This window comes from Peromyscus maniculatus, chromosome 1, assembly GCF_049852395.1.
Source record: "Peromyscus maniculatus bairdii isolate BWxNUB_F1_BW_parent chromosome 1, HU_Pman_BW_mat_3.1, whole genome shotgun sequence".
Lineage (NCBI taxonomy): Eukaryota > Metazoa > Chordata > Mammalia > Rodentia > Cricetidae > Peromyscus > Peromyscus maniculatus.
This window is the reverse complement of record NC_134852.1, coordinates 181,828,390-181,933,579: the sequence shown is the minus strand read 5'-3', so window position 1 is coordinate 181,933,579 and position 105,190 is coordinate 181,828,390. Positions and strand designations below refer to the sequence as shown.

At 38.4% G+C, this 105,190-nt stretch overlaps 2 protein-coding genes across 9 annotated transcripts; both read left to right on the top strand.

The window, feature by feature from the left end:
• The first annotated feature begins 7,148 nt into the window (after window positions 1-7,148).
• On the top strand, window positions 7,149-12,311 carry Ranbp6 (RAN binding protein 6). Of its 3 annotated transcripts, none has more exons than XM_015994726.3 (2): window positions 7,149-7,930; window positions 9,046-9,250. In XM_015994726.3, exons 1-2 carry the CDS (start codon window positions 7,795-7,797, stop codon window positions 9,114-9,116), a joined length of 207 nt encoding a protein of 68 aa, XP_015850212.1. In that variant the 5' UTR covers window positions 7,149-7,794; the 3' UTR covers window positions 9,117-9,250. The 3 variants fall into 3 exon arrangements, with proteins under 3 accessions (XP_015850212.1, XP_006975878.1, XP_076418198.1); XM_076562083.1 differs by having other exon boundaries at window positions 7,756-7,989; window positions 9,046-12,311; XM_006975816.4 differs by having other exon boundaries at window positions 7,755-12,311.
• Window positions 12,312-14,870: 2,559 nt separating this feature from the next.
• Window positions 14,871-97,275, top strand: Brd10 (bromodomain containing 10). 6 transcript variants are annotated; one of them, XM_006975815.4, is made up of 9 exons: window positions 15,598-15,734; window positions 34,855-34,951; window positions 39,710-39,910; window positions 53,172-54,589; window positions 65,181-65,260; window positions 73,852-73,941; window positions 84,427-84,542; window positions 91,459-91,646; window positions 92,628-97,275. In XM_006975815.4, exons 2-9 carry the CDS (start codon window positions 34,923-34,925, stop codon window positions 96,236-96,238), a joined length of 5,733 nt encoding a protein of 1,910 aa, XP_006975877.2. In that variant the 5' UTR covers window positions 15,598-15,734; window positions 34,855-34,922; the 3' UTR covers window positions 96,239-97,275. The 6 variants fall into 6 exon arrangements, with proteins under 6 accessions (XP_015850208.2, XP_015850207.2, XP_015850206.2 ...); XM_015994720.3 differs by lacking the exon at window positions 34,855-34,951 and having other exon boundaries at window positions 14,872-15,734; window positions 91,459-91,586; XM_006975814.4 differs by lacking the exon at window positions 34,855-34,951 and having other exon boundaries at window positions 14,872-15,734.
• Window positions 97,276-105,190: the final 7,915 nt, after the last annotated feature.

The window sequence follows — 105,190 nt, the reverse complement described above, 5'->3', positions numbered from 1 at the left end:
TAAATAATGTGTTCTAGATAGCCAGAGCTAAATGGTGAGATCCAGTATCAATGCCCTCCCCAAAAGATCTATGTTGATCCAAATACAAACAGAAGGAGGAATTCTGGGTCATCCACAGAATGTCTGCTATTACCACTTGTCCCAGGTGACAAAGAGAACCTGGAGTCCTCCACCATAGCCAGGAAATGATCTGTGGGGAGCTGTCAACATCTAGGCACATATACTTGTATGAGCCTCACAGATCTTTTCTGGTTGCGATGGGTCCTAATGGACAGAAATGGACTGTGTCTTTGACCCTCCCACTCCAACAGCAGCTGACCCAGATATCACTGTCTTTTCAGGGCTGGCTCCGTTTTAAACTAAGGGACTTATGGGGCAGCTTCATGCTGTGCAGGAAGGAGTCATGCAGGGATTTTGATGGCTCTGAAACTCCAAGTTTCCCTGGACAGGTTCTGGATGCTCCCTGTGGCAATGAGGACTCACACCCAGCTCAGGCACCAAGAGACCATCACTTCACATTCGCCATGCTTTACACGAGTTAGTGCAAAACCCACATCACTCAAAAGAATCAAACCGTACAAAAGTATGTAGAATAAAAAGGAATGTCCTTTGGTTACTGGGAAATTGGGGTTCTCTCATCGTGGTCGGTTCTTAGTCATTAATGGAAGAATTTTTAAAAGGGACTGAGAAGAAAACTCATGCATAGCTTTACTCAAGCTTGTGGGGAAAAGAACTAGGCAGGCAACAGAAAATCTTGGCAGGAACCTAGAGGAGGGGAATGGAGAAAAGGAAAGCCATGCCTTATGCAATGGAGATCGGCAAGCAGCTGCATGGCTGAAGGGAAGGTGGGCTTTGGAGAGAGGGTGAGAGAGCCAGGTGTGTCCAGGAAAGCATGCTTAGGCTTTTGGGCAGTGTAAGAAAGAAAAAAGACAGAAAGAAGGCGAAAAGACAAAGGTGGGCAGTCCTCCTTCTCTGTCATCTATAACACATACAGCTCGTTTTGTTGGCTCAGGCTGGCTCTGATCAACACCTGCCACTGTCCTCTGTGTTTGTTCAGTGGTCCTGGCATTTCGAATGTCTTGGGGCCTCTACTGTAACTGAAGCTTCACATGCCCCTTCATATCCATGCACACATCTTAAAAACCAGGTGCATTGTGTTGTATAATTTGAACAGTGGCCACAGGTCTTACTATTCGTTGTTTCCCTTAGGATACAGAGTAATGCATAGACAGTTTAACACAAATAAAACATTTATGAACACGGTTAACAAATAGCTGCAGAATGTAACCAAAACTGCAACACACTGAAATAACATGATTACATTTAGTCACATACTGATGACAGATCAAAAGGCAGTTTTTAAGGTAGAAAAGGGCTCTGATATAGGAAGTCTCTGACCATATACCATTGTAATATATGAAGTTACCTAGAGTTTTGAGATTAATAGTACAATGTTCAGCCCACTGAGATTGTGGCCAGACAGTGTCAGATTGCTAGATTTGCTGATATCCACTATAGGGCGTGGTAAGTCAAGTGAGTGGGGTAAAATAAGGGGAGCAAGAGTCCTTGTACCCTTGGATTTCCCCCTGGACATATGACCAGTATTACAACCAATGTAAAGATGGTGGCCTATAGCAGAGATTTCCTCACTTTGTGGTATCCCACCAACTTGATGGTTTCACTGATGGATTTGAAAAATGCTTTCATTTCTGACTTTCTTTGTTCGGCTACTATAAAAACCCAATGAAACTATTGTGATATTGGAACACGGAATTTGGAGTAACCTAAATCTGTATTCCTAGACCACGGTCACTCACACTAGGCTGCTGAATAAACTATCCATTATTCCCTCACAGGTAAGAGGGGTGTGTGTGTGTGTGTGTGTGTGTGTGTGTGTGTGTGTGTGTGTGTGTGTGTGTATGTTTATTTTAAAAGGTTACAAGAAGCTGCTGCCTTTAGAAAGTAGAGCCATTGCTGAGTCAACCCAGAGAAAAACAGAAAGAACAAGAAAGGAACAACCCCTTTCCTGCCCCTGCCTCTTTTTAAATCGTCCAGTCTCTTGAGGTTCTTGTTGGTAGAACCCAACAGAGATCCAGCTCTTGTTTCCAAAACCTAACCTTAGCATCAGAGAACAAATTATACAAATACAGATGGATCTGAGCTTCAGACAACTGGCAAATGGCGCTTTCAGTTTAGTAACAGAACGTTTAAACAATGATTTCCAGTGGCTTCAGCCTGAACTCTCTATTTTAAAATTCCCAATGTGTGTTTCATCTAATGGTTTAACACTTGTTGGTTACCACAATCCATAGTTCTGTTCAGTGTTGTGGCAGAGCAATCCTCTGACTGAGGCATTCTCTTTGCATTTATTAGGTGGAGTCTGAACAGAGAAACATTCCCTCACCAATTTGGTTGATTTGAATTACAATTTGTGTGGGGAAAGACAGGAAAAACTTGATTATTGCTCTTAGTCAGTTTTCAGAGTTGCTGACCTAGGAATCTAAAGATGATCAATGGTCTAATAACTTTTGACATTAGAAATTTGTCACATTTGTTCAGAATTTTGATCCTCTTTCAATCTACTGTAGGCATTTTTTTATATTCAGGTTGTCTCATTTTAGGCCACTTAAAGTATGCATGACACTTTCATGGCATTTTGTTTTGTTTTCTGTATTTTTTTTTTAGTTGTTCTGGATTATTCTTGAAAAAACATCATGCATGACCAACTTAATTCTATCCCATTCGTTTGTCTCTAACTCTCCCAGTTCTTCAATGAAATTAGCAACGTATCCTGAACTTTCCCCAACTTGGTAAGATGCTAATAAACACCTTAATTGTCTGCTGTTGAGCTACTCTGGGGAAATGATCCTGAGATGCCCTCTCCACCAATACAACAAAGCTAGAGTTAATTACAGAACTTAAAATTGTTCAGTTCTAACCAAATTGGCAAGCCAATTTGGGGTATTATGTGCACTTCTCATATGGGGGAAAGGGAGGCTATAACAGTAAAAAAGTAACTACAAGATAATTATTCATTCTAAAACGAAAGCTAAGATTTTAAATCATCTTCTGTATTTCAAAAGCAAGAAGTCATAAATGACTGCGCTAAAATGGGTTCAATTTTTCTCCTACTGTTGAAATGACAATAATCATTTTAGCACGTGGGGAACAGTGAGAGAACAAAACATGGACCCCAAGATTTACCTTCTTGGGAAAGCTTTTTCCTCCTAAATAGTTAGTAGTGTTTTGATTGACATAAACATTGCTTTTTATTCTTTGAGAAATAAACTGGCAAACAACAGCAGCTTAAACCAGATGACCAGGGCAACTCTTGGGAAGATGTTTTAGTCTCCTCCTCGTATACTGTGTGCTACTGATATCTCTCCAGTCCTTGCCTTCTTTCCCGCCATCAAATTCAGCTACTGGAAATTTAGACTTTCTGGTTAGCTGAACTAGGTAACTGACCAACATAATGTCTCTATTCTTTATGCATCGGTTTTCCTGTTCTTACCAAAGAAATCATTCTAAAATTTGATTTATAGCACTTGATTAAAAATCTTGTCACCTTTGGGGAAAGAACCCACATTTCTTAGCATGGAATATTATACCCTTCATCATCGGGTCTCTACTTATATCCCTGTCTTCCTCCTTGCTGCCCCAGACCCCTCAGGCCCCACACCTAATGCTCTGACACTGGAACACTGGCAGAGAACTCTCCCAATTTGCTTCAAGGCCTCTGCATGTCAGCAAGTTGTCCTCTCTACTTAGGACAGTGTTCTTTCTATTCCAATGGTTAACTAGGACTTCAAAAGCCAGTTCAGATATCCCCTCCATCTGAGATTCATGTCACCCACTCAGAAAATTGACTAAAAGGAATAATCACATTTCCCCCCTGCCTTTTCCTGCACAAATTGTAATTCAAATTGACCAAATAATTGATGAGGGAATGTTCTTCTGTGCAGACTTCCAGCTGATTTCTTCTATACGCCAATGTACTAGGTGGCTCCTTAATGCCTTGGGCAGAATTATTTCCTTGAGCTAATTCTGGAACTAATTCCTTGAGTATGTGACATTTACTATCTCTCATAAGCATCTTCATGAAGTTGATCTTTGTGTGTGTAGTGTATGTTTGTGCTCATGTGGGTGTGTGCACATTTGTGCAAGTGGAGGTCAGAGGTCAACTTCCGGTGTCTTCCTAAATTACTTCATCTTATTGAAAAAGAGCCTCTGACTGAACTTTGATGCAGGGGGCCGTGGGAATGTACAGCAGGTGACAACTAGTGTTTGACAAGTCGACCCACCAGACGTATAACTCCCTGATGGGGAGCCCCACCTGGCAAAGCCATGGGGTCACTGGCTGTGGAAACCGGTTGTTTTCTGTCTGTAACTTTCTTGTGTGCCACCATTATACCTCCCTGAAAGAATAGCTGTGGGGTGCTTTCCACGACCTTTTCGTGATGTGTTTTACGTATTTGGGCATTCTTACAGTTGTAGATGGTCAGGTATATGATTTCTGTTTAAGCTGTATAATTTTGATGTATAGAAATAATACTGGAATATTTTACATTACTCAGACTGACAGGATTCTCAGTCACAAAAACAGCCTTTTACACAGACAGCTAATTTTGGACCTCAGAACAAATTCAAAACAGACTAAACTTCCCCTACAGAAGATACACAAAGACTAGTCCCCAGGTGTTGTTTATTGCTAAATCAAGGCCAGGCTGTTTACACAGAGATAATATAGCTCCTTGCAGTAGCTCCCTTTCTGCATGTACCCTGACCGCTCAAGATTCAGCCAATTGTTTACTGTCTGGGACCCCTCACCAACTTAGAGCTATGTGCATGGGTCAATATGACATCACTGGCCTAAGAGAAACTACATGACTTATCTTGCCTTATGAGAAGAGGTAGGGCCCTGAAAATGTAACTTATAATTGTCCAGAGTTTGGCTGTGGGGCAGCGGCGATGTGGAGAGAGATGGCTATGTGAGGGCTGCTGCAGAATGTGAGTGAAGTGTGTGTGTGTGTGTGTGTGTGTGTGTGTGTGTGTGTGTGTGTGTGTGTGTGCTGAGAGTGAGGAAGATTCATGAGGAAAGTGTGAGGGAGTGAGTGGGTGAAAGAGTGAGTAAACAGTGAGTGTATAACCTGTCAGAAGTCTGTGTGTGGGTGTGAGTGAGTGAGAGAGGTGTGTGAAGGAGCTGCTGCTATGTAGAGGAGCTGTGCCTAGGAACTGTGTAAAGGGCTGTCTGGGGAGAGAGCTGTGTAAATGAGATGTTCATCTGTGGCTGTGTGGAGATTTGTAACTTTGTGGAGGCAAGGAAGATGAAACTGTGTAGAAAAGAGATGTAGGAAAGAAATGTATGTAAACGAAAGATGTGTAGCCATGTGAAATATGTACATATGTAAAGATATGTAGCTGTATGCAGCAGTGTGGAGAAATGTAGTTATGTGGAAAGAGTCAGAGACTATTCTTAAGTTGAAGTAAAAGAGAAGGTTATCATCAGAAAACATGCGTTTCCTTATTTCACCAGTCATAGATAGATTAAAACTTATTCCTAATTTCCCTATGATTAAAAGTTTCCTATCCCTCCCTACTCTGAGGCATTCCTTTTATTACCCTGAGCTGACCATGGGAGCTGGTCTCCCATGCTCTGCATTACTTTGAGCTCATCATTTGTGTCGGCTGACCACTGAACTCTAGAGATCTGCCTGTCTCTTCCTGCTCCCGCCCAGTGCTGGGTTATATATGTGCAGTGGGGTGGCTGGCTTTTCCATGGATATTGAGTTCCAAACTCAGGTACTCACCATGTTTACATCCCAGGAACTTTATCAACTGAGGCATTTCCCTAGCTTCTCTTGTATTTATTTTTTGATGTTCAGCACTAAACTTGCTATAGCTCCAATGAATAGTTTCTGATGGAATAAATGTGTGACTGAACAATCTTAACAGCATTTCAACATTTTTTAAGTTGTACTGTTATATGTACTCCCAACATAATGTAACTGAGCTTCCTGAGGTTCCACATTTGCATCAGCCTAGCATTGTCAGTCATTTACATTCCAAACACAGCAGGGGGTCTGTCATTGTAGCTGCTGTAGCTTTAATAAGTCCTTAGTATGCTAATGGTTGTAGCTGTAAGGAAAGCATTTCTCCCACATTCATTAACATTTCCTAAACTGCAGATGCAGAGGTTTTTTGCAGTCGAATTTTTTTCTAGGAGTAGTAAGTATGGTACAAGATGAAGAACTAGAAGGAAGATCTTAGAATCAGAATGAAAACCGATTTGATCCAGAATTCTCAAATTTGGGTATTTATATGAAAACTCACTGTGCATATTCAAATCATACATGCTAGAACTACAGGTCTCAGAATGCTAGGATAGCAGTTTGGAAGCTGGTCCTAATATCTGTATTTCCAAATAAACATCCTAAATGATCTTGACACAGAATGAGGAACACTAGAATAGTTTCATATTACAAATTAACTTATGAGAGCACTCTGTCATCTTGTTAATGTGAAAACTGTCTTTTCTCCGTTTTGTGTGTATATGCAGCAGAATTCCACAAAACTGAAATTCCAACTGCTTAGCAAAGTTTAAGACAGAAAACAGTAAGTGGAGGTCTCTGATGATGTTGCAAAAGCAGGAGCAGCTATGGGGAAGTTCTGTGGTGAAAAAGATGCCACTTTAAGAATAGGTAGAGTTTAGACTCGGCTGTTTTAGGCAAGTCCTTCAGTCTCCCCGGCTCTCCATTTCTCACCTAAAAGTAGGACTATATCTGTCCTTATCAACCTTATAGAATTATATAAGGCTTAAAATGAGTGTGGCAACTGCTGACAGTAAGATCTGATCACAGACAGTTACACTTTATAATTATGGTTTTAAATGACACACCTGCCTAAATTAAAGATACATAGCCTCGGGGACTTTGTTCTTAGGATAACCTTTGCAGCTTCCTATTAAAGGGCAATTAGGATTCTAATAACTGAACTGTCATATTGCAGTTTAGAAACACATGTAAGGAAAATCTTGAGTGACAAAGATACAAAATTAATTTAAATACAAGACCAGGATTGAAGAAGTTTTTATTACTCCAGATCATTTTCATCATACTTAGCTGTTTTTACTAATCTCTACTATAATCCACAGGACAAGATATTATGACGTACACCCAAATTTGAGCATCACCGATCTACTTCGTTGGATGTGGTTGGTAGTGGGGAGGAAATCGTTATCCTTTAACTGAGCTTATTTTGCAAACAGCTTTATTATGGTATTACTCACGTACCCTATTCACCAATTTCAACTGTAGAACTCAGTAATTCTTAGCATAACGGCATGGCATTGGGAAACCATCATCACTATCAATTACAAAACATTTCCATCAACCCTCAAAAAGAAATCCCGGGAGAGCGGTCAGCAGTTATACTCCGTTCCTCCCCTCCTACTCCATAGCAACCGCTAATTAAAGTCCGTATAGACGTGCTTGATTGAGATCTTTTATAAAAACAAGGGCATCATACAGTATGTAGACTTTCGGGGCGAACTTCTCTCCTTCTGTCTCCTTCCCGCCACTGCAGGCGCACACGAACCGGAAAACACAAGGACGATACCTCCAACGCCATCCCTGCTCCCTCCTAATCTTAAAAGCCCGACCCCCGCCTTCCAGCGTTACCCCGGCGTCTGCCCGGGGAGCGTACCCCGCCCATCCCCGCCGTCGCCTCACTGACGTCACTGCTCCAGCCGCAGACTCCCTCCCTCCTTCCCGGTCGCGGTAGCTTTGACAGCTCGCGATGGCGGCGGCCGGGTCTGCAGGGTTGCCGGCGACCGTGTCGGAAAAGCAGGAGTTTTACCAGCTTCTGAAGAACCTGATCAATCCAAGCTGTATGGTGCGGAGGCAAGCAGAGGAAGTCTATGAGAATATCCCAGGTCTGTGTAAGACTACATTCCTCTTAGACGCCGTCCGAAATAGAAGAGCAGGTTATGAGGTGAGACAAATGGCTGCCGCACTGCTACGACGGCTTTTGTCCTCTGGGTTTGAGGAGGTCTATCCAAATCTGCCTCCTGATGTGCAGAGGGATGTCAAGATTGAACTCATCCTGGCTGTTAAATTAGAAACGCATGCTAGCATGAGGAAAAAGCTTTGTGATATTTTTGCGGTGCTGGCCAGGAATTTGATAGATGAGGATGGCACTAACCATTGGCCAGAGGGTCTGAAATTCCTCATTGATTCGATTCACTCTAAAAATGTGGTTCTGTGGGAAGTTGCACTTCACGTTTTCTGGCACTTTCCTGGGATTTTTGGGAACCAAGATCGCCACGATTTGGATATCATCAAGAGGTTGTTGGACCAGTGTATTCAAGATCAAGAGCATCCAGCAATCAGGACATTATCTGCTAGAGCCGCAGCTGCATTTGTCCTTGCTAATGAAAACAATATTGCTCTTTTCAAAGACTTTGCAGACTTGCTTCCTGGAATCTTACAGGCTGTGAATGATTCCTGCTACCAGGATGATGATTCGGTGCTAGAATCCCTTGTTGAGATTGCAGATACTGTACCTAAGTATTTGGGTCCCTATTTAGAAGATACTCTGCAGTTGAGCCTGAAGTTATGTGGCGACTCTAGGCTTAGTAATCTGCAACGCCAGCTGGCTCTGGAAGTAATAGTGACCTTATCTGAAACTGCAACTCCGATGTTGAAAAAACATACCAATATTATTGCCCAGGCTGTGCCTCATGTATTAGCGATGATGGTCGATCTCCAAGATGACGAGGACTGGGTAAATGCTGATGAGATGGAAGAAGATGATTTTGACAGCAATGCGGTTGCTGCTGAGAGTGCACTAGACAGACTGGCTTGTGGACTTGGTGGAAAAGTTGTCTTGCCAATGACCAAGGAGCATATCATGCAGATGCTTCAGAGTCACGACTGGAAATGTCGACATGCTGGACTAATGGCCTTATCAGCCATCGGAGAAGGTTGCCATCAGCAAATGGAACCAATTCTAGATGAAACAGTTAACTCAGTTTTGCTTTTTCTTCAGGATCCTCACCCAAGGGTGAGGGCTGCTGCCTGCACTACACTGGGACAGATGGCTACAGATTTTGCACCTAGTTTCCAAAAGAAATTCCATGAAATAGTGATTACAGCTTTGTTGCGAACCATGGAAAATCAAGGTAATCAGCGTGTGCAATCTCATGCGGCTTCTGCTCTTGTTATTTTTATTGAGGACTGCCCCAAATCCTTGCTAATTCTATATTTAGAAAATATGGTCAAAAGTCTGCATTCCATCTTGGTAATTAAACTTCAAGAGCTGATTCGGAATGGAACTAAGTTGGCCTTAGAACAACTTGTGACAACCATTGCCTCAGTTGCAGATGCAATAGAAGAAAGCTTTGTTCCATATTATGATATATTTATGCCCTCACTCAAACATGTTGTTGAGCTCGCCGTTCAAAAGGAACTCAAGCTTCTTCGAGGAAAAACTATTGAGTGCATTAGCCATGTTGGCCTTGCCGTTGGGAAGGAAAAATTTATGCAAGATGCATCGAATGTGATGCAGTTACTGTTGAAGACACAATCAGACTTAAATGCGATGGAGGATGACGACCCTCAGACTTCTTACATGGTTTCGGCATGGGCTAGAATGTGTAAAATTCTTGGAAAAGACTTTCAGCAGTATCTTCCACTGGTTATCGAGCCTCTAATTAAGACTGCCTCAGCTAAACCTGACGTCGCTCTCTTAGACACACAAGACGTGGAGAACATGAGCGATGATGATGGCTGGCAGTTTGTAAATCTCGGAGACCAGCAGAGCTTTGGAATTAAAACTTCGGGACTTGAAGCAAAAGCAACTGCTTGCCAGATGTTGGTGTACTATGCTAAGGAGTTAAGAGAAGGATTTGTGGAATACACAGAACAAGTTGTGAAGCTGATGGTCCCTTTGTTGAAATTTTATTTTCACGACAATGTTCGAGTGGCAGCTGCAGAAGCCATGCCCTTTCTCTTGGAATGTGCAAGAATTCGTGGCTCAGAGTATCTTTCAGAGATGTGGCAGTTTATATGTGATCCCTTAATCAAGGCTATTGGCACTGAACCTGATACTGATGTACTTTCAGAAATAATGAATTCTTTTGCAAAGTCCATTGAGGTAATGGGGGATGGTTGTCTTAATGATGAACACTTGGAAGAACTTGGAGGAATTTTGAAGGCAAAACTTGAAGGGCACTTTAAAAACCAAGAGTTGCGGCAAGTAAAAAGGCAAGAAGAAAATTATGACCAACAGGTTGAAATGTCTCTTCAAGATGAGGATGAATGTGATGTTTACATTCTGACCAAAGTATCAGATATTCTACACTCATTATTTAGCACTTACAAGGAAAAGATTTTGCCATGGTTTGAACAGCTACTTCCACTAATTGTGAATCTAATTTGTTCAAGTAGGCCGTGGCCAGACCGACAGTGGGGATTGTGCATATTTGATGACATCATAGAGCACTGCAGTCCAACCTCATTCAAATATGTTGAGTATTTCCGGTGGCCGATGCTACTCAATATGCGAGATAACAACCCCGAAGTCAGGCAGGCTGCTGCCTATGGATTGGGTGTCATGGCGCAGTTTGGTGGAGACGATTATCGTTCTTTATGTTCAGAAGCTGTCCCGCTGTTGGTAAAGGTTATTAAGTGTGCAAATTCCAAAACCAAAAAAAATGTCATTGCTACAGAGAACTGTATCTCAGCAATAGGAAAGATTATGAAGTTCAAGCCCAATTGTGTAAACATAGATGAAGTTCTCCCACACTGGCTGTCATGGCTTCCACTGCATGAAGATAAAGAAGAAGCTATTCAGACTTTGAATTTTCTCTGTGACCTAATTGAAAGTAACCACCCGGTTGTGATTGGTCCCAATAATTCCAATCTTCCAAAAATCATCAGTATAATTGCAGAAGGAAAAATTAATGAGACTATTAGCCATGAAGACCCCTGTGCCAAACGCCTAGCTAACGTTGTTCGGCAGATACAGACTTCTGAAGAATTATGGTTGCAATGCATATCCCAACTCGATGAAGACCAGCAGGAAGCTTTACAAGAATTACTCAACGTTGCTTGAAGCACTTTACTATCACTTGAATATCAGCTACCATAAAAGTAACTACAAAGTGTTGTGAGTGGATCCATTACAAATGAGAGATACTGCTTCTCTCTGCTGAGCGGTTCACACTTCCATGTTTCTCCAGGATTAGTGTTAAGGTCCTCTGTTCATTTTGCATGTGTCATCTCTTAAAGATACTGTGGGTGTAACTTGTGCTTCCAGTTGTCTTAGAGCTATTTGTCACCTTCCCTCCAGTGTGAAGTGTATAAATCATTGCTGTTTGTTTGAACTGTTGATGCTGGGTAAACGGTATACTTGATGCCAAGAGGTCTGTGACTATCACAAGATGTAAGGAGCTGACAAGGAAGGGGAACTTCCAGGATAAGCATCTTTGGTATTGAGGGTGGAGTATATTATCAGGCTTACTCTTCCTTGGTGATACTTCTGTTCATTATGGTAATGAAAGGATGCTAGAACTGAGAGAGCTTCAAGGTACTGCATGGATGTAGGAGTTTCTATGCTATAAATGAACCTTTTCATATAGAACTCCTGTAAAGTGGTTGGAGCATGACTCCATTCCAGTTTCCAAGGTGTCCAGCTGAGAGTTATGAGAACTTAACCAAATTGATCTTAAAAAATTACCTAGAACTGAAACATTCATGGGTGTGGAGAAGGAAGTGCTGATACATCTAATCCTAAGAACATGTGACAGACTATAACAGAGCTTAATAAATAAAAATAGTCAGTGTTTGTGGGAGTCAGTTACTGTTACATGTTTTAGCAGAGTATTACTTTGTGTTTGTATGTAATACCCCCCTATCCCCCCCACACCAAACAAGGAAAGAAACCTTTATTTGGAATGGGGATTAAATAGATTTCTGTTTTGAAGCAGTTCCTAACAGATTCTACAGAAACAGTGAAACAAACTTAATTTTATCTTTAAACATTAAAAAGAAAAGAGCTTTAAGATTAGTCATGTATCAGTGTTTTACAAAACAACTCTATGAATTTACGGTTAATTATATTAATTGAAATGTCTTTACTGTTGGTGTTTTGTAGAGTAGAAAAAAGTTTCTACTTAACAAAACTTCATTCAAAACTTCCAAACAAGAATGTCTGTTGTGATTTCCTGAGCCTGTTGTGAGTGCTGTGTATGTAACAGAGCGAATATGTCAGACCCAGTAAGTGCTCAATAAATTGTCAGTGTTACTACTGTTGGTTGTTCTTCTGCTGTGCTCGTTTTTATACTTTAGAATTTGGTTTACACACAATTTTCCCCTACTAGTTCTAGCTAGACTACTGTAGACAGAGATATAAAGTCAGACTTTTAGATAGTTCAGAATTTGATATATAGTATGGTTACAGGTGTATTTAAACTAAATAGAAAAATAGCTACCTTGAAGCTTAATCATTTCCTCTGAGTGGTGGGATTAAATGGCAACTTTCCCTCCTGTCTATAATTTACCTGCAAACCCATTTCTCATATAATAAAGTGTTTTTTGTAACGTCCAAGGACCTGATTCACTGTCATCTTGACCTCTTCATGCACTGGAGTTAAGGTTCCTTCTACTTATCTGTAGCTCTTTCTCTTTATGTCACTTAAGAAATCTTTCAGCAATACATTGTTTTCAATTCATACAGTCTGCAAAACTCTGCCAAATGATTTGCAATTGGGTCCTGGAGTTTTGAAGAGAGTTTTTAAATTTGAATCTTGGCAAACTATTCTCTTAAGTGTTCATTTCCCCATCTGCAAGATAAGGATAATCCGTAGCTTATGGGATTGTTGTAGGAATTGAAGGAGATAATGAATAAAAAGTACTCAGCAGCACAAGGGTCAATAAATGGAAGCTACTGTGTGAGGATTTGAAATAGGTCTGGTGGCTAAAAGGGAGTGGGCATTTGTTTGAGTTTGGTAGGCTCTAGATTCTTGGGTTTTGTCAAAGGAAATGAAGGAAGCCCAACCAGACAGATCTGCCAGTTGCTGAAGTAGAACTGGCCCCTACCTTTTCTCCCCATGAGCTGAGGTATGTCTGAAGAGAGGAAACCATAAATACCAGATGAGTACATGCATGTGTGAAGGTGAGTGTAAGTACTCCAAAAACTCGTATTCACTTTTCACTGTTTTTTTTTTTAACCTACAACTGATACTTAACTTACTGAGCCTCCCACAAAAAAGTTTTAAGGCATTACATTTTATCAGTCCTTTAAAAGTCTTTGTTTAGGGGCCTGGGGAGATGGCTCAGAGGTTAAGAGCACTGACTGCTCTTCCAGAGGTCCTGAGTTCAATTCCCAACACCCACATGGTGGCTCACAACCATCTGTAATGAGATCTGGTACCCTCTTCTGTATACACAACAAATAAATAAATCTTTAAAAAAAAAAAAAAGTCTTTGTTTATACAGAAGGAAACAGTCTTGAAGGTGAGATTATCTCAAACTTTTAGTTATAAATTTCATGTTCAAATTGCATTTCTATAGTTTTGGTTTTATGTATCATTCCAAGTTTCAAGCAAGTAAGTCTGAATAGTATGTGCATTAGAAAACAGTAATGTCTATTTTATGTCTTATTGCTGTCTCATTAATTTTCCCCTTATTTTATGCAACATGTAAACTAATGTGAATGAGTCCACTTTTTAGTCATTTAAAAATTAAAAATATGTAGCGAGATTGTTAAAGCCATACCAACGACAAGCTGTACAGCTTAGAGTAGAAGTAAGTGGAGACTTTATAGCGAGATTGCATTCTCTTCATTGTTAGCCGAACTGAAGAATCCAAGTGTTTTTCAGTTTTAAAATTTCAATAGAAAACAGGATCCGATTTAAAAATATGTTTTAAAAAATGTTAACTGGGATCTGGAGTTTCGAGATCTAGGGTTCTACAATCCTCCACTCGTCTTCCGCGGAGTCCTTCAACTTCCTTTCTCATTCTTCCTAAATGCTAGTTTTAGGTAAAAAAGACCGTCAGTCACAAGGGAGGAGGGGTGCAAAGATACTATTTTACTACGGAGACGACTTACTTTTGTGCATTTTCGTTATGCACTTGTCCTTAATCAAGGTTGCCTAGTAACTGCTTTGAGAAAATAATCTGAAAAGTTTTAGGACCAGTAAAGGGGCTCACAGAGGCGCTCTTCAGGCTCTGCAAGAGCGGCGCAGGCGCCCTGCGTGTCCCTCCACTCCACCCCTTACCCAAGTCCGCATATTGATGACATCATTGGCCCCGCCTCCACACTCGGCCTCCGGGGCCGGCGGAGCGGCCAAGGCCCGGCTTTGGCGTAGCAGGGCGGGACGCAGGGGGGGGGGCGGGGCCACCCTGCGCCACTACGCATGCGCGCCGGGAATGGCGACGGCGCTTCTTTCTTCGCCTGTCTCCCCCGGCTCTCCCCGGCTGGGGGTGCGCAGCGCCCTCCCCTTTTCCTCTCTGCCCCTCCCCTCACCCCCCCTCCCGCCCAGCGGGGCTTCTAACTGACAGTTGTCGCCGGGCCCGGTCCGTGCGCCGCCTCCTCCTCCTGCCCAGGTCCCCCGCAGGTAGCCAGGGGCGGGAGGGGGGTGTGAGGGAGAGGAGGAGCCGGAGCCGCGGCGGCCCGGTGCGGCGGCCCCCCTCGGGAAGGAGGGGAGCCCTCTTAACTCCTCGCCCCCTCCCAGCGCCCCGTCGGCCCGGGAGGGGGTGGGGCGCCGCGGCCCCGCCGGGCCCGGCCGGTGAACGAGCGAGCGGGGCGGGCAGGGCGAGCGGGCGGGCGGGCGGGCGGGGTGCGGAGGGTGCAGCCGGCGCGGGCCTCGCGCCGCCGGGGGGAGGGGAGAGGAGGGCACCTAGGCTCTCCTCTCCCCCCTCCCCTGCGCGCCATGTAACCCCGCCCCGCGGGCGCGAGCCTGAGACCCCCGCGCGCGCGGGTCCCGGCCGGCGGCGGCTGGAGAGCGAGGCCCGATGCGGCAGGGGCTGCGCGGCGCCACGGCCCGCTGAGGAAGAAGCGGCGGCCCGCGCTCACGCGTCTCCCCGCGCCGCGAGCGGCCGCTCCTCTCCGCCCAGCCTGGGCCTGCCGGGGGGCATGAGCGTGCCGGAGACGCCGGGGGAGATGGAGCGGGCCGCGGAGGAGGAGGAGCGGCCGCCACCGACGACCGGGGAAGGGGCCGAGGAGGAGGTGGCAGCGGCGGCCCGGGCCTCGGGGCTGGTCCGCCGGAGGAGTGCCTCGTTGGACGACGACGACGAGGAGGAGGAGGAAGAGGTGGCGGGGGCGACGGTGGTCGCGGGCGGTGGCTGCAAGGAGCAGGACCTGACCTACGAGCTGCAGCAGGGCTACCGCATCCTGGGCGAGTTCCTGCAGGAGAAGCACCGCGGCCTCACCGCCCCTTTCCTGCAGCCCTTGGGGGGCGTTGCCGCCGCCGGGGAAGAAGAGGGGGCCGAAGGGCGGCGCAGCGGGGGCCGGGGCAGTCGCGTCCTCCCGCAGCCGCCTGGCCAGGGCATGTGTCTGTTGAAGATGGAGGAGAAGTTCTCCAGCGGCCAGTACAGGGGCATCACCGAGTTTGTGGCGGACTTCAGGTTGATGCTGGAGACGTGCTACCGCCTGCATGGAGTCGACCACTGGATCTCCAAACAGGGCCAGAAACTGGAGATGCTGCTGGAGCAGAAGTTGGCGCTTCTCTCTCGGTAAGCGAGCCGGGCCCCCGGTGGGACTGACAGACCGACACAAACACACCCGCACACGTGTCCGAGGAGGGGCTGGGCCAGGGCCTGGGGGGCGGCGCTGATAGGTGCTGAGACGGTGCTGGGACCGCGGGAGGAGGAGCAGCGCTGGGCGCGGGACCGGAGGGGTGTGGTGGGCATGGCTGGCAGGGGGAGTGCATCCACGCAGAAGCCTAGAAGGAAGCCCGGTCCCAGGAATCCAAAGCTCCCAAGAACAGGTGGAGAGGTTCTGGATGGAAGAGCCGCACGAGTAGGCAGAGGGAAAAAGCCTTTTGTAGGATGGAAGTTGAACCCGCCACTTGTAGACAGTGTAAGACAGCATGCAGGGCGAAAAACCTTTAGAGAAATAATTTTGGCTCGTGTAGAAAGATGGTCGCATAAAATTTTTCTATCAGCCGTTGGAAATTTAGTGTTATTAAATGTTTCCGTTTCATCTGAGGAAGTTAAATTTTTTGCAGTGACAAGAAATGAGTGCACAAAGCCTTTCATAAGTTTAGACTTGCATGAGGGGTGTGTCTGTCTTTTTCTACTAGTGCTAGATAGAACAGAGCGTTTCAAACATATCAGACAAGCATTCTACCACAGTTAAGTACCCAGCCTTAGAAAATTGTTATTCTACCAGAAATTATAGGTAATTCACATTGTACCATGCTTTTGGTATACATGATCTACTTACCCCCCCCCTTTAGGAAGGGAATGTAAGTTAACATAGGACACTAAAATTAAGGTATTTTATACAATAATCACTATATAGTGGGCATTAGTCCGGTTAATTAAAATTCTTCAGTAATAGAAATATCTTTAAATATTAGGAGTACTAATAAAGGTGGAATAATTTATTACCAGAGTTTTTTTATTTTGTGTGTGTGAGAGAACGTGTATGTGCACTTGTGTGTGGGAGCTTAATCACAAAGTGGAAGCCAGAAGAAAGTTTCTGGTGTCTGCTATCACTCTCCACCTTTTCCTTTGAGGCAGGGCCCCTCTCTGAACGTGAGGCTTGCATTTTCCTAGAGATTGGAAGCCAGCAAGCCCAGCCAGCCTACTGGCTTCATCTCCTTTGGAGCTGGGGTTATGGGCTTGTTCTGTGGTAATGAGATCTGAACTCGAGTCCTCTCTATTGGGCACCAAGGGCTGTTAACTACTGAACCATCTCTCTAGTCCCTAGAATAGGAGTTTGACTGTTTATTAGCTAAATGAACTTGACTGAATCACTTTTTTTTTTTTGCCTGTTTCCTTGCCTATAAAATGGGAACAATATTATCTACTTCAAAAAATTGCTATGAGCCCTAAATGGGGTTTTTAAAAACAAAGGCAATACTGTTAGTCATGTAACTCAATGTAATAATCACAGTAGTGCAATAAAATGAATATTATCTCAAGTCTGAACCTGGGCATTGTATATATGTAAAATAATCTATTTATCGTTGGCTGCTCATATACTATTTTCAAAATCTATTGCTGACTAATTTCACTAAAAGAGTAATATGGTGAATGCCTAAGTCATTAGAAGGCAAATTCCCTGTAAACAAACTAAAGTTGTTTTTGCATTCTTCAATAACGTAGAATTATTTGGTAATAGGTTAACTATTTACAAATTAGCTTTGTAGACTATTAAATATTAAATTTTTATTTGGTGGTTGATATTTCTTACTGTGTTAACTCATCTTTACAGTGCATTGTGGCAGATATGGTACATATTAAAAAGCAGTCCATTCACATGTCATCATTTTAAAAAGCTTTTTTAAAAAAAAGATTTATTTTTAATGCCAGTGTGTGTGTGTGCGCGCTCGAGCACGCACACATGCGCATAGGTTATTAATGTACATGTAAGTGCAGTTGCCCTTGGAGGCCAGAAGTGTTTGTCAGATGCACTGGAGCTCAAGTTACAGGTGCTTTGAGAGCCACCTGAAGTGAGTTGGAGGAATCAAACTCTGGTCCTCTGGGAGAGCAGTAAGTACTCTTAACCATCTGAGCCATCTCTCTAGTCCCACATGTCGTTATTTTTAAATAGCTAGATACACTCCATACTGATGTCACAGGATTTTAAACACAGAAGGAACCTTACAGTTCTTGTAGTCCACCTAGTTTTACAGGTGGAGAAAACAGGCATGTAGAATGAGAGAGAACAGCTTCATGGATGTTCTAGAAAGTAGGATACAGATAGAGGTAAACTGTAGATAATTTCAAAATTACTATGTACATAACAAATCTTTGGCCTCCAAAAGGACAAGTTACTCTTTTCTGTTTTTTTTTTTTTTTTTTTTCCCCCAAGACAGGGTTTCTCTTTGTTGTTTTGGTGCTTGTCCTGGATTTCGCTCTGTAGCACAGGCTGGCCTCGAATTCTATCTGCCTCCCAAGTGCTAGGATTAAAGGCGCAAAAAATGTATAAGTATCATTATTCCCAATGGTTTATGCCCAGAAATATCCCCATGTGATCTAATAGTGTCTACACTTAGAAATTAAACTTATAATGTTGTAAAGTTAATTAAAAAAAAATGCTGATCTTTGATTAGGCCAAAAGAAATAAGTTTTGCCGTTTTAGTAGCAAAAGTAATATGATAGTCTCAAATAGATAAAGTTTTGAGTCTCTCATGTTTTTGTACCAGTATTTGATGTATGCAAACATTTTGTAAGTGCTAGACTATATTTGTGGATGCTAAATTTTTTTTTATAATATATTAGCTTAAAATCTGAGTCATAACTGAGTAAGTGTTTTGAGTGGGCGGAACTTGGTGAAAGCTACAGCTGCTTGGAATCTAAGTTAGATATATAGATGTTCTAGAACCGTATACTACAGACTTTGTGTGTGATTAGGATCGTCAGGAAATAGATAACTTTGTGACTGTCTTAAAGTGATATGTGGTATGTTAGTAATGAAGCCATATTATTTGATTTCCCTTGTCTTCTGATATGTCTTTCTTAGATACCTAGTTAACTGTTATTTTCAAATGGTAAAGATGACTTTAAAGTGGCTGCATATAATGAAGCTGGCAAGAAGGCTCAGTGGGTAAAGGAAGCTGCTGCCAAGCCTGAGACCCTGACTTTGATCCCTGGAATTCATGTGGGAAAGGGAAAGAACTGATTCCTGAAAGCTGTCCTCCGACTTTCACTTGTGGAGATACACACCCCCTTCCATAAATAAATGTAACCAAAAAAAGGTTTTTGAGCTGCTCCATACTGTTGCGCTTTCTATTGAGTATTTGATGAGTTATATTAGGTAAAGGAGATGCCACATTATCATTAGAGAGCAGCCTAGTGGTACTGGTCCTGGAACATGTTAAAACAAATCTCAGTTTCTTCATCCATACAGTGGAAATGTTAGGCTAGCTTAGCTGATGATACAAATATTTTTATATTTAGTAGAATTAGGCATTGTCCTTGAAGCGAAAGCATCAAAGCCAAAAGTGGTGGCGCACACCTTTAACCCCAGCACCAGGAGGCAGAGGTGGGCAGATCTCTGAGTTCGAAGCTAGACTGGTCTACAAAGCAAGTTCCAGAACAGCCAGAGCTACACTGAGAAACCTGTCTCAAAAAAAGAACAGCCTGGGGGCAGGAGGAGGGAGAGAAGAGAGACAAGAGAGAGAAATGGAACATCAGTCTTTGCCCCCAAGTGGTATGGAAACATTTAAAATAATAATTATATATGATTATTATAATGATTGTATAATGGATATACAGAACAAAATTTTAGGGGAAGTTGGTGTAAAGCTTAGGGAGAAGGGGGAGTGGGGCAGGTGAGAGGAGGAAAAGAGAAGGGAAAAGAGTAGTTTAAAGCTGCTGGAGGGTTTATACTTGAACTGATGCTTAAAGGAGTTGAATAATGTTCTTGGATTCTTCAGAAGGGTTATATGGGAACATTCCAGAATGGTAAGCTACAGTGAATGCAAAGTGTGAAACAGTTTCTAGAAAGTACAAATAATTCTGTATGCTTTGGTAGGGGTCTAAAACCATATCCATACCACAGAAGGGTATGTAGAATGATCCATTGAGGAAGGGAAGAAAGTGTGAGAACTTGAGTATATTCCATTGTTTTAGCTTGTGTCGTTATGGCTTTTATAATAGCGTTAAACATAGAAACCTATAAACGAAATTTATATGTATTATTGAATTGTTTCTTTCAGAATTAGGCTTGAGACTCAGGTCTGTTCTTTCAGTTTCCAAAACCTGGTTAAATGCTTGCAAGCATTCTAAATAGAGCTATAGATATCTATTCTTTTTCTAAGGTGATGACATATTTTTGAAAGGCCCAACATACTTTAAAACTATACTTAATACCACTTGTCTTAGTTTCTTGGTTTCTGTTTAAACACCATGACCAAAAGTAACTCAGGGAGGAAAGGTTTTATCTAATCTTACAGTTCCCTAGTATACTCCATCACTGAGGGAAGTCAAATAGGAACCTGGAGGCAGGAACTGATGGAAAAGTGATAGAGGGGTGCTCTCCATGGCTTGCTCAGCCTGCCTTTTTTTTTTTTTTTTTTTTTTTTTTTGTTTTTCGAGACAGGGTTTCTCTGAGTAGCTTTGCGCCTTTCCTGGAGCTCACTTGGTAGCCCAGGCTGGCCTCGAACTCACAGAGATCCGCCTGGCTCTGCCTCCCGAGTGCTGGGATTAAAGGCGTGCGCCACCACCGCCCGGCCTCAGCCTGCCTTTGTAGTTGGAAGATTTTTCCAGTCTTGCCCGGGCCCTGCAGTCAGGACAAATCTCTCACCCACAGTCCCGCAACCTTTTATAAAATAATCACACAGAGGCTTAATATTATTTATAATTGCTTGGCCATTAGCTCAGGCTTATTACTGACTAGCTCTTACACTTAAATTGACCCATAATTCTTACCTATGTTTAGCCATGTGGCTTGGTACCTTTTCTCAGTACTGCCTTGTCAACATGCTTCCTCTGTGTCTGGCTGGTGACTCCTGACTCAGCCTTCCTCTTCCCATAATTCTAGTCTTCTGCTGGCCCTGCCTATACTTCCTGCCTGGCTACTGGCCAGTCAGCATTTTATTAAACCAGTGTACAAGGGCATTATCCCACAGCATGCCTTTTTATATCATCCAGGACCATCTATCCAGGGTGGCACTGCCCACAGTGATCTGGGCTCATCCATATCAATCATCAATCAAGAGAATGTACTACAGGTCAGTTTAGTGGGGGCAATTTTCTAAATTCAAGTTCCCCTTTCTACAATGATACTAGCTTGTGTCAAGTTGACAACTAACCAGGATTCTTCCCATTCCTATAGACTCTTTTCTCTTTAGACAATGTGTGTATTCTCAAGAAAGTTAAATTGTGGAAAGAATATCATTTATCATTTGAGGCAACCGAGAAATACTAGTTAGCATTAGAAATGGGGATTAAGCGGGGCATGGTAGTTCATGCCTTCAATCCCACCATTCAAGAGTTAGAGGACAGCTTAGTTATTATATATGTATGTATGTATGTATGTATGTATGTACATATGTACACACATACATATTGAGATCCATGTAGGCCAGCTTGAGATACATAGTGAGACCTTGTCTTAAAAAAAAGTAGAAATGGGGTAAAGTTATGTAAGTGGAAAGGAATAGAATAGATGTGTAATAGGAAGTTATATATAAGATTTAGGAAAATGGACTGAGAGCTGGTTCAGTAGTAAAGAGCACTTGCTGATCTTACAGAGGGCCTGAGATTACATTCTAGCTCCTATGTCAGGCAACTCATAGGTGATCCAGTGGCCTCTTTTAGCTTCCACACGCACACACAAGTGCGCATGCATGCACGCACACACACAAATCTTTAAAAGAAAGATTTAGAAAAATGACAAATTTTAAAATTCTTTCAAAAAAATGATCAGTGGAGGTATTTTTGAAAATTTTAAGACTATTTACATGGGGCTGTAGAAATGGTTCTGTGGTTAAGAGCATTGACTGCTCTTCCAGAGGACCCAGGTTCAATTCCAGTACCCACATGGCAGCTCACAACTGTAATTCCAGTTCCATGCTTACACAAACAAAACACTAATGCACATAAATAAAAATAAGTAAATCATTTTAAAAAAGAAGAAAAGAAAAAGAATAGTTACATGTAGTCCAAGATAGCTTTATCTAGTTTTAAAAGGTTGGCGTTATAAAATATCCATCGTTGATGACACTAATGGCTGTGAATTAAGATTTTTGCATTTGAACATTTCAGATATTTTGATGAAAATAATCTTAAATATCCTTATTAAAATTATTCTTTCTCAGTTAAATTGCTATTAAAATGATATGTGAATGGGTTAAAATATCTCTTAAAACTGATTCTCAACCTTTCTAATGCTGCAGCCCTTTAATACAGTTTCTCATTTTGTGGTAACTCCCAACTATGAAATTATTTTCATTGATACTTCATAACTGTAATTTCACTACTGTTATGAATCAGAATGTAATTATCTGTTTTCCAATGGTCTTAAGTGACCCCTGTGAAAGGGTCATTCGACTCCCCCCCCACCCCCAGGGGTTGGACTCACAGGTTGAGAACTGCTGTCTTAAACTATAGCTGAAGATTAGTTTAGTAATTGCTTTTTAATTGGCAAAATGGTTTCCTTGGAAATAGAAAATATAAATGGACAAAAGCCTCAAATTTTAAAAGTCGAGATGTCTAAGTGCAAGTAGTAATTGAATCAAAATGAATTCTGTAGACTGGTTTTAATACTGTCATAAATTAAATTTGAGGTTTGGTTGTTTTGACTAAGGTCAAAACCCAGAAATTGGTTGAAAAATTTGACCAGATGCTTATTTTGAGTAGTCTAGCCCCTCCCACCAAGTGCTGTCAGTCTCTTTTGTGAGCAAGTGAAAGGTTTGTAGGAGCTCAAGAGAACCCAAAGCATAGAACTCTTTTTTATATCTAGTTAAACACTGGAGACTTTTGGCCTTTAGTAACAGAATCTGGACTTGCCTCTTGTTCGGAACTGTAGAATATTAAGAGTTTGATATTGCATATAATTCTAGTTATAATAATTGCCATGTGTTTTAGAATAGTTTTATTTAGAAAGGACCCTGAAATTGTTTAAGTGTGGGATGAAAATAGAAGAACTCAGTAAGATATTTATTGATCTCATCTTTTATTGTAGGGTTTGAGAGCACTCCCTATTTCCAAAAGATTTAAAAACACACACACAGATGTGGTAAAAGGCACCACATATTCTGTGATTTTCAAAATAGCTCCATTGACAGAACACTTAGGTGGCATAATGCTATATTCACAATGCCTTGAAATTTTGATGTGATTATATGTGACTTGCTTTGTTTTTTCTAAAAGGTCCAAAAGGCTTAAGACAATTATGGGAGGAAGCCTCTCATGGAAAAGACTATATCTAGACCTTAACTGTTTTTGTACTCCAAATTGAGAAAAACAATTACTTGATGGAGGTTGATTGGTATATCTTGGCTTAGTTTATAATAAAGTACTTGGTGTGTTCCATGCATGGGAGCATATTTTAGGACTACTGTGCTGAGCTATGCTCTAGAGTGTTAGAGGTGTGTAGAGATGGCATAAATACTACTGTCGGGATAGGGGGAAGTTTCAAATCCCGTACTGTAGTTTATTCAAGACATTGTAGTTTTGAGCCAGATGAAAGTGGTCTCACTGAATAAGTGTTTGAGCAGTTCTGGACTAGATAGTGCATAAAATTCTCTAGATACACTGGTAAACATTGTCTTGTTCCTTCAGGTAGATAGGTGAAAAAAATCACATAGATATGGAGACTGGAGTGTACAGTGTGAGACGAGGGTACCAAAGCAGCACTTCATGTGAGAATTGATTTTCTTTATCAGTCTTAGGCGAGAAAAAAGTTATGGAAGATTGTGATTAAAATGAATATACCATAAATAGAAAGCTGGACAACTTGATAGGAGGCAGCTAGTCAGGCTTAGAAAGAGTATATTATGGCACCAATAAAAGGTATTATTTTTAGTACTGTAGACTTCATTGTCTAAAGTTTCTGTTTCACTTGAAAGTATTTGAGAATGGTGTAGATTTCATGTAATAAAAATGCCTTGATGGAGTGCAGTGTGTTTTTACTTTGTAGCCTGTCAGTATGTTTGTAAGTTCCAGGACTATGGCTACATACCTGAGAAAAACAACTTCAAGAAGAAGTTTATTCCATTTTATACTTGTATTTTAGTTTTCAGATCATTTTAAGCTAGCTTTTTAAAATTAAAATTACTCAATATCATTTTCATTGTCCACAACCTTGCATAATATTATGAATCTTTAAAATCTTTATTACATTACCTGAGGTTTGTTTGTTTTGCTTTAGTTGGAAAAGACTAATAACTCTCAGTGGTAGGTAATATTATCTACCCAAACCTTTGGCTATATCATCTTCCACCTGAAACTTGTAAATGTTCTAGAATTATTCATACTTAGGTCTCAAGATATTGAGTGTATAGACTTTGAAATAATGAAAATCAACAAAATAATAATTGTGGTTATTGCCAAGTAGAAAGTTGCTAGATTTATACCTCCCCCCACCTTTTTTATTCTTCCCAGAGTCTCCTAAGCGTCCTAAGCCGACCTTGAATTCACTGTGTAGTCCTACAAAACACCCAATTTATGTAGTGCTGAGGATCAAACCCCAGGGTTTGTGCACGCTAGGCAGGCACTGTGCCCACTGAGCTACAGTCTCAGCCACTTGAAAAAAACTTTTTCTATGTATATTCCTAGAGGTTATATAGTAAGTGTATAACATTTATGTTGAAAGATTTTATTGAAAAATATTTATAATTTTGAATTAGTTATATAGGTAAAAAAATTGGGTTTGAATATGAATAATCAGGGTGGTTATATATTATAGAGTATGTAGTTGTAACTGCATGGTAGGATTGTGGGTGTTTAATTTGTCTTTCTACTCTTAATTTTTCTGCAAAGGCATGTTTTGCTGTTTTATTTTTTAAATTTCACTCAAAGTAAAGAAGTTTTCTAGTTGTAGTTTTAAAGATTTAGAATAGCTATTGGGCTAGACGATGGCTCAGCTGTTAAAGGCTAGGCTCAAAGCCAAAAGTAGAACAGCTAGTACTGAGGATTGAATCCAAATTTTACTGTCTAAGGCTTTTGAGTACAGACATCTGAAAGTCTTTTCAGATAGAAATAACTCTTCTGATAGTGTTTTTATACTTTAAGAAATGTTAGTGAGTCTTAGAGTTCACATTTGTTCATTTGATGTTGGGATCCACTAAAATACTAAAAAGTAGTGAGTATAGAAGATAAAACTGCTTGCCTTATAAATGTTACTCATCTGTGAAGTTTGTCTTTTGTGTTAAAAATCAGTGAAAAGCAATGCTAAGAGATAAAATGCAGGAAGTGTTTGAATTGGTAATTTAAAACATGAAGTGTGCTTGGGCTCTTCTTTTCCTGAAGGATATCCCTTTTCAGATACATTCCATTGGTTAAGAATGAAATTTCTTTCAAATGATAGCATTCTAATTTGTAAAAACTATGCAGCCTTGGTTTGCAAAGGCTTGAAGGTTAGCATGTTAGCAGTTGAAACAGTTTCTAATCGAAACCAGTCTCACAAAGACAAGTTATCATATGATTTTTTTCTTATATGTAGAATGGTGGGGAGCATTGAAAGTAAAAGTTGAATTATTAGGCATGTGAAAGGGTAGAAATGGAGAGTCAGGGGTGATAGGGTGAATATGATCAAGTATGCTATATTCATGGATGGAAATGTCACAATGAAACACCCTTGTACAATTAATATATGCTGACAAAAATAATTTTTAAGAGGAAAAAAATTGGAGTGAAGAGATGGCTCAGTCAGTAAACACCTTCCCTGGAAAGAAGCATAAAGACCTGAGTTTGGATCTCCAATTTTTTTTTTTTTTTTGGTTTTTTGAGACAGGGTTTTTTCATGTAGCTTTGTGCCTTTCCTGGAACTCACTCTGTAGCCCAGGCTGTCCTCAAACTCAGAGAGATCCTCTTGCCTCTGCCTCCCAAGTGCTGAGGTTAAAGGTGTGTGCCACCGCCACCCGGCTTTCCAATGCTTTTGTAAAAGCTGTATATGGTAGCACTGGGAGAGAGGTGAGGAGATGTAGAGACAGGCAGGTTGCCAAGGTTTCTGGCAAGCCAGTGTAGCCAGCTGGTAAGCTCTGGGTTCAGGGAGAGAGACCCTGCCTCCAAACAAGGTAGGAAGGCTTGGAGAGATGGCTTGGTGGTTAAGAGCACGTGTTGCAGTTGCAGAGGACCCAGGTTTGATTGATACCAAGCACCTGCATGGTGACTCTGCAACCATCCATACCTCTAGTTCCAGAAGATCCAATGTCCTTTTATGGCCTTCAATAGCACCAGGTATGCACATACATACATGCAGGTAAAACACTTGTACACATAAGTAACTCTTGCCAAAATATTAAGACAGAGAGTGATGGAGAAAGACACCCAGCCTTGATCTCTGGCCTGCATGTTTGCACTAACTCATACATACACACAAACATGCACATGTACACAAGTTTTTTTTTAAAGGAAGAAATTACAGTTTACTAGCATAATATATTACTTTTGTGGTTAGTGTATATTCTCAGCCTTTTTGTTTGACATTAAAAACTTTTCCCTAAAATATGCACTCAGAATACTATTCTCTCAGGAGCATTTCATATGTTTTGTTTTTATTTTCTATATTAATTCTTACTCTATTTATTTATATGTTTATGTGCATGTGTGCACACATACACAATAGTAAGCATGTAGAGGTCAGAGAACAGCTTGGGGAAGTCAGCTCTTTCCATCATGTGTGTCATAGGAATCAAACTCAGGTTGTCAGACTTACCTGCCAAGCAATCTTACTGGTTAATATTTTTGTCTTTAAAATTGCTTTTCAGACAGGCCTGATTACTCATCCCTATAACTCCAGCACCTGGAAGTCAAGATAGAATAAGCTGTTCAAGGCGTTCAAGGCTCTGTGAGGCCCTACCCTGGAAAAAACCAAAAAAACAAAACTGAAACAAAATACTATACCAGAGTTGTGGAGCATGCTTTAGATCCTAGTGCTTGATCGTGGAGGCAGATTAAAATCCAAAGAAATAGAAAACAAAAAAAATGCTTTCTTTTAAAATTTTACTAGATAGACAGTTCCTCAAGAGACAGCTCAGAGTATTTTTCATGTTTGTCCTCAAAAGGAAGAGTCCACTTCATTTCACAAAGAAAGCAACGGGCTATTTAAAAACTCATTACATACTTTTCTCCTGCAGTTACAAAAACATTTTTGACGTATCTGAATATTTTAAATTTGAAGATGAAAATATTAGAAAATAACAAAACTGAAGACATGTTTAATATTTGCTTTGAATATTTGTGCTTGTATTTGGGAATGTACTACAGATATCTTCATTTCTGACTCCCTTATTTTCTTTCCTGATGCTACCTTATCTAGAATTTCCTAACCCTTCTTTCTTAAATAATTTTCCTCTTCCAGATCATTATCACCTTTAATGTGCTTTGTTTTTAATAGATTTTTGTTTTGTTTTGCAACCTAACACATAATGTCATTCAGTTTATGTTACATATAGTATATTTCTCTCCTTTCAGTAGAATATAAACTGTGAGCACAGAAACTTTTTCTACTTGGTTTGCTGCTATTTAACTTTTGTGAATATTCACTTGAAATTAAAAAGTAGGAGACTCTTTAAGAACAAAGGAATTCTGTAATTACTTGTTGGGTTGTAAAGAGGCTCCATACTCTCTCCCACAAGGAATGGATACAGTTTTAGAAACCTGATAAAATTCAAGTTTGAAATTAGGTCAGCCTAGGCAATTGAGTGAGACCCTGCCTAGGATGGATGGGGTAGCAAGTAATACTAAACTTGCCTCATTTATACAAGGTGCTGGTGGGTTCAGCTGTCCATACTACAGAAAGAGAGAGGGAAGGAAAAAATAAGAGAGACAGACATGTGTGTATATAATAAAAAGTAGTGTGAGCTGGAGATTGTATTTGCTTTTGATACCAGCACTTCAGAGGTAGAAGCAGGAGGATCTCAAGTTTGATACCAGCATGAGCGATGCAGTGAGGCCCTTTCTTAAAAGAAAGTAGTGTATGATTAATGTGGGCTAGGGTCTAGACTGAATAAAAAGGAGAAAGTGAGCTGAAGCAGCATTCATTTCTCTCAGCTTCCTGACCGAGGATCCAATGTGATTAGTTGTCTCATGTTCCTGGTGACATACTTTGCCTGCCATGATGGACTGTACCCTCAAACTGTGAGCCAAATATTCCTCACTTCCTTAAGTTGCTTTTATCAGAGATTTCTTTACATAAATAAGAAAAATAACTTATAGAGCTGCTAAGAAAGAAGAGAAAACCACTTTGACTAAATCAGCCTGACTCATTAAAAACTAAGTTGATGCCTCAATCAAGCCATGATGGTTTTTAAAGAATTATAAGTAAAACTATACCTTACAAATATGTTTTTTGAAATTTCATGTCACACAAAGTAATGAAATCTTTAAAGTTTCTAGTGTTTTCATTACTTCATTCTAATTTGTAACAGTACTCTCATGGTTAGTGTATTAGTCTAGAGCAGTGGTTCTCAACCTTCCTAATGCTGCCACCCTTTAATACAGTTCCTCATGTTTTGGGACCCCCCCCCCAACCATAATACTTCATAAGTGTGATTTTGCTACTTTTATGAATTGTAAATATCTGATATACAACCCCTGTGAAAAGAGCCATTCAATTCCCAAAGGGGTCATGACCCACAAGTTAAGAACCACTTGTCTAGAGCAAGCGCTAGATAAAGAGTCTGTCTTGGTTGCCTTTAATATACAGAATTCCAGCAAAAGTTTTGAAATTACATTTTAACACCAGTTAACATTTATTGTCACTGCTACCTTGTTTGAAGGGCTTTACTTACATTGTTCTTAAGATAATTATTGGGAGGCCACAGAGATGACTCAGAGATTAAAAGCACCAGGTCTTTTTGCAGAGGATCCCAGTTCAGGTCCTAGCACCCACAGCAGGTGGCTCAATACTACCTGGAACTCCGGTTCTGGGGCATCCAGTACCATCTTCTGGCTTCGTTGGGCACTGACACACATATGGTACACATGTCTACATGCAGGCACTCACACATATACATAAAATGAAATCTTTAAAAAAATAGTTACTGATTTCATGAGCTGTTTTACAAATGGAAAAATTGGGCCACTTAAAGATTAGTTTTTTCAGACTAATTAGTGGTAGGACCTGGGTGTGACTGCAGGTGGTTTGGTTTAAAAGCCAATGTTTAACCACTGTGCTGTGTTGCCAAAAGATGTAGGGAATGAGAAAAAGGGAGTCTATTGAGAGACAGGCTAGGAGGAAAAGAGTATAAGGAATTTCAAGGAACAGGGCCAGTTAGAGACCTAGCGTTGTAGGTAGGACTGACAGTATTTGCAATCTTATTTTTTAAAAAAAAGAGCCAGGCGGTGGTGGCGCACGCCTTTAATCCCAGCACTGGGGGTCGGGGTGGGGGGAGAAGCAGGTGGATCTCTTTTGAGTTCGAGGCCAGCCTGGGCTACCAAGTGAGTTCCAGGAAAGGCGCAAAGCTACACAGAGAAACCCTGTCTCGAAAAAACCAAAAAAAAAAAAAAAAAAGAAAGAAAGAAAGGAAGGAAGAAAGAAAGAACATAGGCAAGGCATGGTGGCCCATGCTTTTAATCCTAGTACTCAAGTGGCCAAGAGAGATGATCTCTGAGTTCGAGAGCAGCCTTGTCTACACAGTGAGTTCTAGGCTAGCTAGAGTTACATAATGAGACCCTGTTTCAAAAAAAAAACCAAACCAATAGCAAAACACATAAAATAGCTATTAAGGAAATCTAAAGAAAGTGATTGAAATGTATCTACTGTGTGTTGAATAATTAGCAATCCAGTGATTAATGTTTGCTTTGTTAATTGTTTATTGGTTTAAGAAATGGTGTGTGTATCTGCTAGCAAAAGCTAAATAGTATAAGAAGAAAGTAAAATTTTTCTAAGAAGTCTACGTGACTAGGGAGTTGGGTTAGGGGGTAGTACTTACTGTATAAGCTAAGAACCTCAGCACCCACATAAAAATTGGGTGTGACAGTGTATTCCTGAAATCCCAGGGCTGGGAAACAGAGATGGGAGGATGGTGAGGAGCTTAACAGACCAACCAGTCCAGCCAGTTAGTGAGCTCCAGGTTCAGTGAGAGATCCTGTCTTCGAAAATAGGGGGAGGCAATGAGAACTACACCAGATATCAACTTCTGCCCTCCACAGTTCTACACACAGGCATGGCACTTGCACACATATGTATATTGCACACACATGTGCACTTAAGTAAATAAACAGTATCTCCTTTTCCCAGCCATAGGGTCTCTTACTGTTTTGAGGCTACAATTATTTCCTATCTCTAATTGGTATGTAATAACCATTTCAGACATGTTGAAACCTGTACTTGTGGCTTGTTTTGTTATGGTAGTGATTATAGTTTTACTATTGCTAAGCCTATGTAGCTCTGGCCAAAAAACTTGTGTTTTTCAAGTTTCCTCCAGTTCATTTATTTCCCTTATTAAAAATAGCATTTCTGAGCTTGTGTGTTTCTAATGTTGCCACTGAAGTTCCAGCGATTACCATTTCTAACCTGTAGTTTCCTAATTTCTGCTTTTTCCTTTGAATTCACTTTCTATCCATCAACCATTAAAAATATACATTAAGAGAAATCATTAAGTACTCTTACAGATAAGTGCTTCACTGACATTTTGGGTATATTAAAGAATTTAACTCTGTTCCTCCTATATACCTGCCAGACCACCTACACACTAACCCACCCCCCTTTCGGTTATTTATTTGGTGTTTGGGTTCTGGGGATCAAACCTGGGTCATTAGGCTTGACAACAAGCTCTTTACATGCTGAGCCATCTCACCACCCCCTAAACTATTTCTCACCTCTTGACCTTTGTACTTGGTCTTTTTTAACACATATTCCTAAGTTTTTTGTTGTTGTTTTTGTTTTCCTATTTGAATTTGTTTTTTGCATGGTTGGCTCCCCTGTCACTTCCTCAAAGAAATTATTCTTGACTGAACTAAGAGTATGTAACTTAGAGCTTACGTATATGTTTGTTTACTTTGATTTTATATATCTTTACTGTAGCAGCTGTACCATACATAGCCACACTACCTATAAGCATTTAACTAATGCTGAATGAAGACATAAATAAAATGAAAAAAATGAATGGATCTATCTAGGATTTGTTAGTCAAGAAATGAAGTTGAATTCCAGCTGTTTTGTTTTTCTCATGTGCAGCCAGTTGTTGCAACATCACTTTTCTTTATTGATTTAAAATACTATCTTTATGATAACATCTGTAGTGTATATTGAACTCTCCACTCTGTTGCTGATTTTTCTTCATTTGTTGATGTATTTATTTTTGTGACTTTAAATTTATTTGTGTGAGTGTGTGTGTGTGTGTGTGTGTGTGTGTGTGTGTGTGAGAGAGAGAGAGAGAGAGAGAGAGAGAGAGAGAGAGAGAGAGAGAGAGAGAGAGAATATACATGTATGTATGTATGTGTACTCTGCTTACATGTGTAGAGGCCAAAGGACAACTTGGGTGTCATCCTCAGGAACACTGCCCATCCCTTTTGAGACAGGCCTAGACTAGCTGGCCAGCAAGCCCTGGGGATCCTCCTGTCTCCGCAGTATTGGGATTACAGCTACCTAGCACCCCACCCGGATTGTCTAACCTGGGGTTCATGGTCAAACTCAGGCCCTCATGTTTGCAGAGCAAGTGCTTTTAACTAATTGAGCCACTTCTTCAGCTCTTGGCGTCCTTTAATAGCTAGTAAAATGGGTTCTCTGCTGAGACAAGTTGTCTGTTCCTCCCTACAGTACTTTTCTTTTCTTTTTCTGTAATAAGTGTGTCTTTTTAGTAATTCAATGGATTCCACATTTGTAAAAACCCATGTTAGCTGGGCATCGGTCTTGCACACCTTTAAACCCAGCACTCGGGGGGCAGAGCCAGGTGGATCTCTGTGAGTTCGAGGCTAGCCTGGTCTACAGAGGAAGATCCAGTACAGGCACCAAAACTACACAGAGAAACCCTGTCTCGGAAAAAAAACCAAACCAAACCAAAACAAACAAAAAAATCCCATGTTTTGGTTCACTGGCCCAAGAAATATATGAGAAAACCATACAAATTACTGGTTTGTAGAGAATAGAAATAGTATTATTCCCATTTGTGAAATGAAAGAGGAAAAGAACAGTTGAAGCATTAGGTATTTTTTGTAGATATCACAATATTCAGTTGCCACATCCTCTTAATTTTAATTTTGTTTTTTAGCTTTGCTGGGTTCCTATATTTTTGTTAGACTTGTTACCTTGTTACATGTTGACAAAGGTAAAACTTGGTGGTTTTTTCCTCTGTGTCTTTGTGCCATTATCTAAATCTGAAAGTTTCAAGAATTTATAATCTATTTCAAAGCCTTATTGCTGCTTGGTAGATATAGAGAAGAGCCAGGACGAGGAAGCTAATATATCTACCTGCCTCAAGTATCTTTTAGATAGCACCAGTATATTTGGACAATGAGTTATTAACTCACTTAATAATGAGCTTGTTTATGTTTGTCTGCAACCTGCACTGAGACCTCTTAAATTACTCTGTGTAGCAAGGATTTGCTCTAAGTAGTAGTAATATGTTTGCGCAAGCAGCCCTAGCTAACCAAAAATCAAACTTGTCAAGTTTGGTAAGGTATTTTTCAAACACATTTTTATATAAAAGAGAACTTTTTTACCAATGAATCTTAAATTCAAATAAAATCAAGACATAGATTTATTTGTTTTAAAAACTTAGAATGGTCTGTCTTTAGTTTGGGGTAGTATGTTTATTTATCTGCTGCTGTTTCTGAAAAATGTCCAAGGCATAGAAATGTTTAGCTTGTAAGGGTCTTTGCAGTTAGTTCCTACTCAGGTTGTTTTGACTTTTACTAATAATTGAATACCCTCTTTCTCAATCCTTGGCTTTCACTTTGTTCTTTATCGGTCTCTTTGGAAAATTAAGAGTTTAGATCACTTAACAGTTAAACTTTTGGTCTCGTTTTTTGCATTTTTAAGTTATGCCTTAACCCATCTTTTCAGTGTTCTTTTGCTGTTTTTTTTTTTAATCTGTAGGTAATTCCTGCAATTGTGCCTTTAGAGCTTATGTTTCTTTATTTAGTCCTCTAGATACATTACTTATTTTCCATAGCATTGCTTATCATAAGATTTCCAGGTCAGTATTTTAAGACTTCTCTCCCTTTAAAAAAAAAAATAGTTTCTGTCCATAGAATTTTTCTACTTAGTTATACAACTGCTACCTCAAATGCTAACTATTTCTAACCCAAATCTCTTTGTTTTCCTTTGGGAGTTTTAGATTTTGTTGTTGTTGGTGGTGGTGGTGGTGCTGCTGTCACCATTGTTTCAACCTGAATGTATCAATCATCTTTGATACTTATACCTTTAGTTTCATATATACAAATTGTCAGTATATTTATTATTGAATCTTTATTGTTTAGTAGATACCTGAATGAATTTGAATTGTATGAATAGATACTCCCTCTACTTTCCTATCCCCAAAAGTCTTGTGTTAAGTTACAGTTAATGGTCTTGAGAAAAGAGTGACTAGTTAAAAGAGAGCTTGAGTAAAATACAAACTGGAAACTATCCCATTAGTTTCCTAACAAGAACACTGGGAAGAATGGGTCAGTGGAGTATGTGCAGGTAGTTGCCATGTTCTGTAGATTGAGGTGTGAACACAAGGACTAGCAGTTGAGGTTTGGATATGTTCAAGGGGAGTGGCTGTTTTTAATCAGACTTGGACATGATTTTATGCTAAAGGAGCGCACAAAAGAATTCATGAAGTACAAATATTGAAAACCTGTGGAATGATTGTTTTTAGGTCAGAGACATTTTCATTGAAACATTAAGACATGCCTAAATTCAGCTAGCCTTGGTTTTTCAAAAGCAGAAATTAATGGATATCTTACTTAAGAACCACCTTACTAAGTTCTAGTGGGCAATAGGGTGAAGCTTTTACATGATGATGGCATTAGAAGTGGCTGTTATGGGCACAAAAGAGGATGTTAACTACCTTCAAAGAGATAGTCTTAGTATAGGTTGAACCCAGTTGTTTATAGCTAGAAAAGAAACTGCAAGGCTTTGTTTTGTTATTAACAGTAGTGCTTTAGTAGTAGAAGTATATGAGCAGAGGGTCTGTAGGCTAAGATTGAAGAGAAGCTGAATGGAGGGGATAGAAAAGAAGTTGGCCAAAGGCAATAAGAAAAGCTGTTAATGCATGTTGAGTTCCAGCTTATTTTCATGACTAGTGAAAAGAAGCTGAATTATGTTCAAGCAAATGAAAGTCAAGACAAGGTACTTCTTTTCTGAGTGAGTTGAGAATTTCACAGGGAGTAAGAAGAATGACTGGGGAAACAAGGGAAAGAAGAGTAGAAAATAACTATAGTTTGTGATTAGTGCTTTCCTGCAGATGATTTTTTTTTCTGAAAAAAAAAATCTTGGATATTAAGTAGCTTAAAGATAAAAGCAGTAGTCTCCAAACTTGTTTTTTTTTCTTTTTTAGCATATATTATATACAAAATGATTGGTTTCACCAAGACATTGTCAGGTGTCTAAACTTTTATAAGCTGATCTTTGGAGGAGGAAAAAAAAGAGTCTGTATTCTATAGTATGTTTATACTTATTTATAAATTGCATGTAAGAATTTCTCTAAGCATTAATAACACAAAAAATATTTTTATGAGAGCATTGTGATTTGTTTGTCAAGGTTTGGTTTAATACTTGGCTGTTTGAGATATTTGAAAAACTTCTTTTATGCTAGGCTTATTTGGATGCTGGTTTTAACGATTGGTGCAGCTCAGTGCTCATAAAGGTACTCACATTTAGAGTACACCTCCAGCTGCAATGCCTACGTTGCTTATCTATCAAATGTGCCTAAGTTTTTGTTGAAGTCCCTAGTAAATCTGTCTTTTCTAATTTCATTCAGTTGTTCTTGAAAACTAATGCTCAGGTTGTGCTGTGCTGTTAGTCATCATATGCTTCTCCAAATGCGTTCTCCACCCTTGTATACTCTGCTCTGTGCCCCAGGAGGCTGATTTCTAAGGACTGCATCAACTGGTCTGCCTTGTCCCCTGACTTCTGATTGGGTTCAGCCAATGGAAGGCACTGACAGGAGGACCGAGAGGTAGGAGTATTTACTTTAACATCTTCCTCTTTCCTGGCCTGCAGGTTGTCAGTAACTATGCTCAGTCATTGTGTGGTTCTCTTCTTTAGTTATAGCTCTCTTGGTCTAATAACTAGTCCCCAGTCCCTTCTCTTCCTCTTTTAGGCTTAGAGTGGGAGTAACTCCTTGTTATGGTTGATCCAGGAACACTTCATCGTTTCTTCCTAGCTTCTCTTAGCCTTGTGTGCACATTTGTACATAGTCCCTGCATTAGTTATCATTCACTGTCTTTTACATGTCCTTTCTTGCTAGGACCTTGGGGCTTATAGGGTTATAGTTGAATTTTAATGTTTTTTTTTTAAATGAACTTTTAACAAAGTGAAACTTTTCACTTAGAATATTAAACAGATTAGATAATTTTATTTCTAGGTTATAAATGCAGATTGTGTGTGTGTGTGTGTGTGTGTGTGTGTGTGTGTGTATAGAGTATTGAGCACAGGGCCTTGTGCATGCTAAATATGTTCTCTACTTTTGAGCTTTACTTCCATACAAATAGTTGTACTATTAATGACATTCATATTGCTTTTAATAATATCAGCCAAAAAGTCCTCACATAATAATGGAAACATTCCTAAATACTTGTTTTTAATAGGAGGCAGTATCTGTTTGTATTGATTATAAGTAAATATAAAGTATATTTTATATTAGTTTTAAGTATTGATTACTTACTATCAATTTGCTTCTTGTTAATACTTGTTTCAGTAATTGTAAGTCGAATTTAGTGTCTGAATCCTGAAATTCAGAATGTGTTAGCATAGACATTTTATGATTTAAAGGGAAAAAAACAATAGAATGATGACAAAAACGCAGTGAGTCACCTATAATTATTGCCAAGGTTTTGTGTATAGTTGGCAATATATTATTTTCAAACTACTGACATTGATTTCATGGAATAATTTTCCTCATAGGAAGAAAAGAGCTTGGGTTTTCTTTGTTGGTTTTGTTTGTTTTTTAAGGGAAGACTTATTTTAGTGTGTTTATATAGTCCTAGATATGTGACACTTCTGATTGGAGGTGGAGGTGAGTTTTTTTAATCTTCATGGCATTTTATTCTCTAATGAATAAAAACCAAATAACATGTTTAATCAGGATTCTTACTGTGGACAAATAACATCAATTGGAGTTTTAAATTTACTTGTAACTGAAAAATGTGAAACATTTTGACTTTTAAAGATATTTAAACATGCATGCACACACATGTACACATATATACATACTATAGTTCAGAATCAGAAAGTACAGTCAATAAGGGGAGACAGGTCTCTTATATTCCTGGCTCTTTCCTTCTGGTTGGGGGATAAATAATTATTTTTTAATTGAAAGTTTTTTCATGCAATATATTTTGATCATGTTTATCCTCTTCCAGATCCTTCCCACCTCCCTACAAATGCAATTTTATGTTCTTTTTTCCTCCCTTTCTCTTTAAAGAAATAAAGGAAATCAAGAAACAGACACACACATAAAATCCATACAAAAATGGAAACTAAATTATACAAGCAAAAAACCATAATACAAAAAATGCCCAAACAAAGCAAAATGAGACAAAAAAGTCTGTGGAAAAAATACTATTGAATCTGTTTTGTGTTGGCTAACTTCTCTTGGGCATGGGGCCTACCCTGATGTGCTAGCAGATATCAGTTGCAGATAGTTTCTTGGTTGAGTGTGATCCCATGTTCAATTTTCCTCTCAGTGCTGGGACCCCCATCTGAATTGAGCCTGTGTAGGCCTTGTGTGTGCTGCCGCAGTCTCTGTGAGTTTATGTCTGCTTCAGTCTTGTGTCTCAAAGACCCTGTTTCCTTGGAGTCATCTATCACCTCTGGCCCTTACAGTCCTTTCTGCTTCCTATTTGGCACAGATCCCTGAACATTTTTAGGGGGCTGGTTGTGGGGGAGCATAGACAATTTTAAATAAATGCTGATTAACACAGTGTGGTGATAAGTAAAAGACAAAGAAACCAATATAAGGGCATGAAGTGATAGGGGAGCTGTTATTAAATATCACAATCAGAGAAAACCCTCTCAGATTTGGTGGCAATTGAAACATGGTTGAAATGACAGACCTACACATGAATATCTGCAAAAGAGTATTTTAATGGAAGAAGAATGGAGCACAAAGATTCCAGGGAAGTAGATATGTTGGTTTAGCTTAAGAATAGATGGAAGAATGGCTGGAATGCAGAGAACAAAGACTTAGAGGCCTTAAGGAGGTAAGGACCATATCACACTAGGTCTTAGAGTTTATAAGAATGTCACATGTGCTCTAAGTATGACTGGAAGATTTTGGAGGAGACAGCAAGGTAATGACATATTGCAAGCAGCTTTTAAAAGTACTGCACAGGTTTCTGTATCAATAGAGCAGAATGAAAGGAAAAAGCCTTGTCTTGAAGCATCTGTAGTAATCTAGGTTAAGAGTTGGGAACTCATGTATACACAAGCACATGTACTTCTAGATATCATTTATATTTGTGGTGTTTGTAGGTTAATTTTACACTTAGCATATAATGATGTCTTTTTCAGTGAGTGCATATACACATACCTGGTCTTTTAGATGAATGGTTTATATTCTCTGGTATGTTAATTATTATAATCTGGGCCTTGGAGATGGCTCAGCAGGTAAAGGTACTTGCTACAAGTCTAATAACCAGAGTTCATTCCTTGGATTCCCTGTGGTGGAAGGAAAGAACCAACTTCCCCAAGTTGTCCTCTGACCTCAACATATACCTGTCGGTGTACACAGACAATAAGGAAATAAATGTAAAATTTTGTTTAAAGGTAGAAAGAATGTCCTGACACTTGAAAGCAATCCTCCAATCTCTACAGGCATAGTATGGCATGTGCACCTCCCAGTACACAATAAATGTAAATTTTTAATTAAAAAACTAATTTTTAAAAAATGGTAACAGCAGCCTGAAATAGCACACCAAATGAGCCCAAATTCTTTGTTATTAGAAAACTAATGTTATCCTGTGAGAAGCTATAAATCAGTTAGTGCCATCTCCTTGTAACAGAAAACAAAACAGTAGTACAATAATTTAGTAGACTATTCATAGGATCCAGATACCAGTGAAGGTAAGATTGATTAGTTATCCTAATTTATAATCATAAACTGATGTGGATACAGTTTAAGAAAGGAAGGAGTTTGATTTATCTCATAGTGTAAAGTTTTATGTTTCAGTTTTTAGGGAAGCAGGGAAATATAGCCATAGTCAACATTTAATTCATATAAGTCCTTCTTTTTTTTTTTTGCATGTGTGGTTTGTTTAACAGAGGGAATGTAGATTTATTAAGGAAAATAAGAACATCCAAGAGTGGAAAGGGCTCCAAGGGAGGAAAACCCTCGTGTAAATTATTATGCAGTAGTTTGAGTAATTGCCTTTCGAACTGACTTTGAGTTTGCCATTGTAGAAATAATGTATGAGGGGCCTGGAGAGATGGCTCAGAGGTCAAGAGCACTGGCTGCTCTTCCAGAGGTCCTGAGTTCAGTTCTCAGCACCCACATGGTGACTTACAACTATCTGTAATGAGATCTGGTGCCCTCTTCTGGTATGCAGGCATACATGCAGGCAGAACACAGTATATGTAGTAGTAGTAGTAGTAGTAGTAGTAATAGTAGTAATAGTAGTGATAGTAATAGAAATATGTATGAATTTTCAGAGGATTTGGCATATCTTACAAAGGTAGAAAAAGAGATATTTTCCCTGATTTGTTTTATTACAATTACTGTTTGTATAATAGATACAGACCTAGAAATCAATAGTTGGATTAGCCTATAAAACTTTGCAAGGTCAGTGTAATGTTTCCTTTTCTAATGTAAATATGTTTTTATTGACTTTTTTTCCAGTTCTGTAGATCAGTCTTTGGGTCTTATGTTTGCTACCTCTGAGCTGCATCCTTAGGTCTATTACAAATATTTTTAATTATTTCAAATTCATTAAGGTGATTTGTGCACAATTAAATGAACTGCTGGGATACTATTTTTAACCATTAGACCAGTATCTCAGTGAGTTAATAAAAATATCATGAAGGACACATTTGCATTGAGATGAAAGAGGAATTCTAGAATTCTAAATTCTGAATCTGAATCTGTTCAGTCAGAAGACAGATTACATTGTTCATTCATATTTTTATAATATATTCTCTTTCATTAGTACTGATAAGCAATTATTGTTACAGGGTTAGATCACTTAGTAAAAACACATTTAAACAAACCTCTACTTCATCTCTTCAGGGTTTATTATTCCTAAGCAGCTGTTTTCCTTGGGCCTTATAATCCCTTACTCTCTGGGCCCATGTAATATAATTGCTATATATTATAATGCTGTCCTTATTTATAATTTCCCCAAACTATTTATATATCAAAATCTTTTTTCCCAAAATGTTTTTATATCATTGTATATTTTCTCATACATCAATAAAACAGTATGATACCTAATGCAAACAAAAGCTTTCTATTAATGTTTATTAATAGAATTAGTGTTTTAGTCCGTAATTTTAATGCTTCAATTTTTTAAATATAGAGGAGGGACTATCCCTCAGTGAATTTTATATGAAAGAAGTTAGAATTTTGTGTGGAACAGATAAAACTCTGGAATGTGGCAAAGAAGGTTTAACTCAATATTTTGTAGTAGTCAGCAAAAGAACTTCTACTTAAGGTACTAGTGAAGGGGTGTGTTGCTTATCAGAAGATTTGACCTTGTGAACTGACTTATTCTTCTCCAAGGCACTTGAGAGAAAAGACAACGATAGCAGTTACATCTAGAGGCTATTATGGATTGGAGGAGGAGAAGGGAACTGCATGTACTTCAACAAGGCGCCGGTCAACACCTCGAAGTTTGGCAGGTTTGACAAGTGGAGTTTTTGAGTCTATAATGGTTCAAGTTTTGAGACAGGAAGAACAGCTGAGAGCAAAAGAAGAAAAAAGGTAAATGTTAAAATGTTAAATGTTCAGATTTCCAAGAATTACTTTTTAGAGAATAGCTGCATTTATATGCCAGTACCACATTTTTGGTCCCGTTTTAGTAGTAATCCATATTTAGCATTAGTAGTAATGCACTGTCAACAAAATATGAATTGTTAATGAATCATAGTGAAATTTGTTTTAAAGTGTAGTTTAAAATTTTAAAACAAATTATTTTGACAGTATACTAAAACAGTTTTTATGAAAGATTTTCAAGTTTTCTAGTATTCCCAAGGGAACTTCAAATTATAGCAATTTTTATATACACTTGTGTTTTTAGAATATAATCACACACCATTAAAAATTATTACCAACTCCAGAAATAATGATGTTAAGAATGACAATAGTGGCTAGAAGCACTTGCTGCATCCACAGGAGATCCAAGTTCAATTCCCATGTTAGCTCACAACTGTTTAACTCTAGTTCCAGGGAATCCAATGCCCTCTTCTGGCCTCAGAGGGTACCAGGCATGTATGTGATGTACATACATGGGGTCAGAACACCCATACACATAAAATAAAAATTAAGTTTAGATTAAAAAAGAAGAATGACATAAATACACCTCTGCTATTTCCTGCAGTAATATTATTAACTCCTTGGATAACAGCTTGTTTTAGTGTCTTCAAAAAAAGTCTTGTACTCAATTAGTGGTACATTTTTGTGCCCATGAACATAGAGTGATGGCCTTATAAACATTTTATGTGTAACAAAAGGCAAGTAGAGCCCCAAGAGGTAAGTGAAACTCAAGTTTCTGTAATTTACCAGTGATTTTACACCAGATCAAATCTCAGACTATGCAAGGAATGTTTGCTGATATAATTAGGGTTTGTTAATACTAGTTGAAGGCAACTTAAAACATTTTGTTGCTCTTATATTAATAAGTGTAACTTGCTTGATAATTGTACGGCTAAAACTCAGCCATAATACTTTCAGCAATCATACTTTTTATAGCAGTGATTAATTTGGAAAATAACTATGAAACACATTTTTCCCCTGTTCAGCATCTCAGAGTTTTTCTACTATGGGAAATAGGAATTTTGGGAAAGAATTAAAATTAACCTGATAATAGTACATAATTGATTAGAATGGGAGGAACCAAAAAATTGAAAGGCTGTTAGAAGAAAACACCTCTATTACTAGTTACCAGAAATAGAAATTGTTCTGGGAAGGAGCATCAGAACTTAAAGCCTGCCTTGATATAAGTAGAGGAAGGGAAGAATAAAAAATGGAGCAATGCTGGGTGCGGTGGCACTTGCCTTTAATTTCCGTACTCAGGAGTTGAGGCACACATAGCCACACACAGTACTCATGGCACTGTTGTGACAAGGAAGAAAGCTTCTGAGTGTAGTATTTATTGACTGAGACAGGCTTAGCTCTCAACGTGTGTAGTCAGACTGTATCATGAGTCCAGAGAAAGTGGTTTGCCTAAAGTCACACAGTTTTTGGGTGGCTCTTGGGCCTGTCCTCTAAAGCAGTTCACTACCCTGTGATTTTTAAAACAGCTGAAATGAAAATTTGAGCTGAAAAGGAAGGAACAATGAACTTCTCTAAAGCTGAAAGGGATTGAGATGGTGATAAATGTTTAAGCATCCAAGTGAGAATGTGTAGTAGGAAGCTAAAAAGTCAGTCCCAAATCATCTTTTTTTCATCTGTACGTGTATTTGTATTACCTTTGCCACAAATAAACATAGGAGAATAAGCCATGGCAGAACATTGTCCATTCCGTGGCCCATGTACCTCTGCACCCAACTCTTATATGTTTTCTTATTTAATTGCAATAATTCTTTATGTATTCAAGATACAAGTCCTTTGCCAGGTAAATATGACTTGCAGATGCTTCTTCAAAAATGTGTCTTGCCAGGCAGTTTTGGCACATACATTTAATCCCAGTTCTCAGGAGGCAGAGGGAGTTGAATCTCTCTGAGTTTGAGGTCAGCCTGGTCTACAGAACGAGCTCCAGGAGAGCCAAAACTGTTAAACAGAAATTGAGTCTTGAAAAACAAAAACAAAATAGCTATGTTCTACCTTTCTGTTTTCAGTGTTTTTCAAGAAGAAATTCTTACCTTTGACATTCAGTTGATTGATTTTTTTTTTTAAAAAATAGGCTTTTTGTTACTTGTATATGAAATTGTAATATAACTGGGGTTATGAATTTTTTTCCTCCAGTATTTCTGTTTTTATGATTATATTCAGTACCTAATTGAAATTAGCTTTTGTGTGTAGTGTGAGAATAGGATAGTGTTTCCATTACTGGTAGCCACTTGTGCCAATATCATTTATTGTGAAAAACAAAAAACAACCTATCCTTTTTGTACTGAATTCTCTTTATTGAAGTTAATTGAACATGTATTTATGAGTCACTCTAAACTCACTTATGTATAGATACATTTATGCTACTACTGCCTTAATTTGATGACTATTTTATTTGATACTGTTGCAGAGTACTACTTGAGTTTATGTAAGGCTTTATATAGTAAGCTTTGAAATTTAAATGGATCTTCCAACTTTATTTTTATTATTTTCAAATTTGTCTGTACTATGACCTTTTCTTTTCCATGTAATTTTAGAATACTGTGAGTTTCTTTAAAAAAAAAAATAAGTCTGAGGGGATTTTGATTAATATTGCATGGATATTACTGATTAACTTCTGGGTAATAGTTTTCTTTAATTTCTCTCAGTAATATTTTGTATTATAAATCATTTTAACTTGTAATTATGTAGAAATTTGTAGTTATGTAGTGTTGTGACCTTTTATCTGTTTATTAATGTTATCTGATTACGCTTCATCTAAAGTAAAATGTCACTACATATTTGTAAATTTTTTTTTTGTAGCCTTGGCTGCCCTAGAACTAACTCTGTAGACCAGGCTGGCCTTGAACTCACACAGAGAGAGATCTACTTTCCTCTGCCTCCCAAGTGCTGGGATTAAAGGGGTGTGCCTCCATCGCCTGACTTACTTGTGATTTTTTAATTATAAAAACAACTCATTATTGTACAAATTAGCTGGGTATGGTGGTGCAAACCTTTAATCTTAGCACTTGGAAGATCAGGAGTTGGCCACATAGGGAGTGTGAGGGTCAGATCCTGTCTCCTAAAACCAGAATTGGGCTGGGGAGAAGCCTTAGTGGGTGAAGTGCTTGTTGGGCAAGCATGTGAGATTGCAGTTGATCCCGTTTAAGGAAAGTATACATTTTGTAAACCTCATTTATTGAACAAAAAAGTATATAAGACTTTCAGAAAATAAAATGTGTTAAAAGGACATACTGACTCTCTTTACATAAATGCTGGATTTTTATTATTTTTTGTGTGCTCCTTTGTCTTAGTTTCTTTGTCTTATGGAACAAGTGTTGAGATCTTACTATCTTACTCAGTATAGAATGTGACATTATCAGATAGTAGTTTTGATACCTTAATTGTATTAAAAATATTTTCACAATTGCCTTTTATAAAATTTAATGTTTAGATTACCAAAAACTGTATCCTTTAATAGTCATTGTTTCACATACCTATATAAACTAACTCATCTTTTGATTTGGAAATCACCATAACTAAAACAGGAAGTGGTTTCTACATTTTTGTAAAATAAAAATTCTGACTTTATAATCTATTTTGAAATTCTCTAACAAAAAATAGCAAGGCTTTGACCCCCAAAAGAGGTCATGATATGCAGGCTGACAACTGCTGGTCTGGAGCAATAATACATTTCTTTAAAGAGATAGCCATTTGAATTCTATTTTGTTTTATGTCTCATAATAGTAACATAGACAGAACACCAGAAGACTGTATGATTTTATTATTGATTCAATCCCTTTACAGGTCAGTGATATAATCAGATGTACAGTTCTTCAGTAACCAGCCTCAGTGGATTGTAGAGTTAAAAATTGTCTGTTTCTTCTGGATTGTCTGGTTGTTGAAGAATGATAAAAAATCATCTTCCTTTAAAATTTAAAAAAAAACAGCAGTGTGAGTATAGTCACCTGCATTTTTTTATAGGTTTCCAGACTTTTGCTATTTTCCCACACAAATCTTGACATTCCTGACAAATGCCAAAAATTTTAAATTCTCACACCCACTCATATCTAAGGTGAGGGCTTGTGATCAGGTCTCTATTTCTTACATGAAACTGTATGGACAACTCAAGCAGCAGTCTGAGATAGGAGACTTGATATCTCGGCAAAAGTGGTAGTAGGAGTTTCTGATTCTTCTAGGTTCTTAGTTTCAGAAGTGTGAAATACCACTATCAGTCTTAATTCTCCTGGAGAAGTATAGATATAGTTAGGTTAATTTGTGGCTTCTTTTAAATTTGTGTCTCTGACCCTACAGGGCTTCTGTCAATTCCCTACTTAACTTTAAATTCCTTTTTTGTGTTAACTGTGAGACTGTTGTTAGCAGATAAGTTAAAAACCTAGCTAATAAATTTGATATTAGTGGTTAATATTCCTATAATATAATATGTATTACTCATTTTAAAATGCAAATGCCTTAGCTTTCCTTTGTCATACCATCAGTTTGCCTACATTGTAGTGTTTCCTTAATGGATAATTTTTTGAAGCTTCTATGTTTTTTCTAGATTGCAAACTCTTGAGTAAGGGCGCAAACTCTTGAGAAGGGACGGGGGTCTATATTTTTTTCTTTCTTCCTTCATTTTTAATAAGCATTCACTAAAAGTTTGTAAAATGAGTGAGAGTACTTTCAAATGTAATTTTTTTTTGTAAAGCCATTCATCATTAGCAGTGCTTTTTATAAATTATGTATGCATGGTTAAAGTAACACTCATTAGAATTTCTGTTAGTATTTCATGCAGTACTAGGTAAATATTCTCCAGGCCTAAAAGGAACAACAACAACAACAAAGCTCATCTAGAAAAAAGAAATAAGGGCCAGTTTTTTGTTTATTTGATTTTTAATGAGTGATTGTGGGTTTTATGATTCTTAGTCTTATTTCCCCAAACAGAAGGGTTAGGATCTAGAGTTAACATTTTTAAACCATGTTATATACATGTATATAACAGAAAGCAGTGAAATGCTCTGTGTTCATGGGCTTAAGATCTCGTAGATGGACGTGAGCCGCCATGTGGTTGCTGGGAATTGAATCTAAGAGCTTTGGAAGAGCAGCCAGCACTCTTAACTGTTGAGCCCTGCTTTATTTTATTTTACTGCTGTGCCTTTAAACAAATCTTTGGAAAGCTGGTTTAAAAGTCTGTCTTTAGCCGGGCGGTGGTGGCGCCTTTAATCCCAGCACTCGGGAGGCAGAGCCAGGCGGATCTCTGTGAGTTCGAGGCCAGCCTGGGCTACCAAGTGAGCTCCAGGAAAGGCGCAAAGCTACGCAGAGAAACCCTGTCTCGAAAAACCAAAAAAAAAAAAAAAAAAGTCTGTCTTTATCAGCAAAATGTGGTTAGGTTCAACCTGTCTGTCTGTCTGTCTGTCTGCCTCTCTTTCTCTCTTTCTCTCTCTCTCTCTCTCTCTCTCTCTCTCTCTCTCTCTCTCTCTCTCTCTCTCTCTCTCTTCTTTCTTTTTCTTTTTTTTTCCTTTGAGACTGACCTCACTATACACCTTTTACTGGCCTGTAACTTACTATATAGTCCATGCTGGTCTTGACCTCACAGAATACACCTGAAGAGATGGTTCCAGTGGTTAAGAGCACTTGCTGTTCTTTAGAGGACCAAGGTTCTATTCTTAGCACCTAATGTCTTCTGCGGGCATTAGGTACACATGCAGTGCACTTACATACATGCAAGCAAAACATTCATACATACAAAATAAACTTAAATCTGGTAGATTACATACATTATCTCTAGAGCTGTAGGTACTAAGGCTCTCCCATTCCCTATTCACCACACTGTTAAGAATCAATTGAAAGACTCAATTGATTCCTGTTTCCACAGAACTAGTTTAAGCCTGGAACGGTGGTACTCACCTGTCATTCTAGCACTCAGGAGACATGGGAGATTACTTCAAGGTCAAGGCTAGCCTGGGGTATATAGTGACCTCCAGGCCAACCTGGGCTGCTGCATCAGTGAGACTCTATATCCAGCAAAGAAAACAAGCAAACAAACCCACAGACACCATGCACCTTGTTTTCTTCTTCACCCCTCCTTAGTAAACCCAGAGTCCATGACTAGATTCTAACATCCTCCCCTGAAAAATAGTTCATGAGGAGTAACATTGCAAACAGTATTCCGTAAGTAACTTCACGTAGTGCACATAGAGTTGGCAGCGTGTTTCACCTGCATGGTGACTCTTCTAGGGTCCTGACCTAACAGAATGTATGTATCATTTCATACATTTCCTTCCAAAAGTAACCCAGTTGATGTTAACTTTAGCCTGCCAAGTAGGCTCTACACTCACACACTCTTACACTGACTTGCTGTGGAATTTGGAAGAAGTCATCTTCTCACTGTTCTATGTGTGTTCTTAGTGTCTCCATTAGGTGAATAGTTTCAGCAATTACCATATTACTAACCTAATAGCCAAAGGTTACTTAGCACTGCTTTAGGCAAAAACAAGTTGTATTTATTTTTTCATCTACTTAAATTTCCTCTTTCATGCTCCTAAGCACTGGTTGCTTTTGTTTCCATCTCTTCAGAAACATATGATTTTTCTCTATCAGAACAAAGAGTAATTCATTGGTATTAGTCATTTGTGTATTGCCTACAGGATTCCATGATTCTTTTTATTCTCTTTCTCTATTGATTATCATCATCATTGTTATTATTTTATTAGTATCCTCTATTCTATATTTAATGTTCCTTCAGAGGAGTTGAGCATACTGGATTTAAATTAAAAGTTTTAATGTTCCAGAATCTGATGCTTGTAAGCTCTAATAACACCACAAATGGAAAATTCCACACCTGATGAAATTTACACTCAAATTTAAAAAGTTTATATGGGTTGTATTCAGTGCACAGGTTCATTAAAGTGCCATAAAACTACCTTCAGTCAATATGTGTATGATATATGTGCAACATAAATTAATGTTTAAATTTAGATTCCATCTTCAAGATGCTTCATTTTATGCATATGAAAATACTACGAAATCCAGAACATTTTTTCCCCCAGCATTTCAGATAGAGATACTCAGCCTGTGAATTCAATCTTTGAGATTTGATTTTTTAATTATGTTTTTCATTTATTTTTAAATGTATGAATATTTTGCGTACATATATGTATGTACACCATACATGTACCTGGTTCCTTTGGAGGCTAGAAGAGGGTGTCTGGTCCCTTGGAACTATAGTTACAGACAGTTGTGAACTGCCCCTGGGTACTAGGAACTGAACCTGAGTTACCTGCAAGATCAGCAAATACTCTTAATTGCTGAGCCATCTCTCCAGCCTTGAATTTTAATTTTTTAAAATGTGTATGTGATATGTGTGTGGGAGGAGGCGTGCATTTCTCAGTATAAATGTGTAACTCAGAGGACAACTTTACCTACTGAGCCATGTCCCCTGACTGATTTTAAAAATAGAAATCTATCATAAATATCAAGATTTTTCTAACTGCTAAGTGATTTTACAGTAAGTTCATAGTCAAAGGTTATACTGAAAAAGTTGATCAAAAACAGTGACAGACATAGTAAGTAAGCCGTCTTTTTTGATGTTTGATATTCTAACAGATACAGACTCTTACAGCAAACATTTAAGTTCTTACTTAAATTTTATGGGAAATGACTCAAAACCTTTTGTATAGCTAACAACAGAATTTTAAAGAGGAAATTCCGTTTATCTTAGTTTATAAGTCTATAGAGATTCCATTTATTGGTAAAATAAATAGACTCTGTAATTCAAATGAAATAAACAGGATCTTTAAATGACCTGACTCATCTTTGGTTTTTAAATTTTTGTTTCAGGATTTTTTGGAACCGGGCAGTGGTGGCACATGCCTTTTTAATCCCAGCACTCAGGAGGCAGAGGCAGGTGGATCTCTGTGAGTTCAAGGCCAGCCTGGTCTACAAAGCAAGTTCCAGGAAAGGTTCCAAAGCTACACAGAAATACCCTGTCTTGAAAAACAAAAAAAAAAAAAAAATATTTTTTTGTTTGTTTGTTTTTCAAGACAGGGTTTCTCTGTATAGTCCTGGTTTTCCTGAGGCTTACTCTTTAGACCAGGCTGGCCTCGAACTCACAGAGATCTGCCTGCATCTGCCTCCCGAGTGCTGGGATTAAAGGCATGTGCCACCACTGTCCAGCTAAGTTTTTTTTTTTTCCAATTTGTAGTCTATGTTCCTTAAAAGTTTATATAGTACTGTTGAGGATTCTAATAAAAGAGAACAGTCTCATTATACCTAGTCTTCAAGTCTCAGATTCAGTCTCACCCACCTTATCTTATAATTAGTTTCACATTTCCAAATAAATTCTTATATTGCTGTTTCTTTACTTTTTTAGTATAACACTATATATTGACAGCTTATATGGAAAAGAAAATTTAGTTCTATTAAAACTATTTCCACCAGTAGAAAAGTTGCATATTTTACTTTAGTCTTGATTTTGACTTCTGCTTCATGTTTTGTTTTTGTTTTTTGAGACAGGGTCTCACTGTGTAATCCTGGCTGCCCTGGAGCTCACTCTGTAGACCAGACTGACCTTGAACTCACAGAGATGTACCTACCTCTGCCTTTCTTGTGCCATGATTACAGTCATGTACCATAACACCTAGCCTATATTGTTTTTTATTAATAATTCAGCCATCTCATTTTACCACGAAACTAAACATTACTTTTTATTAGTATATTTACCCATATAGTTTACAGTTTATTCCTAACCATTCTTGTTATTTTATAATTTCTTTCTATGATCATTTTTCTTAATTAAATATATTCTGTGAAAGTATTTTCCTTCATTCATTTTATATTCACTGGTCTTTTTTCCCTGTTGCCTTTAATTGCCATTAATCCCATTTAGTGTATTTTTTTTTTTTTAAATCTCAAGCATTTTAATTTTCCTATAAAAGTTCAATTTAAGCCAGGCAGTGGTGGCGCACACCTTTAATCCCAGCACTCGGGAGACAGAGCCAGGCAGATCTCTGTGAGTTCGAGGCCAGCCTGGTCTACAGAGGGATCCAGGACAGGCACCAAAACTATACAGAGAGACCCTGTCTTGGGAGAAAAAAAAAAGTTCAATTTTTTTTTTTTTTTTTTTTGTGTGTGTGTGTGTAGGTTCAAGACAGGGTTTGTCTGTGTAGCCCTGGCTGTCCTGAAACTCACTCTGTAGACCAGGCTGGCCTTAAACTCAGAGATCATCCTGCCTCTGCTTCTCCAGTGCTGGCATTAAAGGTATGCACCACCACTGCCCAGCATTGGTTTGATTTTGTTTAAATACATTCCAAGTTAAGTGAAATTTGTTGTTTCGTTGTTTGGCTAGCCTTGGCTAATCTAGACTGAATTTGATCTTGAAGCAGTTCACCTGCCTCTGCCCCCAGGTGCTGGGATTACAGGCTTGTGCCGCACACACCTAGTTTAAGTGAACTTCTTGACCATGCAAAATACAGTTTCAATAACTATCACAGTGTTGGCTAATTCTAACACCATTATCATTTCTGGATCGTTTTGATTGGTTTTTTAAATATATTAATTCTTTGAAAATTTCATGCAATGTAGTTTAATTATGTTTACCCCACTCTTCCCCTAACTCCTCCCAAATTTACCTGTTACTTCTCTCTCATGTTCATGTCCTCTTTCTCTTTCCAATAACCCCTGAGTCCAGTTTGTGCTGCCCATACACTACTGGGCATGTCGACAGCCAGCGGAGCACAGCCACACTCTTAAAGACAACTGACTCTCCTCCCGAGGAGGCAGCACCTGCCGTAGCTCATCAGTTATGCCTGGGACTTAGGATCCTTTCCCTACATTCCAGCATGTTGACTGGCTTAATCTTGTGTGGGTCTTAGGCCAGCAGCCACAGCTGCTGTGAGTTCCTGCGTGTAGCATTCTGGTCATGTCCAGAAGACACTGTTCTGCTCCTGTCCTCCCTGCCCCCTGGCTCTTAAAACCCTTTTTCTCACCCCTCTTCCACAGTGGTCTCTGAATAGTGGGGTGGGGATGTGATATAATTGTCCTTACTATGGCTGAGCATTTCATTGACACATAGTCTCTGCATTTTGACTAGTTAGGAGTTCCTGTGTTTGCCATCATCCACTGTACGTCTCTAATGAGGTCTGATAGCTGTGCTAATTTGTGTGCAGAGAAAGAGATTTAGAAGGCAGTTTGATACTCTAGCCATTTAGCAGAATAATTGTAGGCTTATTCCTGGGGTCTGTGAGCTCCCCATCCATGGGTCCTTGGCCAAATTCGCAGTACCAGGTATGGTAGTTAGGGTTTTTATTGCTCTGAAGAGACACCATGATCACAACAATTCTTACAAAGGAAAACATTTAATTGAGGCTGGCTTACAGTTTCAGAGGTTTAGTCCATTATCATCATGACAGGACATGGCATCATGACAGGCAGACATGGTGCTGGAGAAGGAGTTGAGAGTTCTATATCTTGATCTGCAGGAAGCAGAAGCAACTGTGTATCACACAGAGTGTAGCTTGAGCAAAGGAGACCTCAAAGCCCACTCCCACAGTGACACACTTTTTCCAACAAGGCCACACCTCCTAATAGTGTCACTCCCTATGGGGGCCATTTTCTTTCAAACCACCACACCAGGCATTCATTTTCTCCTGTGGAGCAGGCTTTAATAAATCCAACGAGAAAGTGGTTGGTTATCCTCATAACATTTGCACCACCTTTGCACCTATGAGCATATCTTGCCATAGTGGTTATTATTATAGCTCACAGGGTTCTCAGCTGGGTGAGACTGTTGACTTTTTACCCAGCAGCCTACATCACACTTCCAGTACTATGAAAGCCATCATGGAAAAAGCTTTCTGCATAGTACCAACTTGATTTCACCATCTCCTATGACCTATATATGTGGTGTCTTCAGTAATAGGGTCTTTCCATTAAGTTCTGGTAGGCAAGCAAGAGCAGTGTTAATAGCCTGTATTGCTTTGAGGGTCTCTGGGATACCTCTGACCAACTACTGGAGGGAAGGTAACACACACCTGGCAGTGGGCTTTTTATTTGACCTGTATGGCTTTGTGGAGAACCAAAATTTCCTGTGGAGGGTAACTAATTAAATGCTTATAAAATGTGTTTACATGTGGCTTTTTAAAATAGCCTTAGTGCTAGTGATAGATAGGGTATGCCATTTGACAACCTATTACTGACTTTTTAATTTAGTTTCCTTCATTCTCTTGGTCAAAGGTTTAGCATACTCTATAGCCTTATTTTTCTTAGTGTGTTGTTTCTTCAGGACAATACTTAAACATTTATGTTGCAGGATGTGTGGAATAACTGGACACTGAATCGTGGGTGCTTTGGTACTAGGCTTCTGACCATTGTTGAAAGGTTTTCTGACAACATATAAAACTGAAGGTTTATGGATTCTGCCACCCCTTTGGGGCCTGAACTGCTAAGGCACAGCTGTATCTATCAGTCTAGGAATATCTTCTTTTCTGGGTTTTGTTTTTTTTTTTTAATAATCAAGTTGAAACATCTCAGATTGGTATTTTTATAAAAGAAGCCAGATTCTACCAGCATGCTACTCCTGCCACTCCCATGTAGTAAAAATAAAATTCTTCAAAATTATAAACATATTAGAGGGGGTATCTTTTTGTTTGTTCTGTTTTGTCTTTTGAGACATAGTATGAAATTAAAATTTTTTTTTAGTATGTTTGTGTTTGCTCCTTACCTGCATGTAGCATGTATTTGGAAGTCAGAGGGCAACTTGTGGGAGCTGATTCTTTCCATCCTGGAGGTCAAATTCAGATCATCAGGCTTGGCAGCAAGTGGCTTTCCCTTTGAGCCATCTTGCTAGCCCTCGACAGCTGAATCTCGTTAATGATATTTAACAGTTTGGATGTCCAAATGCACTTGGTTCTTCCACTAGATTGATTTTGTAGTTTCTATAAATGAGTGAAAACTTGTAACCTTTGTCTTTCTGTATGTGGTTTATTTTTCTTGCATCATGATTTCCAGTTCTGTTTATATTACTAATAATAAAAATTAATTCCTTTAATGGCTGAGTAATATGCCATTGTGTGTATGTTACCACATTTTCCTTATCCATTTATCTGTGATGGGTGTTTTGGCTCGTTTCATATACTGGCTAGTAATGTATTTTTTTTATGTGTTTATGGTATGTGTCCATGTATCTGAGGTGTGTGTTCATGTATATGCAAGTGCATGTCTGTGTCGAGACCTGAGCTCAGCATCAATGTCTTCCTCTATCACTCTCCACCTTATTTATTTCAGACAAGGTCTCTCACTGAACCTATAGCTCACTACTTGGTAGGACTGTTGAGTCAGTGAGCTTTGGAATCCATCTGTCTTTACCACTTTGCACCCTCATACACACACACACACACACACACACACACACACACACACACACACACACACAAAAAAAAAAAAAAATACTGGGCTCACAGCTGCACACCACTGCGCCCAGCTTTTGCATGGGGGCTGGGATCAGAACTCGCAACCTCATGCTTCTGCAGCAGGTACTTTATCAGTGGAACCATCTCTCTATCCCCTACAGTTTCTTTATAGTTCCTTTTTTCTGTCTAATAGAGCTCCATGTAACACTAACAAGCATATAACTTTTTGCTTAAATTATTATTATTTACTATTTATTATAATCTTTTCTCTCTTTTTGAGTCACTGTTTCTCATATTCCAGGCTGATCGCATGCTCACAATGTAGCTAAGAATGGCCTTGAGCACCCTGTTTTTATGCAGTGCTGGGGATCAAACCTAGAGCTTGTTATATGCTAGACAGACACTCTACAAACTGTCTACATCCCTAGCCCCACTGCTATAATTTTATAGAAATGAAATAATGTGGGTAAAAATATAAACATTGTATAGCTTTTAAATGAAGTCATAGTATAGAAATAACTACGGTCAAAATTCACTGTCTTATTAGCTAAAGTAGATATGTTATAAGTTCAAGTGTTTCACCCCGGAGATGGTGTTAGCGATAGGTCTCCATCCATAAAACTGAGGATACAGAGGAATATGTATTTCCTTATGAGGATTGAGGCACAGTGTATTTTTAATGGGGCACTTAGGACTCATGTGGAAAACTAAGTCAGTTGTCTTAAGTACTGAAGATAAATATAACTTTAAATTTCAGTGTTTTATGCTGCTGTCTTTAAGTAATAGTAGTATAATTTAAATTTGTTTAGGCTTCGGGAGCAAGAAAAAAAAGAAGCGGAAGAAGCTTGTCAAAAGGAAGTAGAAGAGTGGGAAAGAAAACTCCTTGCACAAGCAGCTCCAGCCTGTATGGAGAACATGTGGGAAATTCCAGCCATTGGGCATTTCCTTTGTTTAGCCCAACAGATTCTAAACTTGCCAGAAATTGTCTTTTATGAACTGGAACGCTGTCTCCTGATGCCCCAGTGTAATGCCTTTCTGTCTAAAATAATGACTTCTTTACTCAGTCCTCCCCATCGCAGACCTACCTTACATCGAAGACCCACTTTGCCTTACCGGACTTGGGAAGCGGTGCTGAGACAGAAGGTACAGCAGTGGTACACTGCTGTGGGACAGACCGAACATCCTGATAACTGTGCTGAGAAACTCGGCTTATGTCCTCAGTTTTTTAAGGTTCTTGGAGAAGTTAATCCCTTGGAAGAAAAACCTTTTCACGAGCTACCTTTCTACCAGAAAGTGTGGTTACTTAAAGGACTCTGTGACTTCGTGTATGAGACACAGAAGGAAGTTCAGGATGCTGTGCTTGGGCAGCCCATTCACGAGTGCAGGGAAGTCATCCTTGGCTACGACTATCTGGAGAATGCTTATGTGCACTTTCCACAGTTCTGTGGTGCAGATGTACGGATTTATAAACAAAGGCCCTTCCAGGCCCCAGAATTTCCAGTTCCACCCATTAAAGTAAAAAGAGTACCTCGAATTAAACTGGAGAAATTCAAGTGTGACCATGTTAGTACAAGTAATGGGGAACACAGGTGTAATAGAGAAAGTCTGCCCTCAGCCTTCAGGAAAGAGCAGGGGATGGAGTGTGACCCAGCCTGTTGTCCTGCTAAAAGGAACTTTGATAATCAGGACATCTCCGTTGAAATGGAAGTAAAATCCAACTGTGACATTAAAGTTCACAGTCCCTGTGGAATTGAAAAAACTGATTGTTGTAAAGAAAATTTGGAGAAGCCCAGAAGTCCAGGAGAAGTTACTGCCTTTGGAGAGCCACTCAGTCCAGGTGAAATAAGATTTATAGAAAATCAGGAAAAATATGGTGAAGCTTCCAGAATAAAGACAGAACCCAGTCCATTAAAAGAAAATGCTCTGAAATCTTGCCAGATTCATATAAATGGAAGTCACATTGATCATCAGGATATTAACTGCCACAGAGTTGTAAGAGATATATTGTTAGAGCACTCGCTACAGAGCCACAAAAAACTCAAACTAACTAAAATGAGGGCAAAAAAGAAGAAGAAGAAAAAAAAGAAATTGAAAGATGTTTTGAATGAAAATTTACAAAGAAAGCGTGAAGGTCTTCATTCTCTTGCCTTCAAGTCTTACAAACCTGAGATCCAAAATAAGTTATTGATCATTAAAAAGAAAGGAAAACACAAGAAGCACAAATCTGGTAAGCTGACCCAATGGGCAGGACTTCTTATATTTAAGTGTAATTAACATTTTTCTTTCAATTATGTATTATGGAAGCTCTGGTTGACAGAATGAAATGCGTCTGTGTACTTACTTATGTGTATGTGGGGGTCAAGTTTTATTTCACAGGATTAAAAACCCAGGGCAGGAAACATTTTTTATATACTAACAAAAATAACTAGTATAATACATTTGAATGAATCTCAATTTGACATACTTGAATATTGTATTTTCATATTTTTCCCTGTGAATGATGTGTCTCATCACTTACATAATTGATTTTTTTTTTCTTCCAAGCTAAGGACACACAAGTATAGCAGTTCATTTCTTTGTCTAGAGTAATCATATTATTTACTGTGTCTGAACTTATTCCCCATATTACATATTTTTTAGCACTTTGTTTTCAGTATATATTTTCATATCTAGAAAAAAAGTGAACCTGAGAATTATGTCAACTAATAAAACACCAGGTATAAAGTATATTACTTATAAAAAGATTTGTAAGCCAGGTGGTGGTGGTGCACATCTTTAATCCCAGCACTAAGAAGGCAGGCAGATCTCTGTGATTTCTTGGCAGGCTTGGTCTACAAAGCAAGTTCTAAGATAGTCAGTGCTGTTACACAGAGAAGCCATGTCTTGAAAAAAAAAAAGTGTGTGGGGGGATTTCTAAGTATGTTTTTTGCCTAATTTAAATGCCCTATATATTTGCAATCAGCCTATTTGAACAACATAAGGGTGTTTTTTTTGGGGGGGGGGGTAGGATTCTGTTGCTTTTGCTTTTTCTGTTGTCTGTCTTAATCGGTTTATTTCTGATTTACCACAGGATAGATGAGATGAAAACATATGGTCAGTTTTATTAACCTTTGTCAAAAAAATTGCTTGATGGGAGAAAAAAGTAAGAATTGCTTACCAAAATGACTTGTGGTTCCAAACATCATTGTGCATTTTATTTTCATTCCTTCCCACAGCAGCATAGTTAATTAAATTGGCCAAATGAGAGAGTGAGTTTTTAGTTACTTAAATTGTTAAATAGAACACAGTATGTTCTAAAATGTGTGTAATGAATCATTGATAAAGTATAGGGCCAGAGAGATGATTGAGCAGGTAAAAACTCTTGCCACCAAACCTGATGACCTGAGTTCTAACAAGCACACATATGCACACACGCACATGGGGTGTTTTTATAGTAGTGTAATGTTTACTACTAAAACCAGGACTAGCTTGTTTGACTAAAACTTTGAAAGTGGTCCATATTGACCTAACTTTTTAAAGTAACTTTGAGAAATAAGCCTTTAGAACGAAAATTTACAAAGACCGTGTGAATGTCTTCATTCTCTTGTTTTCAAGTCTTACAAACCTTAGATGTAATAGTATTGCATCAGATGTTATGATAATAAACCATTTGTTTTACATCATCTCAGGCCACTTGTTTTGTACGTTTTTATTATGTGTTGAGGTAGCATGGCCTTATCTAGTTGAGTTTCCGTCACATTTGAGTCCAGTGCTTCCTTTTTATACTTTGTAGGAAGTGAGCTCCATGGTCATAGGTTTGACAGGTTTTCCTGCCTCTGCCTCCTGAGCGCTGGGATTAAAGGTGTGCGCCACCACCGCCACCACCACCACCACCAGCTTTATTATGTATGTTTTATATAATTTTAAGACATGTTTTAATAGGATCAAACTATGCATACTTTTTTATACTTTGCATTATTCTCACCTTACAGAATACATGAACAACTGTGTGCAATAAATAGATGTTTGCTACATCATTTTAAATGGCTGTATAGGATTCTGTATTTTGTAGTTTATTGAACCACTTTCCTTAGTGAATGTTTTGGTTATTTTAGTGTTGTTATAGATTGTGAAGCAAATAGCTCAAGTTAATTTAAAATATAAAGATGCATTTGCATTAATAAAAGACATATCTTAAAGTTGTCCATTTTAAGCTAGTTTTAGTATAAAGGAGTTTTCTTCTCTCAGTATTCTTTTCAACCAGATCATTTTGTAATACTTATAAACTGATCTAAATAGATAAGGCAAGCAGTCTTTTTTTCTAATAGATTAAGAAACTGTGGTCAGCAAAATGGCCCAGTTGAGTAAAGAAAGGCTCTTGCTCCCAAGCCTGATGATCTGAGGTCATTCTTGAGAACCATAGGGTAGAAAGAAGAACCAACTCCTCCAAGTTGTCTTTTGACACCCCCCACACACACTTTAAAAAAAGTATGTGTGTGTGTATAATTAATTTTTTAATTTTTTAATTTTTTTTTTGCTTTTGAGACAGGGTCCCACCTGTGTATCTCTGGCCAGCCTGGAACTCTACAGAGACCAGGCAAGCCTTGAACTCGAAGGGATCCACCTACCTCTGCCTACCAAGTACTGGGATTAAAGGCATGCCTGGTTAATTAAAAAAGAAAGAGAGAATTAAGTTCACTGGTAAATATAGGTCTGTGGAGGTGGCTCAGCTATTAAGAACATTGGCTGCCCTTGCAGAAGACCTGAGTTCAGTTCCCAGCCCTCACAATCAGGCTCATAGCCATCTGCAACTCTACGTCAGAGGATATGACACTCGAATGTAGTGCACATACATACATGCAGACAAACACTTATATGAATATATAAACATAAAAAAAACCCTGACAAATAGCCTTCTCAATTTAATAAGACCATACAGTCAAAAAGAGGAAGCAAACAGGAAAACTCGGTGTATGCCATGGGAAGATTTCCCAAAGAATGAAGGACTTTAAAGAATAATTAAGCTTCAATAATAATAGGTAACAAATAGGTTAAAAAAATGACTAGTATCATGAACAAAACATACTTATAATTAACCAAGTTGTTAAAAAATAGCAGAATAAAAATCTTTGAAATAAAAGTTGAGATGTTAGAATCTATTCAAGAGTATGCCGTTTGGTAGACTTTGGTAGACAATATGCTTTCTAGGCATATTGATGCTAGCTTAAATAATTGAATCAAGATCCCAAGAGCAAATGAATGAGCTTTATATGAGACATGTCAGATATATAAAAAGCAGTTTATAAAAAATAACAAGACATAATATAATTCATAATATTTGGTTACTTCTAAGGCCATATTTGTGAGAAGTTTGTAGAATTCTGTTTTGATAGCATCTGGAACCTAACTAGATGTGTCTTCATGGAAAATAGTTTTAGAATACCAACTAGAGATTGAAAGATTATGTGAGAATGAAATAACTCACTGTATGTCTTGTCAGTTTATTTTTATTTTTATTTTTTTATTATTTTGTAATGCTAGGATTGCAATTCAGGTCTTTATGCATGCCAGGCATGTGTTCAACCACTAAGTTACATCCTCAACCCTGTATCATTTTTTTCAGTCCCTTCTATTTTTTTCCTCAGGAGAATTAATATTCATGTAACACTAAACGTTAGCCTTTGTACATGTTATTTCATTTAATCATAACAACTCTAAAAATAGATAACTACTGTTAGTCTCATTTATTTTTTCATTTATTTATTTATTAGATGTTTTTGGAGACTTTATTTTATTTTATGTATGTAAGTGTTTTGTCTTCATTTGTATATACACATCACTTGGGTGCCTGTGCTGGATGAGGCCAGAAGAGGTACTGGATATGGAACTGGAGTTAGAGATGGTTGTGAGCTAATATATGGGTACTGGGAACTGAACCCTGGTCCTCTACAAGAATAGCAAGGACTCAGCCAGGCGGTGGTGGTGCACACCTTTAATCCCAGCAGAGGCAGGCAGATCTCTGTGGGTTCGAGGCCAGCCTGGTCTCCAAAGCGAGTTCCAGGAAAGGCACAAAGCTACACAGAGAAACCCTGTCTCAAAAAACCAAAAAAATAAAATAAAATAAAAAAAGAGAGTAGCAAGGACTCTTAACTGCTGAGTCATCTCTCTGGCCCCAAGATTTTATAGATATTCTTTAAAATGAGGAACAAGAAGATCTATTTACTTGTCCAGTGTTACACATCTAATAAATGGTGAGATTCAAAGATATGTCGGGTGCCATTAAGTAGCCATGAAAAGAAGCTGGTAGAGCTTAAATGAGAGCTGGCAGATGACTTTGAAGAGAAAATTAAACACAAATAAAGATGCCATGTAACTTTTCTGTTACATTGGCAGAAAACAAAACTCTCTATGGAGAGAGGTGTACAGAAAGTAGCACAACTTGGCATCCATTGTTACTTTTTATTTTTTAGTTCTTTCTACTTTTTCTCCCCAGAACTAATATTCATGTAACACTTAGTTAAAGAGAAAATTATTGGATGTTCAAGAGTTACCATATTGTGTGATTAGGTAAAAGAATTACCATCATGACAAGAACATTCCTCATAATCAAGGAGAACAATATGAAAATCCATTGTTAAAGATCAAATTTTTTACTTACAGCAGTTCAGGAACTTCTGTAGATTAAATATTAGCTTAAGACATGCACATGTAGTAAATAACATACAAGTTAAACTCCATTTTTGTGGCTTGACATCCCAAGCACTTCCCAGATCCACTATTTAATATCATACAATGTCCTTGAATTTTTTACTGTAACAGTAAGTTAAAGTAAAATATTCCTAAACTGGCAAAACTGAGGAGGTAATGAATGTGTTGGGAGAATTTTAAACCATGAAAAGGCTAGATCCAGAAAAGAATTGTTGAAATCCTTGAGTAGCCCAGTGGGCTAAGGGATGAAAACACACGGGAAAACAGATGAAGGATGGGAATACAGATAAGGCATAGAATGAAGGAAAGGAAAATTGAATTGCCATGGCGTTCCGATTATAAAGGATGAGGGAGGCATTTGTGCCTCCATTAAAAGATAATGTACTTTTTTAGTTATAATTTTTTCTTCGGTAGAGTATGAGTTTCTTAAACTATTCTGAGCATGGTGTTTACTAGGTATACTATTGTAACATTAATTACAAAGTTTTATTACTAGGATTATTAAGTTATTCTTATATGTTTTCCAAGCACAAATTAACTTTTTGTACATAACAATGTTTTAAACTCCATGGTGCGAGATTAAAACATCATTTTTTATATTCTGCTTATATTTTAAAATGACTTCTGATTCACACACAATCTTAAATCTGGATTATGGTTGTTTTTATGGGACCAGGTGATTTGGGGCTCTGGGAATGAAAGACTTGATTTACTCAAGCCATGAGAATGCCCCACTGGTGGCAGTTAGTATATGTCTTGTCCTGAAACAAAAACAAATTACCAAATAACTGGAATATGATGGTGATCTGGCTGTGCCATCCTTCTAACCAGCCAGAATTGATTTGGCTTACCTGGCAAGCCAGACAGGTGTGACTTTCTCGCAACTGTTTGTGTGTTCTTGCAAAGCTGCCTGCTCAGTGAATGAGGACAGCTTTTGCCTGAAAGAAAAGGACCATTCTTCAGTTGTAGCTGTAGGTGTCTGTACTTAACTGCTAGCTTCTCCAAATAAACCGAAATAATAGCTGTGTGGTTTTGTACTAGTCTATGCTTCATATAAAAAGTGTTTAATTTTATTTAAAGGCCTGAATTTTAGCAAAGAAGGGGGAAATAAATATCCAGGCTATCTTTTGAGGTTGCACAAGGTATTAAGTAATGGTGAATGTGCAAATCTTTGAATCCTGATCAAAAAAGATTGCTCTGAAGTCAATCATAAGCATATTTCATCCCTGCATAAGTCTGAAAGGAAGCTATATTATGTCATCAAACAGCACTGTTTTGAAGTGAGGAAAATGTAGCTGATAATATCTGCTCCAGTACATAGCAGCTATAAAGCCTCCTTTCTGTTTATAGTCTGTATATTAGTATAAATGAGCTAATATAGTCTCTAGCTTGCTAATTTTCTAGCAAGATAAATTAGAGTAGAAATTCATAAAACCTGTCATGCTTGTCACTTGGTTTGTAGTAAGAATCAACAAATGGTAACTGATTTTTGTGAACTAGACTTACATAGTGGAAGGAACTTGGACTTTGGAGTTAGAATCCCTGGGTGTGGTGCTTACTTACTGGCACTTGAGTAAGTTAACTGATCCTTTTGATCTTTAGTTATCTCTAGTAAAATATTAGTTTCAATAGTTGCTTTGAGAATTAAATAAAATAATTTATATAAAATCATTTTAGTAAGTATCTGTCATATAGTATATGACAATATCCCAATAAGTGTTATAATCCTCTTATTACCACTATAAACATTAGTCCTCCTACGTCTCTGGTGAATAGTATAAATTAAACCAGGAATGATCAGGCCCACTTAGAATCCCAGGTGCTGCAGAGGCTGAGGCCAGAGGATCTCAAGTTCAAGGTCAACCTATGCAACTTACCAAGAGCCTATCTCATATAAAAAAGAATTGGGGCTCTAATTCAGTGGCAGAGTATTGTCCAAGAAAGCATGGTGCTCTTGGGTTCAATTCCCAGTACTGAAAAAAGTATTAATTACTTAAAGTAATTTCAGTGTGATCTTCAATACAAAATGGACTCAAATGGATGCACAGAATAGTTAAGATATAACTTGCCTCTCTTTTTCCCTACTACTACAATGTCAAAATTTCTGACGGAAAGTGGGATTCTGTTATTTAAGGATCACTTCTTGGAAGCTATGTTGTGTGTTGAGAGTAATATAATTTCTATCATTAGTAACTCACAGCATAGTTGGGGGAAAAGCATTTAGTTATGATGCCCTGATGGGTGGCATCAGTGGACTCACTGTAAAAAAAAAGGGGGGGGGACATGGACATAAGAACAAAAGCTATGGAGAAGAATCAAGGGGGTGGGGATTAAAAAGTAAGATTTGCAGGGCCTAGTGAGATGGTTCATCGAATTAGTTAAAGATACTTGGTACCAAGCCTGTAACCGGAGTTCAGTCCTCAGAACCCACGCTGTGGATGGAGAGAACCAATTTCCACAAGCTGTTTACGGACCTGCATGTTGCTAGTAGGTGACTATAGCAAATATCCAAGTCCACATAGCTCAATCATAACTACTGATGCGAGTCCAGGAAGTTAGTAGCATTTAATCAGCCTAATGACTGAGGGATATAACCACATAAATTGCCTAAATCCACCCACACAGAGCAGCTGCTAAAATTTATTAAGAATTTAAAAAAAAAAAAGAATTTACTCCATGATTTGAAAAGTCTATGAGACAACAGTATGAAGTGCATTTGACTATTAAAGGTGTCTGTACAGTGTCGAATGAATGATTGTAAGCTAATTGGAGAAACGGGGGATGGGGCTCATTTGGTAAAGTTCTTGCCCAACATGCATGTAGCACATGCCTGATCCCCAGCACGGTACAAATGGCACTGTAGTGCACATGCATAATCCCAACAGGTAAACTGAGGTAGTAGAATTGCCATGAGTTAGAGGACAGTTGGGACTACATGGCAAAAAACTCTCAAAAAAAAAAAAGTGGTGGTGGGACTTTAAGATGTCTTAACAGGTAACCTGCTGCCAAGCCACACAACCTGAGTTTAATCCCCTAAACCCACATGGTAGGAGAGAACATACTCCCACTAGTTGCCCTCTGACCTCCACAAGTGTGCTTTGACGAATGACTACCCACATACATGGACACACACGCACACTAAATAAATAATTGTTTTTTATTTAAAAATTGTGTTATTCATTTTACATACCAACCACAGATCTCCCTCTCATCCCCCCCCCTCCTACTCCCTCTCAGCCTTCCTCCTCCTAAATAATTATTTTTAAAGTAGTGGACCATGCTTATTATTTGGCAGTTGGAGGCAGGTTTAAGAAATTTAAGGTCATCTTTGACACTAAGATCTAGTCTAGCCTGGGATACAAGAAGCAGTGTCTAAATAAATAAAGCAAGCCTATTAGAACAGTAAAAGAGAAAGGATTGAGGGGGAATTTCCTTTTGTTCAAATTGTGTTTTAAAAGCTTCCCCACCTAATGTAAGGCAAATTTACTTTTACTTAGCAAATCTTTTTCCTATGAACTTTCTAAAAAAAAAAAAAAGATAATGGTGAGGTGGCTCAGCAGTTAAAACACTTGTTCTGAGACCCACGTGGTGACTCACAGTGTTCTGGAACTCCATTTCTAGGGGATTCAATAGCCTCTTCTGACCTTTTTGGGTACCAGACACAGATACAGTCAGTACACAAACATACATGCAGGCAAACCACTCAGACACATAAATATATCTAAAAAACGATAAATAGAAAAGGCATCCTGGCATTCAGATTTTTTGGATTTTGTTTGTTTTGGTTTTGGTTTTTCGAGACACAGTTTCTCTGTAGCTTTGCGCCTTTCCTGGAACTCACTCTGTAGCCCAGGCAGGCCTCGAACTCACAGAGATCCACCTGCCTCTGTCTCCCAAGTGCTGGGATTAAAGGCGTGCACCACCACTGCCCAGCTTGGCATTCAGATTTTGAGGACTCCTTGAGCTAGCTATATTTTACAGACACTAAGAACTTAGTGGTTTCTGCTTGAGTATTGTTTAACAGCTCACTCATTCCTCTAGTTTCCTAGATTTAGTACTGTCTTAGGTAACAGTGTGAACACAGAAGCAAATAATGGTGATGAAAAAGGAAATGTTTGTTGGGTAATTATATACTCATTTAATTAAAGCAAGAGTCAAATTACAGCAAATTGATACTTATTTAAACCAAACAGTGAAATCTATATAAACTTAAGCACCTCAAAATTCACATAGTTCATTCATAGTATACACATATTTTGAGTCAAATGTAAGGAGTTATCCAAGTTATAATTTTGTGATTTCATTGAAAGGGAATACAGAAAATTACAATTTTATTATAATTAGAAATTATTTTAGTTGGACTTAGTAAAATGTTGCAACAAAATTAACATCTGTTATATAAGATTTTATCAATTTAGAAAAATGTTTAGAGAGGGATATTAGAATTATGTAATTTTATTTTCTCTTTTGAAAAAGTAAATACTAAGTTGATTTTAGCCTAGAAATAATTGTGTATCAAAATTAACAGAGAAGGACTGCAAATGTAGCTCTGAAGTAGAGCACTTGCCTAACATGCACAAGGCTTTGGAGCTAATCTCCAACACACACCAAAAAATTTAACAGAAACATTTTTATGCTCTTAAAAATTGTGAACTCCTAGCCGGGCGGTGGTGGCGCATGCCTTTAATCCCAGCACTCGGGAGGCAGAGGCAGGCGGATCTCTGTGAGTTCGAGGCCAGCCTGGGCTACCAAGTGAGTTCCAGGAAAGGCGCAAAAGCTACACAGAGAAACCCTGTCTCAAAAAACCAAAAAAAAAAAAAAATTGTGAACTCCTAGAAGACACGGTCTCCATTTAATAATTTCTTATTGTTCTCATGAACTAGTGTCCTATATATAGCATTTGTTGAACAATTAAGTATATTTATTTTGTGTATGTATGTTTTGCCTGCATGTATATCTGTACACTATGTGCATGCAGAGCCTGTGAAGGCCAGAAGAAAATGATCTCATGGAACTAGAGTTGTAAGCCACCATCTGGTTGCTGAAAATGGAACCCAGGTCCTCTGGAAGAGCAGCCAGTGCTTTTAAAATCCCTGAACCATTTCTCCAGCCCACAATTAAATAAATTTATTATTTGATAATTACACATAAGAGGAAGATGGGTAGTTCACACATATAATACCAGCTCTTGGGGGCCTGAAGCAAGAGAATTTTTGTGAGCAGCCAGCTCTGGTTACAGTGTGAGATCTTCAACATTAAAACAAAGTAAGGAAAATTTTTAGCATGTTCCTTGCCAAAAATGCATTTATGTATGTTTTGTGACATTAAATGCAAAGAAGTAGCTATATACTTCAGATGTATTCTGGAAATTGGGTTCTTTAAGGATGAGGTTTATTTTTCCTCATGATTTCTGAGTGCACAAAGTACTAATTGCACATTAAAGGGATATGTTAATTATACTTTTTAAAACTTTGGATCTCAAGTACTGCCCAGAGCAGCCCATTAAATAAATACAGAGCTAAAGGAAGGCATCCTTATATGACTAAGGGAGGGGTTCATGATTTCTGAGTGCACAAAGTACTAATTGCACATTAAAGGGATATGTTAATTATACTTTTTAAAACTTTGCATCTCAAATAATGCCCAAAGCAGCCTATTAAATAAATACAGAGCTAAAGGAAGGCATCCTTATATTACTAAGGGGTTTCCACTTTTGGTTGAAGAGTCCATAATCTTTAGATAAAATGCTTAACCAGGTTCCTGACTGCAGAAGTCATCACTAAGGAAAGGCTTTTTTCAGGCTCATGTAAGTTGTGAATGTAACTGAGCAGTTTTGTTTGTGGCTTTTTTGCCTACTCCTTTGAACAAATTCTAATGTTTCTGTATCACCTTGAACAATGTAATAGTGCTGGTTCTTACGTAAAGAAGCAGTGTTGTTGGTGTGTCTGTTAAGGGTAGCTGCAGTTTAATATTTGCTTTTACTGAGGCTTGTTTGATTCATTATTTTCATTTGACTTACTAGCAACCATCTGTTAGTTACAGTTTAACTTTCAAGGCTCTGTGTAAATTGGTTTCTGTTAATGAGGTGCTGTAAACAGCATTATGAAGTTTTTCTCTTTTAATCTTGAAAGGAAAAAAATCCATATCTAAAAAAGCAATCACCAAGAAGAGGAAAACTGTCATCAAGTCACCTGCTCTGCCGGAGTTTCAGGTAAATGTTCCAACATTGTCACCAAGTTCTTGTGTTTAATTTTTTGTTTTGGTGTCATTCCTTGAGAGAACGACCGAATTTCCAGAAACTACAGGGTGTATACTTTTAATGACTGGTTTTCACGGTGTGCTTCCCTTTAAAGTACGGATGTAGGCAAAACGTGACTTTACCTCTATCTCTGACAAACTTTGGTGTTTTTAGTTTTCAACCTTGACTAACTTTTGTTGATGTAGTTTAATGGAAATGTATATATACATATCTCTCTTCTTTATGTCTGTGTGCATATATCCCTCAGTATATGTAAATGAAATTCTTCTAAGAAAAAAGTCATGGTTTGTACACAGTAATATTACTTTGGTAAACCATTTGTACATATTTAACCAATATAGAAATGGTGGACTGATTAACTTGAAAAACAGGTATTTTAACTCTTAGCTATAAATAAACTTCAGAGAGAATATTTAGTAAAGGCTAAATATAAGTCTTCAAACATTTTTGGAAAAAAAAAACAAAAAAAAAAAAAAGCATTGCTGCCATATGGGAAGTTGCTAATACTGAAAATAGGCAACCACATCATAAGGTTTATTTTCTACTTATCCAATAAGTGTTTTCTTCAACAAATGACACTTTCTTTAAAATTTTTTCTTTGTAGTATTGTGGACAGTCTATTTCCAAAAGTTTTATAAGCTCATAAAAGTGATATATTTGAATTTGTAGGTCTCAAGTAGTTATAAAAATAAAGAGGCAAGAAAAATACTGTGTAACAGTATCCTACATCTGTTTTCAGTAAAAGGAAAAAATGTATGTTTATATATATATAATAGTAGACTACTTTAATGACATTATTATGATAAATTATATTCTTTAGAATTTTTTCACATAACCTTTATACAGAATATCCAGTAAAATATAATTTACTGTTTGGTTGGAGGCCATCCTGCCCAATTCATTGCTTGTAATGATACAATATTATATTTTTATGCTTCCACTGGTAATCATACTAGCTTTTGTTATTTCTCCCATTCATTTTTTTCCTCAATTTCTTAATATTTAATTCTATAGCTCTTAGGACAGAGTGTCCGTTTTTAGTATTTTTCTTGTTCTGTATTAATGAGTAGATGTTTGTATATAATAGTAACACAGACTGCATAAGTAGTGTTTTATACAGTGGTGGGTGGTATTAATGATATATGAAATCAACTTTAGTGGGTTGCATGACCAGTGTTTCTGTTTTAAGTTATCAATATTAAAAAAGAATTTATAAGTACATCATGTATATTCAGTGTGTCACATACAATACCATGAATATGTATAGTTGAATACATTGTTTTATGAAACTTCGGTTTTACTTGCCTCTGTGTATATGTGTTGACATGCATGATAAAATGTATTTTTGACTCTGACTCATGGAAAAAGTTGGAAAACACTGTTATAAGTGATACTTCTAGTCAGTTATTGACCATTTCCTTATCACTCAGAAATTTAAGGTCAAAAGTACATGTTTTGTTAGATTGAACTGTTCAAAATAAATAAAGTCTCTCTCTCTCTCTCTCTCTCTCTCTCTCTCTCTCTCTCTCTCTCTCTCTCTCTCTCTCATTGCCTTGTTTGTGAGTCTGTATTGGACTAAGCTAGCTCTTATTTCTAGTTTGCAATATGAATACTCTGTTGTGATTCACGAAGAGAACTTGAAACTGTCTTCTGAAATAGAGAGTGAAGGGCCCCGAGAGGTAGCTCAGCTATGAGGACTTCTGCTGTACTTGCAGAGGAGCCAGCTTTGGTTCCTAGCATCTACATGATGGCTTACAACCATCTGTACCTCCAGTTCCTGGGGACCCAACACCCTCTTCTAGCCTCCAAGGGCTGTAGGCATATGTGTCATATACATACATACATATATACATACAGGCAGACACTCATACACACAAAATAAAAATAGGTAATTATTATTATTATCTAATAAGTGAACTTTTTTCTCCCCTATAGTACTGGCAGTATATTTAGAACCTTATTTATTAGTACTGAAAATAAAAATACCTTGTAGAAATAGTTAAATAAGATTTTAGTAGTAGCCATTCTAAACTAAAATATCCATTTGTATTACTGAAAATAAAACTTTGATGCATAAATATTAAATCACCCTTATAAAACCTGACCTATTTACCAAAATTTTTTGAGTCTTAATGTGCTAAAAAGGTGAATCCTGTTTTGACTTCTATTTCTTTGACAGTGTTTTTGTTGACTTTTTTTTCTTTGTGGAGCTGAGGATCGAACCCAGGGCCTTGCGCATGCTAGGCAAGCAGTCTACCACTGAGCTAAATCCCCAACCCCTTTTTGTTTACTTTTTAAACACTAAAAGTTAAATTTGCTTCCTTTAGTTGCTTCTTGAAAATCCATGCTTATATGTATGTACACTATAAAACTCCATGTCAGGAAATATCCTCCCATTTGTATTTAGAGTATGCAGTAGGGACATTGAAGTGATGGCTTCGGTTTCATTTTGTGTATATATTGCAAAGAAACAAAGAGTATCTGTGTTAGTATGCCCTTGTTTCTTAAAGTTTATAAAGTATTAAAAGAATCTGATACCTTTATTAAAAGTAAAGATTCCTAGGTCTCATCCTCTTCAAAGACCTTAGAGTAGTGGGTATCAGTGATATACATAGTAGTTAAAACATGTGGATTCTGGATCCCGGCAACTTGATGTGGAATGCCAAACCTGCCACCTGACTATTCTATCACCTTACATAAGTTAATCAACCTTTGTGAGTCCAGTTTTTCATCTGCACAGAGGAGTGATAATAGCCAGTACATTCTTAGAGTTCTTGTGAGGATTAATTCCATAGCTTACTGTTGTAGCTGTTCTTACTTTTTCTTTTCCAAATAGGCATAGACTTAGGTTGGAAAACCTGCATTTTAATTAGGACAGTTAATTAGGAATTTACTTAAGAGTATCTATTGTGCTAAGTGCTTAATGGCTTTAGCACTTTTGCAGCTACTTAGGACATTGAAATAAATCTTAAATTTGGTCTCATTAAAATAGTACTTGATGGAAACTGTAAGAATTTTAAAGTGAAAAACCAAAAAATAACATCTGTCCACAGAGCAAAACTAAGACTTTCTTACTCTAATATCTTGATTAGTATACAGTAACATCAGCAGAATTGTGGAATTTATCAACAATAACTGCAAAAAAAAAGAAAAATAGAGAATTTTTTTTATTTCAGATGGTTACAATAGTGATGGTTTTAAGTTTTATATCAAATTTAACAGTTATGATTTTATAAATTAATTTTTCTTTATTTTGTAACATAAAGATTCTTAGACTCAAAAGTAAATGTTAGCTTTCCTATTAAAGTTGATTTTCGCCCCCCCCCCCCCGAGAGCCTTTCTTATTTTCAGTATTTGAGAACTGTAATAGTATATAAATTCTCTTTTTGTGCTAAAATAAGTTAGAAAGTATTTTTAAAACATGATGTTTCTAGTCCCAGTAAACCGCATTGTAAAAAGGAGGAGCTGGGAAGGTGGTTCACTGGTTAAGAGTACTCAGTGCTCTTTCAGGGATTGGAGTTGGGTTCCCAGCACTCACATCAGGCATTCACAAACTGACTGCCTGTAACTTTAGCTCTAGAGGATCCAGTGCCTCTGGCCTCTACAGGCACCTGTACTCAACATGCACACACGCGCGCGCGCACACACACACACACACACACACACACACACACACAATTAAAAATAATCAAAATAGTTTCTTAAAGTTCTAGTAAGTCGGGGCTGGAGAAATGGCTCAGCAGTTAAGAGCACTTGGCTGCTCTTCCAGAGGACACAAACTCTGTTCCCAGCACCCATGTCATGGCTCCCGAGTGCTTGTAACTCCTGCTGCAAGTGGTCTCGGTGCCATCTTCTGGCCTCCACAGGCAGTCACACACTTGGTATTCACTTACACAGACATACATAAATTAAAACAGATAAAACATAAAAATAGAAGAATAATTAAGTGGCCTTAGTTACCATGTTTCTGCTTTTCCTTGGTAATCCCCCCCCACACACAAATGCACACAAAATACTTTTTTGATGAGTGTATACTAGGCATCTGTTCTATACATGCTATTTATTCTATAGGTTAATTTACAAAGTAAACCCCACAATCCACATGGTAAGATTTACACAGTATTGTTTACAAACATAAACTTTTAACTAAGATCCCTGAAGAAAAAAAAAAGTATATTTTTCCACCTAGCCAACTAAGGAATAAGAAGTCAAGTATTATCTTCATATAACAAATTGAGACTAAAATTGAAATCAGAATTTTTAACTTTCCTATGTTATAAGGACCTATAGATTAAGTCATAGTTTAATTTCTACCTTTTAAAATACATATTTTCAATTTTACCTCTTTAAAACCATTCAATTTTCTTTAAGGCATTGGAAAAACGTTTTTAATTACTTGGTATTTTAAAATATTTTGTTAACTTGTTTGTCAAAATTATTTTGTTTTCACGTTAAGTGGATATTTTCTGTAATTTATTTATTGTTCTTGCTGTTGAAGTACAGTGATCATAAGAAGTAATTTTTCTATAAGCATAATTCTAACAATTATTAATATAATTTTTGTTTAAATACTATATGGATTTTTATTTGTATCATATATTTAGTGTTTTACTTATAAATTTTAAAACAAATCATAAGATCTTTTTAATAGAATGGTAGTGAAAATAATCCATTTTGTTTGAACATATTTATTTTTTCTTTTCAACATGGTTTTTCCTTTGCTTTTTTAGTATAACCTACATTTTTTATTTTATATGATACTTTATTTGAAAATACCTTTCAAACCTAGTATACCTCTACCAGAATGGCATGATTTCGGTGATTGAAATTTATGTAAGGAAATTTTTATCATGTAATTTTTCTGAGATATGAAATTCTTTTATCTATATAGTACTTCCCTTACCCTAATACCTACAGTCATTCCAATTTTTTAGTTGAATAGAAGGCCTTTTAATACTGTCAGTCAATGAAAATAGTAAGTTATGAATTGTATCCTAAAACTACACCTTCAATTTTTGCTAGTTTTAAATTTTTTTATTTTGTTTAAAAAGCCCCCTTGTAGAATGTGATAATAGTAGATGGAGTTTATAGTTTTGTTGTTTCCTGTCCCGGCGCATCATCTTAGGTCATTTACATCTGTTGCTTTGAATTCTTGGGTATCAATTGAAGATAGGCCTTTTTAGCCTACTGTAAGCCTTGAACCAAGGGACATAATTTAATCCATTTCATCTGTAAGTTGGTTGATTGTGGCTCAGCCTTGATTCAGTCAAGTGAAAAGCTTACTGTAAGGAGAGTGTGTTGCTGCTTTCTCCCTGCAGGAAAGCCTCTCAGAGAGTGTGTGGTAATCCCAGCAGCTCAGCCGTCTTCCTTTTCTCCCAGGAGAAATACTAACAAGAAAGGGACTTAATGAGATGATTTTCTTTGTTCTTACTAAATGCATCTGTCTTCTTACTAAAGTGAATTTTTACTGTGTGGTATTAGTTTTCATAGAGTCACCATCTGAAATTGAAGACTTCCATTATTGTTTTGTTTTTTTTCGGGGGGGGGGTATTGTTTTTTCGAGACAGGGTTTCTTTGTGTAGTTTTGGTGCCTGTCCTGCATCTTGCTCTGTAGACCAGGCTGGCCTTGAACTCATAGAGATCCGCCTGGCTCTGCCTCCCCACTGCTGGGATTAAAGGCATGCGCCACCACTGCCCAGCTAAGACTTTCATTTTTGAAAAAGTAGAAATTGAATTGTATGCAACATAAAGTTGGCATCAATCAAACTATGTTTCTACTCCAGAGTTTTCTAATACCTTAACATTATTCAAAATATTGTTAGGTTAGGTATACATCAGATAGATAGAAATATAAAGAGTATGTTTGCATATTAAGAGTATAAACCAGGCCTGGTTGTGATAGCACATATCTGTGACCCCAGCACTTGGAAGGCTGAGACTAGTCTAGGCAGCTTAAGTTTGAGGGCATCTTGCCCTATGTAGTGAGATCCCATCAACAACAACTAAGGCTCTAAATTATTATGTAGACATTAAGTTGTTTCAGTGTACCTTCAAGATAAATGTCATTAAAATATTCTGACCCTCAAATTTAGAAAAATTATGCTTAGAACTTAAACGAGGCAATTTAAGAACATTATCCTAAAAATACCGTACCCCCTAAATTAAGGAATTAATTACTTTTGAGTTTTCATGTTGATTAGCTACATAGCACCAGAATGTTTTAATGTCTCAGTAGCTGTGCTGGTTTGTAACTCAGTCATTAAGTAAGTACATGACTACTCAAAAGTGAAATCTATGGACTAAATCTATAAACTCGTCAGAGAGGAGACATACTAGAACAAAACTATCCAGGTTCCCCTACAGTTCTTATGCACACTGAAATTTGATAAGAGTTGATGTAGCACAGCTTGTTAACTAGGTAAGCTACTTAGAATAGGTAAGCTACTTAGAAGTGTTACTTCATTTACCTTTTAACACTTGGGCCTCAGCTATGTTCCAGTAGATGAAATATAATTATTTGTTGATGTCATGACTAACTGATAAATAAAGAGCTTTAAAGTTTTTAGGATGTGTATAGTTTGTTGGGTATATGCCTTTGTTGTTATAAATTTCTACATGCTGCAATTAAAGCATACTCTTAGCCATTTTAAGTGAGATACCTAAAATATAAGGAAAATTTCTCTGAGCCTTGCCATATAGGTAAGTGAAAAATCTATGCTGTGATATTAACCAGTACACCAAGTTCAGTGAAAAAGGACAAATCTGATGTAGCAGTAATAGCAACACACTTCAGTGAGTACTCCACTAAAACCTACTAGAAAGCTGATGTTGCTCTATGGCTTTATAGATACAATAGAAGCTGTTACCTAGTTGTAGAAGTACTTACCTTGTTGGCCAGTCTACTGCTTAACCATCATTGTTTTTTTTATAACCAGATTTAGCAAATTGGAATGTGTGATTTCTAATAATTATCAGTTACATTCTCCTAATACAATACTATGTCATGTTTTCTACTCTGAACTTGTTTTTGTTTTTGTATTTTGCAAGTACTCTTACCACTGAGCACATCCCCTGTCCTAAAATTGTTTAATTTGGATTACTTAAGTATATACTTACCCTGCTTTATCAGTGCATTTGAAGTTTTATAACTATTTATAATAAGTAATTATTAATACTAATTATGGTATAGTATCTGTGATAATTTTTTTCTTAATCTCTTAGATTGAACCATATTGCCATTTTTGTAGATAAATGTATTTCAGAATTTCTTATAGTTTTAACCAAATTTAAAGCATTTCCTACCTCCAGTCTTAACCACTCAATAACAACTATCTTGTTATGACCCACTTTTGCTTGTTACTTTTGTTTGAGTTTCTAATGAAAGTGAAAAGTGTACATTGTAAGAAAACAGTAACTTTGCATTAATGTGTGCAATAAGCATGGTGATGATAAAGGTTGGTGATAATTTATAAATATATAGCATATTTTAAGTTATACAGTGTAACCACCAAGATTTTCTTGGATCTGAAACTTTTTGTCTATGTAGATGCAGTTTTTTTTTCTGAATTTTCTGTTACTTTAGATGTTCCTAAAATGCTTAAATTATTTTAGAAAAAGGGTTAAACATATAAAACTCATTGAAAAATTCAATATAATTTTACAGGAATCAAAGGGAGTAACTAATATTTTTGTTAGTAATTCTGATGTTTCAATTTATAAAAGTGTAGTTAAGCCAAGCTAGGTCAGTTAATAACTAAGAATGCATCATTGTGGTCATTTGCCAGAATTAACCAAGTAAATAAAATGAGCCACACAATTACAGGAGGAAATAGATACTGCTTGTAAAGATGGTTTTATTACAATCTGTTCAGCACAGTTGGGCTGGGTGACACATGGTGACTGAGCAGAACCATCATAAATTTGAGGCCAGCTAGGGATACATAGTAAGACCCTTTCTCAAAAAACAAAACAAGACAGCAACAACAAAAACCAGCAACGGTAAAAACTATTAAACTCTTGGCAAGAATGTGTACTTAATTTTGTTCCTATCTTTGACTATATTACACATAATTTTGTCCTCCTTTAGTACCACTGCCAGCAGCAACAACTCAGTTTATTAAATTATATAGCTAGCAAACAAAGCAAAGTGATAATGGTCACTCTTACAGGGCTGTAATTCACCTGCTCAGAGACTGCCTGGTGCAATTCTTTCTTACAGGTGATTCAGTAACCTGTAAAATCTAATGAATTTCCAGATCTTTGTCATTCTGGGCTGAAAGTTAATAATACTAAGAAAGTAACGGGATTATAATTTAGAGGTGTAGGACAAGAGTACCAATGTTGTAATTTTAGCTTATTTTATATGAAGCCTGAAGTTCATACATTATAACAAGTAAATACCTCAGTAACCGTGCAGCTTTCCTTGCTTTTATTATCGCAGAGAAGTATTCCTCATTTCAGTATGTGTTAATCAATTTCTGTTACCACATTTTTGGTGTTTTATATTATGTGTTATCAAGCTGTGTTTTTGTGTTTTATTTTAGCTTATTTGCACTAATCTTGATGAACTCAGGGAATTAATCACAAAAATCGAGAATGAACTCAAAGATCTGGAAAACAGTAGAAAAAAATCGGTAGGTGTTTATCCAAAAGTTCTATCTATTATTGTCAGCATTAAAATTTATTCCTGCTTTTTTCCAAAGTTTTTTAAAATCTTGTTCTCCTAATTACATGAAATTTTACAATTAAAGGTAGAAGCATTGTTTCTTTCATTTCTCCCAGGTGGTCTAATTTTCATTCTTAATACAAAAAGATGGTATTGGGGCAAGATTAATTTTCTTTGCCTGGTTATAACAAGTATAGTCTTAGCTATTACTCAGTATGCTGATGGTTTTCTAACTGGTAGCTTTTTAGATACTTCATGTTCTTAATTACTTATCTTTAATGGACAACTATTGCATACTAACAAACTTTTTTAATTATATGTAGTATAAAACAGACCAAGCCCTAGATTCTTTTTATTCTTAACAAGGTGACTCCTAAAAGAACCTTTATCAGACTATAGGTTTTTAAAATTAATTTTTACTGTATATCCTAACAATAATTGATCAAATTATTTCCTGACACCACAGCATGAGAGTGTTACATGTATGCTCTTACTTGATAAAGTGCTCCATGTTGTTCTTTATTAAATAGATAACATCTGCTTAGCTGGCATAATTGGATTATGTCATAGTGGAAACGTAATTATATACCAATAGATAGATGGGGAAAGTATCAAATATCTTTTAAAAAAATCATAAAAAAAACACTTTTATCATGAAACCACTTGCTTTGTACTTAAAGCCTGTTAATATAAATGTGTATAATTATGATAACTGAGCAGGTTTACAGTAGCCATTTTCATGCTGTTAGGAATGATATGTTGAAAGTACTTTGAAGAGAACAGACTGAAATGTCTTTAGGTTATTTAATGCAAGAATGAAAGAACCTTGAGTATTTCAGAAATCTGTCACATGATACCTCTGAGAAGATCACTGTGATCTAAGAGGTGAAATAATATTTCGAATAGTCATCAGCTAGATGTGGTGGCACACACCTTTAATACCAGCATTCAGGGGAAGCAGTGGCTAAAAGATTTCTATGAGTTTAAAGCAGTCTAGTTTGCATAGTGAGTTCTAGGCCAGCCAACACTACTTAGTGAGACCCTGTCTCAAAACAAAACAAAAACAATCTTAACAGTTATCAGTTAACAAGAAAAACCTTATACCATCAGAGAGTGGGAAAAACATTTCAGAAATACTTCCATTTAAAAATAGTTAAGACACTTATGTTTTCATATATACTTTAGGTATCTGAGAAGTCTCTTGATGTGGAAGGATGTTTTATTAAAATTTACTGCAATAGTATGTTCTACCAAAAAAAAATTCACGTGAGAATATTTTCAACCAAAAGTTCTTTCATCTTACTTAATATTTTATGTTCATAAAAGGGTGATTCTTTAGTCGGAAAGGATAATCTTTTTTAAAAAAATCAGGGTATAACTTTGAGTTTTGCAGAAGCTATTTAGTTATTGCCTCAGGAGCTATAGTTTTCATATTTCATAACAGCAAGAGTTCTGTAAATTGCTAAACCTTTATATACTTCACTTAAACATAACTTTATTCTGTTTATATATTAAAAAAAATGTTCCTACTGCGTAGTTTGAAGCACAGTTGATTTTAGCACTCAGCACATATTACAGGAAGAAAACTTGTACAAGCACTCGGGATTTTCCGCAGAGCCGTCCTCCTCGCTTTGTAGTGAGGTGGGCTGCAGTGTGAGCATGTTGCCTTCCTTTGTAGGATCAAGTAGAAGACCGAGGAAAGGAAACAAAATAAAGGTACTTGACAGTGTAGTCTTGGAGGAGATGTTTATTACAAGTTTCTGATTATAAAGGGCTCGATCAGTTCCCTCTTGTGTCTCCAAACTGCATCCTTTGGTATTTGCAAGCTGCTTTTACTATTTCTTGAAGAGATGGGGTTCTTGGAACTGTACTTTACCAGGGATAATTTTACTGAAGTACCAACATAGGGTGTAAACTATTTCCCCTTGACTAAAATTGCCTAAAGGAATATTACATAGACAATTGTCTAAGCCAGCGAAAGTGACCACAGAGCATAAAATAGGAAAGTTTTCATTTTAAAATTCTCTCTCCTCCCAACACATCTTTTTTCTTTACAAAATCTGATGGTGAGTGTGATCTGTATAAATTGCAGAAATTAACCTTATTGAGTATTTGTTACTATTTAATTCCAGCACTTGTATTTGTTTGGTATCATTTAAGAGTAATATGCTCTCCATAACAAAATTTTTACATAAACTAAAACATTAGTAAATATAAATAATATCAAAAATCCTTATTTTAATCATTTAATGAAGAACTTTCCATGCCTCCTGCTATCTGAGCACAATTTAAGCCCTTGTGATCGACTCCAGGGTCACTGTTGTGAATATCAGTTATCTTATTATTGTACAAATCTCTTGCTATCACTTGTTCTTATTAAAGATTCATCCATGTATTTTGAAGGATTATTTTGGTATGTTTGCTTCTGGTCTTTTTTTTCTTTTTCATTGCCAGGTTATCTGTCAGTTATCACCCCTTATTGTGTTCATGTATTTGCGCTAGTTGAATACTGTGGATTAAAAAAGCAGGTAACCATACTTACTAGAATTGGGCTTACAGTGAGGACCATTGCAGGAAGGCTTGTCATAATAATAAAATGTATGAACTTCACAGTAGAGATAGCTTCCTTAACTTATTCCTTATCTTGTGATAAATTAAGGACTAATATTTATCCCCTGAGGATTAATGTCAAGGCTAAAATAGTATTTAGAATCAAAACATTTCTTTCATTTAATAATAATCTTCATTATTTCAGTAACAATGAGTAGCAAAGAAGATGTAAATGTTTAGTTGCCCATAAGTGTCACTTCTAAAGTTAGAAATTGCACATGGGATATTGGTGTAATACAGATTTATATAATAAGCACCTAGCTGTTTCAGAGAGTTTCTTCTCTCTGGGGTTTGTCCAAATACTACTTCCTACCAAACCACAAGAAAAGCCAGGCACACTGTACATCCCTGTAATCCTAGCAGTAGGTGACAGGGAAAGTTCCAGGTTGTCCTCAGCTACATAGTGAGCTTGAAGTCAGCCTAGACAATATGGAACCATGTCCTAGGGGTAGAAAAAGAAAATCCATTTTCTTATCCAGTCAACAATGCATTAAAAAGGTTATTTTTGTCTTCTAATTTAACAGACTTTATATTGTAGAGCACTTTATAGTTCAGAGGCTTTTTAAATATCTCAGATTTTGCCATTGATCTGTTTATTATGATGGAAGATTATAGTTTCTTAAAATCTAGGTTGTTTCCTTTGGATTCTGTAATGCTGTACTTAATCATCTGCCTCAGCTTTGTCTAAAGGGAGGCCTCTGGTTGAGATGGAGAGAAACATATTTTGATGAAACCTTTTAATGTTTCTCATCATAATTCAAGTCACAGGAATTTTTAATGTTCTCAAGGAGGAATCCCATTTTTACTACTTGTGTTCTGGTGGCTTTAGTTGAGATAAAATTTCCATTCTCCTGAATTATTTGGAAAACATTCTTGTCTGAGATTTTTTTTTTTTCCCTGAAAGTTAGAACGTGAATGTTTCAATATATTTACTCATTCTTAACTATATTTGAAATTTGTTAGACATACTGCATTCTAGGTAGTAAAAAAAATGAAAGATTTTTGCTACTCTTAAAAAATTTTTTGCCAGGAGGTGGTGGCGCACACCTTTAATCCCAGCACTCAGGAGGCAGAGGCAGGTGGATCTCTGTGAGTTCGAGGCCAGCCTGGTCTACAAAGTGAGTTCCAGGACAGGCTCCAAAGCTACACAGAGAAACCCTGTCTCGAAAAACAAAACAAGCAAACAAACAAACAAAAAACTCTTCATGTGAGCCTGCTTGTTCATCATGTTTACTAAATTTGTACTTTATCATGGTTTATTCAAAGAGGCATCTGCCTTTAAGATTTGCATCGAAATTGAGCACAAGAAAAGATAAAAACTGTGGATGATCTTTTTGTTTCTTTATGAAGAGTGAGCTGCCTCACCAGGAATGTGATCTCTGCATTGCTGTGCACAAGCAGTGCTGTCCTCACAGTGGTGACCCTGTGTCTTTGTACCGATTGTAATGCTAATTTAGCAGTGTAATCAAACGGGATGTGTATACTGTTCATTGTGAGACTTAATCTTAAGTGGAAATTGTGAGAGTAGCAATAGAAAATTTTATTCTGGCATTGTTAAAATACTGTTTTAACTTCTTTCAGAGTAATATGCCGTAATTTCACTGTACCATCAAAACTAGCACTTTTCAAAAGGCAATCAATATATGACAGCGAGACTAAGGTGATACTCGATCTTCTAAACTGAATATGCAGGACTGTGGAGGTAGTTTCTCTAAGAAATTACGAAAGCAGAAAATACTTAATACATGTAGTATTAATTTTTTAGTTACTATTACTTAGACTATACAAAATGTCAAACAATTTAGTTGATTAAAATAGTTTGTGTTTGGGGGGGGTTGATTTTTTGTTTGGTTTTTTTGTTTACTTTTGTTGTCTTTTCAAGACAAAACTTCTCTGTGTAGTCCTAGTTGTCTTGGAACTCAAGAGATCTGCCTGCCCCTGCCTCCCCAATGCTAGGATTAAAGGAGTGCACCACTCCCCTGGCTAAAATAGTTAGATTTATTTGTGCTGTTTCCGTTCATAGGAGTTTACGTTCTTTACAAGTCTCCTTTGGATTGGATTGGGCTTTAAATGAGCCATCATTGATCATCAGGGATTCATTGACACTTTGAGAGTTTATTTTCATTTTTCTTGAAAATTATAATGCAATGATATTAATAAATTGGCAGTCCTTTTCCAGCATAGGATTTCTGTCTGTGGTAAGAATCAGGCGTGTAATTACAAGTACTTTGCCTTGTGATGGATGTTTCCTTCTATGCACTAGCATTTATAAGCAGAAGCATTTTAGAAAGTAGCATTTAAAAAGAAATTTTTGTGCATTTATATGTGATTTGACTTCCTTATTATATGGCTCCGAATAACCTTTTTTAATTATATACAACATTACAAGAAAATCTATATAAGAAATTGGATGGTTTGTAAAAGTGAGTTTGCCATACAAAGTATCTGAATTTATTAATATGTAAACATTACCGCAACGATAAGATAATTAATAAGTCTAGAATTTGTTTTCCTAATTTTTTTCTCTTAGCTTTCCAATGTCTCCAGCATTAGTAGATTGCCAGCTCCCTCTTTACAGCACCCTAGCCCGTGTTAACCTGGCATTGTCAAACTCATCTCAGATTACTGCAGCAGGATGGAGTTGTTCTTTAGTTATTAGATAAGTTCTCCATGCTCATTTGCAGTTTTTCATTTTACAATATTGTGTAGTTTGTAAGTTTGTTTCTTTCCTCATATGGTTCCTTAGGTTATTGGTGCATTGTATTCAGAAACTTAGGAAACTGCATAATATAATAAAGGACTTACCTTGTGACCATAAATCAGCTTCTTTCATAATATTCCCTGGAGGGTCATTTAAAAACTCCATGGTTTGGTAGTTGAGCATCTAATTCAAAGGGAGCTGGCAATTTGCAGATGCTGTGGACATTGGATGAGAAGCAATGAAAGGTAAGCTGTAAATTTAGACTATTGACTATTGTTTCTCTGTTGCATGCTTGAAATTCATTGTTCACATTAAAGTTTAGAATCTGTTAATTTAAAAAAAAAAATACATTACTCTTTGGGCTGGAAAGATGACTCAGTGGTTAAGAGCAGTTCTTGCAGAGGACCAGATTCAATTCCCAACAACTACAAGGTCCTTCACACCCACAATAACTCTAGTTCCATGGGATCCAATGCCCTTCTCTGACCTCCTTTGGTATAAAGTACACACATGGTATGCATATATACATACAGGCAAAACACACATAAAATAAAATGAATAAATCTTCTTTAAAAACTACCCTATTTTCATTAAAGTGACCTTTAATGTTCATAATACTAAATGTATATAATGCATTTGAATTTTATCTTTAAAAATTTTTTAATTCCTGAAAATGATCAGAATTGTGTTGATAAAAAAGGTTAAAGTTTCCCTGTGTTCACTTGTTTTAAAGTAAGTAATCAGATTATAGGCATAATTTATATTAAATGCTATACTAAATACATTTCTATTAATGCTTTAGCACTGTAGCACCTAACTAGTTGCCCCAAGTATCTATCCTGTCTCTTGATCCATCTGTCTGCCAGTTTGATTTTTAGTTCTGTAATCAGTATACATGAATATTTAATATAATTGACATTAACAAAGGTAGGGAGCACACTGTTTTTCCTCTTACCTTCCTTGGAAGCACACTCTGTAGCCCAGGCTGACCTCACACTTGCAGCAATCCTCTTGCCTCCAACTCCAGATGCTGGGAACGCAGGCTTGGGCCAGCATGCCAGTTGTTGTTTTCCTTAGTTTTCAAATATGTCACTTGTTTTAATTTCTATTATCCTTTTAATTGACACAATCTTTAGAGAGTATAACTTTGAACATCGCAAAGTATATCTACACAATATAATCTGCACTTGTTTAGGAATTGGCTTTGTGGGGACCAGAAGAGACAACATAGTGTTTTAGGAGAGTAGGTTTTAACATATGTAAAATGCAGAATTTTAGTCTAAAGTTAATTCCATTTTACAAGTATTTCCTGAGGTGATTTTTTAAGACAACTTTCTTCTAGAAAATTTTGTGTTTTAATAAATCTATCTTGGAAGGAATTTCAAAATTATTTTTCTCATATCTATATATATAATAAATAAAATTGATCAATTAGAAAAATTATTTCTGGCTTGTGGTTACATCAATAAATATTTGTTGATTTGAAGTAGATTTTTGTATTGGACCAAAGTAAAGCAGATTGTTATTAGCGCTAGTTGCTTATTAAAAATAGATTGCTTTAGCCGGGTGGCAGTAAAACAAGCCTTTAATCCCAGCACTCGGGAGGCAGAAGCAGGCAGATCTCTGAGTTTGAGGCCAGCCTGGGCTACAGAGTGAGTTCCCGGAAAGGCTCCAAAGTTACACAGAGAAACCCTGTCTCAAAAAACCAAACAAACAAAAATGGGTAGCTTTTATGCTTTTTGTAATAGTTCCACTATATACTGTGAAAATGAAATCACTACTTAGTAGAAAGCAGCAATGTTAAGACTAAGGAGTTAGTTTGGTGGTAAAGTGCAAGGCTCAGGATTCAGTCCTCCGCACCAGTGGTGGGGGGGCACAAAATGTCATTATTTAATTGCATTTGGATTGTGAGCATCATGTTTTATCCAGATAACACATGAAACTGTGAGTTCCTCTCCATCTGAGTAGTTGGATGAAAACTCGTGCTTTCAACACCACACAGGCAGTTTAATCTCCTCAAGACTATAGATTCACATTCCCATGGCAGTGTGCAAGGTTCCTTTCACTGGAGTCATATTTTTTATAGTTTTATACATTTTGTTAATCTTCTATGATAGAAGACCATAGATATTTCAAAACATGTAAGGCAGTTGTATGAAAGTTATGAATCTGATCTCTGATTAACCATTTAAGTTCCCTTCCTTGTATATAATCTTTGGTTCAGTAGTGTATTTTGTAGATGTTAATTAATTAAAATTAATCAGAATTAAATGTACAATCTTTTTTTTTTTTTTTTTTTTTTGAGACAGGGTTTCTCTGTGTAGCTTTGCGCCTTTCCTGGAGCTCACTTGGTAGCCCAGGCTGGCCTCGAACTCACAGAGATCCGCCTGGCTCTGCCTCCCGAGTGCTGGGAAAATGTACAATCTTAATCATTTTTAAAATCTTATAATGCAGAAATTAATTTAGTAAATTTAGTAGAGACACCACTATAGTAATGTCTTGACATAAAGATTTCCAGATATGCCATCTACCCTTCCTGTTCTTCTGTATATCCCTAACTGATGTCATCTGCAGTCCCACCCGGTCACCACTCTACTTATCCGGGCAGCAGCTGTGCAAGCCGGCTTAGTTTTGCAGGTGTCAATTTTCTCTTTTGGCCCCCACTAGTTCTCTCAAGACTTGAATCGTTTTTTTACTGAATTCTACCACACAGAGAAGACTCTTTCTGCTTTCTTCCCTAACAATCTTCCTTCTCTTAAGTTTAAGGAAAATTGAATTCTATTCTCTCACCATTTCTTTTTCCACCAAGTAGTTGCTGAGTTATGATTGGCACCTGTAATCCCAGCACTTGGGAAGCTAAGGCAGGAAGCTCAAAAGTTCCAGACGAGCCTGAGCTACACAGCAAGTCAAAGTGTTACATAGTGAGATCCCATCTAAAACCAAAAGAAGTGTGGTTGCCCTAGATGAATACTATTTCTTATACTTAATAGTGTAGTTGCATGGATTAGAATAAGCACTTAATACTGTGTCACCAGTTCTTTTGAGAAAAAATTTAACTTTTAAGGTCTGACTCAATGCTTATTTGGGTCTGACTTGTGCTTTTCTTAGAAAATATTGGAAAAGAAGCAAGACCATTTAGTTTAATATGTTATAGCAGTGTCTCTCAATCTGTGGGTCGTGTCACCTTTGGGGGCTGAACAACCCTTTCACAGGGGTTGCCTGAGACCATCTGCATATCAAACAAAAACATTACCATTCATAACAGCAGCAAAATTACAGTTATGAAGTAGCAGTGAAAATAATGTTATGGTTAGGGGCACCACAGCATGAGGAACTAACTGTATTAAAAGGTTGTGGCATTAGGAAGTTTGACAACCACTTTGTGACAGGAAATAAAAATTTTCTTAAGCTGGGTGGTGGTAGCGCATTGCTTTACTCCCAGCGCTCAGGAGGCAGAAGTGGGCAGATCTTTGAGTTCGAGGCCAGCCTGGTCTACAGAGAGAGTTTCAGGACAACCAGGGCTAAACAGAGAGACCCTGTCTGTTGTGGGTAGAGGGGTCTTACTACCATGATCTGACATCTTATTAAGATGCAAATTAGGGATAGAGAGATGGCCCTAGTTGTTAATATGTGCTGCTCTTGCAGAAGACCTAGATTCAGTTACCAGCACCCACATGGAGATGCACAAGTACCTGTAACTCCCATTCCAGAAGATTCAGCTCCCTCTTTGGGCTCATGTGCATTCCATACATGAGGTGTGCTCGTATACATGTAGGCAAAACACTCATACACATAAAATAAAAATAATCTTTTTGAAGACATGAATTAGCATAGGGTTCATATTTGGTGTGTCCACAGCATATAATCCTACATCTTCCTACTCTTCTAATAAACAGTTCCCCTTCTAAGATTCAAAAACCTTACAAGAAATATAGCTCTTTATGTTTATGTAAATACACATTCTGTTGCTTTAAAGTCCTGAAACCTTTTGGTCAAGCTATACTACTAAGACTTCGAGTTAGAAAGTTATAGAATTGTCATTTAAAATAGCAAAGATTTTATGTGTGTGCATGTGTATGTGTGTGTATGTAAAAAATTGGCAACTCTTTGTACAACTCTAGAATATACTTTTGCTATAGATAGTGGCCTTATAGATAGTAGAATACATAGGGGCAGATTGACTCAACAGTTGCTTATCGGATGAAGTCTGGTTTTATGATGTGTTAAATGTGATCTATAATATATAATTTTGTGTCTTTGAAATAATACATATGGATTATATGATACAAGATATTTCCTCCTTTTGTCAACTCCTATTTTAGTTGCTTTTCTATGCTAGAAACTGCTAAAATAATTATAACACCTCATTCATAGGTAGGTAGGTCGGTAGGCAGGCAGGTAGGCAGGCAGGCAGACAGAAAGTACCTGTAATACTAGAAAATGGGAGGGACATCAGGAATAATTAATTTTAGTGTAGTGGTGTAGATTTTTAAAACCAGTTGACTGGGTTGAGAAGGTAACTCAGTGGGTAGAAGTGGGAGGACTTGTGAGCTAATGTCACCCTCTGGTTTCTACATCCTCATGCACATGTACACACACACATACATCACCACACATGTAAAATAAACAACAGTTAACTATTTTAGTTGCTTTTCTGTGCTGGAAACTGCTAAAATAATTGTAACAATTCCTAAGGAAGTTTAAGACATCTCTTTTTTCCTCTCTTAGAAGTTACAAAAACTTTACTTCATGAGCTATATTTACTTTTTTGGTAAATTTATTTAAATATTTGTACCTTTACATGGTTTTGTTCATTTGTTGGTGGTGTTTTTTCCCCCACATTGGCACTAGAGATGAAACCGAAGACTACATATATTTGGTAAATGATTTATTAAGATATTTACAACTGACATAATTTTTAAATGCGTATTTCTTACTTAGATGATAAACATTTGGGATTTCTTCTGTAGAACTGAAGATCACTAACATTCAGATTTCTTACAAGTTTTGTAAACTCCTGTGGAAGAAATATTTTTGATAAATTATTGGCATTTTGTTGCTTTTGTGTTATAGGATAAAACTTGGTTGATACTGATTTTAGATTAAGTCTAAGAAATTTACTTTTTAAACTTATGTTTCTAGGGCAAATGGTACCATCGGAGGCAAGCTGTAAAAGAACTGCATAGTACACTGATACGCCTTTTAAATGAATTGCTGCCATGGGAACCAAAGTTAATGAAGGCTTTTCAGAGAAACAGGTAACAAGCTCTATGATGTATTTAACTTATTCTAAGACCCTTAGTTTATGATTTGGGGTTTTTCCATTCGTTTGTAATTCAGCAAATGCAAAGACATGTTCTCTGTGATTTTCTTTCTAATGGAAGAAATACAGATTGGAATGTGATAAATCCTAGTGGGGGAGGGTCATGATGAAGGGGATGTGAGATTCCTGTTGAAACTGAGGGCTACTCATGAAGGAAATGAGGTACGTATTGGAAGGAAAATGGAATAGAAGAGCACACTCTCCAAGTATAGAAGTGTATTTGGCATTTGGAGGAAATACAAAGTGAGTTACAACCAAGGAAAAATGATTGATAGAGATTGAGTTAGGACATAAAAGTCAGAGGTCAAAGACACCAGGTCAGGTAGCACTTAATCTTTTAAGAGTTTATATGGACCAAGATGAAAAGCTTTTGAAAGGTTTTTACAGAGATGGGATGTTATCTTCCGAGTTTTACTCGCCCCCTTGCTGGTTTGCAATGCTGAGACTTGCATCCAGAGCTGTACACATGGCTAAGTCAATATACCACTGACCTGTATCTCTAACCGTAAGGTTTGGGGTTTTGTTTGAATTTGTTCACGTTGATGATTTTGTGTGTGTGTGTGTGTGTGTGTGTGTGTGTGTGTGTGTGTGTGTGTAGGGCAGGGGCTGGCATTACACTCGTGTTTGCTGTGGTGCACAGGTGGAGGTTAGAGAACAACCTGCAGGGAGTTGGTTCTTCCTTCCTCTGTGTGGGTCTTGGTGGTAGGCACCTTTATCCATTTGAACCATCACTGAGGCTACCTGACCTTCAGTTTTAAAGCATTCACTCTAGATGCCATGTTGAAATAGCTGTAAAGGTGGAAGCAGGTGAACTAGTTTACTATAGTAGTTACCCTGAGAAAAGCGGGAATAGCTCATAGTATTGCACATGACGGGACGTGATTGGATTTTAGATACAGCTTCAAAATAGAATTGGTAGAATTTGCTTAATGAATGCATTATGGAGTGTGTGGTCCTACTGTCAACTTGATGGCATTTAGAAATGGTATGGAAACAAACCTCGGGCATGTCTGGATGGGATTTTCTAGATTAGGTTAATTGAGGTAGGAAGGCTCACCCTAAATGTGGCCTGGGACCCTAGACTGAACAAAAAAGAGAAGGGGAGCTGAGCTGTAGCATTCATCTATGTTTCCTGACTGGGTGCAAGGGAACAGCCGCTTGAAGCTCCTGTTGCCATGGTGGCCCCTCAGACTGAGATAATAGACCCCTTCCTTCCTTCAGCTGCTTCTGTCAGGTATTTATACCAGCAGTTAAGGAAGTAGCTAATATAAATGTGATAGAAATTGATGAGTAAAAATTAATTTTTGGTCTAAACAATTATCATCATGGATTTGCCATTAACTGAGACAAGAGTGATTGAAAGAGAATCAATTTTGAGGAATAATAGGGATAAATAGTTTGGATTTAAACATGTATGTTAAGTTTGATATTCTTTGTAGACACCTAATTGGTGGTGTTGAGTAGGTATTATGTGAGTTATATAAGTAAATCAAGAGCATTACTAGACTTGAGGTACGAATTTGGGAGTTATCAACATTGATTATATTTAAAGCCATGAGATTAGTAGAAATTGTGTGGACAGGGGACATTATAAAATTTAGAAGTGAGGTAGCAGCACTCGGGAGGCTGAGGCAGGCAGATCTTTGTGAGTTCAAGGACAGCCAGGGCTGTTACAGGACAAGCCAGAGAAACCCTGTCTTGGGGTTGGGGGAAGTGAGGTAGATGAATAGGACACTTTGAGAAGAAGCTTTGGGAGAATGCTTAGTAAGAGAAGAGAATAACCAAGGAAGAAAGTTGTCTTGGAAACTAGGTTAAGTTGAGGAAGAAGAATCTCTAGAAGAGAATTAGAGGAAGGGCAGTCCTCTTTCATGTTCTTTGGCATAAAATAGAGGAGAGAAGTGAGGTAACACCAAGAAATACAGATTGGGGTAGAGAGATAGCATTCGGGGTTCTATTGTTGCTTGTTTTATAAATAAGATAAGTAATTGTTTTGGATTAAATGGAGGGGCATTTAGTATAGTAGTATCTGGAGAGGAGAGGATACATGTAATTGGGAGTGTTATCATAGGTAGAAAGATGAAAATATGAATAAAAATAAAGATATTTGCAGATAAAAATAAAGATATTTGCAGATAAGGTGTGGAGCATATAAAATATTTTCCAGGTTTTTTTTTAAGATTTATTTATTATGTATGCAGTGTTGTGCCTGCAGGTCAGAAGAGGGCACCAGATCTCATTACGGATGGTTGTGAGCCACCATGTGGTTGCTGGGAATTGAACTCAGGACCTCTGGAAGAGCAGCCAGCACTCTTAACCTCTGAGCCATCTCTCCAGCCCCAAATGAGTCTTTTTTTGTTTTGTTTTGTTTTTTTGTTTTTCGGGACAGGGTTTCTCTGTGTAGCTTTGCGCCTTTCCTGGATCTCGCTCCGTAGACCAGGCTGGCCTTGAACTCACAGAGATCTGACTGCCTCTGCCTCCCGAGTGCTGATTAAAGGCGTGCGCCACCACCGCCTGGCCAAGTTCTTTTTATTTTCCATGGAATACAAGTAGTCATTAGCTGAAAGTAAGGATAGCATTCAACCACTGAATAGATAATTTCTCTATTCTAATATTACAGATGAGAAGATAAATTCACTTTACAGTTATTCTTTGCTAGCTCACTTTAGTATCTCATAGCCCCATTAAATCCTTAAGCAACAATTTAAAAGACAAATTGTAAAGAATTACCTGGTAACACTTGTATATGCATGTGCTGTACATACTGATATACTGTGATGTGCTGTTGTTTTCCCCAACCTGTAAATGAATAACTGATACTCCAGAGGGATTAAGGAATTTGCCAAAAATCTTATAATAGAGGTAGTGCTTAAACTCCAATATATACAAATAAAAACTTGTAGTAAAAATATACTGAAGAATGTATGTTCAAATTTACATTGTTAAACAAAGGGCCAGGGAGATGGTTGGGTGCATTGGGGTACTTGCTACTGATCCTCACCTGACCTGAGTTCCCTTGGGGCCTACAGGACGGAAGGAGAGAACTGACTCCTGCAAGTTGTCTCAGACTTTCACACTCGCTGCTCTGTGACACAGCTGCTTATGCGCTTGCGCTCTCGCTAGCGCTCTCTCTCTCTCTCTCTCTCTCTCTCTCTCTTACACACACACACACACACACACACACACACACACACACACACACACACACGTGATTGATTGGTGGGTGGGTGGATGGACAGATGGGATGGATAGATAGATAAGATGGATGGATGGATGTAAACAAATTTCAAACAAGGTAAAGGTTAAGGGTAAAGTAGAAAACTTAGTTTAATCATAAATAATAATAAAAGATCTCCAGAATAGCATGTAATCATTTAGAAATGTTATGACTCTCTAGTTTCTCAGAAACAGCCAGAATCCTATAAAAGTTAGAGGTCATTTCAGCTTTGCTGCCCTAGGCTTCATGAACACGATTTCTAATAAGACCAAAGTTTCTTACTCCGGACTAAGTGATATACTTGTTTGTGATAATCTGTACGATATTAATAATAATCAGTCCTGTCACTCAGGACTGGTGAGATAGCTCAGAGAGGAAAAGTGCTATGTAAGCCTGGTGAGCGGGGCTTCAGTCCTCGACCCTGGTGGACACTGTCCTCTGATCTCCTCACATGTGCACATGGCACAAGTGTGCTTTCTGAGGAACACGTGCACACTCATTAATAACAAATAAAATGCAAAATTATTATCACTTAAATTAATTTTTTAATGATTTTTCTAGACCGGCACGGTGGTGTACACTTGTAATCCCAGCAGGTAGGAGTCTGAGGCAGGAAGATTGTAAATTTGATCTAAGCCTAGGCTGCTACATAGTAAGACCTTCCTTTCAAAACCAAGAAGAACAATCTAAACTGCACTGTAATGAGTAATTTAGGGCTATATCGGGTTGGAGCAGTAGTTGCTTTGGTAAGTCCTTACCTTATAATAAAACAATTGCCTTGCAAGTGAAAGGACCAGAGTTTGATCCGCAGAAGCCAAGTTTAATGCCAGGTGTTGTGGCACACGCCTTTAATCCCAGCACTTAGGAGGTAGAGGCAGACATCTATTTAGTTCAAAACAATCTTGTTCATTATAGCAAGTTCCAGACTGGCCAGGGCTATATAGTGCTACCCTATCTTTAAAAAACAAATAAACAAACAAAATCACCTTTTTTAAAAAAATAATTTTTTTATTTAAATTTTTTTTCCTTTTACATACCAACCCCTGTTCTCCCTTCTTCCCCTTCTCCCGCTCCCCCCCCCCCCCCACCTACTCCCATCCCCTCCTCATAGAGGGTAAAGTATCAAACATGTACAAGACATGCAGATAGATCCCTGGGGCTTGCTGGCCAGTCTTGCTGGTGAGCCCCGAGCTAGTGACGTGGGACTCATTTTTCAATACAAGTAGAAAATTTTAGGTATTTATTGCTTTTCTTATTTCCCCCAATATAATATTCTTACTAGTTATTTGGGAATTTTGTACAGTGCACCCTGATCATACACGCTTCCCATTTTTCCTAGGCCCATCCTCCTACCCTTTCAGCCTCCCCAAAAGCCCCACCAAGTCCAATCTGTGTTGCTCATGTATTCGCTGGAGCATGGTCAGACGCCCATGAAAGAAAACTGAGCCCTTCCCTACCCCCCCCCCACCCCTGCCAGAGGCTATTAGCTGTGAAGAGCTACACATCAGCATCTTTCTTTAAAAAAAAAAAAATCATTTATTTTACATACTGGCCACAGTTTTCCCTTCCTCCTCTTGCCCAAGGTCTCCCCTCCCCTTCCACCCTCCCTCTGTCTCCAGTCTCCATTCAGAAAGGGCAGGCCTCCCATGGGCTTGAGCAAAGCTTGGCACATCAAGTTGAGGCAGGACCAAGCTCCTCCCCTTGCATCAAGGCTGTACAAGGTAATCCAGCATAGGGAACAGGTTCCCAGAAGCCAGCTAAGCACCCGGGACAGGTCCTGATCTCACTACAAAGAGACCAAGCATACACATGCTTAGGTGAGTCCCATGGAGGCTCCCTAACTGTTGGTCCAGAGTCCATGAGCTCCCGTCAGCTGTCTCTGTAGGTTCCCCCATCATGACCCACTGGCTAATACAATCCCTCCTCCCTCTTTCAAGCAAGACTCCTGGAGCTAACCCGGTGCTTGGCTGTGGATCTCTGCATCTCTGCCCATCAGTTACTGGATAGAGTATCTCTGATGACAATTATGGTAGTCACCAATCTGATTACAGTGGATGGCCAGTTCAGGCACCCTCTGCACTATTGCTAGGAGTCTTAGCTGGGGTTGTCTTGTGGATTCCTGCTGCTTTCCCTGGTGCCAGGTTTCTCTCTAATCCCAAAATGCCCCCCCTCCCAAAATCAGGACTCTCTTTCATTACTATTCCCCTCCATCCTGCCTCCAACCTGCCTCCCACACCCAACCCTCCCAACGTGCTCCTTTAAGATCCCATACCTCCATCCCGTCTCCCCCTGCCCCCAGTTTACTCAGGAGATCTCTTCTATTTCCCCTTCCTAGGGAAATCTATGCATCCCTCTTTGGGCCCTCCTTGTTATCTAGCCTCTCTGGTTATCCTATACTTTACTCCTACTTATGAGTGAGTACATACCATACTAATACCAATACTCCTCAAATTGTTCCACACATAGAAACAGAAAGAAGAACATTGTCAAATTATTTTTGTGAGGCCACAGTTACCTGAGTATCAGGTACTACACAAAGACTCGACAAAGAGAATTACAGACCAATTTCCCTTGTGAGCATTGATGCAAAAATAGTCAATAAAATACTGGCAAACCAAATCTAGGAACACATGCAAAAGATGATAGACCATGATCAAATATGCTTCATCCCAGAGATGCAGGGATGGTTCGACATAAAAAATCTGTCAATGTAAAAAAATCACCATATAAACAAACTGAAAGAAAAAAAATGATCATCTCACTAGATGCTGAAAAAGGCCTTTGACAAAATCTAACACCCTTACATGATAAAGGTCTTGGAGAGATCAAGGATATGAGAAATATACCTAAACATAATAAAAGCAGTATACATCAAGCCAACAGCCAGCATCAGCATCAAATTAAACGAAGAGAACTCAAAGCAATTTCACTAAAATCAGGAACAAGACAAGGCTGTCTACTTTCTTCATATCTGTTCATTATAGTTCTAGCTAGAGCAATAAGACAACAAAAGGAGATCAAGGGGATACAAATTGGAAAGGAAGAAGTCACACTTTTGATATCTGCAGATGATATGATAGATATATAAGTGACCCCAAAAATTCTACCAGAGAACTCCTACAGCTGATAAATTCCTTCATTAATGTGGTGGGATACAAGATTAACTCAAAAAAAAAAAAAAAAACCAGTAGCCCTCTTATATACAAATGATAAACAGGCTGAGAAAGAAATCTGAGAAACAACACCCTTTACCATAGCCACAAATAATATAAAATACCCTCGGGTAACTCTAACCAAACAAGTGAAGGACCTGCATCATGAGAACTTCAAGTCTTTAAAGAAAGAAATTGAAAGAATTGAAGATACTGCTTTTCTTAAAAGTTCTAGCTGCAACCCTCAGAAAGACAAAGTGTATTCAAGTTTTATTCAGAAATTGTAAGATATAACTTTTAATTTCTTAAGCATATAGCATAAGTTTTATCTTTTGGGGCAATTAATAATTGGCAAGACTGAACTAATAGGCATTTTAGATACACTTAAAACATCATAATTTAATGACAGTTGAAAATATTTCAAGGTTTAATTTAAAATGCTAATTTAGCTTCCAGAAGCTCCACGTTACATTGGTTTATTTTAGGAGCCGCCTGAAGAAAGACTATGATGATTTCCAAAGACAACCCGATCACGATCAGTTTACTAGGGAGCTATGGACTACTGAAGACTGTGAAGGGAACCCTGAGAGAGAGCCTCCTAAAGCAGAAATCAGTAAGTCTGTAGATGCAGCAGAACCTCTAGACAACCTGGAGAAAGAGCACGTGGATTCTGGTAGGCATTCAAACTTTTTAAATATAAGCACAAAGAGAACTTTCTGTTTGTTGTGAAGGCAAAAGGTAATGGGGTCAGTGAATGTTGATTGAGGAAGTCTGATAATTTACAGAAATACTACCCATATTTATGTAAGCAAATTATTATAGTCATTATTAATTTTCTAAGAGTTTCTGGAGCCAGTGCCTAACCCTAAGTTATATATGTGTCATTGCCTGTTGCAGATCAGACACTGCTAATCTGTTACCCGTTTGGAATTCATTGATCATCTTTTTTATTATTACTACTCTTAAAGCTCTGTTGGTAAAGTTTGCTGTAAAAGAATTTGAGAAATCCATACCATTCTGAAGGTTTTTTAAAATGAGGTGTGACCAAGGTTGATGGCTGACTAAGACCAAAGTAAACACATCATTCTAATAAGTATGGGTAGCTAAAGCAAATTAAATGTGATTCATGTCAGTTCACCAGTTACTATGAAAACTTGTGGTTAGTAATATGTTAACATATTTCATATCTTTTGTGAATTGTAAGAGTGAACTTCTTTTGACCAGATATGACCACAATTCTTTAAGGATAAAGAACAAGAAAGGCTGAACATTTGTTTTCATTTTTAGTCTGTGAAGACTAAAATACTGAATTGTAACCATTCCTGTATGGTTTCCATATCTAGAAAAAGAAAACTAGCCAAATTAAAATGAGTATCTTTTTAAAAGCCGTGAGTTTTTCCTTAACACTTAGGCATTGGCAGCAGGGTTAGTCCAAAACGAATCTCAGTAATAAGTTGCTCTTAAGCATAACTGGGATATGGGAAGTCAGCATGTCAAAGGTCACTGTTACCTTGTTTGGTAGTGCTGAAGCTTTGGAATGACTATACAAGTAGACTTTTTAAATTGCCTGCTCAAAGATTGACTTTAATTTTTATAGTTGGTGTTACATAGTCACTGTTTTCTATAAATAAAATGCTTGTTTTACAATTTTCAGATGATATGAAATTATCAGAAATAGGCTTTCCTTTGGCCAGAAGCAAGTTGTTGAAAAAAGAATTGTCTTCTAAAGATGTAGTGAAGATACTGCCTAAAACACTTAAGCGACAGTCCAAACAAAGTAGTTATCTGGATGATAGCACAAAAGAGCTTTCCCCAAGGAAGAAAACAAAGCTCAGCACAAATGAAACAGCACTTGAAAATGTAGACACTGATATGCAGATTGACTGTTTAAGCGAGTCAAAACATACAGAACTGCCATTTTCGGAGTCATTGGCCTCAAAGGATTCAGTACCAGTGTCCACTCTCCAGAAAGGGACCAAACCTATTCAGGCCTTGCTTGCAAAGAATATTGGGAACAAAGTGACCTTAACAAATCAACTGCCCCCTTCCACAGGTAGAAGTGTTCCTGCTGTGGAAAAGCCAGCTTTATCTCCTGTAGAAACAAGCACTGTAAAACCAGCCTTGACCTGCCTCACCAGTACAAAAGGACCTTTACAGATGGTATACAAAATGCCCTGTGGTCAGTGGTTGCCAGTCGACCTCCACAATAGTTCTGTCAAGATTCAGATGCAGCCTGTGGTGGATTCTAAAACAGGAGAAAAGATCATGCAGCAAGTTCTTATTCTGCCTAAGAATTTTGTGATTCAGCACAAAGAGGGAAAAGCAGTTGCAAAAGAGCTAGCAGCACCTCAGCAGAAAGGTGCAGAGCATTGTTCATCTTGCCCCCAGACGACAAGTGTGACCTGTTCCTTCGTGTCTGTTCCTGTCACGTCAGTAGGGACAGTTTCTACCCAACTGCCTAGTACAGTTTTCAGTAAGACAGTTGCAGCTTCATCAAATGTGAGTGCTAGATCACAGCCGTTGTCACCTGTGACCTGCGGAGGGAGTGTGTTAGCGTCCCCAGTGAAGACTGGCCAGAGTGAAGCAGTTTCGTCGGCCTCCTTCCCCCAGCCTCTCACTTCAGCCACCATTTCTTCAACAACAGTTCAGCCTCTCTTACCAGCAACACCACTAAGTGAGTCTGCAGATCCTGGCCCTTCCCTCCCCTCTTCCTCACAGCACACTCTTGATTCTTCTGAAGCAGAGCAGGAGCTGAAGACCGTGTGTATAAGAGATTCCCAGTCGATTCTTGTCAGGACGCGAGGTGGGAACACTGGAGTTGTCACAGTACAAACGAACCCAGAACAGAAGTCACCCACCAGTTTATCTTCCAGTTCTCTCTTCACCTTTGCGCCTCACCTGCAGGCCTTTCTGGTGCCAAAGTCAACCTCATCCCCTGCTTTTCCACAAGTAGCTGGAAGGACTGCTGCATCTAATCTCCCATCGTTCAGCCAAACACCTACTTGTGTTTCTATTTCATGTGGCTTTCATCCGTCCGTGGGGAAAAATTTCAAACCTATGTTAGGCCAACCCTCCAGCAGTGGCTGTGTGGGCCCCCTGATAGAAAAAACCTCACACATGCCCTCTTCACCCTTGAAGCCCTCTGTTTCTTCCAGCTCATTGCTACCATCAACAACAAATAGTTCAGTTAGTGTAATTAGCATATCAGCAGGAAATTTCGGACAAACCAATACCAATGCTATTCATACATCAGCTAAACCTCAACAAGTAGATTATATCACAAAAAGCTACCCAGTTACAAGATCAGAAGCAACAGCAGCAATAAATGGAGATGTGCTCAGTGAGACGCCTGTTCAGAAACTTATGCTGGTATCAACTCCATCTGCTCTTCCTTCTAGCAGTGGACCTTCAGTTAATATGGCACCAGCACCAACATCTACGAGTGTTTCTACCCAGAAAGTAGTTTTCATTAATGCCCCAGTTCCTAGTGGCACTTCAGCCTCAGCTATTGTTGCAGAATCATTAAAACAGACACTTCCTCCTCCCTTGAATAAAACATATGTTAAGACTCCAGAGCAGCCCCAAATAGTACTGATTCCGTCTACAGTGGGAACACCAATAAAAATAAATTCTTCACCAACTGTATCTCAGATTAAAGATGTGAAAATTGGACTAAACATAGGTCAAGCAATTATAAACCCTCCAGGAAATCTGCCAGCGATATCATCAGTTAATATATTGCAGAGTGTGATGCCAAAAGGAGAAGACAAAAGTAGTAAGGGCTATGTTTCGCCCTTGTCCACAAGTGGTAACTCAGTTCCAGCAAGCTCCAATAGTGTGAATCAGAATCTTCCTCCTGTTAATGAGTCAATGGTTTCTACAGCAAGAGCTGCAAACATGTTTTCAGGAACAGGAACAAATGTTCCTTTGAGTTCCCTTTCAGTGACCTCATCCTGTGCTTCAGTTGGGACACGACCTCCTGTCTTAGTCAGTGGAAATGATACCTCTTCAAGAATTATGCCTGTTTTGTCCAATAGACTCTGCACGTCAAATCTGGGAAACACTGTGGCTATATCAACTGTAAAAACAGGACATCTAGCATCATCTGTTCTCATTTCAACTACACAACCAACAGTGTCTCCTAAATGTTTGCCATCAGCCTTGCAAATCCCTGTTACTGTTGCCCTGCCTACACCTGTGACTACATCTCCAAAAATAATCAGCACGGTTCCACATTCGGTAACAGTACCAGGAGCCACGCGTCCTGTATCTCTTTCCAAAAGACAGTCTCGGACCTCTCTCCAGTTTCAGTCGCCAGGGCCTTCAACTACAGTGCCAACAAATGCAAACACAAATAAACCTCAAGCTGAATTACCATCCCTCTCACCAAGTCCAGGTAAAATAACTAATACTTCCAATGTTACTTCTATGCCAAACCAGCATATGTCCCCTTCATTAGTAAAAACAAGTCCCAGTAACAATTCTACTGCAGGTGGCTCTGCCATTCACACTTGTGCACCACCATTAAATATGAGTCTGGCAGGTGCTCCGTTCAGTGACCCTTGTATTCAGCAAAAAATAGTTATCAACACCAGTACACCTTTGGCACCAGGTACTCAAATCATGATGAACGGAGCCCGGTTTATTGTTCCACCACAAGGTCTTGGAGCTGGTAGCCATGTCCTCCTCATCTCTACTAATCCAAAATACGGACCTCCTTTAGTTATTAACAATGCCCAGGGCATACCAGCTACACCAGTAGATAATCCTGTCCAGAAGATCATACAGACATCAAATAATTCTTTAAGTGGGCAGCCTTTAAAGCATTCTGTAAGAAACTCGACAAAGATTGTAAACTGTCTTGGAAGCCCAAGTTCTCTCTCTACAGTACATTCAGCACCACAAATCATAACCACACCTGCTAAAGTCTATGTTCCCCCTGCACCAACGGTGCCATTGACTTCGGTAATGAAGTCCTCTCCAGCTGCTCTTTTGACGAAGACATCTTTGGTTTCTGCCATTTCCTCCAATAATCCTCCACTGCCAAGTAGCACATCGGTGTTTCATTTGGATACCTCTGTCAAAAAGTTATTGGTTAGCCCAGAAGGAGCCATTTTAAATACCATTAATACTCCAGCATCTAAGGTGTCTGCGTTGTCTTCATCTCTTCCTCAAGCTGTTGTGTCTGCTGGTCAAAATCCTGCCTCTGTCTTCCCTGCTTTTCAGTCACCTGGTTCAGAGAAGCCTGACACAGCTGCATCTTGAGTTTAGACTAAATGAGCCAGTTTTTAAATAATGGGGCATTGTTTTAACTCCCACAAAAATTTTAACTGTTTGTTATACTGTTGAAAACATGCTGTTCGTGTGTGTGTGTGTGTGTGTGTGTGTGTGTGTGTGTGTGTGTGTGTGTGTATGTATGTATGTATGTTAAGGTATTTCCATTAGCTTGCACAGGACTTTGTTTTCTTGGGGAGGGCAAAGTATACCATTTCACTCATTGGTGTAAAGATGTTTTCCAAGGTTCTTTGTTCAAAATATGTCATTGAGATTTACCTGTCTATATAACATAAATTGAATAAAGTCAAGTTTGACTAGTTTAAGTAAGCTAGCCTTTACATAATTATATCGATGTTTCTTCTTAAATTTGGACTGTTGTGATGTATCTACAGTATAGTATTCTTTGTCATTAGTGACATCTTATTTTTGTTTCTGTAAAAAGAATATATATATATATATATATTTATGCATTAAGAAAATGCAGTCCATGCTGTAAAATTGTACATATTCCTTAAATCCCTAATAATCTGTACTAAATATATGTACAAAGAACAATACTGTCTTATTTATGTTTTGTTTACATAATGTATAGTTTTTTAAGTATTTTAGTAATTTTGGACCAGTGAACTGTTAGCAACAATGCAGAAGAATCTGCATATAATAAACTGAGTTGCTGTATCTCTTTGTTTGAATACCATTTTTAAAATGTGTTCTTGTCCATTGAAAGAATACATGGTATAAATGAAAACAGTCCTTTAAAAAATGTGTTCAGATTGGAAGTATCTAGAAATAGTAGCACTTGCACAGGCTTTGCACTTGACAGAGCTTCCTTTCTTGGATCTCCTTTGATCTTCACAGTCATCTTGGGAGCTGAGTAGCATATCCACACTTACCTGGTTCATGGGAAGTAGGGCCAGGACATGATCTGATGCTTCACAGTCTTTCTCCATAGTTTTATTTTACTTTTGACTTGAAGTTTTCATTCACAATTTTATGGTTCCAGACATTTAAAAAGAATAAGGGGGGGGAGAAATGCCACCAAATCTGTATTGACCAAACAAATGTGTGTTGTTGTTATTTTTAGATAAGAATATTTTGGTTTATGTCTATACATCCAAAACATGTTTCTTAAAACTTTTTTTTTAAGGTTTCTCTATGCCCCTAAACAGGCCTGGAACTTTCCATATAGCCCAGGCTGGCCTTGCCTCAGCCTCCTGAATGTACCAGGATTACAGATAATGTACTACCATGCCTGGCAAACTTATTTTTTAATGATCTCGGTTCATAAGAGGTTGCGAAAGTAATGCAGAGTGGTGATGTTCCTTCACCTTTCCTTCTCCACAGTTCTGCTTAAATTGAGGTCTTATTCATTGTTACTGATCTTCCAAAATTATGTTTAAGAACATGAATTTCTCTGTCATTTGAAATTAAAAGTAAGCAAAACTAGTAGTGCTCTTTCTTCTTTCCCACATGTTATGGAGCAGCTGCTGAAATTCTCGTGTGAAGCCGCTGCTGTTGCTCAGGTGGTTTGACTCAGGGCTTGACTTTGCTTGAGAATGTGCTTCATTGTAAATAAAAGGTAGCTTTGCACTTCCTGGAGCTTTATATCTGCTTATCTTATTGACATACTGATACGGACACAGTCAACTTAAAGTATTCAGACCCGTCACAGCATTCTAGTCTCAAATGTAAAATAGTAGAGTAGGCTTGGGCCTATGAGATAACTCAGTGGGTAAGGGTGCTTGCCACCAAACCAGAAGACCTGATTTCAATCCCCATGTCCCACGTGATCAAAGGAAATAACAGGCTTGAGCAAGTTGTTCACTGACCTCTACGTATACACACAAAATAAATACTACTTTAGGATATTTTTCATTATTAAAAAAAAAAAAAAAAGTGGAGAGATAGCTCAGTGGTTGAAAGCACTTGCTGCTCTTCCAGAGAACCTGAGTGCATTTCTACTCCCCATACCTGACAGCTCACAACTGCCTGTAACTTAGCTCCAGGGGATCCAGTACCCTCCTCTGGCCTCCATAGGTACCCACACACCACCTACAGACATAAATAGAGAAAAAGAGGAGGCCTAAAGATTTCCATTCAGATTGTATCAAAATAATGTTATTAAAGTGGAAAGGACAATGAGTGTTCTAAAACGTTGCTCAGATTTCTCAGACAATTGTTTTATACTGATGACATAACTCAATGGTAGAGTGTTGGCCTAATTTGTACAAGGTAATGGGTTCTACCCCTAGCACCACAAAAGAGAGAGAGAAGAAAAATCACTCAGTGTGGAAGGGAAAATGGAATCGTTTTTGTCGGTGTAGGTTAGGCTAGCCTCAAACCCTTGATCTGTACTACCTCCATGCAATGATTACAGACATGCCTCTACTCTCACCATCCCTAAATACATATTCATGCTCTAGGACAGTGCCTTTACCAGCGTGTCTCTGGTCTACTCAATCACTCACTCTTCCCCTTCCCCATTTCCCCAGCAGGACCTAAAAAACAAAACTTGGTTTTCAAGAGATGTGATGTGGGTGATGTTTAAAATGCATTGTAGGGGGCTGGAGAGATGGCTCAGTGATTAAGAGCACTAGCTTCTAGAGGACCCAGATGCAATTCCAAACACCCACATGGCAACTCACAACTGCCTATAGCCCCAGTTCCAGGGCCCTGACACCCTCACACAGGCAAAACACCAGTGCATATAAAATACATATATAAATCATTTAGATAAATAAAACTTTTTGTTTTTCTAAACGGGTCCTGTATGTTAACGGTCCTGGCTGTCCTGGAACTTGCTGTGTAGACCAGACTGGCCGTGAACTCAGAGATCTACTTGCCTCTGCCTCCCAAGTGCTGGGATTATAGGTGTGTACCAAGCCAGGTTTAAAAGTGTGCACCAAGCTGGGTGGTGGTGGTGGTGGTGTACGCCTTTAATCCCAGCACTCGGGAGGCAGAGGCAGGTGGATCTCTGTGAGTTCGAGGCCAGCCTGGTCTACAAAGCAAGTTCCAGGAAAGGTGCAAGCTACACAGAGAAACCCTGTCTCGAGAAATAAAAACCAAAACCCAAAAAAAAAAATTTTTTTAAAGGTGTGTGCCACCACTGCCCAGCAGAACTTTTTTTCAATGTGTCATATTACACATGGATGGTACTTATTCGATGAATATGTTTATATACCCAATTTATAAAGCAAAGAAACATAACACTTCACCTGCTGTCTCAAAAGAATTCTGTAAGCTCTTTATAGAACCTAATTTACTAAATTACTGTGGCCTAACTTCAGTTCCATGGAGACTAAAGAACTGGAACTAACTACTGAACATGTTTCCAATCCCCAAATCCAGAATTTCGATACAATCTTGAAAACTCAGTATGAGTTACTGACTCCCTGGAGTGAAGCCTTGACTTTGGGTGTCAGGTGTATGACTGCCTGCTTCCTAGTCCTTTCACCGTACTGGGCTGTTGTTTCCAGAAAGTTGGAGACATATCTCCCTTCTCTGACTTTAAAGCTTGATTATAGCTTCTCATTGCTCAGAATCTCCCTCTCACTGCCATACCACAGCTACCATGATACTGCAGTCACATATAGCCTGAGAGCAGCACTCCTTCACAACTAGATGTATTTGCCTGCTGTTTTTAAGAGGGACCTCTTCAGTCACTATCATCCCAGCCATTGGCACATGGTATGCAATACGTATTTGTTGACTAGAATTAGGTAGCTTTTTATTTGAAGGCCTACTTTACTTGGTTTTGAGGTGGTAGAATTCTTGCCTAGTGTGTATGCATGAGGACCTGAATTCAGTCCCCTGTGCTAAGGAGACAGGAAGATCAGAAGTTCAAGATCATTCTCGGATACATAGTTGGAGGCCAGCCTGAGATACATGAAGCTGGTCTCTAAAAAATAAAAAGGCTGACCCAGTCTTCAGTTTCAGAAATTTTCTCAGACTCTGAAGGTTGTTGAATTTCATTTCAATTTCCCATTCTCAACAGTTTTAGATTTTGTTAAAAATTATTTCCACCTAAAGTTCTTATGACACATTCAATATAGTCTTGTCATCATTTGAGATTAAGGAATTTTGATGTCTCAAGAGGCTGAACTGTTGAAGTCAAGCCATAAGATGAAAATGTTGAGGACTCCTTCCTGTTCCATTGAAGATCTGGGATATCTTCAAGTCAAGTAGGCCTCTCCAGATGTTCACAAGTGCTACCAAGCTCAGCATTTGTAGCTTCAGGTACAGTAATTTCATCAATTATTAAAGTCAGTCTTGCTGTCTAACTGGTTTAATGATAGTTGAGAATTTTGGCGAGTTTTTCCTTAAGTTAATATGCCTGCTGTTTACCGTAGCAGTAATCATAGTGTCCGTCTCGATCTCCATGGAGTCTGTAGCAGCCTGAACATTGATTCAAGCAGACCACGGTATCAGGACTGGAGGAGAGAAGAAAGGCAATTCTATAAAATTGTTCTGTAACTTTGTTCAGCCCACCTCAGTGAAGATGGTGTGACTTGTACGTGATATTTGACTAACTGGAAAAGACTACTCCTAGTCAGAGCAAATGAGTCATGAGTTCTGGCCACTCTCATCTCCATCTGGCTCTCAGAAGACAAGATGAAAGCAGCACCATACCCTGAACCCTTCTCTGCCCGCAAGTGGGCACGCTGCAGTGGAGGCTTGATCTCCTAGGCTCACATTTTCTTCATCAGAAAGCCAATCCTACAAAGATGACAAGGACCTCCCCTCCCTGAGGCCATTTGCTCCTTGCTGTAGCCTGAATCTTAAAAGGTCTTATTAATAAAAACAAACCTGGAGCCAGGTTTTGGGGTGAATGCTGAAAGATCAGAGAAACAGAACAAGCTACAACCAACCTCACCTTGCCAACTTCTCAGCTGATCTTGTTTCCTCAAACTGGAAGCCTCTGAGTCCTCATCTGAATAGATCTCAACTGAACTGCTGCTAAAAGCCCCAAAGTTTAAAAAGCCTTTAGTTCCTGGTTCTCATGCTTTATATACCTTTCTGCTTCCTGCCATCACTTCCTGGGATTAGAGGCGTGTCTTTCCCAAGCAAGACATGAGATCTCAAGTGCTGGGATTAAAGGCATGAGTCATCATGCCTGGCTGTTTCCAGTGTGGCCTTGAACTCACAAGAGATCCAGATGGATCTCTGCCTCCAGAATGCTAGGATTAAAGGCATGTGTGTGCCACTGCCTCTATGTTTAATGTAGTAACTGTTTTGTTCTCTGACCCCCAGATAAGTTTATTGGGGTGCACAATATATCAACCACACCTTGCTTTTTCAGTCCAGGCATCAAAGGCCTCGAAATCCCAAATTCAGAGCCTCAGCCTAGTGCTTAATGGTCTTTAGTGTCAGAATGCCAGTCTTAACATTCATGGAGTTTCTGTGAAGCTGTTTTCTGATTCAGTGGGGGCATTTCTAGGTGGGCTAGACTTCTTCCGTTGTTAACAGACAGACTCTAGCACCATGTGCCACTTCTGTCTTTAGCAAAGGGCTGCCAGGGAGGCCTGCAGTTGATTGTGAATCCAAAGAGTAGTCTTTAGAAGTAGGGCTACAATTTTGAACCTCCTATTTCTTTCAACAAACACTAATTTCTCTCTGGCGTACTCAGCCCAAGCCTATTGTCTGTCATCCCTGACACTCGCTGAAGGACACTGAGAAGCTTTCCTCATGGAAAAGTGTCTTAACAGTGTGGGAGGCTGGGGATCAAGCCGGAGGTCCCTCTGAAGATGTCAAGGAGGTTCCAAGACTGTGAAGCAGGGCCTGGGGTCCCAAAATTCCTGATAGTCTCTTCATTAGAGTTCATGTATTTGAAAGGAGAACGGGATTTTCCGTGAGAAGACGGAACAGGAAAGGCACAAACATTTTTAGTATCTCTTTGAATGTCATTTTTCTGTTGTGTTCATCCCTTTAATCTTTTTTAATATTTATTTATTTATTATGTATACAGTGTTCTGCCTGTACCTATCTCTTCAGGCCAGAAGAGAATACCAGATCTCATTACAGATGGTTGTGAGCCACCATGTGGTTGCTGGGAATTGAACTCAGGACCAGCTAGTGCTCTTAACCTCTGAATCATCTCTGCAGCCCTATCCTTTATACTTGTCTTTGGTAGACATGGTCTTGTTAATGTTATGCTTATGTTTCTAATGACAAAAGGTATTTTAGATGATTTATTGATAGCATTAAGTAAGAAAGAATCATATAGTGAAAAATAACATTTCTTTAAACAGCATTGAGTTCTCCATGGGTCTTAATGTCTCCAACAAAGCAAGCAGGTCTCAGGCTCATAGCTCTTTACAGCTCTTCAGTCTTCTAGGTTTTAATTTAAAATCAGCCTGTTTTTATTCTCACTTTAATTTTGTAGCTCTACCTAGGAAAGTGACATCTTTGCATTTAGGGTGAACTGGGTGTTAAAGGGCATCAGGTTCATCAACAGGAGCTGACACGGTTACCCTTCAGAAACTGTTAGGAACGGGAGCCCTGACCAGGTCCTTCAGGGTTCTTCTGTGTCGAGGAACATGAGGCCAAAGCACCTTGGGAAGGACAGGGTGTGTCTGGTTTACACTGCCACATCACAGTCCATTACTGAACGAAGCCAGGACAGGCACTCAAACAGGGCAGGAACCTGGAGGCAGAGCTGATTCAGAGACCATGGAGGGGTGCTGCTTACTGGCTTATTCCTTATGGCTTGCTCAGCCTGAGCTCTTACAGAACCTAGCTTGTGTCAAGTTGACATAAAACTGGCTAACACAGGAAGAGATCAGGCTTTGAGATCTGAAGAGGAGCTTCGTGTAGAGCCATTTAAATCCCCAGGACAGAGGAGGATTCTGAGCTAGATGTGTGCGGAGGGTCACAGAGGCAGCCACTAGGTAGGATCAAAAGTTTATCTCAGAGTTGCAAGAGGAGGAGATGGACTTGCCTCTCCACTGAGGCCTGAGCCCAGTCATCTGTCAGTTCTTTCTCCTGGAGTGTAACGTGGGGTAGGGGTGGAGGTAGCCTGATTTCTGGCAGAGGGGGAGAAGCCAGCCAGAGGGTCTCTAATCTAAAAGGGCGATCATAAAATTTTGGCCAATTTTTTTTTTTTTTTTTTTTTTTTTTGTATAATAGGCTGGGGATGCAGATCAGGGGAGTGCTCGCCTGTCGCATATGAAGTGCAAGAGCCAGTCCGCAGCACTGCATGAACAGCCTGAGGTTGGAGCACTTGGGAGGTAGAGGCAACAGTACCAGCCTGGTCACAAGCTACATGAGACCTTGTCTCAATAATAATAATAATGAGCTAGCCAAATAGTGTTAGATAATCGATACATGGAATGAAAAGGTCACTGTAAATAATACCACACAAGAATCTCTGGTCCTTTGTTATTTATTCTGTATGCTCCTGTAAGAGTTGGGGAACTCAACAAAACTAAATGGGGGTCAGGGAGACGGCCCGTGGGTAGAAGTACTTGCTGTACAAGCCTGGAGACCTGAGTTTGGAGCCCCGGGGCCCTCACAAAAAGCCAGGTGTGACAGTGTGCATCTGTGATCCCAGCATTCCCACGGAGAGATGGGCCGGACAGAGACAGCACTGGCTGAGTGTGCAGTGCAGTGGCGGAAACGATAGACCCTGCTTTGAGCTCTCATGAGGACACTTAAGACAAAACACAGACAGCAACCAAACTCGAGCTTCTTTTACTTTGAGATCCTTACACCACTTTCAAGCTTAATGGAAAATGAATTTACCATTCACTATGAATGTTGAAGTAAAATACAATTAAGACTATTTAATATGTATGGTTTGAGATAGAGGCTCTTGGCAACACTATATGGACTCAGTAGGTTTTATGCACATTGCATATATACACACACATGTATACATATAAACATGTATATGTATACAAGTGTAAGGATAATAATTACAGAAAAGAGATCATGCTTTGAGAAGGGGGGGCATGGGAGGAGTCACGCAGTAAACCCTTTCATCCAAACATCTTTATCTTCAAGTATTCACTGTGGTGACAGCCAGCCAGGCGCTATTATGGTGAGCAAATGCATGGTGTGGTGTGGGAAGGAGAGAGGACAGAATGGCTCATGGCCTGTGGACAGAGGCACATCTGAAGAGGTGAAAGCAGTGAGGAGTGGGCAGAGGTGGGTGGTTTGATTTCCACCCAGGTGATGTCGGAGCCTGAGCTGCTGGTGGGGCCCATGTCTGGGTTAAACATGGCCCTGATGTAGCTTCAGTCTGTGTTGACGTCCGTGACTCCTGATAACAACGAAGGCCACGAGGCTAGGGCTGCACAGACATGGTCTCTCCCCTCACTGGCTGCAACACTGGGGAGGACGGGTCCTTCCCCTCACCAGCTGAAGCATTTAGGAGAGAGGGTCCTACACCTCACCTGGGCATCACAATAGAGTTGACGCAGTTCAGCATGGGTGAGCCGGCCCTGAGGGCATGAGAGTGGGAGAGCAGCTCACACCCCTTGTGTGCCATATGGTGGTGAAGGCGAGGGAAAGATACCCTCTCCTCCTTGCCACTGCCACCTCTTGGTGGACAAGGGAGCTGGCCCTCTCGTTACCAGCTGCAGCTCTCGGGAAAGTGAACCCTGCACCTCACCTGGGCAGCACAGTAGAGCTGACCCCATTGACTGAGGTGCAGGTGAACCAGCTGAGAATTTGAGCATAGGAGATCAGGCCCCGCCCCTCGTCTGCCATATGGTGGCGTGGGTGGGGCAGAGATGCCCTCTCCCCACACCCCTTGCCACCTGTGGCAGGTGAGAGAGATGTTCCTGAGGTCATAAGGGCAGGAGAGCTGTCTCTGCCCCTCCCCAACTGCAGCACCTCACCTGGACAACATGGTAGAGCTGGCCCTGATGATGTAAGTATGGGAGAACGCTCCTGAGGATGTGGAAGCAGAACTGGTCCTGCCCCTTGCTCTTTGCTATG

Excerpts from the sequence above, each read along its gene's own strand:
- Brd10 (XM_006975814.4), top strand. The coding sequence starts at position 15,136 with ATGAGCGTGCCGGAGACGCCGGGGGAGATGGAGCGGGCCGCGGAGGAG. Across the intron at positions 39,911-53,171 it reads AGAGCAAAAGAAGAAAAAAG|GCTTCGGGAGCAAGAAAAAA; the intron begins GTAAATGTTAAA and ends AAATTTGTTTAG. Across the intron at positions 73,942-84,426 it reads AAAACAGTAGAAAAAAATCG|GGCAAATGGTACCATCGGAG; the intron begins GTAGGTGTTTAT and ends TTATGTTTCTAG.
- Ranbp6 (XM_006975816.4), top strand. The coding sequence starts at position 7,795 with ATGGCGGCGGCCGGGTCTGCAGGGTTGCCGGCGACCGTGTCGGAAAAG.